Here is a 143470-nt window from a genome sequence, read left to right as displayed (position 1 = left end):
CGAAGGAATCGCTCGATCGGGTTCAGTTAACAGCCATCGATCGATCGCTCGGGTTCAGTAACGCGTAGCCTGTAGTGCAATCGCTCGGGTTCAGTTAGAGCCCAACGCCTCACACACGCGCGTACGTGTACGAGAGAAACGCGCATCACTCGGCCCCCGACCTCCCACCATAACCGGGAACTCCCCGAAATTTTCCTCCCCCTCGCTTCTACCACGGTTTTTTCCGTCATGGACGGCCCAAAGAATGTCATGTAGCTGCGTCTCCGGCCCGCCCAGGACGAAAAGCCCATTTTCTGTCATGATTTTTTGTCATAGAAGTAGGAGCCCACCACATCTATGGTGATACCGGATTTTGTCACAATTATCGTCATAGAAGTGTCATATGTATGACAGAAAAAAATTCGTTCGGCCCAAAATGTCACGGATGTGTCTTTTTTTTGTAGTGCAGGTAGTAAAACTCAAGCACCTGGAGATTGTTCAATCTGGGGGACTCAAGCCAGGCGTGGACAGTAGAGGGTCTGCATTGGAGGTAGCACGCCGGTATACAAAGGCGGAGAACTGCGCCCACATGGCTGGAGAGGATGGACTCTGGAAGGCAAGAACCATCACCAGGAACTGTTTTTCCCTGATGCCAAGTTCCGATGAATCGTATACGAGCAAGCTTCTCGCTGTCTGTAGGCAGAGACCCTACTGATGATCTCGACATGAACTGTTTCTAGGGCGTTAAAAAGACGAGCGACACGGATCTCACGGCAGTCAAGACTCAGAGGAGCGGTCGGCCAAACAGGACGCCAACAACGTGCGAGAATCCGAGTGCGGATGCCCTCCCTAGTGGAGAGATGGGAGATGACCTCACTGAGGATGGCGTCCGGGAGGTTGCTGATGCGGTCCTCGCCGCTTCCAGCCGCTACCACCATGCCACCAGAGGACGGCGTCGCCGGTGGCGCGAGCTTCGCCCTCTTGGTGCATGGCGCACCGGAGTGGATCTCCATCTACGTCTCCGTTGCTGGGATCGCGCTACCTGCGAGCGCCGCTACATGTGGCGTGGATCTGAAAAGACCAAGGAAAAGGGTGTGTCTAGGGTTTTGAGACGCCGTCCGTTCGCCTTAAGTAGCCGGAGCCTGGCCTCGGGCGACGAGCCAGAGCGGCGTCGCCGGAGGGGACGCCCGTCGGACCCTTGGGTTTCCGGAGCGGCGCCACATGGCGTTCACACCCGAATACGAGGAGACACCCGTCGAAACATAACTGGGGACGGGAGGGAAGGGGAGAAGAGTGGAGGCATCCGTTCAAAATGATTCCGTTGACTCTATCACCAGGAAAGGCACGGTATGGCGGCCCAGACAGGCATGCTTGCGTTTTACGTGGGGTCACGTTCGTGCGTTTATAGCGGAAACCCGCGGCAGCCGCCTCATCCTTGATTCAGTGTTTCGGGTCACAGGCATGGGCATGAAGCGCTCAAAGGCATGGTCGGTGGTATTACATAGAGTCACGCTAGCCTGTGACTCTATCAGACGAAGATGCACAGGCGTTTAGCCCACAGAGATGAACCTTTGTCTTACGCACAGCCACGGACGTTTACTCTGCGAGGCACGGATTGGCCTATAAGAGAGACGCTGTTTTTAAAAGCTTATTTCCTTGTATTTAAGAGCATGGACGTGCAGTCCATACAGACACAGTTCCGTACTGAATTGTGTCACGCTTCTTTCTTGATAAAGGCGTCGACGTTCGTGGCTGTCTGTGTTTCAGTGTCAAGGGTCACAAGCACGGGCATACAGCCCTCAAAGGCATGGCGTGCTATTATATAGAGTCACACACAAAGGTTTTCTGATTGTATTCCGAATGAGTCGGTGGGCTCGGTCAAAAAAGAGGCATGCACGTCAAGCCCTCGGAGGCATACTTTGTTCTTACTCGGAGTCACGTTTGTGTGTTTATTACGGAAACCTAATAGATTCGCGCGACTGTCCTTGTTAGAATTGTTTTCGTTGTATTATTTTAACCCAAATGCATGAAGACGACTTTCTGTGTGTTAGTGTTTTAGGTCACAGGCACGGTTGTCAAGCCCACAAATGCACGAAGGCGACTTTGTATGTTTAGTAGCGTCACTGTCCTTTACGCGTGTCAGTGTTTCAGGTCACAAGCACGGTTGTCAAGCCCACAAACGCATGTCATGTAATTATCCAGAGTCACCTTCGTGTCTCTTTGTGTTCCAAATGCATCCGTTGACTATATTACCAGCACAGGCACGGCCGGGATGTCGAGGGAGGCATGCTTGTGTTTTACGCGGAGCCATGTTCGTGCGTTGATTGCGGAAACACAACGTTTCGACGGGTGTCTCCACCTACTTGGGTGTGAACTCCACGTGGCGCCGCCATGGAAACCCAAGGGTCTGATGGACGTCTCAACCGGTGACACCGCTCTGGCTCGTCGCCCGAGGCCAGGCTCCGGCTATTTATGGCGGACGGACGGAGTTTCAAAACCCTAGCCACACACTCTTCCATCCTCTGCCCGCCACCGGTCCATTCATTCCTCTTGCTGCTCTCTATCCTGACCCTCTCCGCCATGGCTGGTCAGGAGGAGACTACTGCGGAACCCAGTGTCCAGACACTGCAGGAGATCCAGGCTGACGAGGGTTCCTCATCTGTAAGTTCACTCTGCTTCCGCTTCATTCGTTTTTTTTCTTTCCTTAGGCTACTTGGTTTAGTTGTGAAACGTGAATAAGCCAGATGGAGTCTCGAAACCCTAGACACATCCCCTTCGTCCTTTTGTCCGCCTCCAGGCCATCCACTCCTCTTGCTGCTCTCTATCCTGACACTCTCAGCCATGGCTGTGCAGAAGGAGACTCCTCCAGAGCGCCATGTCCAGTCGCATGAGAAGATCTCGGCTGGCGAGGGTTCCTCATCTGTGAGTTCGCTCTGCTTCGGCTTCATTCATTTTTCTTTCTTTCGGCTAATTGATTTAGTTGTGAAACATGGATCATTGTGGTGAGCTTCATCCTAATGTTGATGAGGGTGCGTCCTGCCATCAATCTGACATCTTCTTCTTTGACCAGCTGAAGAACCTGTTCAATACTGTGGAAGACTTCATGAAGATATCCACGAAGTTGGACGAAGAGAACAAAGCCATCATTGCACTTCTGATGGATGAGAAGGCGTAGCTCGAACTTCAGCGCGATAAGCTGAAGCTGGAATCATACGTTATGAAGAAATAGATCGAGGAACTTCGCGCCGAGCAACCAAAAAAGAAGTCTCGCCGGACTAAGTAGACAGCAGCGACCCTGATCCTCGTATCTGAAGCTGTTAAGTAGTGCACTAAAAGTTTCTTATTTTGTCTTCTGTTACCTCGTGTTGTTAGTAACTTTGATAACAAATGTGTTTTACTTTCCTGGGTCACGTTCATTCCAAGTTTATGGGTACAGATGAACATTAACGTAATGGCCAGTTCTAGGGACGTTGTTTTTAAAAGCACGGACGTGAAGTCTCTGCAGCCAAAGTTTTTGAACCAACTAGAGTCATGCCTTGTGCACACATGAAGGCGTGGATATTCCTGCCTTTCTTTGTTTTAGTGTTTCGGGTCACAGGAAGGCATAGTCGATGGTACTACATAGAGTCACGCTAGCATGTGACTCTATCAGACGGAGACGCACGGGCGTTTAGTGTTAAGGGTCACAGGCACGAGCATAAAACGCTCAAAGGCATGGTCGGTGGTATTACGGACACGAACTCTTGTTAATAAAAGTTCACAAGATATGAACTCTCTACGGACACAGTTGCGTACTGAGTTGGGTCACGCTTTTTTCTTGATGTTACGTATATTATTCGATAGAAGCGTGGAGGTTTGTCGTTGTATGTGTCACAGTGTTAAGGTTCACAGGCACGGGCGTACAATCCTCAAAGGCATGGTATTGTATTATATAGAGTCACGCTCGCCTGTCTTTGTGTTCCGAATGATTCCGTCCACTCGATCAGTTGAAGAAGCACGGTCGTTAAGCCCACAAAGGCAAAGCTTTGTCTTACACACAGCCACGTTCGTTCTTTAATTGCGGAGACCCGGCGGAATTGGTTCAGATGAGAACACTCACTGTTTACTCAGTGAGGCACGGAATGGCTTATTCGAGAGACGCGTGTCTGGTATACTGCTCGCACGGTCGTGAGTCCCAGAAAGTCACGGCGTGCCATTGTGTAGAATCACGTTAGTTTGTCTACGTGTTCCAAATGAATCCGTTGAACTGTCCGCGAGCACAAGCACCGCCATGAAGCCCAGACAGGCATGGTTATGCTTTACATGGGATCACATTCGTGCGTTTATAGCAGAAACCCGTGGCAGCCGCCTCATCCTTGATTCAGTGTTTCGGGTCACAGGCACGGGCATGAAGCGCTCAAAGGCATGGTCGGTGGTATTACATAGAGTCACGCTAGCTTGTGACTCTATCAGACGAAGATGCACGGGCGTTTAGCCCACGGAGATGAACCTTTGTCTTACGCACAGCCACGGACGTTTACTCTGCGAGGCACGGATTGGCCTATAAGAGAGACGCAGTTTTTAAAAGCTTATTTCCTTGTATTTAAGAGCACGGACGTGCAGTCCATACAGACACCGTTCCATACTGAATTGTGTCACGCTTCTTTCTTGATAAAGGCGTCGACGTTCGTGGCTGTCTGTGTTTCAGTGTCAAGGTTCACAAGCACGGGCATACAGCCCTCAAAGGCATGGCGTGCTATTATATAGAGTCACGCACAAGGGTTTTCTGATTGTATTCCGAATGAGTCAGTGGGCTCGGTCAAAAGGAGAGGCATGGACATCAAGCCCTCGGAGGCATAGTTTGTTCTTACTCGGAGTCACGTTTGTGCGTTTATTACGGAAACCTAATAGATTCGAGCGACTATCCTTGTTAGAATTGTTTTCGTTGCATTATTTTAACCCAAATGCATGAAGACAACTTTCTGTGTGTCAGTGTTTCAGGTCACAGGCATGGTTGTCAAGCCCACAAATGCACGAAGGCGACTTTATATGTTTAGTAGCGTCACTGTCCTTTACGCGTGTCAATGTTTCAGGTCACAGGCACGGTTGTCAAGCCCACAAACGCATGTCATGTAATTATCTAGAGTCACCTTCGTGTCTCTTTGTGTTCCAAATGCATCCGTTGACTATATTACCAGCACAGGCACGGTCGGGATGTCGAGGGAGGCATGCTTGTGTTTTACGCGGAGCCACGTTCGTCGGTTGATTGCGGAAACACAACGTTTCGACGGGCGTCTCCACCTACTCGGGTGTGAACTCCACGTGGCGCCGCCACGGAAACCCAAGGGTCCGACGGACGTCTCATCCGGTGACGCTGCTCTGGCTCGTCGCCCGAGGCCAGGCTCCGGCTATTTATGGCGGACGGAAGGAGTTTCAAAACCCTAGCCACACACTCTTCCATCCTCTGCCCGCCGCCAGGCCATTCATTCCTCTTGCTGCTCTCTATCCTGACCCTCTCCGCCATGGCTGGTCAGGAGGAGACTACTGCGGAACCCAGTGTCCAGACACTGCAGGAGATCCAGGCTGACGAGGGTTCCTCATCTGTAAGTTCACTCTGCTTCCGCTTCATTCGTTTTTTCTTTCCTTCGGCTACTTGGTTTAGTTGTGAAACGTGAATAAGCCAGACAGAGTCTCGAAACCCTAGACACATCCCCTTTGTCCTTTTGTCCGCCTCCAGGCCATCCACTCCTCTTGCTATTCTCTATCCTGACACTCTCAGCCATGGCTGTGCAGAAGGAGACTCCTCCAGAGCGCCATGTCCAGTCGCAGGAGAAGATCTCGGCTGGCGAGGGTTCCTCATCTATGAATTCGCTCTGCTTCGGCTTCATTCATTTTTTCTTTCTTTCGGCTACTTGATTTAGTTGTGAAACATGGATCATTGTGGTGAGCTTCATCCTAATGTTCATGAGGGTGCGTCCTGCCATCAATCTGACATCTTCTCCTTTGACCAGCTGAAGAACCTGTTCAATACTGCGGAAGACTTCATGAAGATATCCACGAAGTTGGACGAAGAGAACAAAGCCATCATTGCACTTCTGATGGATGAGAAGGCGCAGCTCGAACTTTAGCGCGATAAGCTGAAGCTGGAATCATACGTTATGAAGAAACAGATCGAGGAACTTCGTGCTGACCAACCAAAAAAGAAGTCTCGCCGGACTAAGTAGACAGCAGCGACCCTGATCCTCGTATCTGAAGCTGTTAAGTAGTGCACTAAAAGTTTCTTATTTTGTCTTCCGTTACCTCGTGCCGTCAGTAAATTTGATAACAAATGTGTTTTACTTTCCTGGGTCACATTCATTCCAAGTTTATGGGTACAGATGAACATTAACATAATGGCCAGTTCTAGGGACGTTGTTTTTAAAAGCACGGACGTGAAGTCTCTGCAGCCAAAGTTTTTGAACCAACTAGAGTCATGCCTTGTGCACACATGAAGGCGTGGACATTCCTGCCTTTCTTTGTTTCAATGTTTCGAGTCACAGGAAGGCATAGTCGGTGGTATTACATAGAGTCACGCTAGCCTGTGACTCTATCAGACGGAGACGCACGAGCGTTTAGTGTTAAGGGTCACAGGCACGAGCATAAAACGCTCAAAGGCATGGTCGGTGGTATTACGGACACGAACTCTTGTTAATAAAAGTTCAAAGGATATGGTTATGCTTTACATGGGATCACTTTCGTGCGTTTATAGCGGAAACCCGCGGCAGCCGCCTCATCCTTGATTCAGTGTTTCGAGTCACAGGCACGGGCATGAAGCGCTCAGAGGCATGGTCGGTGGTATTACATAGAGTCACGCTAGCTTGTGACTCTATCAGACGAAGATGCACGGGCGTTTAGCCCACGGAGATGAACCTTTGTCTTACGCACAGCCACGGACGTTTACTCTGCGAGGCACGGATTGGCCTATAAGAGAGACGCTGTTTTTAAAAGCCCGTTTCCTTGTATTTAAGAGCACGGATGTGCAGTCCATACAGACACCGTTCCGTACTGAATTGTGTCACGCTTCTTTCTTGATAAAGGCGTTGACATTCGTGGCTGTCTGTGTTTCAGTGTCAAGGTTCACAAGCACGGGCATACAGCCCTCAAAGGCATGGTGTGCTATTATATAGAGTCACACACAAGGGTTTTCTAATTGTATTCCGAATCGGTGAGCTCGGTCAAAAGGAGTGGCATGGACATCAAGCCCTCAGAGGCATAGTTTGTTCTTACTCGGAGTCACGTTTGTGCGTTTATTACGGAAACCTAATAGATTCGGGCGACTGTCCTTGTTAGAATTGTTTTCGTTGCATAACATGTGTGCCTTTATTGGGGAAACCCAACGGTTCGATGGGCGTCTCCTCAGATTCGGCTGTGGACGCCACATGCCGTTGCTCCGGAAACCCAGTGGTCCGACGGGCGTCTCCTCAATAAATAGTGTTGGTGCCCTAGCTAATAACAACATATATCAACATTGGTCCTAGTTGCAGCTTCACAGGACCACTTATGCCACACATGGAGCACAGCCTCGGTGCATGGTTTTTTCGTGTGTCTGTGTCTGGATAAATGTCTTAAGGAAAGGCAAATTGGTTCGGCCGAACATTTTGCATCAGCCGAACTGGCTAGACGCTTTACCTCACAGCCGCACGGCCCTGGTTCGAATCCCCGTGAGGCAGTTGGAAATGCCAATTTTTTCTATGGGTACCGACACGTGGGGTCCCCTTGTCATCCACACAAACACGCCACCACATGTACCACATTTGGCTAAGTGCACCTAGTACTCCACATCATTTTCAACTTCTTCGTCCCCTTCTCGACAAGCGCCGCCGCCGCCAGCTCCCGACGACGCATCTCTTCGCCGCCGGATCTGCGCGGCCGCCGCCAACTCCGGCAAGTAGGTGAGATCTCCCCTCATCCCCCTCGCGAATCTTCTTCCCTTCCCAAACCGCATGCGTCTCCCTCCGGGCGCGGATCTGATCCAGAAATTTTATTTGATACATGCGGTAGATGATTTGTTGATGGATATGATGGTTCTTTGATAGATTGATGGATGTCGTAGTGTAGGATCTGAGCCGTACGAGGGAAAAGAGAGGAAGCACCGTGTATTGTACTATGGTAGCGTACAATTCAACTTAGAGTTCAATATGTTCTGTGTAGAATGGAGGAAGCACCGTGTCGACTGTGCAAGTCACGGTGCCGGACCAGCCTTTGTACTGCCACGCTGTTCGGCATCTACTTCCAGCCTACTTTTGTTTTTGCAGCGGTAACAATTTATATGAACCTTCTGACAGTTCATTAATTTTGTTTTTTATTGCTATTTCCACTAATGCATTGTGTTTGTTATTTGTTTTTATCTTGCACAGATCGTCCCATGCAATGTGAGATTGGCATTCAATGAGCTCGTCGGAGACACCGTGACCTTCGACGCTCTTGGGGGGCCGTACACTATGCAGGTCGATAAGGGGCGAACGATAACCCAGATTGGAGGAGATGAATGGGATCGTTTCATCGCCCGCTTGCGTCTTAGTGGGGGTGAATTGATCAGCTTCTCCTTCAGAGGAGAAAGGCCCAGGATTTCTGTTATCTATCTGAATTTGATTTCCGACAGTGAGGATGAAGTTCATGAGGAGGACGATGGCGAGGATTCAGATGATGATGAGAACCCACTTGATGAAGCACTCTATGCCCAAAGACTGAGGCTGAGCGGTGATGAAACGTGCAACCTCTAGGACATGCTTCCGCTACGTGAAGACTACGTCGGGATGCCATTCGTGACCCGCCTCACAAGGACGAATGTTAAACAGCATCTCATGGTATGTTACTTACTGTGGTAATTACATGATATGCATGCTTAATAACTGTACTAGTTGATATGATATGCATGTTGTAGTACTGTGATGATATGCCATGTGTAGAATTCATTTAGTGCAGAATTTTTTATGGTATGCATGTGTTGTAGTAATGCGATATATCCTTATGTAGTGTAGTAATATGCGATGATATGGTTAGTGTACGTAGTAAACTAATGATATGCTTAATTACTGTAGTAATTTGATGATTAGCGTCTAGTGTAGTGATGTGATGATATATATGCTCAGTGTTGAATCCAATGATATATGTGTCTTCAAGTGTATGATTTGCTGATAATTGCACGTGACATGCTCATATATCATATCAACTGTTTTCAGAAATTACCTAAGAGGTTATCTGTTAGTTGTGGCATCGAGACGCATGAAGAAGGCATGGCTGCTGGACTACGCCTTACCAGAACGGGCTCCATCACCACCTGTGCCTACGCAGTGGACACGGACGGTCGCACTGTCTTCAACCGGGCGGGGTGGAAGAAGTTCCTTCATGGCAAGAATCTTCGGGTAGGTCAGGGCATCCTACTCACTGTTGCGAACACCCGTCGCCGTGACTTGAGGATGATGATCACCATCAACCTCATTTAGAACTGGCTGGGCCATGTTTCGATGTCAAATGAACTTGGTATGTTAGCTCTTGTTTCCAAGTACTTGTCGTGTATTACCGTACCTATCTATCTATATATATCTAGGTTCAGTAAATGGGCCATGTATCGCTGTGAAATGAACTTGTTATGTTTGGGGCTTGTTTTGCTGTTGCCCCAGCGGTTATTTGAGACTTCCTTCAACTTGAAACTGTCTTGACTTGTTGTTGGATGCTTGGTGTTGTTGCTTTATTTGAGACTTCCATCAACCCTATGGATGAGAAGGCGAAGGCGAAGCTCGACCTTCAGTACGACAAGCTCAAGCTGGACACATACGTTATGACAAGCTCAAGCTGGACACAGGCACGGGCATGAAGCGCTCAAAGGCATGGTCGGTAGTATTATTACATAGAATCACGCTAGCCCGTGACTCTATCAGACGGAGATGCACAGGCGTTTGGCCCACAGAGCTGAACCTTTGTCTTACGCAAAGGCATCATGTGGTATTATATAGAGTCATGTTCGCTTGTGTCTGTTTTCCGAATGATTCCGTCGACTCGTTTAGACGGAGAGGCACGGCTGAGAAGCCCATCGAGGCATACTTTAGTATTAGAGAGAGTCACGTTCATGCGTTTATTGCACAAACCGAACAGAATTGGGTTCTGATATGAACACTCGTTGTTTACTTTGTGAGGCAATGAGTGGCAGATTAGAGAGACGCTGTTTTTGAAGCGCTCAAAAGGCATGGTCGATGGTATTACATAGGCTCACGGAGATGGACAGGCATTTAGCCCACAGAGCTGAACCTTTGTCTTACTCACAGCCACAGGCGTTTTCTCTGTGAGGCACGGAATGGCCTATGCGAGGGGCGCTGTTTTTAAAATCTTATTTCCTTGTATTTAAAAGCACAGACGTGAACTCCCTACGGACACGGTTCCGTATTGGGTTGCGTCATCCTTCTTTCTTGATGTTACGTATATTATTCGATATAGAAGGCGTAGACGTTCGTGGCTATCTATATTTCCTTGTATTTAAAAGATAGCAACAGCACGCTTTTAAGCAAAGCACAAGCACAGCGGTTCCACGACAGGCACGTCTCGATTTGCAGAAACAACACTGTCATGGTTCTACAAGACACTATGTTCTAGACTATGCAGCGTGTTTCCACCCAAAACGTTCACCACAGAGTCATGAACATGCACAAAGGAAGTGCCATGCAGTGACAACAGACGCACAGTCTTACAGGTACAAGAGGCACGCCCGCCTCTGTATTGTAAAATACTTCAGCTAACAAGTTATTTGGAGAGGCACGGCCGTCACATCACACGTGACTGCGTGTTCCAGATGATTTTAGTCGCTCGCTCTATTCACAAAAGGAAATCCAAACATACAGTCGGTGCACAAAAACATGAAAACTTGATATTTTTTTGAGCTTGTGAGTTGCTTCACGGCTGAAGAGCACAAAAACAAGTTCCTGACAACCTTACAGACAATGGATAAAGTACAAGCTCGAAGTCCAAACTGGAAAGCACGCAACAACACCTATCTCTGACAGCCGGATAACCGTTTTCAACATCCACAGGTCAATGGATCCGGCAAATCCATGATTGGACACTGGTTTGTCCAGATGTGTACTTTTAAATCCAAGTTCATATGCCTACAATACCCTGACAATATAAGACGAGCACGTCTAGAAGCCTTGTTACCCCATTGAAGCACCTCTTCTTGATGTTCATAAAATCCTTCAGTGATGTTGTCTGGGGGGAGAGAAACTTAAGCCTCATAGTCTCTAACTCCTTTGCGTTCCGAACAAAGAACGTTGCAAATTCAATGTTTTTGTTGCAGTGTACATATTTTTCCAGCGTTACTGTCTTCAGGCGAATGTCATGCTGTTTGAGAAACACCCGGTGCTTGTGGCGCCACTTATTTGTTACACCTTCCTCGCGGCATACTCCTCCCTGAAAATGCATGAAGAGTGAGAATACTCGACGACTACAAAGGGAGATAGAGGCCTCGAATATAGTACGCTATGCATTGTATGTGCTTTCAATGTGTCTGGAAATCGTTACCTCGATAAACAGGTTCTCTAGGCTAGGAAAGCATCGCATCAAGGCAACAACCTTGTTCAGATTTAATGACATGTGGATAAGCAGGGTCTTCACAGATTGAACCGCCATTGATAGGCTGACTACAGACAAAGCCTGCGACAAGCACATATCATAAAATTAGCTGGATAAAAGGTCGCGTGACATGAAACTTCGGCACTGCAAGGAATGCAAGTAAAGAGTATAGTGCAAAAGGTGAGTACCTCGATAACTGTAGAGCCAAAAACAATCTTGGATTCAGGAAATCCTTCATAAAAATTACCCAAACACTCAAGCTTAGGTGCAGAAAAGACAGTTATCTGCAAGTGCCGGCTCTGAATATCGTGAATCAATCGTTTAAGTGAGGGCGCATCCTCAACAACGAGTTCACCATTCTCACAAAGGATACAGATGACTTCAACTTTGCCTGAGTTTATTATGATGCAGTGGTCCAAGTTATTGCAAACAAGCAGGAGCCACTCGAGGGCAGGGCAACCATGGCTGATTATGCTTTGCAGTGAGACGTCTGATATATCAACTTCCAAAAACGAAAGCCTCTTGAGGAGTGGAAGTTTAAATGATCGTGCATACTTATCAGGTATCTGGCAAAGAGCAAATGTGACGGTGTGCAGTGAGGAGGAAAACAGCAGCGTGGAAGTCGGCGGTGAGGGCGCGGACGAAGAGATTTCGTGTGGTAGTGTGATGGTTTTTCCCACAAAACCTGGGAACATGTAATAGAACTCGAGAACCTAGAGATTCTTCAGTCTTGGGGATCGAAGCCAGGCGTCAACTGTAGAGGGTCTGCAGTGGAGGTAACACGCCGGAATGCAGAGACGATGAACTGTGCCCCCATGACCGGAGAGGATGGCTTCCGGAAGGCACGAACCATCAACGTCAGGTTGAAAACTACACCGAGTTCCAAAATATCTAATGCGAATGACATCCTTACTGGGGAGCATGGACAGTACGTCGATATGAACTGTTTCTAGGGGCTTAAAAAGACGACCGACAGGGATCTCACTGCAGTCGAGATTCAGAGGAGCGGTGCGCCATAAAGGATGCCACCGACGTGCGAGGATTTGAGTGCGAACGCCTTCCTTAGTGGACAGACGGGATATGATCTCACCAAGGATGGTGTCCGGGAGGTCGCTGATGCGGTCCGGACCAGATTGCTTTTCTTGACCCTCGGATCTAGTAGGCGCACCCTCGCCGCTTCCAGCCGCTACCGCCAAACCACCAGAGGAAGGCGTCGCCGGTGGCGCGAGCCTCGCCCTCTTGGTGCTCGGGGCACCGGAGTAGACCTCCATCTCCGTCTCCATTGCTGGGATCGCGCCGCCTACGAGCGCCGCTATATGTGGCGTGGATCTAGACAGACGATGGATCTGGAGAAATGGACTAGCCTGTCAATCCACGAAACGACTTAAATACCCACGACGAGGAGCGAAGGGGTCCAGATTAATTACTTCTTCTATTTTTCTTTCTGACAGGAGGGCCCGGGTTAAGTACTACTTGTAGCAAGTCAATCGTAGATGGGTGCTTGAAACATTAAATAAAACCACGACTTTCAAGGTACGAAATGCACTGTTGCACACGCAGACCAGGCACGGGCGTGCCCCTCAGTGCTTTAATTATTTACGGCACACATTCACTAGAAGAATCTGTTCGACGCCGGAAGCACGGTGGACTCGGTAGGAAAGAGAGGCACGCACGTGACGCCCACGAAGGCATGGGCTAGCACTCTGTGCAGCCACGGTTATGTACGTTTGTGACTCTCTGTGTTTCAGTCATTAGGGTCACAGGCACAGGCGTCAAATCCACAAAGGCATCATGTGGTATTATATAGAGTCATGCTCGCTTGTGTTTGGGTTCCGAATGATTTAGACGACTAGTTCAGACGGAGAGGCACGGACGAGAAGCCCATGGTGGCATACTTCAGTATTAGACAGGGTCACAATCATGCGTTTATTGCGCATGGTCGATGGTATTACATAGAGTCATGCTCGCCTGTGAGACTCGACCAGACGGAGATGCACGACCGTCTAGCCCACGGAACTGAACCTTTGTCTTACGCACATCCACGGGCGTTTACTCTATGAGGCACGGAATTGCCTATATGAGAGACGCTAATTTTAAAAGCTCATTTCCTTGTATTTAAAAGCATAGACGTTAAGTCCATACAGACACGGTTCAGTACCGAGTTGCGTCACGCTTCTTTCTTGATAAAGACGTCGACGTTCGTGGCTATCTGTGTTTCAGTGTCAAGGGTCACAAGCACGGGCATACATCCCTCGAAGGCATGGCGTGCTATTATATAGAGTCACGCACAAAGGTTTTCTGATTGTGTTCCGAATGAGTCGGTGGACTCGGTCAAAAGGAGAGGCACGGACGTCCAGCCCACAGCGGCATGGTTCGTTCCTACCCGGAGTCACGTTTGTGTGTTTATTACGAAAACCTAGTAGAATCGGGCGACTGTCCTTGTTACAATTGTTTTCGTTGTAAGATTTTTAACTCAAATGCACGAAAGGCGACTTTGTATGTTTAGTAGCGTCACGATCCTTTACGCACGAAGACGACTTTTTGTGTGTCAGTGTTCCAGGTCACAGGCACGGTTGTCAAACTCACAAACGCATGACACGTAATTATCCAGAGTCACCTTGGTGTCTCTTTGTGTTCCAAATGCATCCGTTGACTATATTACCAGGACAGGCACCGTCGAGATGGCGATGGAGGCATGCTTGTGTTTTGTGCGGAGCCACGTTCGTGCGTTGATGGCGGAAACACAACGTTTCGATGGGCGTCTCCACGTATTCGGGTGTGAACGCCACATGGCGACACCACGGAAACCCAAGGGTCCGACGGACGTCTCCTTCAGTGACGCCGGCCTGGCTCATCGCCATAGGCCAGGCTCCGGCTATTTAAGGTGGACGGACGGCGTCTCGAAACCCTAGCCACACCCTCTTTCTTGGACTGTCCAAATCCACGCCACATAAAGCGGCGCTCGCAGGTGGCGCGATCCCAGCAATGAAAACGGAGATGGAGGTCAACTCCGGTGCTTTGAGCACCAAGAGGGCGAGGCTCGCGCCACCAACGACGCCTTCCTCTGGTGGTTTGGCGGTAGCGGCTGGAAGCGGCGAGGGTGCGCCTACTGGATCCGAGGATCAAGAAGAGCAGTCTGGTCCTGACCGCATTAGCGACCTCCTGGACGGTGTCCTCGGTGAGATCATATCCCGTCTGTCCACTAAGGAAGGCGTTCGCACTCAAATCCTCGCACGTCGGTGGCGCCCTGTTTGGCGCGCCGCTCCTCTGAATCTGGACTGCCATGAGATCCCTGTCCCACGTCTTTTTAACCCTCTAGATCAAGTACATTTCGAGTTGGTCACCGCGAACTCCGCCACACCGGAGGAACTCGTCCGCGTAACATACACTGGAACTTTTTTTAGAGGAGAACATGTCGGTGAAGATAATTCCTATGATGATTCGTACCTTCCAGAGGCCATCCTCTCCGGGCGTCAGAGTGCAGTTCGCCGCCTCTGCATTCCGGCGTCCTACCTCGACTGCAGGCACTCCACGGTCGACGACTGGCTTCGATCCCCAAGACTGAACAATCTCCAGGTGCTCGAGTTTTACTACCTGTTCCCACCATGCTTGAGACAACATGACATAGGGCCATTCTCATGCCCTTCGCTCATGCCATCACCACCAGCATTAAACCCTCAGATTTCCTCCTCTCTCCAAACCATCGCCTTTGCTCTTTGCAAGTTACCAGACAATTATGTACGGGTGCTTAAACTACCACTGCTCAGGAGACTCTCGCTAGTAGATGTTGATGTATCAGACGTCTCATTACAAAGCATCATCAGCTCTACTTCTCCTACACTTGAGTCTCTGCTGCTTGTTTGGACAGTCAGGCACCATTGCATCAGAATAAACTCACCTAACCTTATAAGCATCGGCATTTCTGGTTACTATGGGAAAATTGTTATAGAAGATGCCTCGTCACTTCAACGGTTGCTTTGTGATGGTGATTGCAAAAAGTTGCGGATAGTTATCACCTCTGCACCTAAACTGCAGGTCATGGGCAAATTATCTAATATTTTCTGTGAATCCGGCGTCACAAATGACCGTATAATTATTCAGGTACTGACTTTCAACAATACTTTCACCTCCATTCATTGGTACGAACAAGTTCCATGCAATTCAACCTTTACTCTACTAATATTATGTTTTATTCTACATGAAGTATTTGCCGACAGTCAGCACATCCACAGCGGTTCATTCTATCAAGACGTTGTCTATCAGCATGGATTATGACCTGCACGCAGTCTTTTCCTTGGTGGAACACTTCCGAAGCTTGGAAAACCTGTATATCGAGGTGATGCTTGTCACACAAATTGTAATACACATACCATGCATGGTGTAGAACTCCATTCAACAACAAAAAAGTCACATACATTTGTATGTAATGGACAAAGGTGTATATAGTCATGGACCAGTATTAGGACAAAACTAGAAAAAGCTTTTATTACAACAGAGGTTATAGAATTATTCCTTCACTTGCTCTCCCAGCAGAATCACTCTTTATGGAGCTTAACCATTTCAAATATTCATGTTTATTCAGGAAATAGCCTCTAATGAAGAAAGTCTTGCGAACGACTGTTCTTGCAAGCACCATCATGACGTTCGTTTGAAGTCACTAACGCTGGAAAGCTATGTTCAATGCGAGAAAAGCATTCGATTTGCGACATTCTTTATTCTCAACGCAGCACAGCTGCAGACTATGAGGATCAAGTTTCTTCTTCAGGAAGACTTCACGGAAGAATTCTACAAACAGCAACAAGACGTGCTTCAGTGGGACAAAAAGGCTTCTAAACATGCTTGCCTTAGGTTGTCGCCAAGTTGCAACCACGGGAACTTGGATCTAAGGCACGCATGTGTTGAGCACCTGGATTTAAAGGATCCATTCACTTGTAAGTGCTGAAAACAGTGCTGGAGTGAGATGTTGCCGCCACTTTCCGGTTTGGAATTTACGTAGGTGTGGTGAAACAATGCCCGTACCTTTTTTGCTCAATCTGTAACCTTGCCAACAGCGAACTCGGTATTTCGGTCGATGGCTAAACGGTCTTTTGCTCATGCCGTACATTTCATTAACTAAAAGGGCTTCAAGTCTCTGCAGCCACGGCTATGTACATTTGTGACTTTCTGTGTTTCAGTGATAAGGGTCACAGGAACGGGCGTCAAATCCGCAAAGGCATTGTGTGGTATTATATAGAGTCATGTTCGCTTGTGCTAGCGTTTGTGTTCCGAATGATTCAGTGAACCACGGTTTGTCAGCAAACACACAGACGATCATGACTTCGTAGAAAAGTGATTCGAGACGCACTGTTCTACCTGTCACACAGGCACGACCATGGCAAACGCACGGTTTGCCACGAACCACACAACGGCCGTGAAGTGATACGACGCGCACTGTTCTACATGCCACACAGGCACGCCCGTGATTCCACGTGCTTCAGTAGCACGTAAAGACGTAATTCTTTCACAGGAAACGCCGGGAACCTACTGCCAGGCACTATATCCATTTGTAAAATAGAAACGCAAACACAACCGTGACCCGTTGTGTTTGAAATCTTTGCATCACAGAAGCACCGCGTGAAGGCACATGAAGTACGGTTGGACACGCATCGCAAGCACGGTTATGCACATGAGGTACGGTTAGGCACAGTGTAGGGACATAATTGCAGATGTCACCGCTGTTGCGCATTTTTTAAAAGCACGGTCTTGCACTCTCTGTGTTTCGGTGTTTCAGTCATTAGCGTCATAGCCACGGGCGTCAAATCCACAAAGGCATCGTGTGTTATTAAATAGAGTCATGTTCACTTGTGTTTGTGTTCCGAATGATTCGGTCGACTCGTTCAGACGGAGAAGCACGGACGAGCAGCCCATGAAGGCATACTTTAGTAATAGGCAGGGTCACAATCATGCGTTTATTGCGCATGGTCGATGGTATTACAAAGATTCATGCTCGCCTATGAGACTTGATCAGAAGAAGATGCACGGGCGTCTAGCCCACGGAACTGGACCTTTGTCTTACGCACAGCCACGAGCGTTTACTCTATGAAGCACAGAATTGCCTATATGAGAGACGCTGATTTTAAAAGCTTATTTCCTTGTATTTAAAAGCACAGGCGTGAAGTCCATACAGACACGGTTCTGTACTGAGTTGCGTCACGCTTCTTTCTTGATAAAGTCTCTGCAGCCACGGTTGTGTGCGTTTATGACTTTCTGTATTTTAGTGATAAGGGTCGTAGACACGGGCATCAAATCCACAAAGGCATCATGTGGTATTATATAGAGTCATGTTCGCTTGTGTCTGTTTTCCGAATGATTCCGTCGACTCGTTTAGACGGAGAGGCACGGACGAGAAGCCCATGGAGGCATACTTGAGTATTAGGCAGAGTCACGTTCGTGCGTTTACTACAGAAACATAACAGAATTGGATTCAGATGTGAACCCTCACTGTTTACTTTGTGAGGCAATCAATGACCGATCCAAGAGACACTGTCCTTAAAAGCACGGGCAAGAACTCTCTGCAACCACGGTTCTGTACCAAAGAGCCACTGTCAAACGCATGGAAGTCATGCAACGAGGGCCACACTTTTAGTAGTAGAAAAGCACTTTATCAGCTGGCGTTGCTCCTTTGCTACGCGCACAGTAGGGTGGCTGTGGAAGGCACGTTATTCAAGCAGAGAACGAACATCACGATGCCAGGACAAGGTCAAAAGCATGGTTGTGAGTCTGCAGTGTCACGGCTAGAATCCTCGAGACGCATTTCGGTGTGGCCTGTTGAGTAGAAACTCGGTTGTGCGGTAACCAGAAGCACTACGTAACGCCCCGCAAAACAGGTTTGGTTCACCGTTGTGGTGGCTCTCTATGCTTTCAGCTCTTTTCATCTCTCCTGTGTCGCAGCAGAGACGCATGGTTGTATTGTTACACCATCCAACTTCATAAAGAAAGGGCTGCAAACATTTACAAACAAACCTATCGCCCTTATAATATTTTCCCAGCTGAGTAATAAAAATACCTAAACAAGCAAAATCTGTTATGCTTACATTTGCTTTGTTTCTACAACTGCACCAAATAAACTTACAAGCCATTTTTTTAACCACAGTACGAGGACCAGAAACAGTGCAGCGGCTCAAATGCAGCTCCATCAGTGCAAGGCTCAACTGCAGCTCCTCAGTGTGTATGGCAGGTACATCCGAGAAGCACCGCTCTACCTGCAACACAGGCACGGTTGTGCATCCATTGTGTGCATGACAGGTACATATATAAGACAGGCACCATCGTACATACAACACAGCACGGTTACACATGCAGCGCGCATCTCTCCACTGAAACATTAAATCTACTTTATGTCTCTTAACCTTAGTGCGACGGCATTTTATGGTCCTTTGGCCCGTACAAAGCCACAAAACCACACATTTCCTTCATGACTGCACGCAACACAAAAACAGACAAGCCTACACATGGTGCAAAGACTACAACGGTTGTCTAATAAAGTTTACATAAAACCCAAGCTCAAAAGAACGCAACAACAAATAACTCCATACACCTGGACAACTAACACAAGGCCTGATTTCAGCATCCACACCTGAACGGAACCGTCAAATCCAGGTATTCAACACTCCTCTTTCTTAAATGCGGACGCGCGTGGCTGCAACTTGATGATAATCTAAGACGTGCACGTTTAGAAGCCCTTCTATGCCACTCCAGAACCCTTTGTTGCTTTTCGTAAAATACTCCCGTGAACTCTGCGGGAGGGGAGGTAAACTTAATGGTCATGGTCTCCAGATCCTTTGCACTAAGAACAAAGAACATCGCAAATTCAGCGTAACTCCCAGAGCGAACATAATCTTCCAGCGATACTGTCTTCAGACAAACGTCGTGATCTTTGAGAAACTGCCGGTACTTACGACGCCATTTGTTTTTTTCACCATGAGAAATCAACGATCCCTAAAATATAAATGATAGGTTGAAAATACTTAGCGTCTATAAAAAGAGATACAGACCATCAAAAAACCAAATGCAACAATTAGTTCTACCACCTCCGTAACAAGAAGTTAGACATAGACTTGTCTATATATGGATGTATACAACAATAAATCATGTGTAGATACGGGTGCATCAATTTCAGTCAAAATTAAGACAAGCATTTCAAAAAGGAACGAGTACTACAGAATGCAAATTTCTGAAGATCATCACCTCGACAAACAAGTTCTCCAGTTTTGGAAAGCATTGCAGCAATTCAACGACGGTGTCCACCTTATAATACATGTAGATAAGCAAGGTCTTGACAGATTGACGCATTGTTGTTAGACTGACTGCCTTCAAACCCTTGATGAAAATTAACAGAAGATGGATCACAAAACTAATAGCATAAAGGTTGGATGAAATAAAACTTGTTTCCTCACAAATAAAGTTAAGCTGGAAGTATCATAAAAACTCAATACCTCAAGACACGTGAGACGACATGGATACGGTTCAGACGCAGAGACAGCGGTTACCTCCAAGTCCTGACTCTGCATGAAGAATAGAACATAGACCATCAAATTAATAGAACAAACATCGGAACAAGTACAGCTCTGTTCCAGTATTAAGGAAAGTCAGTACCTCAAGACACTTCGAGGGAGACACAAACACGAATTCACCCAACGTCTCCAGTTTAGGTGCAGAGACAACGGTTATCGAACAGTCGTCAACCAGACAATCAACAATCAACCGTCGAAGCAAAGGGGCATCCTCAACAATGAGTTCTCCGTGTGGACAACAAATGCCAATGCTTACAAGGTTAGACGAGTTTATTGTGACGCGACGACCTCCTCTATTGCAAACAAGCAGGAGAGACTCAAGTGCAGGGCAACTAGAGTGGATTATGCTTTGCAGCGACGCGTCTGATATATCAACAGCCACAAGCGAGAGTCTTTTCACCAGTGGTAGCTTAAGCGTCCCTACGTAATTGTCTGGTATTTGGCAAAGAGCAAAGCCGAGGGTGTGGAGAGAGGAGGAAAACCGAAACACGGACTCCGGTGCCGAGGGCGTAGTTGAAGTGCATAGATCCAATAGAGTTACCTCTTGCGTCAGAAATTCTGGGAAGAGGTAGTAGAACTCAAGAACCTGGATATTGTTCAACTTCCAGGATCGGAGCCAGGCATCAACGGTGGAGGGCCTGCACTGTAGGTAGCACGCCGGAATAGAGAGGCGGCTAACCGAGCCAGCATGGCCGGACAGAATGGATTCCGGAAGACTGACAACAGGATTTCGACAGAGCCGCGTTCCGGAATAGCATTTGCGAACGGGCTCCTTGGTGAAGGCGCACAGATGAGATATGGTCTCGATATGAACTTTTTCACCATCGTTAAAAAGACGAGAGTCAGAGATCTCGCGGCAGTCGAGATTCAGAGGAGCGATGGGCCACAAAGGACGCCAGCGACGTGCGAGGATTCGAGTACGGATGCCATCCTTGATGGGAAGACGAGAGATGATCTCACCTAGGACACCGTCGGCGAGATCGCTGATGCGGTCCGCACGACATCCCTCTTCTTCCTCATCGGATCAGGAGGGAGCACGGTCGCCGCTTCCATCCCCTCCGACGACCAACACACCACCAGAAAGCGGCGTCGCCGGTGGCGCCACTCTCGACCTCTTGATGCTACGAGCAGCGCTTTCCATCTCCACCTCCGTTGCTGGGGTGGCGCCGCCCACGACCAGTGCTCACTGAGGTGGATCTGGAGAAATGGATTACAGCCTGTCAATCCACGAGACGTCTTAAATACCCACGACGGGGAGCGGAGGGGTCCAGATTAATTACTTCTTCTATTTTTCTTTCTGACAGGGGGGCCCGGGTTAAGTACTACTCGTAGCAAGTCAATGGTAGGTGACTGCTTGAAACATTAAATAGAACCACGGCTTTCAAGGTACGAGATGCACTGTTGCACACGCAGACCAGGCACGGGCGTGCCCGTCCGTGTTTTAATTATTTACGGCACACATTCAATAGAAGAATCTGTTTGACGCCGGAAGCACGGTTCTACAGTCATCTTGCCTCTACGAGCAACAAAATTTTCCACGGACACGTTCACATTTAAGTCAATAGAAGATTCAAGGCCGTGCCTCTGCTTTGCAAATGATTCTGCTGAAACGCTCCTGTCACGGCTTGTCACGTACCAGACACACGGTACGGCTTGGCATTGTCACGTACCAGACACACGGTCCTGCCTTTGGCATTGTGACGCACTGTTCTACATGCCACACAGGCATGTAGAACAGTTCGTGTCTACCTTCGTGTCTCTTTGTGTTCCAGATGATTCCGTTGACTCTAACACCAGGAGAGGCACGGTATGGAGGCCCAGAGAGGCATGCTTGTGTTTTACGCAGGATCAAAATTATCACAGGCACGGGCATGAAGCGCGTAAAGGCATGGTCGGTGGTATTACATAGAGTCACGCTAACCTTTGTCTTACGCACAGACACGGGCGTTTACTCTGTGAGGCGCGGAATGGCCTATACGAGAGACCCTGTTTTTAAAAGCGTATTTCCTTGTACGGGCATAAGCACGTGCATACAGCATAGAGGCACGGGCGTTTACTCTGTGTTTTAGTGTCAAGGGTCACAAGCACGGGCATAAAGCCCTCAAAGGTCTTCTAATTACATAGAGTCACGCACAGAGGTTTTCTAATTGTATTCATAATGAGTCGGTGGAGAGGCATGGTTTATTCTTACCCGGAGTCACGATGGTGCGATTATTACGGAAACCTAATAGAATCGGACGACTGTCCGTGTTACAATTGTTTTCGTTGTAAGATTTTAACTCAAATGCACGAACCGTCAAGTGTGTCAGTGTTTCAAGTTAGAGGTCACCTTCGTGTCTCTTTGTGCTCCAAATGCATCCGTTGATCTATAACCAGTAGTGGCACGGTAAAGATGCTCAGGGAGGCATGCTTGTGTTTTACGTGGAGTCACGTTCATGCGTTAATTGCGGAAACCCAACGTGCATGTTACAATTAAGTCACTAGAAGATTCAAGGCCGTGCCTCTGCTTTGCAGATGATTCTACTAAAACGCGGACAAAACCAAGTGAATGAAGTGATGGCAGAACCACGGCTTTTCAAGAACGAGACACACGGTCCTGCCTTCGGCATTGTAAAGCACTGTTCTACATGCCACACACAGGCACGGCCGTGATTCCACGTGCTTTAGTAGCATGTAAAGACGTGATTCTCCCACAGCAAACGTCGTGAACCTACTGCTAAGCACTATATCCATTTGTAAAACAGAAACGCAAACACAACCGTGACCCGGTGTGTTTGAAATCTTTGCATCACAGAAGCACCGCGTGAAGGCACATGAGGCACGGTTGGACACGCATCGCAAGCACGATTATTTGAATTACTTACAGTCATGCATTCATAACAGAAGAACATGCGTTAGAACAGGCGAGGCACAGTTACCACGAAAGCCACGGTTATGCAGCCCCAGAAGCACGACCCAGATTTTGTGCTTAAAAACATTTTCGTTCCATAATGGCGGGCGTGACCATGCAACCGTGAGAGTCACGGTTGAATACTCACCGGTGGCATGACCGTGGCTGCCTGTGCCCTTAGTTATTTTTATCTCTCTGTCATGCAGCAGAGAAGCATGCTTGTATGCTTACAACATCCATGTTCAGAAACCGACGCGGCTGCGGAAAATAACAAGGAAACCTGTGCCTCTGATATTTTTGTCCGCCGAGTAAAAAATACATGAAGGAGCAAAAGGCGTTCTTATTTAAATTTGTTTTGTTTCTATAACTGCAGCAAATTAACTTACAAGCCGTTCTTATAACCACAGCACAAGAAAATAAACAATCGATAACCGCCCGCCCTCCCCACCAATTGCTTGCTATTTCATCGCTCCACGTGCGGCCTTGTTTTTGAATGTTCAGCGATCCATTCTTCCTTCTCGACCCTTGTGCAACCCCACCCTTCTGCGTAGCTATTCAACCTATTTACCTGTAAAATTAATATTCATACATAAAAACAAAGCGAAATATTGCGGTCATCACTGTTTTTTGCTTACGTCCTGTTTAAGCTGCATTATTACCTTTTAATTTTTCTATTCGTACTGTTCTCCGGTACCAAAAAGTCTCCACTCAGACCTTTCCTTTTTGAAAATGGACTGCGCAGATTCCGTGCCTTGTCCCGGGCTTCCCTGTATGCATTCTGTGTGCCTGGCTTGTGTGATGTTTGATTCTGGCGTAGATGCAAGACTTTGGTAAATGCTCCCTGCTGTTAGTGGGGTCATTGGAGTTGCTGGCGTCTAACGTCTTCCTCCTGGGCTTGGAGTGCATTGTCCTGAGCCATTTGATGTCCCCGATGGTGTTGTCGGTGTTGTCGGCCATTTCATTGACCTTGCCCTCTTCTCCTGCTACGATTTCCTCTTTTCCTCTTCAATCCTCATCCTCTCCTGGACTTCTGGGTTATCCGGGCAGTTTGTTTTCCTGTGACCCTTTACTCCACAACGGCCGCACTTGGATGCGGCTTTGTTGCCTTTTCCTTTCTTCTCAGAACCAGCTTTGATTCGATCTCCTTTTTTCGTACCCTTTGAGCCACTCATGGGAGGGTTCTTGAGAGTTTCGGCAAGAATGCCTGTGTCTGGTTCCTCGGCAAGTGCCGCCATGACTTTTATTTTCATATCTACCGTACACTCACGCAACACACGGTATGCCTTCTCTTTTCTGCAAGCATTTGAACAGATATCCGACAACTCAGCGTAAGCGAGGCCGAATCTCATAGTTTCATCGTCTTGTATGGTCATGCTATCACCTTGACTTGTAGATAGAACTTTCAGACTCTCTGATAGATTCCTGGTCCATCTGGGGATGACAAAGGATTTTGGAAGTTGATCGATCATGCCTGTTTGATCCATCACCTTAAGCACATGGCAGCACTGAATGCCATCCCTACTCATTTTCTTGCACCTGCAACTGTATATTTCTTTTTGCTCATCCACATCTACCCTGAACTCAGACTTGTCAAATTCCTCGCCCGGATATGGTTTCCACACTTTTTCTCCAGGCTCAATAATCTTTTTTTGAAAATACTGCCTCCCCTTTGCCAGGTCAGAGCACTTGAAGTAAGTCTGGTTCCGTAGCTCCAGCTGGAATTTCCTGAAAATTTCATTCGTGTATACTTGACTTGCTTGTCTTTCAATCGGAAAACCCGTCTCTAGTGATGGCGCCTTCTCTTCTGTTCGATGTCTTTTCTTGTCAAGCGTGGCGAGGCAATTTTGCTGAATCGTGTGATACGCATTAACAAACCTTTTTATAGTGTCCTTGTGGTCAACATAATTCTTCCACATTGAATTCGTGCTCTCACTGCGAGTGGTTGTTGACGAGAAAGGATAGAAACAGTCCTTGAAGTAGGCCGGCACCCAAAAATTTCGGAGTTCCCATAGCGTGTTCAGGTGTTTGTTGCCTTCCGCCTTGTGCAGAGAAATTGCTGCTTTCCAGGCACGCTCAAACTCGTCTTGATCTAGTGAGTTTTTGATGATTCAAAATATATCATCAGACATCCCTAGGTGCTGCGCAAACACTGCTGCGTTATTTTCCTTCAGGTTCTTCCTAATATGCCACTAGCAGAACCTGTGCCTCGTCCTCGGAAGAGCTTCCTTTATTGCAGTCTTCATCGCCTGGTCCTAGTCTGTGATTATGTATTTCGGCTCTTTACCTCCCATTGCCTCGACAAACGTGCTTAGGAGCCACTTGAATGACCCTATTTTCTCATCCTTCAAAAGGCCTACTCCAAACAGGACGGTCGACCCGTGGTTGTCGACACCTATAATTGGTGCAAATGGCAAGCCATATATATTCGTAGAGAATTTTGTGTCAAAAGACACGAAATCTCCATATAGATCATAATTCATCTTACACAAGGAATCTGTCCAGAACAGGCTGCGCACTACATTGTTCTCTGTCTCTTCCACATGGTGGAATCCCGGCCTCCGCCTGTGCATATCAGCAAACATTTTCATGGTGTCTGCGATATCAGTGCCGCGCTCTCCAGCCCTGTCCTGGCATGCAATGTTGCTTATGTCAATCGTGTCGAACATAATTTCTCGCCTCGGTTTCCCCATGGCAGTAAAAATCTGCATAACCTTCCTTGGTTCTAACCTCGCCTTCTGCAGCACTTGTATAAAGAATTTCTCCTGAGGTGTCATCTTCTTATAGCATCTCATGAACTCCAGCATCCAATCAGATGGGTGAAGCTGGTGGTTGTGCTCTAAATGGACGTTCTTCAGGTACCATTTCCTCCTATCTGTATCCCTCTTGGCTGTTATTTGGACTGGGCAGCTTGTCCGGATCAAGCAGTTGCTCCTTCTCTCCTTAACATGTCTCTCAGTTGTTTTATTCTGCCCTTCCTTGGTGCACTGAAACACCTGCTTGTCAAGCTGCTGGTCATATGTCGATCTTCTGCTCGTTGATCGCTTGGCAGCAAAGCCAACCTTTCTAGCATATCTGCAGAAAAACAAAAAGCACTCATCCAATGATCCGAATACCATACCACCCTCTGGTTCGAGCGCTTCGGTGACCTCCTGAATCGTTGGGTATATGCCTTCTTTAAACATGTTGTCCATTTCTTTCTCTACAATGGTCGGCGGTGCCATGATGATTATGTCTACCGTGTCTTCGTTCGTCTGATCGCATTCACTTCTGACGACATCAGTCTCATCGCCAGCCACAGGTCCACTTACAGCGGAGCTGCTGCTGCTCTGTTGTTTGTCACACGCAGCAGCGTCGTTTCTGCATGGCACGGCCAAATCCATAAATGAGTCTGCCTCTCCAATGTTGCATTGTGCAATGCTGCCCCCTGTTTCTCCGACACTCGTGCAACCAAGGGACTGTGCTGCTTCTACCATGCAATCCGTGTTGGCGCTGTACGCTACTTGCTGCTGTGAATGTTGCGTTTCCTTCGAAATGGATGGAGAACTATGATATTTCTTGCCCTCATCTGTTATCCCCTCCGCCAAATCCTGAACACATGGCAAGAAACAGAATTAGGTGTCCAGAGCAGCATATGCATTTTTTTAATTTCTAAACAAAAGATTTATATGACTCATCAGGGCTCATTTGGAATACCAAAACCAGACCCGTGCCTCTTCACCGAGTATAAGCCGTACACCAGAAGCACTGTTCACATCATGAATGTGACCATGCTACACACACATCTGCACAAAGAGGCACAGATGTGCTTCTGTTTACACCATACAACCGGAGAGGCACAACAACATCCTATATAAAAGAACAACTGCACATACAGCCGTACAAGACGGACAGCCGTCCTCCTGTTTTCCACTTTACCCTGTTCTCCCATAAAACTGTTTGTGTGTTGAATTGAAAAAGCATAGTTCCAACGTCACCTTTGTTTTCCCATGCCTCTCTTGTCCAGCAAATCTTGGCGACAACCTCCGTGCATTGGTGATTTCGCTGACGATTTTGAATGCCATCGGAGATCCTTTGGAAGGACCCCTCATGTTGAACGCCACAGGTGATCCTTTCAAAGGACCTTGCCTTATGTTTTCATCGATTCGTGGACTACGGCGATACTTGCTTCCTTCCTCGTACACCTACGTGTGGAAGATACTGCAATTTAAATATACCAGACGAAAACAAAGAAAAAATTGCTCACAAAAAATATACATTTGCTTTAAATGTTGTTGCACGTTCGTATATGTTGTCACCTGTAGTGCTTTCTGATGCTGCTGTATGGTAGAGCTTATTGCTCCTATGTTTGATTTTGTCGCTGGACTCTTCTTGCTTGTGCAAACCGTACCGAATCCTTGAACACCAATGCTTTTGTTGCCAATGATCCTTCTGCTTACATCAAAGGAAATTTTGTTACCCTGCACCTCTTCATTATGACCGCCTACAAACGCTGGGCCGTCACAACGCCCGCTCTGCGCCTTTGTGGGCATCTGTGTCTTCAAACCAAAAAATAATTAGGGGCACGTGCGACTAAAACTTCCACGCACGTTAAAACCAGCGTTTGAAGTTTTCGTCGTTACCTGCACAATCTGCTTAGTGGAGTCTCTGCTGCTTAGAATGCTCCTCTTGGCAGGTGTCTGTTGCACACCATGCTCCTAGTTGGGGCGTTTGCCAAGAACTTGTATCTCACTCTTGACTGCAATTATTCCAGCCCGCATGGCATGTGCGTGTTTGACAGCATCTGCATCCTTGATCTTCTTGTCGTTTTGTAGTATTTTTTTTTCTTCCACCTCTCGATACTCAACTGCAGAGTAGATGCACAGGATAAACAAATATTACAGCATTCCTCCAGGATATATAAATCATTTTTGTTGTTGTTAATGATCTACTATTTGGTGTTCTCAGTGGTGACACCTTGACAGCAAACGTCGCAGAAATAAAAGACCAAACACTAATGTTCAACTGCCTTACTATTACCTGCCTCCCATAATCCTTGCCGATGTCGTTCAAAGACCGACCGTCTCTGTTGTCCTGACCAGATGACGCACTCTTGAACATCTGCCCCGAAAAAGAGATGTAATAAATATAAAGGTTATAAACCTGCAGTATCAGTGTTGAAACTTTTCGAAGTCGATATCAACAGAGATATATTTTTAGTTCTATATAATTAACATATATAAATATATACATACATTAATTTTTAATTAAACTACAACCTCAACCAAAGTGAGATCCTCTGATGCTAATTTGCTTGTGCAACACTTAACACAAAGATAACCATGAAACCTAACAAAAGTAATAACCTCGTATTACAAGGATGAGAGGATACAAAACAAAAAACATACTCAAATCAAAGCTACAGTGTAAAACTAAATAGTTTTATTCTATGAATCCCGACCACAACAAATTCATCAACGAATTGAATCTCGTGTCTCAGGAATCGCCACGCAAAAGGTGCGTTGATAAATTTTTTACTAACCTTTGATTGCCGAATCTTATGCGCTGATTGTTCGGAAGTCACACCTTTCTAAATTGTGGGGGGATCTGCTTCCCTGCAGTTTGTCAGCGATCCCCTTCAATGATAACGTCACTTTAACCATGCCAACTGCATGCTTGCGCCGTGGTTTTGCTAACTTGAGTTATATCTCCAGCCATGCAAAACTTAAGCACTCGTCTTAGCTAACCAATTAGAGACAGGTCAAATTATTTGTATAGATCCGCAATCTATAGCAGAGATCCAAAGGATTTACGTCCGTTTTTGCAAAGCAGTTACTAACTCAGAGTTAGAACCCATCTTAGCTAACCAACCTGTTGATGATGGTCTCACATGCAGTGCTAACAACTGTCTTACATAGCTGACCTGGTAACGATGACGTCTCATGACCTCTTATGTAGAGTTCGATGAGATGGACTCCACCCCATAGCTGTCGGAGACTCAGAGTCTGTCTGTCGATGGCACGGAGATTGTCACCCAAGATTTCATGGTTCATGACCAACTAGAGACAGAGAGACTAAGGATCGAGTTAAAACATGCAGCGCACAAAAAGCTTGTTGAGGAGTCGAGACAAAGAAGCAGCTTGCTGCCTCGAAGTAGGTGTTTTTTATCATGCATCTCGCGTGTGTCGTTGAAATTTCTTTGGAAATCAATGCCTCTCATTCTAGCTGCATTTTTAATCACGGCTTAAATATTTATCTCTGTTTTGCTGACTCGGCGTTTATATGTAAGCTTCTGCCAGAAAAGCATGTGGTTCAACAATACATTTGCTAAAGGTCATTTCTTATCTTTGTCCACAGAGCTGCTGCAATGGGTGAATACGAAGAAGAGTTCAGCACAAAACTTAGCTTCCAGAAATTCATTTCTGTCTGTGAAAAGCTAACAGAACCACAAAAACAGCTTGTCAGAGATATTGGTTTTGGATACCTTCTAGATTTGTGCTATCGCGAGCTTCCAAGGTGTTTCGTTCGCTGGCTTGTCCGCTATTTTGATTGCCCTTCTAGGTGTTTCATACTGCCTAGTGGATACATATTCCTTATCAACTCGTACACCGTGCACCGGATCTTAGGAATTCCACTGGGCGGGCAGATTATCCCTAGAAAATGCTCAGAAGCTTTCAGATGTCAGGTTAAGTCTGGAACTCGGTGTGCTGGGCACGCTCCAAACATCAGAGAGTTAACTGATCTCATAACCCCAGAGCTGACAGGAGAAGTGTTTCAACGGGTTTTCGTGATGTTTGCAACAACGGTATTTCTATGCCCAACGACATATGATTGCATTAGCCCCGACTATTTAGCCGCTCTAGAAGGACCAGCAAGTAACATGTCATCATATGATTGGTCCAATGCTGTCACAGAGAAACTGGTGACATCACTCCAGACCTTCAAGGACAAAGGATTCGCAGGCGCCCTGTGTGGCTGCCTCCTGATTCTAGTGGTTTGTTCACTAACTTGTACACTTATTTATACCCACAAGCAGCTACAAGAACATGATTAATTTTTACCTCTTCCCCACTTGCAGATAACGTATTTTGAGTACCTGGATACGAAGATTATGGACCTGGAACCTGACACTCCTGCAAGACTTGTCATGTGGGACACAGAGGCCATTAAGAATTATGCTAACATAGACAGCCTTTCAACAGAGGACGAAATTTTTGGGAAACACACGGTGAGTCAACTTTTCATCATTTTCCTTTGGCGAACTTTTCGACTCAACATAATGACTTAGCTGCCATGTATTAATTTGACTTGACTGTAATTCTTTCCTTCCACATGGCAGCTGAAAGACATTAGGCGCACGTCTTTCCAACCACCGCCTGGCTTTCAGGCGCCATTTTTCCAAATGAGTCCCATACTAGAAGCCTACATAGAAGAATTTGTGCCTCAAGAAAAACTTTGTTCCGTAAGTGATTTCCAGCTTCTGCACCTGATTTTATGTTTGAAATGATGTTCCCTAAGTTTTTACGAAACAGATACATGTCCTATTGTGTTCATCCAGACAGTTTCCTATAGTATGTTAGCTGTGCTTTTGTGTTAAAACCAGAAGTGCTTCCTATAGGACATTAGCTCTGCTTTTGTGTTAAAACCAGAAGTGCTTCCTATAGTACGTTAGTTGTGCTTTTGTGTTAAATATAAAAGTGCTTCCTATAGTACCTTAGCTGTGCCTTTATGTTAAAACCAGAAGTGCTTCCTACAGGACGTTAGCCGTACTTTTGTGTTAAATATAGAAGTGCTTCCTATAGTACGTTAGTTGTGCTTTTGTGTTAAATATAAAAGTGCTTCCTATAGGACGTTATCTGTGACTTTGTGTTAAAACCAGAAGTGCTTCCTATAGGACGTTATCTGTGCTTTTGTGTTAAAACCAGAACTGCTTCCTATAATACGTTAGACGTGCTTTTGTGTTAAATATAGAAGTGCTTCCTATAGTACGTTAACTGTGCATTTGTGTTAGATATACAAGTGCCTCCTATAGTACGTTAGCTGTGCTTTGGTGTTAAAACTAGAAGTGCTTCCTATAATACGTTAGCCGTGCCTTTGAGTTAAAACTAACAGTGCTTTCTATAGTACGTTAGCTGTGCTTTTGTGTTAAAACTAGAAGTGCTTTTATATAATACGTTACCCGTGCCTTTGCATTAAAACTAACAGTGCTTCCTATAGTACGTTAGCTGTGCTTTTGTGTTAAAACTAGAAGTGCTTCCTATAATACATTAGCTGTGCCTTTGCGTTAAATATAGAAGTGCTCCCTATAGTACGTTACATGTGCTTTTGTGTTAAAACTACAGGTACTTCCTATAGAACGTTAATTGTGCCTTTGTGTTAAATATAGAAGTGCTCCCTATAGTACGTCATCTGTGCCTTTTGTGTTAAAACTACAAGTGCTTCCTATAGTACGTTAACTGTGCCTTTGTGTTAAATATAGAAGTGTTTCCTATAGTACGTTAGATGTGCCTTTGTGTTAAATTTAGCACTGCTTCCCTACGACGGTAGATCAACCATGCTTCGTAAGGTAGGTCGACTGTGCTCTTTCAAGGAATGTGTTCACCATGATTCATGGACTTTGTTAGCCGCGCTTCCCGCAACACACCATGTGTCCTTCTGCGCACATTATTCCATGCCCTTTCTGCAATTATTGACACAACGTACAGTAGTTCACAAGATATTTTTCATTTTCGGTATTAATAACTTCTTTTCATTCTCGGTGTTAATAAATCTTTCAATTCCAGGCCAAGATGAAAATTGCCAAAGTTATCAATGAAATGTACACAGAACTTTTCTCGCGGTTTCAACCAGTTCTTGAGCAGAAATTGGAGAAGCTCCTTTCACTTGGTAGGGATCTTAGTGCAAAAGAAACCAAGACCAGAGACCAGGGCGTTTATTGTAACTTGCAACAGGACAACTCAAATGAAAAAGAAACTTTTTCATCACTCCCTTCAACATATTCTACGCTTCCAAGTTCTAGCACGACAAGCAGTCAAAGTTCTTCCAGCAGTGGCTCAACCAGTGTCCTTCACGCCACATCATACTCCCTGGAAAATTTAAAGGGTTGCTGCGATACCCCTGACCCAGAATCCCAGAATCCGTACGACAAAGAGCAGTCTCAAATTCGTCTATCTTCACACCTAAAATCATCAACCCAGATTAAGTTGCTACTAGAAGTGAACAGGATCGACCACAACAAAGAGGACATTGATGAACAAGCCAAGATTCATCTGGACAAAGTGCATAACCATCTGCACAACTGCCTTGATGGCTTGCCGGTCCATGAGCCCTTCGTGTCAACATCCAAGATGCTGGAGAGCAGGGCAATTATAATGACAGGTGAAAATTCATCCGAGTGTTCTGTACCGATAGAAACCCAAAATTCTGCTAGAGGATCTGCAGACCACAACTCTCTGACAAGCCCACTAGAAAAACTCTTGGAGGAAACAACAAAACCTACTGCAACAGAAACATCAGCCTCGCACTCTGCGGTTGACAAACAATTGCTGACTGATCCAATCTCAACAGATACACTTGGAGCACCTGTTTATCACATTGGGAAAACGTCACCAACTACTGCACGGTCTAGTGGTTTTGATAGCGCTCACAACAACTCTTCAACCAACACAAAGAGCCTCACTGTATCCCAGCCTGCACAAAAATCAAACAATGTCACTGGACAACGTTCTTCTTCGCTGCAGGAAGATAAGGTCCATCTTGTTTCAACTTTGAGTGACGAGAAGAACATTGCTGAAACAGAACGCACAAGAGCTACTTCCTCCCTTGCTCGTACAGTAGAAGTCCCCAGTGATTCTGCCAGCGGTTCTGGCTCAGTACTGGACACGGGAAAAGCAATTCCATCCACTAGTGATGCTCCACTGGTTGCTGCACCATCTGTCAATGCAGAAGACAATAACATTGCAGAAGAACATGAACAGTGTATGAAGCAACCACCTATTGATCCCACAGACAGCGTCCCTATTACCACAAGCGCACAACCGCCAGAACCGGAACCACAAATGGCAGCTCACAAGAGGTCCTTAAAGCAGTCAGAAGATCCAGGTAACAAGAGTACAGCGCCTCCTATGAAAAGAGTTAGGATACTGGAGCCTCCACATAATTCAACAGAAACTGCAAACAACCAGTCTCTACAAGCTGACAACCACAGAGGCCTCCTTAATTGTGGATTCATTGATGATGATCAAATATGGTCTGACCCATCTATCTATGAACAACTTGACAGAGTCATTGAACAAAAAAAGAAACAACCCTTTCATAACCAAGTAGCATCACAACAATGCCAACCTGATACTGTCTCACACTTGGCCAAGAATTCAAGCTCGTCAGCTAGATCTTCCCTTTCTAACTATCCAGAGCCACCTATACCCAGCAGATCAGGATCAATGTCAGGCGGTAGCCACCTCACACAGGCCTTTGATACGTCATACTCTACAGGTTTAACTCAAACTGTCTTGTCCCAAAGTTTACCAGCAACTCCCTTGTCCCAACACTACAACCAACCAGCTCCTAGTATCAAAAACCACTTCTACCAACATCCTGGTGCTCAGAATAACGGCGGTTCAAACAAAAGCCAGCGCTCACCATATGCGATGAACAACCAAAGTCACAAGCAGTACCAGCAACAAACCACTGTCCGTGATGCCCACTACCCCCAACACAATGATGCTCAGAATAACAGCACTACACGGTGCCAACAACGCCAACCTCAAGAGCAGAACAATCAGCAACCACACAGAGGCGGGTCTAATGGGCAAAGTTACAGTGCCTTGCAACAACAGTTCAACAGCATGCAGTATTCCGGCCATCCTCTCCAGCATTTTCCAACAGATATTCCTTCAAGCTCAACCGGTGATCCAACTGTCAGAACATTAGAACTGCGCATGCAGCACCAACCACAACGCCTAATGTTCCAAAGAAACAACAATTATAATGAGGGTCGTCTGCAAATTAGTAATGGTCAATTGAACTCCGGTGGTCATGTCTTCCAGCCTCATCAACATCATTCTGAGCTAGAACAGACTCGATTCACTGACCAAGGGAATGACCATCAAGATCACTGCCAACTTTTGGAAATAAGAGATTCCACAAACGAGGAGAAAGAAGTGTATGAAACAATCATCGACAATACGCCAGGTATCAAGCAAAATGATAGGTAATGAATTCGTTGTTCCTGTTACAGTAAAGTTTTGGTCCCTTCGTTTACTAATGCAATATATTCTGCCTGAAGCTATCATATTCAAGTGTTTCGGCTCGATTCTTCTACTGTTGAAATTGAATACTAATCATTTCCTCTTATGTTAAAAAAGAAAATCTTACGATTTAAAATTCATTTGTTTTTTTTTGACAGCAAGAGGATATTCTCCGTCGATCGACGTTGGGCCGATCATCGAACTTTAGGTTTGTCAATGAAGGTATACGGATATATCAACTCATTCGTGGTCGATGCTTACTCAGCGTTGCTGATGAAAGAACAATTCTACGCAACGCCAGCATTTGTGCACAAGCATATAATGTACATGGACGCTTCTGTAAGTTCTTGCTTCTCATAAATAATAATAACAAACCACATTTACTACTACTACCACACTCAGTGACACAGCTTCAATTTTCTGCAGGATAAATTTAAAGTTCTAGGAGCAAGCACAGAACTACTCAAGGAACACATTGTGGAAAAAACTATTGGGTACAGGCTGCCCAACAAATGTAACATCGTGAGTTCACCCTACTCACTCTATCTGCCCAGTGTTCGTCTTTGATTCTACAAGTTTTTCTTGTTACAATGATATTATTCCCTGTTAATTGTTTTAGGTCTTAATACCTGTGAGAAAGGATCCACATTTTATCTACCTCATCATCGTGAATCTTGCAATGCGTCGCTTCGAAATTCTGTGTCCTTATATCAATTGCGACGGTATAAAGGAACACTCGGACATTGTCATCGAAAACTTCAAGAGAGCTTACCATTCTGCTTACAACAACTATCCTCACACCATGGCCTCCTTTCATGTCAAACCTGTGCAGAGTGTATGTAACTCAGACAGAGAGTAAGTTTCTTTTAACTGTAGCTCTACCTCATTTAAACCATGCATCTTTTTGTTCCACTACACATCCCATACCTACTGTTCACCTTCTAATCACAGACATTAATGCTCTCAATTTTCAGGGATGACAGTGCTATTTACACCATGCATTTGATGCCGCTCATTAATTTGAATAATAATTCATTTTTATCAATAATGTAAGTTCACTCTCATTGACAACACATCAACATACGTTCATCCAAGCCAGCTGAACATTAAGTTTTACAATAAATTTTATTAATTTGCACGGTTATGTGTTTGCAGATCCATGTGAAACCGATGAGAGAACAACTAACTTACAAAATGATAACATCCAACCACAACACAGGCCATGTATTTGAGGCACTGAGCATCGTCCTCGACAAGCACAATATCCGGCGCGAAAGAAGAAGAGTTGGAAGAAGATGACTACTGCTTAAATGTGCCTTAATTTAGCTGGAGCCATCCGAACATTGTTTCAGCCAGCCATATCGACTCATATGTAATCACAACAATGTTTCACCTATTTTTGTGTCCGTCCAAGATATCTGCTATGGATCCCGTTAAACACAGCTGTGCGTTCAAATGGTCAAGTCTTAAATTCCTGAACAGCAAACATTTACAAATAAGAATCATATTTTTTCCAAAAGTTCTAAACATGATATTCAACACATCACTTCCTTGCACTAGAACACCACTCACTTCAATAAGACATAATAAAAGAAACAATTGAAACACAGAGGAAAAACACTATCAATTCGTAAGCATCTGACGAAGGAGCTAAATGACTCACCTCCAGTAATCCGGGTCACAGAGGCACTGTCGTGCCTCTTATCCACGTAGAACGTGCCTCTCTTACCACGGACAACTAAGCTGACACACACAAGTGCGCCACCAGTTAACACAGGACCGTCCCCTCTCGACAGCTTAACACCGGTCCCTCTCCAAGCCAAATGAGTCATGGAAGCACGACCGTGGCTCAAGTTAACGAAAGAAGAACCATCCTCTGTGATAGACGACTAAACTGAAAAAATACCAAAACAGAAGAACGACCGTGACTTCAACTGTAAAAGGTCCGTGACCTCACAAGTTTCAACGACGAGTCTCTCTCAGCAAATAAGTGAAAGCAAACGTTTCGAAAGAAAGGCACGACCATGCCTTTGAGTAACATCGTAGACGTGCCTCTCCGAGCGAACGTGTAAGAGAAAGCATTTGCGAACAACAGACAGAACTCTGACTCAACATAACATAGCACATGCCTCCACTAACTAGACAGACGTGACTTCACTAGCAGACTAACTAGAAATATTACAGAACATACAACCATGACAGTGACTCATACTAACATAACGCAGTGCCTCTCCGAATTTAATACCCAAAGGAAGGATAACGCCTCTACCAAACATACGACAATGCATCCAATGCCTTCACGGCCATGCCTTTCAAAATCAAAGTACCACCACAATAATAGAAACACAGAAACGCAACCGTCGATAACACAATACTCCCACAGCAAGTATCACACTGGATTACCGTGCCTAAAACAGACAACATATACTGAAACAGACAACATATATTGAAACAGACAGCAAAGTGAGAAAATCTGAAGAATCTTAAACACACTAAAGCTCTGCATAAAAACATTTCAAACACACAACCACAACCATATATTCAATATAAAAACAACCGTGCCAAACACAGTACAAACACAAAGCAAAAGTAAAGCCCCTACCTGTCAGTGAAGAAGCTAGCAAACTAATAAGACCAGAGCGTGCCTTGCCTAAAACAAAAACAATGCCTCCCTGAACAGACGACTGTGCGCTGCCTAGAATCACGAAAGTGCACATCTGAGTGCTCCCCTTAATACATCTCATCTTATACCAACTCGTAGCAACAAATCATAGAGGAAAATATTCTTGAAGGCACCCAATCAAGAAAAACATAATGGAACGAAAATAAACTTAAATTTCCAAACTAGTCAACTCCATCCGGTTCAAAATAAAACAACCACAATTACAAATTCATCAGTCTATGTAATATTACCCCATACAATAACTATCAAATAACCAATTCATCACACAATCCATCTTGCCAGCACTTCCACCTGGACTACTCCTCAGAAACGTCCTCGCCATCTGAGATCAGGAAGACAGCGACGATGCAGGATGTCCCTCATCGACAGAAACCGGCGGTATAGCTCATAGCTCACATACCCTTCCTAAAGGAAAATCAAATGAAAACATGAATATACAAAAAAACAAGTACTGTTCTAGCAACAAAGGCAGAAACTAACGAAAATGAAATCTTCACTTACAGTAGCTCCATATTTCAGGTGATCAAAAGTAAGTGGCTTCCAATCCCAGTAGTGACGAAGAAGTTCTGGAAAAGATGACTCCAGCTTCGAATAAGATTCGTCAATGATGGCTCCTGCTAAGTCCTCCATGGAGTCCCTTTCTTCGCCGCCTTTGATCATAAACTTCTCTTGGATGTCGATGTGGTACCCTTCTGGAATTCTGATGAAATCTTGAAAAAGAGCATCTCTAATATTCCTGACGCCCACACTAGAGAAAGTTATACCTCTATTCTCAAGGAAATCCTTCAGGGCAGGGCACTCCGTCCTGGCCCTGCAGAAGTGATAGAGCAAAACATGATTCCGCATAGCCAGTTGCATGACAGCGACTTTTCTACGCCCGTAACAATCCTTTCGCGTGAACTCCATGCCGAGACCAACAAACTTGTGCTTCTCCTCGCGCAACCAGTCCTCGTACAAGCCAATGATCTCCTCCACCTTGCCAGGCTCGTTGGTGTACCACACGTCGAGCTTCGTGTTACCATCGGCAACTATAGGATGGTACTCGGTGGTGTTCAAAAAGTCGTCCATGGCAACGAGCAGCAAGGTGCCAATGGAGATTCCTAAGACCCTGCGACAAGGTTGGGGAGTGGCGAGGAGGGTGGGAACTGACTGATGTTCTGTGGCTACAATACGACGTGAAGACCTCACAAACACGGCCAGTATTTAACCTTGGCGAGGGACCTTTGAGTTACAATGCGCATTAACGTGTGAACTAGGAACAGCGAATAGACGGTTGTGCTTCCGAAGCTCATAAAACCATGCACTTCGTAAAGTCACGGCTGTGCACAAATATTTGATGCCGTGGAGAAATCGAGGAGCCTCTAACTTTATTTTACGGTAACTGACACACTGAATAGTCACATCGAACAGCCGGCACATCGGTCATCAATTCCTCCTTTGAACAAAGACCACCAACGGAAGAATCCAATGAAGCAAACAAACAGCCAGCCGTACACCTTAGATCCGAAGGCCAAAACTCATCCGTGCCTCATCTAGCTAGATTCACAACATCTGTCCCTCGATAGTCAAGGCTGGTTTCAGGTGAGGCCCGGGTATGCAGGCACAAGACGCACATACGTGTCTATCAGGCACGGGTATGCAGGCACACGACACACATACATGTCTATTCCACAGGCACGGGTATCACCACAGGCACGTAGAGATACAGGCAGCAACTCGCCGGAAACACGTGAATGCAGGCAACAAAGGCACGGAAACGTAGCCTCTACAGGCACGTGCTTCGGCTTGGCAAGGCACGAATACGGCCTTGCAATTAACATTCTCGAGCCACGGCTAGACACCCTCTGCGTACAGACATGGAATTGCAGCTTCTCCGACGCACAAGCACGGTTTTCGAATTGGCATTCTCGAGGCACAGATACAAATCCTCTGCATAAAAATCCTCTGGATGCAAAAAAGAGAGGTGGCAGAGGCATCGGTAAGAACACTCTGTTCGAGAGGCACGGTTGCAAACTCTCAAGAGGGACAGCCATGTGACACCGCAGACACATAGACACGTGACGTGTATCACATGAGGATACATCAAATACAAGCAGCGAATCAACGGTAGAAGTGAAAGAGCCACAGTTTTAAAGTGTCTAGAGGCACGGGCGTGTAGAAGCACAGGCACGACGAGTCACAGCCACCGCATCCCCTCACGGACAGGCATCTGGCACCACAGGCACGTAGAGTCACAGCCAGCGTGTCTCCTGAGACAAGCGAATGCAGGTACAGGACGCACGGAACTGCAGCGTATACAGGCACGGAATTGCGACTTTTGTCGCACAGGTACGGCTTTCGAATTGGCGTTCTCGAGGCACGGGTACAAACCACCTGGACGCACAAAAGAGTGGTGGCAGAGGCACGGTTGTGTAGTCTGAAGAGAAACTGCCGTGTGACACCACCACATAGAGACATCGCGTGTGTCACGTGAGGTACATGAATAGCGGAAAAGAAGCCACGGAAGTGAAGCCTCCACAGACACGGATGCGGGCTTCTAGAGGCACGGTCCCGAAGAACACAAAGACAGGAAACTGAAAATGTTGCCTCGTACGTTACCAGACGTGCCTCTCTTGTGCGAATGTGTAAAACACAACAATACAAACACAAACAAACAGCGGTGAATATAAGCCAAACAAAAAACACGCTTCTCCCAAACAATACATATGCGTCCCCTCACGGACGGGCGTCTGGCACCAAAGGCACGTAGAGTCACAGCCAGCATGACGCCTGAGACACGCAAATGCACGTACAGGAGAAACCGAATTAAAGCGTATACAGGCACGGAATTGCGGCTTCTCATAGTTATCGAAGCACGGGTACAAACAACCTGGACGCACAAAAGAGTGGTGGCAAAGGCACGGTTGTGTAGTGTCAAGAGGAACTGCCGTGTGAAACCAGCACGTTACAGACATGGCGTGTGTCACGGATGTACATGCATAGACGGAAAGAAGCCACGGAAGTGAAGCCTGAACATACATGGATGCCCGGATTCTCGAGGCACGGTCCTAAAGCACACAAAGACACGAAACTAAAATGTTGCCTCGTACGTTAGCAGACGTGCCTCTCTTGTGCGAACGTGTAAAAGACAACAATACAAACACAAACAAACGGCACTGAATAAAAGCCAAACACAAAACGCGCTTCTCCCAAACAATACATATGCGCCACTTCAACAGGTTCTCTAAATATACATGAACTCGCGCAAACGTCAACAATGAACTTGTAACATGAAAAAACATAAGAAATTATATTCACATAACATGAGACGGTACTCCATAGGATTGAACTAAAAGTACTCATTAATTATACAAAAAAAGAAATGAAAGTCTTCCAGGAGTCCATTCTGCTCAGACCACCGGGACCATTCTACTCAATTGGAGTTCTGCTCAAAAGCATCAACGGCGTCCGGGGTCGGGAAGACAACGAGGATGCATCATGTCCTTCATAGACAGAACTCGGCGGTAGAGCTCGTAGCTGACATACCCATCCTAAAATAAAAAGCGGATGAGAATGAAGATATACGTAAAGGGGAAAAAGTACTATTGTTGCAATAAAACAAAAATATAAAGACGAAATTTTCACTTACAATTGCCGCATATTTCAGGTGTTCAAGGGAAAGCGGCTTCCATTCCCAGTAGTCATGCAGACCTTGTGGAAAAGACGACTTCATACTCAAGTAAGATTTGTTTATGACGGCTCCTGCCAAATCTGCCATTGAATCCCTTAGATTGCCTCCTTTGATCATGAGCTCCTCTTGAAGGTCGATGTGACACTCTCTTGGGATTTTGAGGTAACTGTTTGCGAGAACATCCCTATCGTTCCTGACGTCGACACTAGCGAAAATTATACCTTTGTTCCGAAGGAAATCCTTCAGAGCAGCGCACTCCGTCCTGGCCTTGCACAAGTGATAAACAAGAACATGCTTGCGCATCGCCAGTTGCATAACGGCAACTTTTCTACTACGATCAAAATAATCCTCTCGTGTGTACTCCAGATCAAGACCAACAAACTTGTACCTGTCCTCACGCAGCCATTCCTCATAGAGAGTAAGAATCTCCTCCACCTTGTGGGGCTCATTGGTGTACAACACATCGAGCTTGGTATTACCATCAGCATCTATAAAGAGACGCTCAGTAGTGTTCCTGAAGTCGTCCATGGAACCGAGGCTGAGACGACAATGGAGTTTGACTGTGCTTCTCGTACGAGGCGAGGATGACGGGAGCTACCTGCACTTCTCTGGAGGGAATAAGACGCGATAACCTCCAGGAATAGACCACTACTTAACCTTTGGGGAGAGACGACTCAGTTACCATGCGCCCATTTAATTGCTAAGGAAACGGTGAATGGACGATTGTGCTTCTGCAGCTCGTGAAACCATGCACTTCAAAACTCACGACTGCCACGCTGTAATCGAGGAGCCTCTAGGTTAACTCTGGCACGGTATCTGGCACAATAAATACTAACAATAAATAGCCATCCCATCGGTCACCAGCACATCTTTTGACCGAGAGAACAATGCGAAGAGACAAACGAGATGACCCTGTCGTACAAATACTACACTGGGAGTGAACAAAAATAGAAGCACGGTTCGCCAGAACAAAAGCCACACGCGTGCATCCACTTTGGTTAAAGACAAACCTCACTAACATCAACGCACCATGTCTGCGTACCACCAGAAACATTGACAAAACAAAAGCACGTCCATGCTTCTGACATACATATAACCGTGGGCTATCATACATATTCCCGCCTGAAGCCAGCGTACATAAAAACAGTGACTCCCCTGGGTTAACGACTGCCTGAAAAAAATTGCAATACCAAAGTCACGAACCGTGACTCGATTTCAGATGCAAACGTGCCTCTCATTAGCAACCAACATGCCTCCCGTCAATTTGCATCCCCCAACATATCGACCATGCCTCTCCTGTTACAACGACCGTGCATCTAATAACATCATCACTGGTCCTCTCGTAAAGAAACACCCAACCATATCTGATTAAACATGTGATTAAAAAAACACAGAAGCACGAGCATGCTTTTCAGCATGTATAACCGTGCCTCACAGAAAGTATGTGAGGCAGGATAGGCACGTAAAAGACTCCGCTCGGAGGCAGCACAGCTGGACAACTATAATGGGAGGCAGCTGGACGAGTCAAACATCTTGTGTCCCCATAACACCTCGGAATGCACGCACACCATGTACAACCAGCATTCATTCCATTTCGCAGAATAAAAAATAAAACAAGAAGCACTCATTACTACTCTTGCTCTCTCCCGTCTCCTTTATATTTCAATAAGCTCCGACTCCCTCAGCCACAACACAACTCATTTGCCTTCTCCGTCGCCTGCTTCTAGGGTTCGTGCTTCTTCTCCGTCTCCTGCTTCTAGGGTTCGTGCTTCTAACCCGCACACAATCGATTAATTTCTAAGCCATACTTCTCTCGTAGATTGCTGGCCATGGGTGCTTGCCCTAAGCTTCCCATCACAACCCATCTGCCTTATCCGTCCGCCTACTTCTAGGGTTCGTGCTTCTTCCCCGCACACAGTCTCATTTCAAACAAGTTATTGTAGAGTTTTTATTGGGTCTCTTGATTAACTTCCAAGCCGTGCTTCTCTCGTAGATTTTGCTAGCCGTGTGCGCTTGCCCTAAGCTTCCCCTACCCAAATCTCCGTTCGTCAACCCTCGTTCTTCTTCTGTCCCAGGTAAAAAGCATATGCGTAAGCAGCATGCTCCGATCCGTATTTACGTTTTACGTTTAGGTTTTTCATTTGATAGTTATTGAAGCATCAGATCCGGTACAACGACTTCATTCTCTAAAGGAATATAAAAACCATTTGAAAATCTAAACAAGTGTTATAAACTCTGTCATACTGCTTTTCTCGAAGGAGTAGATGAGAAGATTTATGGTAAATTTGTAGTTGTTGCCTGCCTTCAATATGGCTAACATATTTGAAGCTAGTCGTTGTCTACCTTCCACGTTGAAGCTTGTTTTTAAATTGTTATGATATTCTTGTTTTCTTAACATAGTTTTTCTGAATTATTTAGGTATGATTTGCCCTACCTGCCGCCAACCAGGCGGCCCTTGCGAACCACACCCTGAAGTTCTCCAGGAGTTTGAGGTTATTCTTGATGAAAATTGCTGGAGCCGCATGGTTAGTAAGCATCACTAACAAATTAGTTGCTTACAACACAGTAAAAATCGTCACTGTCACTCATACCCCCTTGCACCTACACTAGGTTCCCCTGCTGCCACTTCTTCGCAACTGCCTTGTGTTTTCATTTTCCATTAGTTTGCTTGCCTATGCCCTGATTAATATAGTCCATTAGTTTTGCCTGCCTATGCCTTGATTACTATAATGCATCTTCAGTTCTAATTAAAATTAGTCAACATATGCCAAAAATCTGTGTCCATTAATTTATAATACAATTATGTTGTTATCTGTAATTCTTATCAAAAATTCATATCCAATTTAAGAAAACTTTTAACATTAATAGTACGCGAGTTCAAATTTATACTTACAGGTTGTTATTTGCACTATTTTTTCCAGTATGTACCTTGTAATGTCAGAGCTTTTCTCGCTGAATACATTGAAGAGAAGAAGAAAGAAGCAAGAAAATTGCGTAAACAGCAGGTAGAGCCAGCCCTTCTTACACATGAAGGAAGGTCTTACAATGCTTTGTTTAAGCATAGGGCGAACTACACAAAGTTCTGCGGTGGTGAGTGGAACATCTTTGCGGCTGATTATGAACTTCGTGCTGGAGACCGAATAGAATTTGAACTACCAGACGAGGGTCTCAATCTCGAAATACAAACATATCGAGATAACAAAAGGCTGCTTCCATTACCCCACGTTGGTAGGTATTTAATATTACAAACATTACAAACTTATCTTCTTTCGTTATATTTTTATATTACAAACTTATCTTCTTTCGCTGTAATTTTATATGCATGAATCGAACTGAATAATATTAACCCCGTGTTGGATATAACTTTATCTAACTTTAAAAGCTTTTTCTTTTTCTAGCTCTCGACGATCTTTCTTCTGACGATTTCGACCATGTTCACTGTTGTGTCTACTCTAAGGATATTGAGCTTACCTACGACCAGACACGATTCTTTCTACAACGCCTTTTCGGAGATACTTTCATCCGTTGCCGTCCATTTGTCCATGTCTTGACTCACACTAACACCAAAGACTACGTCATGGTTGGTTACAACTGTCCTTGTTAAAATACCAAACGTATTTTGCTCATATGTAATATAAACAATACTGACGTAATATTGCTTATATGTAAAATTATAAAGAACCTATTTATTCAAACCTAAAACAACAAAACTTCCGTTGTTCTCTTAATATGTTGTTTTACCTGTTTACACACAAACCTGAACATGCCAGGAACTATATTACTTCCAATATGGAATTTCTTAATGTTTGTGCACTCACCATATTCAGACATTCTTTTATTTATTGTCCAAGTGACAAATCAACGGTTTTAATTTCTATTTAATTTCGATTTTCTTCTAGAAAATTCCGAGGAGCGTTGTCTCAACACTGAAGAGATGGGTGGACATGCCAACCAATGGCAGGGTAACCCTTGAAGCTCCTGATGAACCTACACATGTCATCACTCCTTCATCGTACTACATCTCCAAAAACGAAGGCAGGATGGTAATAGAAAAGTCTTCTTTCAGAGACTTCATATCAGCTGCATCCTTCGTTGAAAAGAACGTTGTTCTAATCACTTTCAAAGAGCGCCATGACCGTTCTGTGTCCATCATCATTCAGCGCATTATGTAGATTCCGTCGGAACCAACACCTAAAATGGAAGCAAACAGTGTATCTCCTATAATGTTTGACGCTCGTTTCATGATGATGCCTCTAGGAGCAAAACACTGATTACTATAAGTTTGCTAGTTAGGATGGTAGAGTAATTTAATTATTATGGACCATGTGCTTGCTTGAACTATCGGAATAATCTTTTGCAACTTATGTAGCTCTTACGGACACTCAACTTGCTGTTTCAACCATCGGAATGATCCTTTGAAACAAATGATGTTTGAACTATCGAAATGATTCATTCGAATAGTTCTTATCCTTTGAAAAGTTCACAATTCAAAAAACCAAAAAACAAAAAGATTCATTTTCAAAAATCAAACGAAACAAGAATCAATTTGTGATTCAAAACCTCTACCAATGCCATGTTATCAAACTTATTCAAACCATCTAGTGAAACATATCTCATTTAAAAACCAAACAGGACTCCGTTTTCAAGTCCAAACTATATTTACTTCAACTTTTCCTAAACACACACTTGTGCACCGAATAACATAAAAACCGTGCCTCCCTAACCAAGGAAGATTATTAATTGAAAAAAACGTTTTCACAACAAAGGCACGACCATGCATCTGCTGAGTGTTCTACCGTTTACACGACTACTTTCATAGCCAAAGATGGATCACGCAGGCAGCACACAACGAATAAAAAAATTCAATGAAAAAGACAAGTGAAAATCTAAAAAACAGATAAAACAAACCCCTGTTTCCGAAATTCTACGCCTGGAACCGCCGCGTGACTAGCAACTGCTCTTTGGCGGTTTCCTTTTTTGCACGACAAATTAACCCTTTCACTTTTCCGACTCCATTTCATCCTCTTTCTCGAAAGTTTCTTGCCAGCCGCAGTTCACCACCGCACACCTCCAGCCATGGACGACGGGAAACTAACAACACTCACCGAACACATCACTACCCACGGTACAACCGTGCTTGAGGTGGTGTACACCAACGACCCAAGGACCGTGGAGCGGATCATCAAAAAGTACGAAGAATGGCTAAAGGAGGAGAAGAACAAGTTCGTCGGCCTTGACCTCGAGTACACACGTAAGAGCAGTTACATACGACAAGGGATCGCCGTCGTCCAACTTGCCATGCGCGAGCATGTCCTTGTATACCACTACTGCAGATCCGAGCGCTCCCTGGCGTTAGTTGACTTCCTGCAACGGAAAGCGGTAACTTTCACTAGCGTCGACACCAGGAACGACAAGACCATGCTTGCCCGTGCATGGATCAAAATTCCAGACGAGCACCACGTCGACATCCAGAGGCTATTCTGCATCAAGGGTGGTGGAGAAAGGGACTCCATGGCTGACCTTGCAGCGGCCATCATCGACCCCTCATACAAGAACATGAAGAAATCATTCCCAAAGGAGAAGCACCAGTTCTGGGAGTGGAAGCCACTTTCCCCGATACACGTTGAGTACGCGGCAAAGGACGGGTATGTTAGCTACGAGTTGTACAATCCTAATCATCAAGAACGGGCTACGTCACCTCCACCAACAACCAATGAAAGAAAGACTCCGCCCACGTAAGAGCAATGACGAGGGATCTTCCAGCGGCTGGAAGCGCCGGAAGGGAAATAGTGGTTGGTAAATTGCGAGAAAATGGATCTCTACATTAAACTAGTAGGAACTACTATTATCATAATTTAGATTGTATGAACCTATGTTGTAAATATGTTTGTTGTTGCTCAAAGATGTTGTGTCTATTGTATTACTATTTTACGTTTGAACTTTGAACACAGTGGTGTGCTCATGTACAAATGCATACTACGTTTTGCATGTCTAAATGCAATTAGCAAGTTATGTCCCAGTACTGAGCAAGCATATATTGTATCCATGATTATAGAACGAGAGATATCTCACACGATATTGTATTATAATTTTCATACTCAACCTTTACAAGATGCATCGTGCATTTACAAGAATATGTGATGATATCGTTGTAAACTTTCAGTACAATGCTTATTAAACATTGGCGTGAACAATTCATAAATATTGCAGAAGATCATTCGGTACACAGTCACAAGCGACGAGAACTTTGTTACTTTAACCACATTGAAAAAAAATCCTTGCCTCCATTGAGCATCCTTGCTATTGCACACAGGTTCCTCTCCGTACACCAGTTCTGCACGATGCCACAAGACTACACTACTGTGTGCAACTGACCTATGTACAAGCGTGACTCACTAAGTGTCTACTCAATCCATGCCTGTGGTGCCACGCACCTGTGAACCTAGAGACTACACACCTGTGCATCATTAACCGAGCCCCTCTAACCAGATATTCGGACCGATGCCTCTACTGCCGTACATCCGTGCCTCTAGAATCTTGACAGCAGGAAGAGGGTTCAAAACCGTGCCTCCACACAACCGTGCTTGTACTGACTGCACTTTCGTGCCTCTGTTTGCTGGATCAACGTGACTCACATGAAACCCACAGTAACTCTACGTGCTCCGCACGCGTGATCGCCAATGCAACTTTGGTGCTGCACAGACGTGTCTCTCAGTATACCCGTACCTCCACAACCGTGCTTGTACTGACTATAATTCCATGCCTCCGTTTTGCTCAATCCACGTGCCTCACATAAAACCAACAGTAACTCTACGTACTACACACACACGTGCCTCTCGCATGAAACCCATAGTATCTCGCCCGTACAACTTTGGCGCTGCACACACGTACCTCTCAGTATACCCGTGCCTCCTCACCACCGTGTCTGCACTGATTTCAATTCCGTGCCTTCATTTGCTTAATCCACGTGCCTCACATAAAAGAGATGCACAGCCGTGCCTCAGAGTAAACAACACACGTGCCTCTACTGTATTGATAACTATGACCCCAATTAAATAACATTCGTCCAAAAAAACATCTTTAAAAGAGATGTACAGCCATACCTCTTCTACAAACATACAACATCAATGAACACTTAGGTTCATATCGTTTCATGTATCTAGACAACATTAAACTGTAGCATAGATTTTTAAACAAAATCCATTTATGTTCAAAGGCTATAACTAACATCACTGCGGCAGAAGATTGAAGATAACAACAAGCCTCCCATCACGCTCTTTGAAAGTTATCAGCACCAAGCTGTTTACTTCAATAGACGATGCCTGGAGAAAATCACTGAAACCTTCCTGTTTGAACACCATTCTACTACCCAAGCCAATGAAGTAGGAGCAAGTAGTGCTCACATATATATCATCTGTTGGGGAACGTAGTAATTTCAAAAAAAAATCCTACGCACACGCCAGATCATGGTGATGCATAGCAACGAGAGGGGAGAGTGTTGTCCACGTACCCTCGTAGACCGATAGCGGAAGCGTTAATACAACGCGGTTGATGTAGTCGTACGTCTTCACGATCCGACCGATCAAGTACCGAACGCACGGCACCTCCGAGTTCAGCACACGATCAGCTCGATGACGTCCCTTGAACTCCGATCCAGCCGAGTGTTGAGGGAGAGTTTCGTCAGCACGATGGCGTGGTGACAATGATGATGTTCTACCGACGCAGGGCTTCGCCTAAGCACCGCTACGATATTATCGAGGTGTAATATGGTGGAGGGAGGCACCGCACACGGCTAAGAGATCAATGATCAATTGTTGTGTCTATGGGGTGCCCCCCTGCCCCCGTATATAAAGGAGCAAGGGGGAGGCCGCCGGCCAAGGAGGAGGGCGCGCCAAGGGGGGAGTCCTACTCCCACCGGGAGTAGGACTCCTCCTTTCCTTGTTGGAATAGGAGAAGGGAAGGGAGAAGGAGAAAGAAGGAAGGGGGCGCCCCCCTCCCTAGTCCAATTCGGACTAGTCCATGGGGAGGGGTGCGGCCACCCTTTGGGGCCTTTCTCTCCTTTCCCGTATGGCCCATTATGGCCCAATACGAATTCCCGTAACTCTCAGGTACTCCGAAAAATACCCGAATCACTCGGAACCTTTCCGAAGTCCGAATATAGTCGTCCAATATATCGATCTTTACGTCTCGGCCATTTCGAGACTCCTCGTCATGTCCCCGATCTCATCCGGGACTTCGAACTCCTTCGGTACATCAAAACACATAAACTCATAATATAACCGTCATCGTAACGTTAAGCGTGCGGACCCTACGGGTTCGAGAACTATGTAGACATGACCGAGACACCTCTCCGGTCAATAACCAATAGCGGAACCTGGATGCTCATATTGGCTCCCACATATTCTACGAAGATCTTTATCGGTCAGACCGCATAACAACATACGTTGTTCCCTTTGTCATCGGTATGTTACTTGCGCGAGATTCGATCGTCGGTATCTCAGTACCTAGTTCAATCTCGTTACCGGCAAGTCTCTTTACTCATTCCGTAATACATCATCCCGCAACTAACTCATTAGTTACAATGCTTGCAAGGCTTATAGTGATGTGTATTACTGAGTGGGCCCAGAGATACCTCTCCGACAATCGGAGTGACAAATCCTAATCTCGAAATACGTCAACCCAACAAGTACCTTTGGAGACACCTGTAGAGCACCTTTATAATCACCCAGTTACGTTGTGACGTTTGGTAGCACACAAAGTGTTCCTCCGGTAAACGGGAGTTGCATAATCTCATAGTCATAGGAACATGTATAAGTCATGAAGAAAGCAATAGCAACATACTAAACGATCGAGTGCTAAGCTAACGGAATGGGTCAAGTCAATCACATCATTCTCCTAATGATGTGATCTAGTTAATCAAATGACAACTCATGTCTATGGCCAGGAAACATAACCATCTTTGATCAACGAGCTAGTCAAGTAGAGGCATACTAGTGACACTCTGTTTGTCTATGTATTCACACATGTATCATGTTTCCGGTTAATACAATTCTAGCATGAATAATAAACATTTATCATGATATAAGAAAATAAATAATAACTTTATTATTGCCTCTAGGGCATATTTCCTTCATCATCATCACCAGATTCCAAAGTAACTTCAAGGGTTAAAACGCCAGTCCTAGGAAAAGTCACAAACTCCTTCAAACTCCTCACAACAATACCAGGAATAACCTGACAAAAAACATCAAGCTATCAGAAACAGAACAAAAATTCAAAACTATAAATAGAAGAGATAATAAAAATAAATAAATAAACAGAAACAAAGAAAAAACAGTGGAAAAAAAATCTGACCATATGATGACCATTAACATTCATGGAATCAATCCTGTGAACAAAAGGACAACAGGGTATGTAGACATCATTAAAGAGTTGACACCTCATGAAATACATCTGCTGATAATTAAGAAAAATACCATGGGTGTAATAACAACTCCCAACAAGTTCCATCTCGGAGTCGCTCAAACCATCAAGAGCTACAAAATATAATTACACAGGCTCAAGGGAACAAAAAATCATCATGTGCAATAAAACAAGCTAAAAACTTCCTTAAAAATAAACCTTACCAACAGACGGTAAAGGAGACAACGCATCTCCACGACCAACACGATAAAAATCAATACCAATCCATGTTCCATAATGTTCAAGCCTAATGGTCATTATATCACGAGGACGAACACCATAATCACTGACCAATCGTTCCCAGGAAGGACCATGGAATTTGCTCCTCAACCGACCATGACTAAATAGGACACCATACAAATAACCCTCATTGCACTGAAAAGCAAGATCAGTATCTTCGTCACCCCTCCTTATGGCTAAAGCCCTACACTCCTCGATGTAACGAGCAAGATGAACTCTAACACTGCACGGAACATACTGCACAACAAATCAAAACAAGGATCATAATCAAAACCTAAACAGCATGAGCAGCACCAAAAGAAATAAGCGTGTGTGCCAAAAATTGCACAATTATAAAATGATATTCTTACAACACGCCTCCAACAACGCCGATCCAGGACCACACTGAACCCATCTACAGAAGAATCAACAGAAGAACACGGGCCACCAGGCATACGGCAAAAAGGACAAGCCATAACTGCAAGGAACACAATGATTATCAAGAACTAATCCCACAAAACCCAGTTGAAACTTGACATCTGATAGTGTTGGTAGTCCCCACCCGTAACTACCCCATAAATCTCCATATCCCGGAAATATAATGGGAACAAAAAGAGAAATGAAAAAGGGAAATAGGGAACCCACGAAGGTAACCGGCTGGGAACGGCGATCACGCGAACGGGGAAGCACGGTCGACGCTAAAGAAGGACCACCGTAAGAGCAGGCAACAAGCGCGGCGGCCGGGACAGGGACCGCCGTAACCACGCGACAAGAGCGGCGGCTGCGACGGGCGGAGACGACGGCAAAGAAAGAACAGTGCTCCACGACGGTTCGCCCACACCAGAGAGAAATAGATCAAAAGGTTTTATAAAACATTAAAAGTATAAGGACTAAAGTGAAAAAAGGAAAAACCAGAAAGGAAAACCAGAAACCGGAAAACACGGGAAACGCCGTGCGCGCGCCAAGTGTCGCGCGCGGAGCGCCTCGGAAAAGTCTCCCGACCGCTCCGCGCGTGACACTTAGCGCGCGGGGAGCACTCCCCGACTAATCGTTGAGAGGAGCGCTCCTCAATTAGTGATTTCGACGAAAAAGGTTCCTTAAACACGGCTAGTATGGGCTAGAAATATTGGCCCAAAACCATGGGCCTGTTCAACTTTAAATATACAGCAAAGACAAGTGTGGACCGGGGGGATACCGTAAGTCAGAACCTAAAGCAGGTCAAGGAAGGAAAAACAGGTCCAAAGCCCACGCGCGGCACCCTCTTCCAAAACCACGAGCTAAACGGCGGCGAGGGCACGAGCCAACGGCGACGAGAAAGCTACACAACCCGGCGGTTATCCCACGCCCCACCCCCACCCCGCCCCGCCGTCCCGCATTCGCTCCCATCCCCGCGCCACCCGCCGCCTTCTCCCCGACCGAATCCGAGCGCCTCCTCGGCTTCTCGCCTCCTTTAATCCTCTCCCCACGCGAAACCGTGGGCGCTCTCGTCTCCCTCTGCTCCTCGCTCCTCCACCCCGTGGCACCCGGCCCTCCAAAACCCTAGCCGTCGCCGCCACTTTCTCGATCTAATGCTGTGACCTCCCGATACCGTCCCTGCCTCCTCGCGTCGCGATGGAAGGCCCCGTCCCTGCCCCCTCCTCCTCCGCCGCGCCCGCCGTCGCTAGGGTTCCGGCCGCCGCGCCCTCCGCTGCCGCGGCCCCGCAGCCTCTCGCCGCGCAGCAGGCGCCTGCCGCCGCGGTCGCGGGAGCCGCGGCGGGGTGCCGCAGGCAGGTGTTCTCCGTGGAGCTCCGGCCCGGGGAGACCACCATCGTGTCGTGGAAGAAGCTGCTGAAGGAGGCTGGGCACGCGGCGGCCGCACCTTCGCAGCCGCTGGCAGTGGTACCGGCGGAGCCTGCAGTTGCTGCACAACCGGGCCCGCCTGCTGCGGTAAGCAGTACTACTCTTGCTTTGGGTGTTGTCTGTCTGTCGATTGATTTGGGCGTGACAGTTTGCTGCTCAGGTTTGCATCTGCGATTAGATGCATAATTGCATCTATGTGCTCGTTTTCTCTGACCAAATAGTTGCAAGGGCGTTGCACTAGAAGCAAACTGTGCCATATTTCAGTAGTTCAGTGTCATTTCCTGCCGTCTTTGTAATTCATGTAGCTGGTTATGCCACAGCCTTGTCATTCTCACATACATTGCTCTTCGCCAAGCATTTTGTTTTCACATAGTGTATGCTGAACATTTGAGGAGTGCTCTGTGTGTTTAACATCGAGTTTATTATACTATTCAAATCAGGCACCCCCTGCAGAAAATGACGCAGAGGATCCAGCGCAGCCAAATCGGTTTAATGCCGTTATCGAGAAAATTGAGCGCCTTTACATGGTAACGAATGATGACATTATTTTACTCCATATTGCCCATGCACTGAGTTCTGACTCTATTCAAATTGCCAGGGTAAACATAGCAGCGATGAAGAAGATCTTGATGATGTACCGGACGACGATCAATATGACACTGATGATTCTTTTATTGATGATGCTGAATTGGTCGGTTTCTCAATTCTACTTAGCCCTATCTTTTGTTGATGATTCTTTTCTGATCTCATTGATGTGCCCTGCACTAATAAACTTCTACTTGCTGTGTATATTGTTGTGTAATCATGCAGAGATGATATAATATTGCTAATATAACCACTCTTTGCTTACTGACGATGTCGATCCCATTCTCATCTTCACCGTCATTGTGCACTCTGTTTTTACTATCTGTTGTACCTGCCTGAACTCTTGGTTTAGTGCTAGGATGAAAGCAAAATAATTTTTATTAGTTTGATTTGACAACGCCATGGCCCTTTCGGCATTGCAGTACTAGTTCATTCTTTGTATAGTGTATACATATAATGCAACTTGTATGTCTTGAAACGATTGCACTGAATATTCACAGCATATTAGATAATTCTTTGTCTAATTACTTACACCGACTCAGTTTACCTCATGGTAGGCAGGCTTATAGAATTTATCCTAGTAGGTTGACATGTTGAAACATTTTTTCTGCATTGCTAATTCATTATATGCATCGAGAAAGAATTGTCACTGATTGGTGATAGCTTTTCATGTTTCTTATGCTTGCAGGATGAATATTTTGAAGTTGATAATTTGACGACTAAGCACACTGGTTTTTTTGTTAACAAAGGGACATTGGAACAGATGTAAGGTTCCTCAATATTTTTTTGTTATTATTTAATAGAAAATTCACGCCGTCGCTTCTTCTGTTAGCTGGTAGAGTACATCCATGCCATCATAATGGATGTCTGTTTTTTTAGTATGATATCTTGCTGGATGGCATGGGGGCCACCTGTTTGATTGCAACAACATTTCACCATTTAGTCTAGTATACAATGTCTATTTAGCCCACTGTTTGATTTATCACAAAATACTTTGGCTGCAATCGCTAGTGCCTTTTCTTTAGCTATTAACTATACAATCTTGTGCTGTCTGAAATAAGGGCACAGCATGTTGCAACTGTGGCATCTAAGGATGAGCTTATAATAATTAAAGGTACTGATCAAACTTGATGCAAAGCATGATTGTGTCGGTTACAGCCCTAGCTGGAACAACACAAACAACGGATGAAAGAACGGGGTAATAATATGGGGGCAATTTTCATATGTAGCAGCATGGATGTTCTGAGCCAGTTTTATTGAATCAGCAGATCAGATTGGCAGCAACACAATTTTACTTATGCACATGCATTACATATATGTTAGCATGGATGTTACATCAACCATCTTTTGCAGTGAACCTGGTACATCAGCAAATGTCGCGCCAAAGAAAAGGAGAAGCAAAGACCAGTCAGCTGATCATATTGAAAATAATCAGGGTGCTACAGGTGATTATTTGAAGCCTGGGAAAGCAAGCGGTCTGAAAAAAGTAGCTACTGGCAATGGTGAATATTACCATGAAGGCAGCAGAGTGGTGAAGACTAAACCCAGCGCAACCGGAGTCCTAAAAAGGAGATCGACTGATTTTGCCGCAGGTGTTGATTCTACAAAACGTACAAAGATATCTAGTAAGGATGTGTCATATTCCTCTTCAAAAGAGCTAAAAGACCTAGAAAAGTATAAAGCTCCGGCATTCCAGCCTACTGATTTTGGTAATAAGTCAACAACCAGTGAGACACATGGCTACGCTTCAGCGTGCAGGGATAAAGATCCTTCAACACAACTTGATTTTCAACAAAAACAGACTTACAATGGGGAAAATGAAGATCCGACCAGCAAAATATATCGCAAAGATATAGCTGGAACGAACGACTTCTCTAGCATGGATGTGTCTGGTGCTGCCTATCCTACACAAGCAATGGTAATAATTATATCCCATTTACTGTTCTACAGAACACATTTGCATAATAAAATACTCCCTCCGTTCACATTATAAGATGTTGTAACTTTTTCCTGATTCGGATGTATATAGACGCATTTTAGTGTGTTGGTTCATTCATTTCAGTTTGTATGTAGTCCATATTGAAATATCCAAAGCATCTTATATTTGTGAATGGAGGGAGTAAGTAATAACCATCAAACTGGGTTTGGATGCATGCTAAGTCACAATTTGTTTTGATTTTTCAGCACCTGACCACTGGCAGGGAGAGTGCAGGTACCAAACCTAAAGGCACTAGGCTTGAGCGAGCCATTCGGGATCTCCAAAAGATTGCTGCTAATTGTGAGTATTATATCAGCCCCCTTGAATATCTCTGTAGACTGTAGTTGCGCCGGAAGTAACTGTAGATACTTGAAATTTTCCTTGCAGACAAATCGCCAGCTATTGATATTAGTGAGGCTGACCCAAATGTTCAGGCATCAGCTCAAAGACGCTTGCCTCCAGAAGTAAAGCAAAAGCTTGCCAAGGTTGCAAGGCTATCGGTATGTAGCAGCACCACCAGTTTTTCTTGTGATTCAAATGCATCTGAAATTCTGAATTATGAATGTTCGTATTCCATGTGATTTCTTATTTATGTACATTCTTGACTAGTAAAGTTCAGAAAAAAATGTTAACCTTATATCTTTTAGAAAATTAATGCTTATAATCAGAATATATGTACAGACACATGTGTCATACTGCCTTTCATTCTATGAACTTACATTTTACAGGGTGTCTTATACTAGTGGTAATTGTTTATATTTTTTGTGATACCATAATTAATTATGTCAGTAAGAATTAGTGTGGCAGTAGTTCATTTGTACTAATTGATCTTCCATTTTGCAAATAAAACTTACAACACTTGGTAAACTATGCAAACACCTTTTGATTTCTCACTTCAGTGAACTTTAAAGCTGTATTGCTTGAATTTGAATGGTATAGTATCGCTAGCTGTTTGTAATATTGTTGTTTGCAGACAAATCATGGAAAGGTACAAGAAAATGAGTTGATGGATCGGCTCATGGGCATAGTTGGACACCTTGTTGTGCGTAGGACACTGAAGGTGAGTTGTGGTCTTATATGGAAGTAAGTAGCCATGTCGTTGGCGCTTGGCTCCTGAATTTTTAGTAGATGTGTTGCTTTGTTCTGAAACATGTCTTTTGTATATGCCAAATTGGAAAAAGGAAACATGTTACTTGCTTTGTCATGATCTCCAGTAAGTAATGTAAACCATCATTTCTATAGAAATATAATAGCCAAAAAGATCACAGGGTAATTATGTTATGGAGGAGCTTTTTGGGGTGTAATATTTTATTGTTTTCAAATGATCTATAATGTAAATAGTTTTTTATGTGTTAGTCTTTACTCTTTAGTAGTCAAAGTTACAAGAATTTGACTTAACACAACTTAAAACATCATGTCTATTAGAACATAGGTAGTAGATGCCAATTGGTAGTATGTTTCAGTTTAGTACATTCTCATCAAATTAAAGAAAGTATAATTAAGAAGTGAAAAAAGCCTTTTCAATACTTCGTTGACGTTGTGAAAGTTTGTTAGAAATGAACAATAAATTGGCTACAGAATTTCCTTTCAGAATTCAAACACTACAACTACCACCACCATGAGTAACAAATCTACTGTCTGGATGCGCCGCAGTAAAAACAAAATGAGATGTTGCTAGCGAGAATATCTTATTTTTCATTAGTCTGTAGTTTCTAAATCATGCTTATGTTGGTATTCTATGTGGTGAACTGATCCTGTAAGTGACCGTGGCACAGTCATCCTTTGTGCATCGCTTATTTCCATCTCTAACTCATGTTACTTATGAACAGAGAAACATGAAGGAATTGGTAAAATCAGGACTCTCTGCTAAACAAGAGAAGGCTGATAGGTTGCAGCAAGTAAAAATGGAGATCAATGAAATGGTCAAAGCAAGTATGGCTGCCAAGGCCAAGGTAAAGATATATCTCATTATGTAATAAGTATGAAACTTCCATTATCTTCCTGATGTTAGCTTTCGTGTTTGTTACTTTTGATGTTAGATGCTCTTTTTACTTGTATGTGCTGCCAGGTCAATGAACAACAAGATGGCTCAGCTGATGATTTTCAGACCGTCACTGACGAAAGAAGAGATTTGAAAGGAAAGTCTGCAATGAATAGTGCACTGGAGGACAGAATATGTGATCTGTATGATCTGTATGTTGAGGTATAAATCTGTAATCTTATCAAATTTTGGTGTTTGGACAAACTGCACTGTTGATGATCATTTTTGTTTATTTACAAGGATGCAAGAGGGGGGTTAGTACCGAGGTTACCTGTTTAGAGCCTATATAGTCAACTCTCAGTAGAAGGTTCCCTCGGAACAATTATCATTTATTTCAAGCTATTCCGGATCTTTCTATATCTTAAAAAAATCCGCAAAGTAACAGTAGGATGAAAAAATAAAAGGAAGTGTAGTCATGCTCTATTAGGTTTGCCTCCCCCCCCCCCCCGATCCTATGGTGTCGCTGTCACGTGCCTCCCACTGAACATATATGCTCTTGGGCTCAGCTATGATTTACCACACATGAAAAGGCATAATGTCTCCTCTCTCCCATTTTTCCATAAGGCATAATGTCTCTACTCTCCCATTTTCTCATTTACGTCCTCGCTCTGCTTTTAACTCTGCAGTAATGAAATCTCTCCCCCTATCTCCCTCTCTTATCGTAACCCTTGCTCTGCTCCACCGTAAGGTTGAAGCAGACACAAATATTATTCTTACTAATTCAATATGGAAATAAACAAGAACTTTTGGACATACATAATACTGTCCAGTTCGGACATACATAATACTGTCCAGTTATCCATTAGGGAATAATTGAGATTTTTTTTGTGACAACTTCTTTTGGTTCTTATTTATTTTGTAGTACCATTTAATAGCGAAACACGTAAAAGTGGGTTCAGTGAGATTCTAGTCAGGATGTAAGTGGCGTTGGGTCCCACTAGTCCCACATATGCCACCCACCAAAAAAAGATCAAACGGCGCTTGTGGACGTCCAGAAAAAATAAATGGCACAAATGGACAGCCCAGAAAAGCCCGTAAGGCCAACGGCGGACCACAACACTCGACGCGCACCGCCACCGCCACCGCGTTCGCCATGCCCTAGGCGCCGTCACTGCTGCTTCCCCATTCCATCCCTTCCTTCCATGTCGCCGCCGTGACATTTGGGGGGGGGGGGGGGGGGGGTACTATCTCTGCAATCCTGCCGATACTGTCTTCAGCTCCGGCGGTGGCGACGTCGGCTTTGACGGCAGGCACAGCTGGGGACGGCGGATGAGGCCTTCGCGGCCTATGGGATATGGGATCGGTGGATGCCGTAGTAGTAGGCGGTGAGGATTGATGCAGATTCAGGTTGCAGCAACTTGAGAACTGAATGATATGGAGCAAGGTTCAGACTTCAGACACCTCATTGCATGCCATTCCCTTCTAGGTAGTAGATGAAAGGTTCAGACTTCAGACACCTCATCGCATGCCATTCCCTTCTAGGTAGTAGATGAAAGGTTCAGACTTCAGACACCTCATCGCATGCCATTCCCTTCTAGGTAGTAGATGAAAGGTTCAGACTTCAGACACCTCATTGATGCAGATTCGCCACTCTCCATTACATCTTTGATAGCCAGAATCATCTCCTTTGTAGCTATGATAATCTAAGTTGTAGATAAATGTTGAATCTAGAGATTTAGAGTTGCCAATTTCCTGTACTATCTTTGCTCTGTACTGAATGATCGGAGGGGTACTAGTTAGGCCTGTACTAGTGGCACGGTACTGTAGTACTCCTATATCAGTGTCAGTTTGCTTTGTAAATATGTGGTACTCCCTCCGTCCCATAATATAAGAATGTTTTGGACACTAGTGTAGTGTCAAAAACGTTCTTATATTATGGGACGGCGGGAGTACTATGTGGACACCACAATGGACACCACATACGCCACAAAAAAATTAATTGGACGATGACATAGTCCCACATAAGAAGTGGTGGTCAGAGCGGGCAAGTCCCACAATGTCCAGCGAGCTGTCCATTTACATCCTGAGATTCTAGCTTCATTCCTCGTAGTTTAGTTTAGTTGACAAATGTCTCCTTGCGTGCTTGTCAGGGTATGGATGAAGACAAGGGTCCTCAAAGCAGGAAACTATATGTTGAGGTATTATTAGCCCTGAGCTCCTGAACCTTTAATTTTTTTCTTCATTTTGTATGTACTATGTAGAGATTTTAGTCTCGGCCCTCAGTTTTTCACCATCACTCAAAACTTGTTCAGAAAATTTTGTCACCCCTCTCTTGTATAAATATTATTTCCTCTAAATAAAAAATGCTGTTGGGGCCTCCCCTCAGTTTCTTCAGTTGAGAAAATTGTCACTGCTCGTCAGCATTTGTGAGTTTTCTTGTAGTGCTTTCATTTGGGAAGAGCAAGGCCAAATTGCTGTTATATTTGGTGTAGCAAATAAATTTGTCAGCCAAAAGAAATAGTATAACTTAGGTAAATGTGTAGTGTCCATTCTGCTTGTTATTTCAGTTTGCATCATGAGGTATCATTGGTCTTATATTATTCCAAAATTGTCAAAGAATGCCTGTAAATGCTTTTACAATAGGCAGTTTTCAGCTGTATACTCTGTCAATATTTATGTGGATTGTGGTCTGTGATTTGCCAAGGGGTTTTCAATATAGGTTTTGAGTAACAGAGTGAGGCTCTGCTTTTCAAGGAGCTTTGTTATGGGTGCCCAATTTATCTCATGAGCATCTGCATTTATCTTTAGTATGCTTATATGATACTATTTTCTTGGGACCAGCTTGCAGAATTATGGCCACAAGGTTACATGGATAAATTTGGAATCAAAGATGCCATATCTAGATCAAAGGAGCGAAAGGGAACATTACACAACCAACAGAAGGTCATCATTGTACATGTCCTTTTTCCGTATTTACTCTAAATATTCATGGTTAGAGTTAAAAGCTACTCCCTCCATCCCATAATATAAGAGAGCGTTTTTGACACTACACTAGTGTAAAAAACGCTCTTATATTATGGGACGGAGGGAGTAAATCAGATGCAGCATAATGATGAGCACATATGGGTTGAAACTTGAAAACATCCCATGATAGTGTGAAACCTGTTGTCTTACGAATTGTCGTATTGCAATTATCAGTTGCTATTTTGCTGGAGAACTCGTTTGCGTAATGTAGCCTTGTATCTACTCTTCAAAGTAGAGTAAACTGCACAAGATGAAGCTTACTAGTTTTGCTGTTATTTTCAATTAAACCAGGTTCTGAATGAGGAGAGACTGAAGCGGAAAAGGCTGGCTGCGGCAGCGAAACTGCCAGATAGCTACCCTGTTGTAACACAAAGCACAGCGGCCATGCAAGTGGCACATCCATCCATGTCCAACCCCGTTACAACATACCCTGTGACTGACTATGGACAGAACCAGGTCCCGAAAAGTCTTGAAAGGGTTCGCGAAACGAGCTCAAGTGCAATAGCTGATGAGAGCAGCAAAAATGCTGGTGACATGAAGAAGAAGAAAAGGAAGTCGGATCCTGATGTTGTCGATACACAAGCCAACATTGTTACCATGCCCACCGTGCTTGGTCTCCCTTTCTATGACCAACAACCAAGCTGATTATTTCGCTGTGACATCAGATAACTTTATTTCTGCTCGTAAACTTTTGGGGGGTGGTGTGAGAAAATATCCCTGTAGAGAGAGCATGCCATTTTGTAATCTCTCCCGGTTAACAGAGTTCGGTTCGACCCCCTTTATATCGGTCGTAACTTGTAAAGCATGAGTTTTATCTGTTACCGTTGAGATGTAAATTCAGATTGGGAATGTGGTAGAATTGCCCTTGTGTATTTCGAAGCCAGTCCGAGACAACCCCCAGGGAACAGCGCACAGATTTGATTTCCAGCCCCATAAACATGGGCAAACTGGGGAGCAAAGAGGCACTGGTTTGCTCCAGGTTCCATGATATAGCAATCAAATGGGTTCGTCCACTTGCTTTCAAACAAGAACCGAATTCTCTTTTATGTTTGTTAATCGATCTAGTAGCTTATTACTCCTGCTAAACTAAATACGGATTTTTGGGTCAAAATCTTAGTGTATTGTAAAATCCCAACCTAATTTGAAATTCAATCCTTATATGGGCAGGAAAAGCTGTTAGATTTTGAAATATAGAACAAGGGGAAAATGCATTTTGTATTATTTTAGTCCACATCCATCTTGGACTATATATGTTCATATCCATGTAACCATTGGCTGGACTTACAACTGCTGAACTAAGTTGTGTTCAAGTTATCCGATAATTGGATGTTGAGATTAATCCTGGAAATGTGAAGAAGTTCATTAGTGAACAATACAATAGGCGAAATATACTTAAATGAAAATTCTATCATTATGGAAATACCAAATTGTGGAGGAGATGGCGTGGAGGGGCGAGGGATGACCCTCCCGGTCGCTCACTACTCGACCCATAGGTGGCGTCTAGGGGTGGATTAACAAGCTACCCGGCTCATTTAGCTTATAACAAGCAAAAGCCTTCTCGGCTCGCCTCATTTGAAGTTCGTTAAGCTTGTAAGCGTTGTTAACATGCATTACACAAACATCTAATAGGCGTCCAACTTCTTGAATAATTTTTCGCCACAAAAATCAAATGCTAGATTATGGAAGGAACCATTCCGTGGCATGTTCAGCACATTCTTCACCATGTCCATGCATCTAGGAGCTCGATGTTGCTGCAGGTGCTCGCTCGTTGCGCCTAGGCATAGAGGTTGGAGATGGGGAGAAAAGGGGATGAGAGATGGTCGGCGGTTGTCGACGAACCATGCACAGCCGAAGGCGACTACAGTGATGCCCTTAGGCGGTGGCGGTCGAAATCCTAGCCGTTCCGTCGTCGCTTCTTCCTTCCCCATATTGCTTTGGATGCCAAGTTGTGGCCTATGGAACTGGAGCGCGGCTGTGATTTTTACGAAGGGAGACAGTTACAACAGGTGGATGTGCGCTAATTGTTACATGGAATGAATTGCCAGACTGCCATAAAACGTTGTCACTTAAGATAAGAATATAGCATGTCACTATGTGTTGGCATCGCTTATGCCAGATACATCCATTTGAGGGATAAACTTGGGACAAACTTTCTCGGACGGAGGGAGTACATGTTAACAACCATTTGCAACGTCAAGCAGTTCACAAAGATGCTTTTTTTTGTTTTGGTTTTGCATGGGCACAGAGATAATTACTTGAGGAAGAACGGTCAGAAGTCCACAGTACTGTGAATGTATTCGTAGCTCTCGCTTGTATCTTTCTTGTAGCTTCACTTGTAAATCAGGTTGACTCAAAAAATTGCAAACAAGAAGGTGTGCTGCAACATCTCCATGCTTTTTCCAGTAATTTTGTTGGTTCAGGCCAATCTGTTAACAGTCAATCTGTCACGTCCAGCCAAGCAAATTTTTGTCCATATCAATTAACACCCGAACTTTTTAACCAAAGAGACAGCTTGAGATGGGATGCCTCCAACTCTAATTTGTTGGTACGAAACGATGGAAGGAAAAACTTTACTGCCTTCCCAAATTTGTTTACGAAAATACCACTGTAAAGCACTTGATACGGAGGGAGAGCGTAGAACCACCAACGAATGGATACATTACATGCACCTTGAAAAGATAACTTGTCCACGTCACGGATCCGGGTGCTCTGTAGAAAGTAGCCGTTGATAATTCCAGGCAGGAAATTAAAGCTTACCACAAGTTACAGGACTGCTAATCTGTACGTAGAAAGAAACACAGGCGCGCGAACAGATTTAGAAGAAAACACATCTGGCGCCCGGTGATGAATTCATAGTCAAGAATAGAAAGGCAATACTCCTGGGACTTTAAAAGGAGATGCTAGGCGCCAAGTTTGTCACCAGGCATTGCCGGATCATCTACCGTCAGCCCTCCTCTCCGACGCTTTCTGTTCAGGTTGCAAATTTTCTTCTCATTATCTTTCGTTGGGTAGTGGATAGTGGTGTAGTAGTGACAATTTCGGTTGGATTTGATGCAGGATCCTCGTTTCTGGGTCGAAACTTTTGTAGATGGCTGACAAACAGAACAACAAGGGGAAGGAGAAGATGCGCTGCTCGGACTCGCTGTCCGACGATTCAGATTCAGTACGGCCCTGCAAGAGGCCCCGGCGGCCGGCTCCAGAGACCACCCCGGAGCAGCCGGTATGATCCTGTCGAATTCTCGCTTGTAGGATCGATTCTGTTGGTAGAAAGGCCGTATGCGATTTATCTTCTGCGTTGCAATTCTGTGCTAGCGGATTCTAGGGCTATTTTTTCTGTGATGTTTCTTGAGATGGTTTCTTGTTCTGGGTAATTTCTGCCTTAAATTTTTTTTTTGTCTCGAAGAACTCCAGATCTTATGGATTTCTGATAGATTTTATCAGTCAACTCCGTGGACTGAAAAAAGGGCTTGCCCTGAATTTTCATCCAATCCCTGAACTAGTTGACATTATGGGGCAAAACAACTCACAAAACCAATAGACAAAAATCTCGTGTGCTCCAACTCTGGCATGGCAGTCTTTTTTAGATTGCAGCAGAGAGAACCTGATCTGATCTTTTTTTTTTCCGAATGGAACCTGATCTGATCTGTACAACTATCTAACACTCCTAAATTTGGCAGAGCGCACAAGGTTCCCTGAAAATCAGGGATCGTAAGGGATGGCAGCATGGTATCATCATCGACGGAAACAGAAACTGGAAGTGCAAGTACTGCCCCATGGTTGGGCGCAGCGGCGGCGTCACCAGCCTCAAGCATCATGTTGCTGGTGGCAGCACCAGGGTAAGGGCCTGCCCATCTGCTCCTAAACATGTCTCCAAGGAGGTGAAACGTTGGTTGGACAGTAGAAGGCGGAAACCAAAGTGGACTGCACGAAAAGGGACTGTTGTGCAGCCGGCAATGGCCACAACCACTGACCCCAAGAACCCTGTACCCAGCAATTCGACACAAGGTTCTGATGAAAACAGTGCATTCCCCTCCCCAGCATCATTCATGACACCTCTTGTGGACATGATGCTTGCTGCCGCGGAGGTGCTGAGGGCGGAGGAGGAGCAGGCCAAGGACTCTGAAAAGAAGCCATGAAGAAGCAGGAAGATTGGTGGAGGTGTAAAAAAAAAATGTTATCTTAACCTCTGCGAGTTCAAATCTTATTTTAAGTACTTGTTAATGTAACTTGAGGATGCTTCATACAGTATTTTCCTCTTGGGAGAATGCTGTCAGTCTTAAGAAAAGTTGCATTACCATTTAGAACGCCTCATGTTTCAACTCTATACGATGATATGATGCCGAGACGTTCTCGTTGAATGCTAAAAGTTGCACGTCTCCGCGTCATTTCTCTCATGATCTCTCCTCTGCCTGTCTCAATCTACTGGCGCATATCTGATAATGTGAATGTACACGCCGCTATAAGAATGGATTATAGATCTGTAAGTGCGTACTTCGGTGACATTGACATTGACTTAGCCGATTCATAAGCATGTTATGGGCCATGGACTATATATATGCTACACAAAGTTAATAACTTATCTAGCCCCAAATGTAGAAGACTGCCATGCCATAGTTGGAGGCAGAGTGAGTGGAAAGTTCAACATAAAGCTTTTGGCTATTTGGTCTGTATGATTTCAGGCAACTAGTATAGTTACCCTGTAACTAGTGAATCATGGTAAGACTAATTTTACGATATAGAGTTGGAAGGTAAATTTTAGCATAAATCTCGAAATCTCTATAGTTCTTTCAGAAAATGAAGGAGGTTTACCCAAAACAATTTAGTCCTACTGGAAGTGTTTTAGCTGTTAAAAGCAAACAAATTATGGAAACCATCAGCTAGTTATTATTACATATCTAATCATACCTATGTTGTCTCTTTATGCTAAACTATTTTCAAATTTTTTGGAAACCTGTAATGTGTTTTTCTAATTGGGTGCACAGGTTGCATAGAAACCATGGGTGCACAGGAGGATATGTTCTCAGTTGCCAACTTGTCATGGCCGAGGGAGTATCCTGTGCACAGTAGTTCTTGTGCAACTGGTGCACCCTACAGTATAGATCTATATAATAAAAGTTTCGGAAAATGATCATATAGACATAATGTTCATCTATAATGTTAAAATATTTCAGTTACAAATTCAACTCACAACGTGAGAAACAAAAAAAAAGCCCAATCATGCTACAGATGGTAGTTTAATCAAATTGGGCTATGAACTGTGCAATTAACACTACCACAACCAAATTTGTCATTTATGTTTCTCAAGCCTTGAGTTGAACTTCTAACTGAATTGTTTCTTAGAACTTTTAGTATTGACTTTTATGTTCTGATGCATCGGCTGTACAAGAGCTCTTGGTGCACAGAATACATTCTCTGCCATGACCAGCTCTTGGAGAGTATCCTATCCGCCTAGAATTTTTGTACAACCGGTGTATCAAAGGCCAAAAACACATATCAAAAGTTCACAAAAAAACTGAAAAAAATCGAGTACATACACGCTGGATACATTTAACATGGTATACAATTTCACTACAAAGTTCAATTCACAATTCAAGAAACAAAAATAAGAAATAAAGATGTGGTGGTGTTGATGGCCCTAATTTACAACTGATTTTGAATAAACAATTGTTCATAGGATGATCTGTCTTTTTGCTTCTAGTTGTAAATTAAATTCATATTAAAATTTTGTGACACAGTAGACGTATGTTCTATCTGTACACTGACTTCATACCCTCAACCTCGCATGGACTACTATCTAATGTACAAAAAGGCTGCAACTCCACCCAAAGGGAATCAGCATTAGGTTTCATGGTCTTGGCCCAGGATTAAACGAGTTGCTCTCTTGAGAAATAGGTGGCCTGCAAGAAGCTTCAGGTTTTTCAAGTTGCCAACCACCTAAAATTTGTCAGTGAAGAGGCACCCGCAGAGAGCTCAAAAGCGTTTCAGGTATGAAACCCGGGGATGGCCTCAAATTTTGAAGATGCAAGTTATTTGGAGGTCCAAAAGAATACAACGGGCAATTGTTTTATGTGTGTCCACACACTATGAATCAAAATACTACCAGTACTGACTTTTTTTGGTTCTACATGGTCTTTCCCACAATCAAATCGAATGTGTGGCCCCGTCCAAAACAATATTGCACCTCCGACCCTTAGGAGTTAGGCGGTACTACCATTGAGGCCTCAAGGTAGTAGTAGCGTATGTATGCGTGTGTGTTGGGGGGGGGGGGCATTTGTATTGGCTTTTTTGGAGTCACGCCATCTTAGATGGTGCTGAGATGAGATGTCATCATCTGGTTCACTAACTGACAGTTGGCGTCATGGTTTAGGATATTTTTAGATGAAAGGTGCTTGCCCGACTTTAAATAAGTGAAGTCCTTCGGTTCGATATCAAACAAACTGTTGGCCAGCCAGCCAAATGAAGTGTCAAACAAAAGTAAAGCAATACAAGGCTAAACAACCAAGGAAAATAAAACCAGGTAGGTGGGAGAGAGGAGGCCAACCACTAACACATCAATACTTTGTAGGGGTTCCCATGGTATGTCCTAGTCCGCGACCGGAGCCTGTCGAAGTATGCGTGCCAACGAACAAAACCATTCTAGGATTCATTGGAAACATTGCCACCTCAGGTGGTTAGCTATTGTTTGTGAAAGAAATTGGTTGTGTTCCCGAACCCAACTTATATTATTTTTATTGTGTTTCTTTTCTTTTAGTTTCTTTGATGTTCTTGTATTTGTTCTCATAAATAACAACACCATGAAGTGAGTTGATGTTTGGGAACACACAACGGATTGGTTTGGCAAAAGAAAAAAGATAACCACCTTAGCTAGCAATTTATTGACATGAAAAATACTCCCCTAACATAGTTCGAATATTATTTTCCTAGTATATTCATGTATAACGTAACAATCAAAGGTGTATGTAGAGACAAAGTCAATGTCCAAAACGACATGTATCTATGAATAGGCATGCAATTATTTAGTTCATTTGACTGAACTAGCTAGGATTAGATGGTACGCTAACAAAGGAGTATATATGTTATTCCCATCAATTTTTCACTATTATTTTAAACATTCCACCAGGTATTAAAAAGTTTTTTTTTGTGAGGAGGGTGCCCAGAGTAACTTCACACATCACAAGACACTAGTAGGATATAAATGAGGCATGGTCTATGTTAATCATCTCCCCAGAAGTCACATAATCTCCATATGAAATCATTTGAAAAATCGTAATGCCCTTTTGTTAACTAAATCAGAGTGGCTAATCTCTAAGAGAGTGACTTATTCGATATCAAGCAATGGGACACGTTAAGATAAATATTTAGAAGGGTGTTCATCTCACAAAGCTAACACAAGACTTACCTCATCCTGGAATCACGGTTGCATAAAATGGATGAAGGTGCTCTAGCCCCGATTGCTCCTGTAGATATGGCATGTAAATGTCATAATTTTGCCATGGTAATCTAACTACTGAGTTGTATCGTTTCTTTCATTTTTCAAAGCATGTTTTTACAGATGCTTTTGGGATCTACTAAGTAGCTAGGTACATGATCTATCATGATTGATCTTGTGTTTTAGGCCATGTAGTCACGCATCATGACCCATCTTCTTCGTTAGATTTACACAAAGATGAAAAGCGAGGATGTTGACATATATATATATATATATATGTGGTGGCATGTGATCGCGTCATCATTAAGGCCACGACGGGAATGATTTTCAATGCATGATCTTGAGAATGTTGTAGGAACGGTTAATTACGTACCTCATGTGTCATGCTTGACCTTCCAGTATTGAGTCAATCTAATTGGGCGTCATGATCCATTTTTGTCATTAGCTTTATGCTATGGAGATTTACTTAAGGCCCACCGTAGCTCTAGTGAGCAATGATTGTACAATAACTTAGACATGTGCATAGCAATGAGAGCCGAGGGTGTTGTCATCTACAGATCTGGTAGCCTGAAATCACCTCCTGTTAAAATCACGAGGAGACATCTTCTCAATGGATGATTTTGCTAACGATTATAGGATTTGCTAAGAAGGTACCTTATATGTCGTGCCTTCTCTCTCGGATTGGGGGAAATCCAGTCGAGCGTCGTGATCCATCTTTGCCGCGAGATCTACACCATGGGCATCCATCGAGGCCCGCCATAGATCTGAAGAGCAGCGATGGCGAGAAGTGGCGTGTGTTGAGGGTATTTTGATCTATCTAGATCTGGTGGCTTCTGTCGTAGCTTCTTGCGATCTAAAAGCTAAAACTAGGAGGAATGGATCAAGGCTTTCAGTTGGCAACAAATTGAGAATGAGCGGTAGGAGGAGGTCAGATGGTGAGGCGAGCTCCCAGCCATAGGTATGGTGCCTAATGGTGGGAAGGTATGGTGTCAACAAAGAAGTAGAGACCATACAGAGGACTAGAATTGCTATAGATAATGGAGAATTGTGTGAGAGGGGCGGCGGCGGAGGCGGAGGCGGAGGCGGAGGCGGAGGAGGGGAGTGGGAGGGATGGGTGGGGATTTAGGGTTAGGTAGGCTTAAATACTAGACATGTTGGATATTTTAGGAAAGTGTGTGCATTTTTTGCTAGATAGCCCCTTTAATAATCTAAATTTCCTAGAAATATTAGTTTCATAGGAAAGGATAGACTTACTAAAAAATACCAGAAGATTTTTCAAGAAGCTACACTAAAGTCTTGAATACTTGATATCCCTTATAGAGTCATGAAGAAGGATATGAGATGCAGATTGACGGTAAGAGATATCTCATGCAAAAAGCCATCTCAAATTAAAATCTTACAAGTATTACTCTCACCTTTATCTACACAAGTCACTTAGTCTTGTCTTAAGTCAATTTTTTTTTAAGTTTAACGGTTCTGAAAACCGTTAGTAGTCCCGATAGTGTGCTGCTCAGGGCTAGGAGTGCCAGAGGGGATCACACACGGGGAGTTTACCCAGGTTCGGGCCCTCATCGTGGAGGTAGTACACTACTCCTACTTTGGATTTGATTGATGGATGAAAATGCCTCGTATGAGGGGCTTACAATGTATGTGGTGATAATGCTATAGTTACTATGATGATGATGTTGGGTGGCTCGAACTACCCCTGGCCTCACCTTATAAAGGGGGATGAGGCCTAGGTTTACCCAGTTGGCTAACCAACCTTAGAGTCCAAATCAGACGGGGGGTGCTTCTTGATTTGCAAGCTATGATGAGAACCTTCCGGAAGGAGGACCTCTCGCAGGACAAGGGGCCATGGCCACGCCTTGGCCTGCTAGGCCCTGAGGTCGGGCCAGTGCCCGACTTCCTAGTTATCGGGACCAGCGGTGCATAAACTCGTCAGTACCCTCAGTAGGGTGGCGAACGTGGACGGAAGTACCAAAGATCACACGAGGAAGTTACCCAGGTTCGAGCCTCCGGGAGGAGTAACATCCTATGTCCTGCATTGTGTTTGTATTCATGGTGGAGTACCTCGTGCGAGGTTACAATGGAGATGGAGTATGGACTACCGAGAGTACGGTTCTACGGATGTAGATGGGAATGGCTACCCCTGCCCCCTCCTTATATAGATGACAGGGGCTACGATTTTATAAGAAATCGATCTGATCTAAGCCGCCGCCACCTTGGCTTGCTCGCCAAGATGATCCCTCGCCGACTATCCGGGCTCCGAGGTTCCCTCATGTGATCAGGTCTTTGCCTATCTTCATGGGCCCCGAGATGGGTCTTTGCCTATCTTCATGGGCGCCAGACTGGGCCGGCCCAGGCATGGGGAAGGCCATTGCCTTGTTTTATTCCTGTTTTTTACATTTTATTTGTACTTTCAAATATTTTAATCATATATATTAGAAACCTTAATTTACATACATTTTTTAAAAATGTTAATCATACATTTTAAAAATATTAAATGTGTATAGAAAAATATTTCCGATGTATATGAAAAAATGTATACTATAAAAAATGTACACTGTGTATGGAAAAAATGACATAAATAAGTTTTTAAAAACCCGTGGTTGGATGGTTAGAGGGACAGTGGTACTCCCAACCCATCAGGGTTCAAGTCCTGGTGCTAGCATTATTCCTGGATTTATTTCAGGATTTCCGGTGATGCGCTTTCACTGAAAGGAGACGTTCCCGTCGATGACGAGGCGCCGACGTTGATTTCGTAAATCCCAAAATGATATGCCGGCTCAGTCTCTCGACGGTGTCTATAGGGGCAGTGTGCATGTGTGTATTCATAAAGGGTGAGTGTATACGTCGTATGTATGAGCGCTTACACCTCAAAAAAATGTAGGAGCGCTTCCGTCTGTACTGTGTTCAATTTTTTTTTTCAAACATATTATTCATGTGTTTTCATTTATCAACATTTATGTATAATGTTTCTGATGTATACAAAAAATTACAATGTGTATTAAAAAATTAAACATCCAAAAGTATGTGTTAAAAAATTATAATGTGTATTAAAAAGTCAAACATCCATATATATATATATATATATATATATATATATATATATATATATATATATATAATGTATATTTTTTCATACGCATTGTACATTTCTGTTATACCAAAAATATACAATGTGTATGAAAACAATAAAATCAAAACGTTTATGTGAAAAAAAAATTATGTATTAATTTTTTTAAATGTATACCAAAAGTATAATATGTGTATATGAAAACAATAAAAATCAAAACGTTTATGTGAACAAAAATATTTATGTATTTGGAAAATGCTAAACACTATTAAAAATGCTGTTTCCATCTACAAAAATGTAAAATGCGTAACAAAAAATGTAGACATGTGTTGCGACAGACTAAAAGTCCAAATAAAAAAGGAAACCAGAAAATCGGAGATAAATAGTGCAAAAAGAAGCAAAAAAAGATAAAGATCAAAGAAACCATAGGAAAAAAAAGGAAAAGCCATCTATGAAAAAAGAGAAAGAAACGATGAAATCGGGTGAAAAAAGGAAAACTAAAGTTATAGCGAAGTAAACAAATAAAAACCAGTGAAAAACTAAAAGACCGAAGAAAAAGGAAAGAAAATGACAAAAAAAAGGAAAAACCCAAAGAAAACTTACAGCTAGCAAACCTAACACGAGCGACTAATGGGCAGCGAACCTAACGCGCTGTACTGGAAGCGAGAGCGGCCCCCATCTCATGTGAAGCAGATATAGCTCTTGTGTTGACGAAGACCTCTCCTGCTTAAACTCCAGGGGCAGCGGTATGTCTCGCTTATAATGAGATCTAGTGTGTTCTCACCTTAGGCGCCTCCCTAAACGGGCCGGCCATGCGCGCGAGAGGCCACTTCCTTGTTTTTTTACTCTTTTTTAATTTATTTCTTTTACTTTCGTTAACACTTGCAAATACTCTAGTTAAATATTTTTTAAAAGTAAGTACATCAAACATTTTTAAAATGTGAACCAAGCATTCGAAAAATGTTAAATGTGTGTAAAGAAAATGTTTCTCACATATATGAAAAGTTTATATTAAAAAATATACAATATGTATAAGAAATCTGATCTTGTATTTAAAAATGTTAAATTGTTAAAAAAGTATTTAAAAATATTAATGAAGCATTTGAAAAATGTTAAATGTCTACAGAAAAATGTTGAAGATGTATAAACAAATCTAAAATTTATTGGAAAAATGTTATTCAAGCATTTGAAAATGTTAAAATGTGTATAGAAAAATGCTGTCCATGTATTCCAAAAATGTTAATCAAGCATTAAAAAATGTCAAATGTGTGTAAATATAATGGTTCTCATGTAGTTTACGAAAAATTAATCCAGCATTTGGAAAAAGACTATTTAAATAATATTTGAAAAATCGTAATCAAGCATTTAGAAAATAATAAACGTGTATAGAAAAAGTTGACCATGTATTAAAATGAATATTTTGTATTTGAAAAATGTAAATCAAGCATTTGAAAATGATAAAATGTGTATAAAAATGTTGACCATGTATTAAAGAAAATTTAATCTTGGAAAATGCTTAAAATATGTATAAAAATGTTAATCTTGCAGTTGAAAATGTTTATCAAGCATTTGAAAAATATTTAAAATGTGTATAGAAAATGTTGAACATGTACTAAATAAATTTTCATCTTGTATTTGCAAAATGGTAATAAAGCATATTAATAATATTAAATATGTGTTTAGAAAATGTTGACAATTTATTAAATAGGAAAATGTTCTTGACTTATACGAGTAAGGTAGAATTAAAACGAAATGAAACAAAGTAATTTTTTTTAAAATAATGAGAACCGGTAAAGAAATAAAAGAAACCAAAGAAAAAAGGAAATGAAAAAGGAAACCGAAGAAACAAGTGCAAACAGAATGGAACAGTGAAAACCTATAAGAAAGAAAATAAAGGCAAAAAACCCATGGAAAATCAAGAAAGAAAGAAAAAATTGTAGAAAAAGGAAGAAAAATGAGAAAGAAAAGAAAAATGTATGAAAACTATGAAAGAAACAAAAGAGAAACCAAAGAAAAATGAATGAAAAACAAAGTATAACGATGAAAAAAAGGAAACCCGAGAAGAAATAAGAACAACAAACAAAAACAAAAGAAAAAAGAACAAAGAACAAAAAAAAATCTGAATGAACACATCAACGAAGTGCGGACGAACAAACGAAACGGTTAACAACCTATTGGGCCGGCCCATACACGCGTGTTGTGGAGGAAAGATTCAACGAGAGAGATGGTAGCCTCGTTATAAGCAAGACATAGCATTCACGCTCAAGTAGTGCACCTAACCATCATAACATGTTTTAGAAGTATTAAAAAAATACAAGATTTCCCAAGGATATAAGTACAATCCTCTATAACACCAAGCTCCCTAGTTTTAAAGAGTCCACATTCAATTGAGGTCTCCAATTAGAATTGAGTCACCTGATTTTGACCGGGCCAACAATTTTTCAAAGCTCTCTTATTCAATTCTTTTCTACTATACGACATACTTCCTAATTTTTAAGGCCTCATAATTAATTAAGGTATTCAATTTAGAATTGGGTCAATCGATTTTGACCGGGTCAACACTTTTTCAGGCTCTTCCATTCAATTCTTTTAATTCACTATGTTCCCTAATTTTAAAGCTCTTTCACTCAATTGAGATATTTAATTTTGGATTTCGTTTATGATTTGGATGGGGCCAAAATTTTCCAATATTCCAAATTATAAGGGGTATTACTTTTATATAAAGTCAAATATCTTTAACTTTGACCAAGTTTAGAGCAAAAATATCGACATCCACAATGTGAAACAAAAAAGTATGAAAATTCATTTCATGATGATTTTAAAAATACCAATTTGATACTACGGATTTTGATATATTTCTCTACAAATTTGATCAAACTTAAAAGGTTTGACTTTTCAAAAAAGCAACACACCTTATATTTTGAAATAGAGTGATTATTTTTTGAGGAAACCTAACAACATCAACGGCGCAGCAAAGCGCGCCAAACCCTCCTAGTACATATGTATTATTGTATAAAATTGTAGACCCAAATTCAAATACTTCAATAAAGATAAATCACGATGTGAATAATAACTAATGCATGGTTTCTTTACCATCAATGAATTTCTCATTTTTTGTTCCTCATACTGTGCTTCAAATCGCATTTGAAAATTATAGTATGATAGATTATTGTTACTATTACAACATAATTTGTTTCAGCGACCGACCTCTGTTGGGATGGTTAGGAGGACATTGGTATCCTCAGCCCACCAGGGTTCAAATCCTAAACTTGACACTAGTGCTCGCATTTTTCTGGATTTATTTCAGACTTTCCGGCGATGTGCGTTTAGTGGGAGGAGGCGTTCCCATCAACTATGAAGGCGTCTATGACGACTTTGTCAATCTCAAGATGATTTGCTGGCTTATTCCCTTGAGGGTGTTCATAGAGGTAAGGTGCACGTGCATGCGTTTAGAGGAGTGAGTGTATATGCATATTTATAAGCGTCCGCGTCTGCGTTGTGTTAAAAAAACCATATTTTGTTTCAAAAAAATTCATTTTCCAATATTCCTTAATATGCTTGTTTAAAACCGGGTGCACCAGCACCAAATGGCTGGGTGCACTGAATACTTTCCCCTACTTGTTGTCCCGAGTACAGAAACAAGGAGGAGTTCCTCCCATTTCCTGCCTTGGATACTAGTAGGCCTTGACAATGAGTAAATTCACCAATTAAGAACGATAACATGATATAAGCAACTTGGTAAAAATATTTAAGTTTGTTGAAGCGCAAATAAACAGATCATGACATCACATAGTGCCTAAATCAAGGATTACTTTTTTTGTGTGCGTGTGGGAAAAATCAAGTATCTGTTGAGAAGCCTCTTTTCTAAATAAAAGGTGCACAGCATAATAACCATGGAAGACAACTATAAGTGAGAGGGTTGCATGGTAGGTGAACACAGTGTGAACTATCTATTTCGTACCCCTCGCAGCCACAGCGCGCACCACCCACTTTAAGCCCACGTGAAGGAGGACATCCGATTAGCCCACGTGAAGGCATGTGGCTCATGTACGAATGGACTGGACTCGGCCATAGCCCGGACCCACCTAGACCCAAGTTGTAGTAGCTGAGAAATGAGCCTTTTCAGGTCAAGATCAGCAGCAGCAGCTGTTCTCTTTAGGAAACAACACGCAAGCAGCAGGTACTCCTGCTCGTATCGTCTCACTCTGCGGGTGGTCTCGGCCTGCCTGGAGACGTACAATCAAAATGAGCTGAACCTTCGTTGGGCAACAGCTGCTTGTGTGTCATAGGAAGTTTCAAGTATATATTCAATTAAAATGAGTTGAACCTTCGTTGGGCAACATAGTCATGGAGGACAAGAGTATCATCAAGTATGTATTCACTCAGAATGAGTTGAACCTTCGCCAACGAAGATAGCTAGAGCTTATCGCTGATTACGACCAAGTGTCCTATATCCTTGGGCAAGGCCAATGTAATTGTCGATGTCCAAAATTGCAAGAGTCACTTTAACTACTCCCTCCATACCAATTGAACTGCTTATATTTTGATATAGAGGTAGTACAACACTAGAGCTGCACCCTCAGAGTTGTGCGAACATGTCATGCACTTCAGTTTGGAAGTAGAGCCAGAAGGATTCTTAGCAACAGTGGACGTGTAGTGATCCCTGCTTGATAAATCATGGAAGCTCGGAAGCAACACGGTTATTCTGAAAGGAGCAAGCAGAATATGCCGAAGGAAGAGCCCTAGAGTTTTTGATCATGACCACACAATCATATGGTACAATGAGCATATTTGTGTACCTCAAGACCTGTTGATTAAGAAGTTAATTCTCCCAAAATCCCATGATTCCTCGTATTCATACTCTGGTAAAAGCAAGGTTTACCTTGATCTGAAAGAGAAAATCGGCGGCCTGCTATGAAATGGAAATCACATGATACGTCATCGTGGAGAATCTAGCATAACAATGGAGGACAGGCTCAAAGCATCAAGTTATTGGGCCTAATTCGAAAGTGCATTGAAAATATTGCATGTAAAAAAGCATCTCAATATAATTTTCAAGTGATATATGTAGTTGAACAAGCAGTAATAACATTTCTGAAGGGTAGGCTTAACCATGTTAAAGCCCTCCTAGTAGAATCGCTACTGATGGTATGTGATGTAGGCCAGAGAGGAAATGACTCAAGGTGGAACATCAACGCCCCGCTGGACAACTACAATGGTTACTAACACTCAACTGTAAGAGGGATAAGATTGAAATGGACTTCCTTACCTAATTACAACTACTTGGTGACAGTACGGTTCTATTTCGGTACGTAGTTGTTGATCTATTGATAAAGGTTGCTCACATTATTATGACAATCACAACTTATATTGATACCAAGATAGCTAAGATCTACATGACAAGGATCATCTGGTTTGCATAGTTGGAACAGCTGAAAAGTGTGTTTGAAAAAATGTGAAGAGTGGGAGCTGGTAGTGGCAAGGACCAGAATGTTGTATCCCCTGATCCCGATGCACTCACAAGAGTACAAATCACCAGTGAAAAAACTCTTCCTGTAAATGGTTATATGTGCTCTCCCAATAAATTTATTAGGGTTTTCATGTGTAATATTTTTGCGAATCACCAAAAAAGCCTATCCCAAATATGTAACTTGACATATGGGCCCTAACTATCGGTGGCTAATCCATCTCTCTCTATCTATCTATCTATCTATCTATCTATCTATCTGAGGGTGTCCCAGATCGGGGGTCACTCACCACGTCGTCTTTCGAACAGGTGAGCCGGGCTGTGTACCCCCATGTCGGTTCACTAGCAGGACATGCCAAGGCAGCCCATGGCGTGTAGAAGGATTACTCCCGAAGACTTGGTGCGTACTCCAAGACTTAGAGGATGTCTACAACACGCTTACCTTGTACGCAGCCGACTAATTGCAACCCTAGACCCCCGGTACCTATATAAACCAAAGGATAGGGCTCGTGGAAAGGAGACAATGATCTCATGGTAGATCAATATGTACTCTGTACTCCATTTGGCATTGTTGGAGTCCCTGTACATGATTTGTAGCACGTATCGAATGCTATCGCCAGTTGGCGATGTAAGCACCACTCCATCCCCTAGCCCCGCAAGCATTTTTGAACCATAAAAAACATGGTCCAATGTGAGTATGTGTTGTAGTCTCTAGGGAGTTCGGCCTCTGTCCATTCGGCTACGAAGTCTACCAGCACCTGAGATTTAATAGCTCGGTGTGGTCGATATGTTATTTCGAAAGGTAGGAGCTCTATGGCCCACTTGGCTATACGCCCCGTCGCATCCCGGTTATTAATTATGTCTCTTAAGGGGATGTCGGAAGCCACGGTCACCGAGCACTCTTGGAAGTAGTACCAAAGTATTTGCGACGCTAGAAAGACGGCATAAGCTATCTTTTGATAGTGAGGGTAGGGTGTCTTGCACAGGGTTAAGACCTCAGAGACGTAATAAATGAACTTTTGGACTCGGAACTTGTGGCCTTCCATATCTCGTTTGACCATGAGTACTGCGCTGACCACCTGGTTCATGGACGAGATGTACAATATCATCGGCTCACACATGCCTGGTGCTGCCAAGATGGGATTTGTAGCAATGAGGGATTTAATGTCTTCTAAGTCCGCCGCCACCTCTTTGGTCCATTTGAAAGTCTTTTTTTGTTTTAGCAACATATACAGAGGTAAAGCTTTTTCCCCGAGTCTTGAGATGAAGCGGCGTAATGCCGCCATGCAACCAGCTAGTTTTTGAACATGCTTGTGCTCGGTTGGTACCTCTAATCGGTTCAAGGCTCGTTTTTTGTCGGATTGGCCTCGATTCCTCGGCTATATACTATGAAGCCGAGAAGCTTGCCCGCTGGCACTCCAAAGAAACATTTCGCCGGGTTGAGTTCAATTTGGTATTATCGCAAGCTGGCAATTGTATCGCGGAGGTTGCCGACCAGTTCTCCGACGTGTTTGGTTTTGACAACCACATCGTCTATGTAGGCCTCGACGGTTTTTCCGATGTGTTTTGTCAGGCATGATTGAATCATGCGCTGGTATGTAGCACCGGCGCTCTTCAGCCCAAAGGGCATTGTGTTGAAGCCAAACGGCCTGTAGGGCATGATAAACGCTGTTGCAGCCTTGTCGGAGTCTTTCATCTTTATTTGATTGTATCATGAGTAGGCATCTAGAAAGCACAGTGAATCATGTCCGGCTGTGGCATCTAGAAAGCACAGCAAATCATGTCCGGCTAGGGCATCTAGAAAGCACAGTGAATCATGTCCGGCTGGGGCAAGCCTTATTGACATCTTTGGAATCGATGCACAGGCGCCAGGACCTGTCCTTCTTTGGTACCATGACCAGATTGGCGAGCTAGTTGGGGTTTTGATGTCTCCTATGAATCCGACCTCAAGGAGTTTGGTCAGTTCCTTGCCCATTGATTGACGCTTGGGTTCGGAGAAGCGCCGAAGTGGTTGCTTGACAGGTTTATAGCCCTTTAAGATATTCAAGCTGTGCTCGGCGACCCTGCGGGGTATTCCTGGCATACCAGAAGGATGCCAGGCCCATATATCCCAATTTTCCCTGAGGAAATTGTGTAGGGCCTCGTCAATCTCTAGCTCGAGATTTGCCTCGATTGGCAGCATTTTATTTCGGTCCGTGGGGTGTACTTGAAATTTGACTATGTCACCGGTCGTCTTGAACGAGGTCGACTTCGGCCGTTTGTCGAGGATGACATCGTCCCGATCGACTTTGGCTCGCAGTGACGTAAGTTCCTTGGCCGCGAGGGCTTAGGATAGAGATTCCAGGGCGAGTGACGCCGTTTTGTTCCCGGCCTTGAGTGCTCTATCAGGGTTGCTGGAGATGGTGATTATCCCGTTAGGGCCTGGAATTTTGAGCTTCATGTAGCCGTAATGTGGGACTTCTTGGAACCTTGAAAAGGCGTCCCGCCTGAGTAGGGCATGATATCCGCTCTTGAAAGGGGCAATATGGAACATTACCTCTTCGGATTGGTAGTTACTTGGTGTTCTGAAGACCACATCCAAGGTGATTTTTCTCCTGCAACGTGCCTCTCGTCCCGGTACTATACCTTTAAAGGTGGTTTGGCTCTGTTCGATGCGCGATTTATCGATTTGCAGCTTTTCCAGAGTATCTTTGTATATTAGGTTTAGGCTGTTACCTCCGTCCATGAGTACTTTCCGAAGGCGACAATTACCCATGATTGGGTCGAGTACCAACGCAGCGGGGCACCTATTCGGGGTAGACATCGGCTGATCTTTATGATCGAAGGTAATCGGCGCATGTATCCACGCGCCCTGAGCTGGCACTTGCCTAATAGAATAACTTCCCGCAGGGCCTGCTTTCGTTGGTTATTAGATGTGAAGGTCTCATAAATCATCAAGACCTCGTCATCACCCGAGGATTCTTCTGCATGCCGTAGCCTGCCAGTGAGGAGGGCTAGGCCTCCTTTAGCCACTTGCCTCACCACCCAGTAGTCGCGGAGGCTGTGAGCGGGGCAGGAATTTAGCAAGACGGGGTGTATCGGGCATGTATTATCCAAGAAGCTATCGAGGGTTGGCCCAGATCGACCGGTGATTTTCTTTTTTTCCTAGGTCGATCAACTGATGTATGACGTGCGCGGGGTCATGCCGAGGTGCAAGCCTATTGCGCTTCAATTTGTTGTCGCAGATCGAATCCGTCTTTTCCATGCCAGCCGGGCATCTTCGATATTGCAGAATTTTGACACTAGATCGGATAGCTTCGTAAGTGTTTGAACGCAGTGGTGGGTGAGGGCGTTGGAAACACCTGTATGCTTGCACCCGTGCTGAAAAGCTGCTATTATATCAGAGTCCTGGTAGTCTGGTATGTCATCTATGACACACAAAAACCTGTCCCAGAATTGCCTGATCGATTCGTCAGGTAGTTGCTGCACGTAGGCTAGGTCCCAGACATCGGGAGGGCCTGAATTATCATGACGATATTTGATGTGGTAGGAAGGTGGGAGAGTGATTTCGATCTTTACGGACCGTGGGCTTGACGCCCTGAAGTTTTTAGCTCGTGGGGGCGCGCAGCCGTCGGATCAGCCGAGCTGATTTGAAGATCTGAATCGTAGACTGTTTTTGGCCGCCTACCGTCAGAGTCACTTTCTAGGAAGTACCTTGGCCCTTAGCCCTCTACGAGGAGTTCGACTGGGGCAGAAAAGGGGTCGTGGATCGCCTCTTGCTCGTGAAAGTGTGATTCCACGATGGGGTTTTCGAGCATGAAGATCATGCCTTGGAGGTTGGAGTCGTTAACCAACGAACCCATCGATCCTTCGTTGATCCTGACAGTGGAGCTCTCAATGAAAGCACTAGTGTCGATGTGAAATTCGCCAGATCTCGGTAGGGGGTCCCAAGCTGTGGATCTCGGATCGGTGGTAACAAGAACAAGGGAGACGATGTTTACCCAGGTTCAAGCCCTCTCGACGGAGGTAAAACCCTACATCCTGCTCTTGTTTATATTGATGGAGATGTATCAAGTACATATTTGATCTACCCCGAGATCGTAAGTTGTGTTCTACCTCAAGGGCTAGGCGAATGCAATTGTGATTCGGTCCCCCTACGGGCTAAATCCTCTGGCTTATATACACACCAGGTAGGGCATCTAGGGTTACATGGTCAGTATCCAGGCGCTCGCATGGGGGCGACAGGAGATGTCTTGAAGTATACGTCAAGTCTTCGGCAGAGGCAGTCTTGATCACGCCTAGGGTCACAGCTTCTGGACTCTAGCTTGAAGAACGAGGGCCCATCAGCCCATCCGAGGACTACGGGCCGGCTAGGTTAGTACCCCCGTATCCAGGACACCATCACTTGTGTCAACTCCATGTTGGGACATATGTCATGCATCCAATGGACATTACACGCCTATGATACATCAACACATGTCACGACCCAACAGTGGCCCATATAGGTTAAAAAGGCTAGCCCGTTGACTTGGTCAAAATTTAGCGGGTTGGTCCATGGAAAGCCTATTAGCGACCTGTTAGCAAATAGCCCATTTACGGCCCGGTAACTCATGGCCCGTTATGGCCTTTCCGATTTTAGCCCAGTAGCATCATGTGGGCCGTCAAATATAATTCTAGCCTATTGTCACTTTCGGCCCATGTACTGAAAGTGCAACCAATCCCCGGGTGGTTTTGGTAATTCATAACAACATATAGCTGATTGAACTAATATCCATTCAAGTTTAATATTTCAGAAAGTTCAATGAATGGCATGGCATGGACTAGAGATGTGGACACCTCAAAATGCTAAGGACACATATTGGCAAAAGCTCAAGACTCTTCATTTCTATTTTAGTGATCCAAGATCACATTGAGTCCATAGGAAAACCAATACTATTAAAAGGGGATGAGGTGTTGCTTAATGGCTTTCTTACTTAAATGCTTACTGATACTGCTCCAAATCCCTCAACCACTTTCTCATTCCAAATATGTCAAAACCCTAAACTCCAACTCGGCCCCACTAATTCATTCTACCCGGAGCCACCAAGTTCATATGACATAGCCACTACTAGAAACCCTAACAGTTCGGTCACACCGATATGGATCTCGGTCTCACCGATATGGCCTTTCCAACGCTCTATGACTTGTTGCATTTATTTCGGTCTCACCGAGTTATGCAATCGGTCTCACCGAGTTGGCTTGACATTCTCTCTGTTGCCTTATTGCTTCACTTCGGTCAATGAGTTGATGTAATCGATGCCACCGAGTTGATGTTTTCCCTAAGCCCTAGCACATCGGTCCCACCGAGTTGTTTCCAGTCGGTCCCAGGAGATTCCTAACGTTCAAATTTTGAACTAAATCGGTCTCACTGAGTTCTTCTATTCGGTTTGACCGAGTTGGGTCAAATGTGCGTAACGGTTGGATTTTGTGTGGAGGCTATATATACCCCTCCACCCCCTTCTCCATATGTGAGAGATCCATCGGAACGTGCCTACACTTCCAGCATACATTTTCTGAGAGAGAACCACCTACTCATGTGTTGAGATCAAGATATACCAATCCTACCACAAGAATCTTGATTTCTAGCCTTCCCCAAGTTGCTTTCCACTCAAATCTTCTATCCACCATATCCAAATCTGTGAGAGAGAGTTGAGTGTTAGGGAGACTATCATTTGAAACACAAGAGCAAGGAGTTTATCGTCAACACACCATCTATTACCTTTTGGAGAGTGGTGTCTCCTAGATTGGTTAGGTGTCGCTTGGGAGCCTCCGTCAAGATTGTGGAGTTGAACCAAGAAGTTTGTAAGCGCAAGGAGATCGCCTACTTCGTGAAGATCTACCCGAGTGAGGCAAGTCCTTCGTGGCGATGGCCATGGTGGGATAGACAAGGTTTCTTCTTCGTGGACCCTTCGTGAGTGGAGTCCTTTGTGGACTCGCGTAACCGTTACCCTTCGTGGGTTGAAGTCTCCATCAACGTGGACGTACGATAGCACCACCTATCGGAACCATGCCAAAAATCTCCGTGTCTCCATTGCGTTTGCACAATCCAAACCCTTCCCTTTACCTTCATATGCAATGTTTTACTTTCCGCTGCTACACTCTTAGAATTGCATGTGTAGGTTGATTGCTTGACTTGTGCTAATTGCTAAAATCTTCCCACAACTAAAATTGGGAAAAGGTTAGATTTTTATTTGGTCAAGTAGTCTAATCACCCCCTCTAGACATACTTTCGATCTTACAAGTGGTATTAGAGCTTTAGTCTCCATTTGCCTTGATTTCCATAGCTTTGGTGATCATAGCCTTGGTTTCACAACCTAGGAGAGTATGGCGTCTAGCGAGGGAAATTACCACCGTAGAGGTCCTTACTTTGATGGTACTAATTTTGCTAGTTGGAAGCATAAGATGAAAATGCATATTCTTGGTCCTAAGCCCACCGTTCGGGCTATTATATGTATTGGCTTGCAAGGTGATTTCTTAGAGGATGGAAAAGAACCGGATTGTGAAGCGTGCATGGAAGAGATGAAGATGTTGCAATACAATGCTCAAGCTTGCACAACTGCAGGATGGCCCAAATGCAGCACTACGATCAGTGACCCTTCGACGAAACTGTGTGCGATGCCATAATCACAAACGGTGGTGTAAAATAACCGTCAAAAAGGTGCAAAACGTTTGCAATGACGGATGCATCAAACACGGTTCAGATTTTAGTTACGTGTGCGATGCAGGACATACAGTTCAGTTCAATTAACTGTGTGCGGTGAGGACGAACAAAAGAAACGGGCAGCCAGATGAAGGTGTGTGCGATATACAACATACGGTTCACTAGGATGAACTGTGTGTGATTAGGCAATACAATGGAAACGGTTCGACTGAACAAGATGTGTGTGATACGCGGCAAACAGGTACGTAATCAGAAATGTGTGCGAAGACCAATAATAACAGAGACGATTGCTGCTAATAAGCCGTGTGATTTGTTCTGTCTATAGAAGAATAACATGTATATATATAACTGAAATAAACGTCCAATTATATAGGTGACTATACAGATCATTCGCACACACCTTAATAAACAATTACATGCATTCTAAAGTAGGAGAAACGATCGTCTAGTCATCTACTTCTTGTGACGCTCCCGCCACTGCTCTGTGGCTCGATCCCTCGTCTGGGGCAGGAAGAAGACACTTCCTCATGTCAACGATCCGCTTGTACATCTCGTAGCTTGTGTACGCGTCCTTGGCCGCGTACTTGACATGTTGTTCATCCAGTCTCTCATGCCACACACTGTGCCAGGCGTTCTTGTCCTTCTTGCTCTCATTCTTCATCTTCATGTAGTAGGGGTCGATGATGGCCAAGGCGTGGTCAACCAGGGAGTTCAGTTTGTTTTTGTCGCTGCCCCAGACCTTGTAGTGATGCTGGATGTTGACAAGATTTGGGCATTTCAAGCCCGAAACCTTGGGCGCTTTTAGATCGTTGGTGATGTCCACCATAGCGAAACTATAGTCGGAGCTGTTAATAAACCTGGAGAAACGCTCGCAAGGCCTTGTGGCAAGGTGGTAGTGGTAGACGAGGACGTCATGTCGCACGCACAACTAGGCGACGACAACCTTCTGATCATGCCCGGCACGACCGATGGTGTACTCGAGGTCGAAGCTGACCACTTGGTACTTGTCCTCGGCAAGGAACTGCTCCATAGTTTGGATGGAGCTCTCCACTGAGGCCGGATTGTTTGTGTACACCACCGAGAGGGCCTTCCCCCCACGTGGGTGTCCACTACGTGATGCGTGGTGAACTGCCCGCCGTTGTCGTCGTCGGCCGCTGGGAGCGCCATTGGAGCCACGGGGATCACCATTGGAACCGCTGGATGTCCTCTCTGTATGTGTCGTCGTGGGTGTGCTTATTGTGTCGTGTGACGCGAGAGATGACGGTAAATGGCCGTAGGTATAAATGGGGGCCAGGCGGCCTGGATTCTCTACGCGTCCGCATGGCGTTTTTGCAGCGGGTAACTGCATAGTTGCGCCGCGCCCGGCGCAACCGCATGCACACGAATGTGTGTGATCGTGCGCCGGCCCCAAACACTGGCTGCACGCGTGGAGGGACGAGGGCAAAGCACCCGGAGGGACGCGAGAGCAGAGCGCGCACCGCGGCCGCCTGAACCGCAACCAACCACACACATAGAGCAGTTGAACACGTAGGAAATGGTCGCCTACAAGCCGGACGACGGTTGTGTCGCTGCGTAGAGAGCGGCCGTGTGCTACTACCTCCTTCTAGTCTATAGTCCCATTTATATTCCGTGCCATACTTTGCCCTCAAATTTAACAAACAAAATGTTAATGCATGTTATAAAAATTATATAATTGGAAACTATGTTCAAATACAAATCCAACTATATAATCTTTGGTGACATCAATTCGTATTTTATTAGTTAAATCATACTTATAAACCAGGACGGGGGTATAGTAGGTAATTAAATCGCAGATGTTTTTTTTATTAACCTTATGTGTACGTGGCCTTTCGTCCTCCTCTCGCACGTCTTGTCACCCCGCTGCCGCAGACGGCTTACAGCGCAAGCTTGCGCAGCGCGTGGGGGCGTTCTTTTGGCCAAACGGTGGCGCCAATGAATCGTCGGTGAGCCTGTTCCCGCGCAACATCGCAGGTTCCCGCGCAAGCTTCCCGCCCGACTCGGTGAAATCCCCCAAAATCCCAATGCTTACCGGCCTGCTATATAAACCCTCACGGTCGGAGAGTCCTGCGTCGCATTTTCTCCTCCCTCCCTATAGCTTATCTCGTCTACTTCTCCCACAATCGCCAATGGCACCGATCCGTCGTCGTCGCTCAGCCACTCTGCCGTCATCAGAGGACAACTCCAGCTGGGAGGCTACACCGCGGTGGCGGCGCAGTCCCCGGCCTAGGGTAGTGCGTGTGGCGTCCCTGTTGGGTGTGCGCGGAACACCCACCACACACTCAGCCGCCACTACCCGTTGGCAGTTGTTGCCGGCCGTCGTTGCCACCACACCACCGTCAAATGCCAGGGCCATCTCCCGCTCCGCCGCTGCAACCCAAAGGTGGGAGGTGGCCGTTGTGGCCGCCACCCCACCGCGGCCCTAAGGCGGGAGGTGGTGGTCGTGGCCGCCACCCCATCGTCGGCCGCTGTGGCCGCCAGCCCACCGTTGACCGCCGGGGTCATCACCCGCTCCGCCACCGCCGCTCGAAGGCGGGAGGCGGAGGTGGATGCTCGCACGTGCGTTAGCAACCTTGTGCGCTACACCGAGTTCCTGCGGGAGGAGGAGGAGCGCCTCGTCGAGCACGCAAAGAGCCTTATCGCCGCCGTGGCCGCAGCACACGCCGCCTCAGAGGCGAGGAATTAGGAGATCTACGAGGAGAACCACCACTTCGAGAGGGGTCGTCTGGAGAAGCAAAGGGCGTTCGAGGTGAGCCTCGCTGAAGCTGCAGCAGCGGCAGGCACCGTATTGCAGTTGTCCAGCTCGTCGGTAGGCTCCTCCTCCTCTGCCGCTTACTGAGCGCGCTCGGCAGAGGAGAGGCAGCCAGAAGTAGTACAAAGCCCCTCCGTAGTAGTAGTATTTAGGGGCTATTTTGTTCAGTTCATCTGACTATAGATGTGGTGGAACTGTACAACGTACTTAAAATTAGCTAGTATATATAGTTGAACTAGCTATTTCAGTACGTGGTTGTCAACAATTGGGGAAAAGTTTGGTCGGTTCAGCTGTCGATTTGAACTGTTTGTATAAATTAAGAACGACTGCTTAATCTATGAATGAAATCTATGCTTAATTACTGAATTTTAGTTGCAAAAATTAGATACTGCTAGTGATTTTGAGCTTCATATTTTGACAAATCGCAGTGTTACAAGGTTGACAAATGGCAAAGTTACTAGATCAACAAATGTCAATCTTTCCGGTTTGACAAATGGCAACATACCCAATATGACAGATGCAAATCTTACCAAATTGTTTGTAAGTGGTTGCACACGGGTCATCCAAAAGAACCGTTTGCGTTGAAGAGATGCACAAATCCTGCTCTCACTTTGCATACGGTGTTCTATCTAAAACGTTTGCGATCAAGAGCCGCAAAAATCCTGCTCGGCACATTTTCCCTTGGCTTCCTGGGAAGCTCCCGATTTGCATACGGGTGTTCTAACTAAAACGTTTGCGATGAGTGTTTTATATTTAAAAACCATTGACTTTTTTTTCAACAGAAAATTGTTTGATAAGTCTGTACATTAAGAGAGAAAAACGCAAGTCTGCTCAAATCATATCTTTCATTTAGTCATACTGCGAATTTATATTTATATGATCGAGATACAGTATTAAACCCAAGAATAAAAACTATTTACGGCGGCGGCGGAGGCGGCGTGCCGCGCCGTCGTTGTCGTTGTCGTCCTCCGGGACGCCGTTGTTGAAGTCTTCAATGCAGCACAAAATGTTCTTCACTTGTAAATCAAACATCATGTCGTCCCGGGATCAACGGGCGGGGCGCAGGAGGACGGTAGCTGTCGGCGCTGAGAGGTAGCGTTTGACGGCGGCGTCCCATGCCGCTGAGGGGGGCGCGCTCACGGAGAGGAAGGCGGGCGGCCATGGAAGTCAAAGGGCTCGCTTCCCAGTGAGCTTGCGCAGCGTACAGCTCGCACGCTTCCCGGTGAGCCTACGTATTCAAGGACAGCTTGCACGCCTCTCGGTCAGCCTGTACATTGGACTGCGCTCGCACGCCTCCCGTTCAGTCAAGGTCAAGCAGTTGTCCGCACGGCACCTCCTACAGCCATTAAAACCAAGACACGTGGCGTCATGTGAATGGTTAACAGAACGCACACGGTTTGAATTATACAAACGTTTGAGATATTAATGTGGCAGCTATTTTTTCAAAATGCCTTTGTTGGCTATCATTATTCGAGTGCGCCTTCTCTCAAAATGGACACGAAAAATACCACAGCATGTCGGGTGCCATTCCATGATAGCATGCCAAGTTTCATGAATTTCAGACGAGTTTTGGATTTACTAGAATTTAAAAATAAAGTATCTCAACATTTTGACGGCAATCAACGGTGCCCTGGTGTTTGAAATTCATTCCCATTTCTTGCATGGGACCTAAGCATGCACCCAAGGACACAGATTTGATTTTTCAACCAATTTATATGCACTGGAGCATGTGCATGTAGTTCAAATTTGAATTATGCACATAAATGCATTGAAAACTCAGTTAATGCATAAAAATGTCCAAACGAACCCCGAAAAATCACAAAAATTGACACACACTCCTGTTGTTCTATGTTGACACGAGAATTTTTTTGAAAGCAATAAGAGGCTGAGACGTTCCCTACCGAAACCATCATGCTTGTTGTGAGAAGCTCTGGTTTGTGAGAAGCATATACCCAAACCTACCCCAAATGGGACAAAAATTTTACCACGGCATGTTGATGCCGCTCCATGATAGCATGCCAAGTTTCATGAATTTCAGATGAGTTTTGGATTTACTAGAATTTAAAAATAAAGTATCTCAATGTTTTGCCGGCAATCAACGGTGCCCTGGTGTTCGAAATTCATTCCCATTTCTTGCATGGGACCTAAGCAAGCACCCAAGGACATAGATTTGATTTTACAACCAATTTATATGCACCGGAGCATGTGCATGTAGTTCAAATTTGAATTATGCACATAAATGCATTGAAAACTCACTTAATGCATAAAAATGTCCAAACGAACCTCGGAAAATCACAAAATTTGACAGAACACTCCAGTTGTTCTATGTTGACACGAGAATTTTTTTCAAAGCAATAAGAGGCAATGGATATCGTTTCGTCCCCAAAGGTGGGACGTTCCCTACCGAAACCATCATGCTTGTTGTGAGAAGCTCTGGTTTGTGAGAAGCATATACCCAAACCTGCCCAAATGGGACAAACATTTTACCATGGCATGTTGATGCCGCTCCATGATAGCATGCCAAGTTTCATGAATTTCAGACGAGTTTTGGATTCACTAGAATTTAAAAACCAGGTATCTCAATGTTTGCGGCCGAGTGACGGTGGTAGGGTGTTTGACATTCATTCCCATTTCTTGCATGGGACCTAAGCATGCAACCAAGGACACAGATTTGAATTTTCAACCAATTTATATGCATTAGAGCATGTGCATGTAGTTCAAATTTGAATTATGCACATAAATGCGTTGAAAACTCAATTAATGCATAAAAATGTCCAAACGAACCCTGAAAAATCCCAAAAATTGACACAACACTCGTGTTGTTCTATGTTGACACTAGGAAAAAAATTGAAATCGAGAAGAGGCAATGGATATTGTTTCGTCCAGAAAGGTGAAACGTTCGCTACCGAAACCATCAGACTTGTTGTGAGAAGCTCTGGTTTGTGAGAAGCATATCCCCAAACCTGCCCCAAATGGGACAAAAAATTTACCACGGCATGTTGATGCCACTCCATGATAGCATGCCAAGTTTCATGAATTTCAGACAAGTTTTGGATTTACTAGAATTTAAAAATAAAGTATCTCAACGTTTTGCCGGCAATCAACGGTGCCCTGGTGTTTGAAATTCATTCCCATTTCTTGCATGGACCTAAGCATGCACCCAAGGACACATTCGATTTTTCAACCAGTTTATATGCAGTGGAGCATGTGCATGTAGTTCAATTTTGAATTATGCACATAAATGCATTGAAAACTCAGTTAATGCATAAAAATGTCCAAACGAACCCTGAAAAATCACAAAAATTGACACAACACTCTTGTTGTTCTATGTTGACATGAGAAATTTTTTGAAAGCAATAAGAGGCAATGGATATCGTTTCGTCCCCAAAGGTGGGACGTTCCCAACCGAAACCATCATGCTTGTTGTGAGAAGCTCTGGTTTGTGAGAAGCATATACCCAAACCTGCCCCAAATGGGACAAAAAAATTACCACGACATGTTGATGCCGCTCCATGATAGCATGGCAAGTTTCATGAATTTCAGACGAGTTTTGGATTTACTAGAATTTAAAAACCAGGTATCTCAATGTTTGCGGCCGAGTAACGGTGGCAGGGTGCTTGACATTCATTCCCATTTCTTGCATGGGACCTCAGCATGCAACGAAGAACACAGATTTGAATTTTCAGCCAATTTATATGCATTAGATCATGTGCATGTAGTTCAAATTTGAATTATGCACATAAATGCATTGAAAACTCAATTAGTGCATAAAAATGTCCAAACGAACCCCCAAAAATCCCAAAAATTAACACAACACTCCTGTAGTTCTATGTTGACACTAGGAAAAAATTTGAAGTCGAGAAGTGGCAATGGATATCGTTTCGTCCAGAAAGGTGAAACGTTCCCTACCGAAACCATCAGGCCTGTTGTGAGAAGCTATGCTTTGTGAGAAGCATATCCCCAAACCTGTCCCAAATGGGACAAAAAATTTACCACGGCATGTTGATGCCGCTCCATGACAGCATGCCAAGTTTCATGAATTTCAGACGAGTTTTGGATTTACTAGAATTTAAAAACCAGGTGTCTCAATGTTTGCGACCGAGTGACGGTGGTAGGGTGTTTGACATTCATTGCCATTTCTTGCATGGGACCTAATCAGGCAACCAAGGACACAGATTTGAATTTTCAACTAATTTATATGCATTAGAGCATGTGCATGTAGTTCAAATTTGAAGTATGCACATGAATGCATAGAAAACTCAGTTAATGTATAAAAATGTCGAAGCGAACCCCGAAAAATCCCAAAAATTGACACAACACTCCTGTTGTTCTATGTTAACACTAAGAAAAAAATTTGAAATCGAGAAAAGGCAACATATATCGTTTCGTCCAGAAAGGTGAAACGTTCCCTACCGAAACCATCACACTTGTTGTGAGAAGCTCTGGTTTATGAGAAGCTTATACCCAAACCTGCCCCAAATGGGACAAAATTTTTGCCACGACATGTTGATGCCGCTCCATGATAGCATGCCAAGTTTCATGAATTTCGGACGAATTTTGGATTTACTAGAATTACAAAAGCAAGTACGTCGACGCTTGCCGGAGAGCCACGGTGCCGTGGTGTTCAAATTCATCCCCATTTCTTGCATGGAACATAAGCATAAACCCATGGACACATATATGATTTTACAACCCATGTTGGTGCACCGGAGCATGTGCATGTAGTTTAATTTTGAATTGTGCACCTGAAATAGCTAGAAAACCAATTTAATGTATAAAATGTGCAAACGAACCCTGAATAATTCCAATTCTTTTACGACACACATATAGTTGCATGTTCACTGCAGAGAAAAGGTCTAGCAATTCAAACACCGTCCATTGCCGCTGTGACCCCATTATGTAATTCAAATCAAGATGAAAAATCAAGTAGATCGCACACAGTTTATTATCACCAACCGTGTGAGATGCGGCACAAAATATCATGGAGCACCGTCGGTGTATAGTGCGCCTATGGCTTACGTGAGAAGGTGCATCGGCTACAGTCCACAGCCGGCGTCTCAAGCACACTAGCTCACTCCCCAAATATCATTTCACTACTCAATCGTCGCTGGTGAAAGATGGGCATGTGGACCCGCATCGTGAGGGCAACTTCGGTGGCCCACTCCGGCGAGAGCGCGGCCGCAACCGCCATGCGCGTGCTAACAAGGTGCATGATCGCGGCCGCAATCAGCGACCGGGCGGCCAATACAGCCCAAACGGCCGCTGTTGCTTCTCAGGTGGCGACAACAACATCTGCCTCGGGGATAGCAACTGGCGAGAGCAGCATAGCAGCTGTCCGTTCCGCAGCGGCGGCCTTAGCCCTGATGGAGGCCGCCCACGACCATGTCGAGGCCGCCCACGCCCAGCTCGTGGTGGTCACCGCACAAATCGAACGAAGCTTCTCCGACAATGGTCGGCAACCCACGGCCGAAGAGTTGGCAATCGCCGAGAGCGTTCGAGCAGCTGTATGTTCCTCCGCCGCATACCTTGCTACGACGGAGCCCGTCCAAGCCCAGATCGCGGCCGCCCACGCCCAGCTCGTGGCGGCCTTTTACAAAGAGATGGCGGACGCGGATAGCGAGATGCTTGCCAAGTATGGTGCAATGGATGCCATGGAGCCCCTTCCCCAGGAGACCGTCGGGTGCGAGCTGGACATGGAGGCGGCGGCGGAGATCGACGAGCACCAATCGTAGTAGTACTCTTTGTTTTGTTTAATTAAGAGCACCGGTCTTTAATTTGTTAGAGTAATGTTTAGGTCAGCTAGCTCTGTTTAATTGCTGAACTTGCTCGATTAAGAAGTGTGGGTGTGCTGTAGTCTTCTTTGTGTACCCAAATTATGCAATGACGTGGATGACCACTGTAACCAGGGAAATTCGAACCAAAATTTTTGACATTCAAACTCATCACACACGGGTTAAGCTATCTGAATCGTTTGTGATGTTCACATATCATAAACAGTTCTGAATAAGGGACTGTGTCTGATGACACTTTGCACGCCAGTTTTTTCGCTGAAGCGATTCCAAATTTTTGGCTTCCGCGGAAATATCTACCTCCCGCCCCCTCCCTCTTACCAAAAGCCACATTTCCCCTGTTTCCGCCTTCCTGTCCAAGTTGAAACCTTCACTCCTTGCTTGCAGTGCCGCCTCCTTGCCGGTGACCCTCCTTCACGCTGCTTGGCCTCGTCTATCCAGGCAGGTAATCCACACCTGACCCCCATCCTCCTCCTCCTTCCACATCCCACATGCCTCGACCGCCGGCGTGAGCGGGACACCTTCCACCCAAATCACCGACCCCTCGACCAAATAAGTGCCGCCCTAAGCCATGGTGCATGCAGTATAGCCAGGATCTCAAGGAGCATTTGGCAGCGAAGAAGTAAATTGTGACTGCACGCGCGGATGAGGTCGCGATGGTTGCCATTCGTGCCGACCCCTAGATCTTGGAGGAGCACCTTGCCATTTGCTAGCTACGCCGGTTAAGCATGCTCGGTTTACCCGCTGCGTGTGCTGCTCCTGCCTTTCCTTCAGAAATTCTAGTGAATTGTGCTATCTAATTTTACCATGCAATCTGTTGCTCTAGTGTATATGTTCTATATGTCGTGCAGTGTGGTGCTCACTTATTAACTGTTTTGTTAATTAGTTGTCGTCTTCAGTTAACTGTTTGGTTCAATTCTGCAAATGTGATGTTCAATTCTTCAGGCTGCAATTTTGTATTGTCTTCCATGTGACAAATAAATCGAATTTATCTTTACGAAATACATGAGAAACAAATACAATTGCTATATTTCCAAGTTGATAAACATGCTTGGTTTGGTTATACATTGTGCAATGTGGTGCTCAGTTAACGTTTGGTTCATTTGTGTTGTGGTGTTTAGTTAACTGTTTGGTTCAATTCTGCAATGCGATGTTCAATAGTTGTGGGTGCATTCTATTATTGTATACCAAAATTGAATTGGGCTGTAGTAAATACATGAGAAACAAATACAATTGCTATATTTCCAAGTTGTTAAGCATGCTTGGTTTGGTTAACTGTCTGATCTTCTATTAGGAGTATGTTATATTGTGCAATGTGGTGCTCAGTTAATGTTTGGTTCATTTGTTATGGTGTTTAGTTAACTGCTTGGTTCAATTCTGCAATGGGATGTCCAATTGTCGTGGGTAGAATTTTGTATTGCTGTGCATGTGAGGAATAAATTGAATTTGGCTGCACTTAATACATGAGAAATATATACAAGTGCTATATTTCCTAGTTCTTAATCATGCTTGGTTTGGATAAATGGGTTTTCCATGTCGCTTGAATTAATCTGATGAATCTGCAATGTGCTTATTTTTCATCAACATATTTTACTGATAGCATGCGAACCCTTACTTAACCTGATGACTAACTACCTTATATGTGTTGCAGGGAAAAAATGGGAAGCACTGAGGTTTACAATCGAGGTTAGCACGTGCAGGTCTATTGTCTAATAGCACATTATTGTGCAATTGCAGGAACCATTCTAATATTTAGGTTTTTAACAATTTGGTCTTGCACATGTAGGTCCTGCTGTAAGAGGTTTTGACCCACTGTTCGACCCTTTTTGCATATGGAGAAATGAGTTGTCCATGAATATCAATAAAATCAAGAAACTCAGAAAGATTGTTAGGATAAAGAAATTAGCGACAAAAAACAACATGATCTTTGTCTACACAATGAAGAAGACATCAGTTCACTACAATATGATACGAACTATTATACCTTGCCTTTTTTATTCCTTTGCCCCATTTCCAATATAGAGAAGATATTTATGCACATCCTTGTTTTCAGGCCATTCCAAAGCAGTTCACTGATGATTACCTCTCAAACCACCTCTATGGTCAAGAGGCGAGGAAGGTTTTCATACAACACCCACGGTTCAATATTGAATTGTTCCTGAAGAGGACGAAGGACGGACAGTCAATCATCCATAGACACTGGCCTAAAGTTGCAAAGACCTTCAACATGAATGAAGGCTCAATATTCGCCTTCCGCTTCAGCAGTTTTCCAGATGAGATGCATCTGCCTATATACCGTCTATGATGCTAATTTCGAAAGGTTCTACATGTTGCATGTGAAACTTGGTGCTGGTGCAGTTGTGTAATGGGGTAGCTGAGTGTTGTAGCTATATCATGTTGTACTCTGATGTATTTCAATTATGAAATTCTGCTTCCTTAATATGGAAATGAAATATATTATGTGCTTAATATGAATGCCAATTATATTAATAAATGGATTATTAATAATAGGGCAATTAGCCTGCTAATGGCGAATTAGCCTGCTAATTGGGTTTTGCTATTGCAAATGGTTATTGAAAAAATACCGTGGGCGATGACCTCAGGCAATGCACACAGTTTCTAGGAATAAACCGTGTTGGATCAATGAACAATCACACACAACTTTCTCTTGAAAACTGTTTACGTTAGGCCACCTTGCGCAAACGTTTACCACATAAAAATTGTGTGTGATGGACAGCCTTTGCCACACAGTTTCTTCTACGGACCGTGTGTGATGCATTCAATAACGCAAACGATAAAATTGTTAATATCGTGTGCAATGGCAACACTATCACAAACGATTTAACGGGAAAAATTGTGTGTGATGTACCTGTGAACGGAAACGTTTTCCTTGGAGCGACTGTGTGGGATGTACATACGAACGGAAACGTTTAGCGGGGACTGACTGTGTGAGATGTACTTGCGACCGGAAACAATTTCACCTGTATAATTGTATTTTTTAACTCTACTGTACGTATTTCCGTATTTGAGCGCTCGCCGGTCGCACACGACCTCATTTTGCCGAGCGTGTGTGCCAGGAGGGCATATCCCCGACGGTTTCTGGGTCATGTGGGAAGGACCTCCCTATCGTTGTCACTCACTAGGCGACGGTTCCAAATTCCATCGCGGAAAGGGGTTAAAAACCGTTTGTATAGCACCGACACGTACTAGTGTTGCGATATTCTCTTCAATGGATTGTGCCCCAAAGAATTCAACAAAATCAGTCGCCTTGAGAATGCAAAGGAAATTTGGGATACTTTGGTTGATATGCACGAAGGTAGCGAGTCCGTCAAGGAATACAAATTGGATGTGCTTCAAAGTCAACTTGACAAGTTCAAGATGAAGGATGGTGAAGGAGTCGCCGAGATGTACACTAGGCTTGCTCTCACCACAAATGAGATTGCCGGCTTAGGAAGCGAAGAGATGACCGACAAATTCATCATCAAGAAGATCCTAAGAGCCTTGAATGGAAAATATGATACTGTGTGCACCTTGATCCAAATGATGCCCAATTACAAAGATCTCAAGCCCACGGAAGTCATTGGTAGAATTGTTGCTCATGAGATCTCACTCAAGGATAAGGAAGAGCTCCACAACAAGTCAAGTGGTGCTTATAAAGTTTCAAGTGATGCTCCTACAACATCAAGTGAGAAGCAAGTCTCCAATGAAGAATTGAGCTTAATGGTGAAGAACTTCAACAAGTTCTACAAGAATAGAAGCAAAGGAGAGAAGCTCCAAGTCAAGATCCTAAAACGACAAAAGATCTTCTAGTCGTGATCATAATTGCTACAATTGTGGAAGACTCGGACACTACTCCAATGAGTGTACGGCTCCCTACAAGAAAAGAGAAGATTCACCAAAAAGGAGAAGTAGAAGAGATGAATCACCTCCAAGAGAGAGAAGGATTAGAGATGATCGTTATGAACGAAGATCCTCTCGTAGAAGCAAGGATTCGAAAAGGAAGGACAAGTCATCAAAGAGCTACACAAGATGAAGACATCAAACTCACGTTGGTGAATGGGTATCCAGTTCTGACTCCGACAACTACTCCGAGAGAAGCTATCACTCCGACTCCGAAGGTACTCAAGATGAAGGTGTTGCCGGTCTTGCACTTGTGTCATCCAACTCCTACGACATATTTGACTCACCAAATGAAGGAATTGGAAGATGCTTCATGGCTAAAGGCCCTAAGGTATCAAACCCCGAGTATTTTGATTTTAATAGTGATGAAGATGATTTGCTAGGTGATGATGATTTACTTGTTGACAACACTAGTGATAAAAACTATGATGAACTTGCTATTAATCATGTTAATCAAGATGAAACGAATGACAATGATAAGAAGGATATTGAGCATCTAACTAAAGAACTAAACACTCTTAAAGTGGCTCATGAAACAACTCTAGAGGATCATAGAGAGCTCCAAAGGACTCATGAGAAGCTACACTTCGAGAAGCTAAATTTATAAAGAGCATGAGTTCCTAAAAGCTATCAATGATGATCTTCGAAAGAAGAGTTCCTCTTATCTTGCCAAACGTCTCCTCTTGTGTACTTATATGCCACAAGTAAAATCTAGCAATAAGAACAAGAAAGATTCTTCCTCTAGTAGTAACAATAACCATTTTAAATCCAATATTGTTGCTTCTAGTAGTTCTGTTGATTTCACTAATGATTCTCTTAGCCAAGTTACACTTGAGCAAGAAAATAGCTTATTGAAGGGAATCATAGAGAAAGGTGTTTACAAGAGCCTTGCCAGAAGTAAGCAATTTGAGGAAATTGTACGCAAGCAAGGAAGGCACCGGAAGAATCAAGGTGTTGGTTTTGAACGAAAGTTCAATGCCAATGGAGTTGAGTGGGAAGAAGATCAATACCCCAAGACGAAGTTTGTTCCTCAACAAGAGAAGTATGATCCCACTTCTTTCAAGGGAACACAAGCTCAAGATGATCTTCCACCACAAGACCACAAGCTAAAAGGCAAGGACAAGCTTTAAGAAGAGAATGATTCATTTGAAGAAGCTCCTAAGGCCATGGTCAAGTGGGCTCCCAAGACTATGTCAAGTTCTACTTCAACAAGTACGACAACAACTCCAAGGATTCCCATCAAGTTGATGTGGATCCCAAAGAAGAAGAACTAGAGTGTTATTGAGGGTGACTCCGCCAACATACTTTATTCATATTCATTTTGGCAAGAACATGTTCAATCAACTTCCATATCTTGCACTAGTTCATGGAGTCACCAACCCTCTTGTTGGTAAGACAAGGGACAAGGTAACCTAATGCTTTCATGGACATCATCATATGTGTGTTTCACTCGATGTCTATGGATATCCTTGTATGTTCCGTGTGGGACTAACCCATGTAGGTATTGGAAGTGCAACACCCCAATGGGTTGCTCCAAAATATCTACATCAACATTGAGCATCCACATCTTCAACGTCTACATGAAGTCATCATCGACAAAACCCAAGGTTAGTTCATCCCTCCTAGGGGGGATATCACATCTAGGGGGAGCTTTGCTCTAAAAATTGAGCTAAAGCAACTCTAATGGTGTGAACACAATAATGCTTTATGTAAAAGTGGTAACCCCACTTGTGCTCAAACGATGAGTATGACATACGATCAAATGTTCTCATTTGACTTCTCAGTAAATATGCTCATATATAGATGACCTAGCCATCGCCAATTGCTTGATAGATGCTAGAGTGTATGTGCATGCTTTGTCACATGTTTCATTTGCTATCTTATTGTGTGAGCATGTTGGTTGCATAATTTTCTCCATTCGAGGACATCCATTTGTAGTTTTGATTGTTTGGTTTTTATTGGCCAAATGGATGGACAAGAATGCCTAAGTACTCCCTCTAGCTATCTATGCTTTTCCTCTTCTCAAATTTTATTCATGCTACATCACAAAATTTGAACAAGTCTTTTTCGGACCCTCCGGGTGAGGAGCACTCGGAGCCACCGATTAGTCAAGGGCTGACTTCCAAAACCTCTTAGTGAATTTCGGTCAGACCGACACATTCATATTCGGTCCCACCAAAACCACTAAGTTGATCTAGGTTTTCACCTCGGTGCCACCGATTAGAACAATTTGGTCTCACCGAGTTGCAGCAACTACAAGCAGTTTTGCATCTCGGTGCCACCGAACCGTTCCACACGGCGCTACCGGTATTTATACTCCGCGGCTTGAAGTTTGGAAATTTCTTCAAACACTCGAGCCCGCGCCACCCATTGCTGCCGCTCTTGGCCTCCGAATCATCGCGGTCTCCACCTATGTGCCTTCGTCGCAGGTCTTCGCTGCCGTCAATGGGAATCGCCTCCGCCGTTGCCGCCGTAGCGAGCCATCACCAAGTTAGGGTATGGTTTGACCCCTTTGTGCAATTTCCATTGTCCGATTCAATGCACAAAGTAAATGCCTGTATTCTTGCCATGACTGAAAACCTCCTATCCATACAAAAACTCCTGTAGATTAGATTTGATGCAAAATCTTAGGGTTAGGTTTCCGCCGAACTCATCTGGGACCGACCGAAATGAAGTTTTCGGTCCCACCGATTGGCTCAGGCACTCTTGTAGAACTTGTTGAAGTTCTTCACCATTATGCTCAATTCTTCATTGAAGGCTTGTTTCTCACTTGATGATGTAGGAGCATCACATGAGGCTTTGTAAGCACCACTTGACTTGTTGTGAAGCTCTTCCTTACCCTTGAGTGACATCTCATGAGCAACAATTCTTCCAATAACTTTTGTTGGCTTGAGATCTTTGTAGTTGGGCATCATTTGGATCAATGTGCACACGGTATCATATTTTTCATCCAAGGCTCTTAGGATCTTCTTGATGATGAATCTATCGATCATCTCTTCACTTCCTAAGCCGGCAATCTCATTTGTGATGAGAGCAAGCCTAGAGTACATTTCAGCGACACCTTCACCATCCTTCATTTTGAACTTGTCAAGTTGACTTTGAAGCACATCCAATTTGGATTCCTTGATGGAGTCGGTACCCTCGTGCATATCAATCAAAGTATCCCTAATTTCCTTTGCATTCTCAAGACGGCTGATTTTGTTGAATTCTTCGGGGCACAATCCATTGAAGAGGATATCACAAGCTTGAGCATTGTATTGCAGCATCTTCAACTCTTCCGCGGTAGCTTCACGGTTTGGTTCTCTCCCATCAAAGAATTCACCTTGCAAGCCAATACACACAATAGCCCAAACGGCGGGTTATATCCAAGAATATGTATTTTCATCTTATGCTTCCAACTAGCAAAATTAGTACCATCAAAGTAAGGACCTCTATAGTGGTAATTTCCCTCGCTATACGCCATACTCTCCTAGGTTGTGAAACCAAGGCTTTGATCACCAAAAGCTATGGAAATCAAGGCAAATGGAGACCAAAGCTCTGATACCACTTGTAGGATTGGAAGTATGCCTAGGGGGGGTGATTAGACTACTTGACCAAATAAAAATCTAGCCTTTTCCCAATTTTCAGTATTGGCAGATTTTAGCAACTTAGCACAAGTCAAGTAATCAACCTACACATGCAAGTCTAACAGTATAGCAGCGGAATGTAAAACATTTGCATATGAAGGTAAAGGGAGTAGTTTGGAGGGAGCAAACACAATGTAGAAACGGAGATTTTTGGCATGGTTCCGATAGGTGGTGCTATCGTACATCCACGTGGATGGAGACTTCAACCCACGAAGGGTAATGGCTGCGCGAGTCCACGGAGGGCTCCACCCATGAAGGGTCCACGAAGAAGCAACCTTGTCTATCCCACCATGGCCATCGCCCACAAAGGACTTGCCTCACTAGGGTAGATCTTCATGAAGTAGGCGATCTCCTTGCTCGTACAAACTCCTTGGTTCAACTCCACAATCTTGACGGAGGCTCCCAAGTGACACCTAACCAATCTAGGAGACACCACTCTCCAAATGGTAATAGATGGTGTGTTGATGATGAACTCCTTGTTCTTGTGCTTCAAATGATAGTCTCCCCAACACTCAACTCTCTCTCATGGATTTGTATTGGGTGGAAAGATGATTTGAGTGGAAAGCAACTTGGGGAAGGCTAGAGATCAAGATTCTTGTGGTTGGAATGGAATATCTTGGTCTCAACACATGAGTAGGTGGTTCTCTCTCAGAAAATGTATGCTGGAAGTGTAGGCACGTTCTGATGGCTCTCTCCATGAATGAAGAGTGGGTGGAGGGGTATATATAGCCTCCACACAAAATCTAACCGTTACACACAAATCACCAAACTCGGTGGGACCGAAACATGAAACTCGGTCGGACCGATTTATTTCAAAATATGAACGTTAGGAATTTCGGTGGGACCGACATGTCAACTCGGTGAGACCGATTTCATTAGGGTTAGGGCATAAAGTAATCTCGGTGAGACCGATCACATAAACTCGGTGAGACCGATTTCTGTAATAGGCAAACAGAGAGTTGGTCAGGCAAACTCGGTGGGACCGATTCGCTCATTTCGGTGAGACCAAAACGTTATGAAAAGGAAACAAAGAGTTTGCATTGCTCATCTTGATTAGACTGAAATGTTACGAAGGGAAACAGAAAGTTTGCAATCCTATCTCGGTGAGACCGAGATCCCTATCGGTGAGACCAAACTGATTAGGGTTTCTGGCAGTGGCTATGTCAAATGAACTCGGTGGCGCCGCATAGGTCAAATCGGTGGGGCCGAATTTGACTTTTGGTTTGGGACTTTTAATAGTATTGGCTTTTCCTATGGACTCAATGTGATCTTGGATCACTAAAATGAAAATGTAGAGTCTTGAGCTTGAGCCAATATGTGTCCTTAGCATTTTGAGGGGTCCACATTCCTAGTCCATGCCATGCCAATCATTGAACTTTTTGATATGATCATCTTGAAAGAGAATTAGTTCAATGAGCTATATGTTGTTAGGAATTACCAAAACCACCCAGGGATAGTTGCACTTTCAGTAATGGTGTGTCCGAACATCGTAACCGTACTTAATTAGATATGGCGCGATCTATGATGTCTCTTACCAATTTACCACTATCGTTTTGGGGTTATGCATTAGAGACAGCCGCATTCACGTTAAATAGGGCACCGTCTAAATCCGTTGAGACGACACCGTATGAACTGTGGTTTGGCAAGAAACCTAAGTTGTCGCTTATTAAAGTTTGGGGTTGCGACACTTATGTCAAAAGGCTTCAGCCTGATAAGCTCGAACTCAAATCGGAGAAGTGCGACTTCATAGGATACCCTAAGGAAACAATTGGGTACACCTTCTACCACAGATCCGAAGGCAAGATCTTTGTTGCCAAGAATGGAACCTTTCTAGAGAAGGAGTTTCTCTTGAAAGAAGTGAGTGGGAGGAAAGTAGAACTTGATGAGGTAAGTATACCTTCTCTCGAATTGGAAAGTAGCACATCAGAGAAATCCGTTACCGTGATGCCTACACCAACTAGAGAGGAAGCTAATGATGATGATCATGAAACTTTAGATCAAGTTACTACTGGACCTCATAGGTCAAACAAAGCACGTTCCGCACCAGAGTGGTACAGTAATCCTGTTCTGGAAGTTATGTTACTAGACCATGGTGAACCTACGAACTATGAAGAAGCTATGATGAGCCCAAATTTTGATAAATGTCTTGAGGCCATGAAATCTGAGATAGGATCCATGTATGAGAACAAAGTGTGGACTTTGGTGGACTTGCTCGATGATCGGCGCGCCATAGAGAATAAATAGATCTTCAAGAAGAAGACTGAGGCTGATGGTAATGTTACTGTCTACAAAGCTCGACTTGTCGCGAAAGGTTTTCGAGAAGATCAAGGAGTTGATTACGATGATACTTTCTCACCCGTAGCGATGCTTAAGTCTGTCCGAATCATGTTAGCAATTTCAGCATTTTATGATTATGAAATCTGGCAAATGGACGTCAAAACTGCATTCCTTAATGGATTTCTTAAATAAGAGTTGTATATGATGCAACCAGAAGCTTTTGTCGATCCTAAAGGTGCTAACAAAGTGTGCAAGCTCCAGCGATCCATCTATGGACTGGTGCAAGCATCTCGGAGTTGGAATATACACTTTGATGAGGTGATCAAAGCATATGGTTTTATACAGACTTTTGCAGAAGCCTGTATTTACAGAAAGTGAGTGGGAGCTCTGTAGCATTTCTAATATTATATGTCGATGACATATTATTGATTGGAAATGATGTAGAATTTCTGGATAGCACAAAATGATACTTGGATAAGAGTTTTTCAATGAAAGACCTCGGTGAAGCTGCTTATATATTGGGCATCAAGATCTATAGAGATAGATCAAGACGCCTAATAGGACTTTCACAAAGCACATACCTTGACAAAGTTTTGAAGAAGTTCAACATGGATCAGTCAAAGAAAGGGTTCTTGCCTGTATTACAAGGTGTGAAATTGAGTCAGACTCAAAGCCCGACCACTCCAAAAGATAGAGAGAAAATGAAAGTCATTCCCTATGCCTCAGCCATAGTTTCTATCATGTATGCTATGCTGTGTACCAGACCTGATGTGTGCCTTGCTCTAAGTCTGGTAGGGAGGTACCAAAGTAATCCAGGAGTGGACACTAGACAGCGATCAAGAACATCCTGAAGTACCTGAAAAGGACCAAGGATATGTTTCTCGTTTATGGAGGTGACAAAGAGCTCGTCGTAAATGGTTACGTCGATGCTAGCTTTGACACTGATCCGGATGACTCTAAGTCACAAACTGGATACGTATTTATATTGAATGGTGGAGCTGTCAGTTGGTGCAGTTCCTGCTACCTCTTGAGCACTGCGTTGGTTTTCCCTTGAAGAGGAAAGGGTGATGTAGGAAAGTAGCGTAAGTATTTCCCTCAGTTTTTGAGAACCAAGGTATCAATCCAGTAGGAGACTACGCGTGAGTCCCTCGTACCTACACAAAACAAATAAATCCTCGCAACCAACGCGATAAGGGGTTGTCAATCCCTTCACGGTCACTTACGAGAGTGAGATCTGATAGATATGATAGGATAATATTTTTGGTATTTTTATGATAAGATGCAAAGTAAAATAAAACCAAAGTAAAAAGCAAAGGAAATAAATAAGTGTTGGAAGATTAATATGATGAAGATAGACCCGAGGGCCATAGGTTTTACTAGTGGCTTCTCTCAAGAGCATAAGTATTTTACGGTGGGTGAACGAATTACTGTTGAGCAATTGACAGAATTGAGCATAGTTATGAGAATATCTAGGACTTGGACCCTACGTAAGAGAAGCTTCCAGGAGGCCACGAGGTAGGGGACGCGCCTACCCCCCAGGCCGCGCCCTCCACCCTCGTGGGCCCCCTGTTGCTCCATCGACGTACTCCTTCCTCCTATATATACCTACGTACCCCCAAACGATCAGAACAGGAGCCAAAAACCTAATTCCACCGCCGCAACCTTCTGTACCCACAAGATCCCATCTTGGGGCCTGTTCCGGAGCTCCGCCGGAGGGGGCATCCATCACGGAGGGCTTCTACATCAACACCACAGCCTTTCCGATGAAGTGTGAGTAGTTCACCTCAGACCTTCGGGTCCATAGTTAGTAGCTAGATGGCTTCTTCTCTCTTTTTGGATCTCAATACAATGTTCTCCCCCTCTCTCGTGGAGATCTATTCGATGTAATCTTCTTTTTGCGGTGTGTTTGTTGAGACGATGAATTGTGGGTTTATGATCAAGATTATCTATGAACAATATTTGAATCTTCTCTGAATTCTTTTATGTATGATTGGTTATCTTTGCAAGTCTCTTCGAATTATCAGTTTGGTTTGGCCTACTAGATTGATCTTTCTTGCAATGGGAGAAGTGCTTAGCTTTGGGTTCAATCTTGCAGTGTCCTTTCCCAGTGGCAGTAGGGGCAGCAAGGCACGTATTGTATTGTTGCCATCGAGGATAACAAGATGGGGTTTTTATCATATTGCATGAATTTATCCCTCTATATCATGTCATCTTGCTTAAGGCGTTACTCTGTTTTCATGAACTTAATACTCTAGATGCATGCTGGATAGCAGTCGATGAGTGGAGTAATAGTAGTAGATGCAGGCAGGAGTTGGTCTACTTGTCTCGGACGTGATGCCTATATACATGATCATTCTCCTGGATCTTGTTCGTTCCAAAAATCACGCTCCCGAAGGTTTCATTCCGTTTGGACTCCGTTTGATATTCTTTTTCTGTGAAACTCTGAAATAGGCAAGAGACAGCAATTCTGGGCTGGGCCACCGGTTAATTGGTTAGTCCCAAAAATAATATAAAAGTGAATAATAAAGCCCAATAATGTACAAAACAGAAGATAATATAGCATGGAGCAATCAAAAATTATAGATACATTGGAGACGTATCAAGCATCCCCAAGCTTAATTCCTACTCGTCCTCGAGTAGGTAAATGATAAAAACAGAATTTTTGATGCGGAGTGCAACTAGGCATAATTTCAATGTAATTCTTCTTAATTGTGGTATGAATATTCAGATCCGAAAGATTCAAGATAAACGTTCATATTGACATAAAAATAATAATACTTCAAGCATACTACCTAAGCAATTATGTCTTCTCAAAATAACATGGCCAAAGAAAGTTCATCCCTACAAAATCATATAGTTTAGTCATGCTCCATTTTCGTCACACAAGAATGCTCTCATCATGCACAACCCGATGACAAGCCAAGCAATTGTTTCATACTTTAATAATCTCAAACTTATAAATTTTCACGCAATATATGAGCGCGAGCCATGGACATAGCACTATGGGTGGAATAGAATATGATGGTGGGGGTTATGTGGAGAAGACAAAAAAGGAGAAGGTCTCACATCAACGAGGCTAATCAATGAGCTATGGAGATGCCCATCGATTGATGTTAATGCAAGGAGTAGGGATTGCCATGCAACGGATGCACTAGAGCTATAAATATATGAAAGCTCAACAAAAGAAACTAAGTGGGTGTGCATCCAACTTGCTTGCTCATGAAGACCTAGGGCACTTGAGGAGGCCCATTGTTGGAATATAAAAGCCAAGTTCTATAATGAAAAATTCCCACTAGTATATGAAAGTGACAAAACAAGAGACTCTCTATCATGAAGATTATGGTGCTACTTTGAAGCACAAGTGTGGCAAAGGATAGTAACATTGTCCCTTCTCTCTTTTTCTCTCATTTTTTGGGCCTTCTCTTTTTTATGGCCTTTCTCTCTTTTTTTTTATTTTCTTTATTCCTCACTTGGGACAATGCTCTAGAAAATGATGATCATCACACTTCTATTTATTTACAACTCAATGATTACAACTCGATACTAGAACAAAGTATGACTATATGAATGCCTCCGGCGGTGTACCGGGATATGCAATGAACCAAGAGTGACATGTATGAAAGAATTATGAATGGTGGCTTTGCCACAAATACTATGTCAACTACATGATCATGCTAAGCAATATGACAATGATGGACGTGTCATGATAAACGGAATGGTGGAAAGTTGCATGGCAATATATCTCGGAATGGCTATGGAAATGCCATAATAGGTAGGTATGGTGGCTGTTTTGAGGAAGATATAAGGAGGTTTATGTGTGAAAGAGCGTATCATATCACGGGGTTTGGATGCACCGGCGAAGTTTGCACCAACTCTCAGTGTGAGAAAGGGCAATGCGCGGTACCGAAGAGGCTAGCAATGGTGGAAAGGTGAGAGTGCGTATAATCCATGGACTCAACATTAGTCATAAAGAACTCACATACTTATTGCAAAAATATACAAGTCATCAAAAACCAAGCACTACGCGCATGCTCCTAGCGGGATAGATTGGTAGGAAAAGACCATCGCTCGTCCCCGACCGCCACTCATAAGGAGGACAATCAAAGAACACCTCATGTTTCAAATTTGTTACATAACGTTTACCATACGTGCATGCTACGGGACTTGCAAACTTCAACACAAGCATTTCTCAAATTCGCAACTACTCAACTAGCACGACTTTGATATTATTACCTCCATATCTCAAAACAATCATCAAGCATCAAACTTCCCTTAGTATTCAACACACTCATAAGAAAGTTTTTACTAAACTTGAATACCTAGCACATTAGGATTATTTAAGCAAATTACCATGCTATTTAAGACTCTCAAAATAATCTAAGTGAAGCATGAGAGATCAATAGTTTCTATAAAACAAATCCACCACCGTGCTCTAAAAGATATAAGTGAAGTACTAGAGCAAAACTATATAACTCAAAAGATATAAGTGAAGCACATAGAGTATTATAATAATTTCCAAATCATGTATGGCTCTCTCAAAAGGTGTGTACAGAAAGGATGATTGTGGTAAACTAAAAAATAAAGACTCAAATCATACAAGACGCTCCAAGCAAAACACATATCATGTGGTGAATAAAAATATAGCTCCAAGTAAAGTTACCGATGGAAGTAGACGAAAGAGGGGATGCCTTCCGGGGCATCCCCAAGCTTTGGCTTTTTGGTGTCCTTAGATTATCTTGGGGGTGCCATGGGCATCCCCAAGCTTAGGCTCTGGCCACTCCTTGTTCCATGATCCATCAAATCTTTCACCCAAAACTTGAAAACTTCACAACACAAAACTCAACAGAAAATCTCGTGAGCTCCGTTAGCGAAAGAAAACAAAAGACCACTTCAAGGTACTGTAATGAATTCATTCTTTATTTATATTGGTGTTAAACCTACTTTATTCCAACTTCTCTATGGTTTATAAACTATTTTACTAGCCATTGATTCATCAAAATAAGCAAACAACACACGAAAAACAGAATCTGTCAAAAACAGAACAGTCTGTAGTAATCTGTAACTAACGCAAACTTCTGGAATTCCAAAAAATCAGCCAAAATAGGACGACCTAGGCAATTTGTTTATTGATCAGCAGAAATTGGAATCAGTATTTTATCACGTTCTGGAGATTTTTAACAATTGTTTTCATGAACAGAAAGTTTCTGGAAATTTCTGCAAGATCAAATAACTATCTTCCAAGAAGATCCTATAGGTTTAACTTGGCACAAACACTAATTAAAACATAAAAACACATCTAACCAGAGGCTAGATCAAAGATTTATTCCTAAACAGAAGCAAAAGCAAAAAAACTAAAAACAAAATTGGGTTGCCTCCCAACAAGCGCTATCGTTTAACGCCCCTAGCTAGGCATAAAGGCAAGGATAGATCTTAGGTATTGCCATCTTTGGTTTTCAAATTTTTAGCGGAATCAAGCTCGAATCCGGGAGGTTCTTTACGTTTCCCTTCATATTCTGAAATTTTTAGATCTAAAGAATCCAACCGCTTATTGCAAAGAGTAATCAACATATTCATACGGTGAATATTTCCGCTAACGTTCTTAAGAGGTTCAAGAGGCTTTTGTAAAATCTTAGTTACTTCGCAAATTTTCTCAAAAACTTGTGTTTCCTCTTGGGTATGATGAGGACCCTTTTGTTGGCGTAGAGTTCCTACTATACCTTCTATAATTTCATGCGCAATACTGGGATCAATTTCAATAAAATTGCCTTTGGCAACGCAATCCAAAAGTTGTCTATGAGACATATTTAGTCCAACATAAAAGTTGCATAGAAAAATTCTAAAATTCACCTCTAGGGTACAATTACGTTAAGATTCCATCATTCTAAACCAAGCATCTTTTAAGTTTTCTCCTTGTCTTTGTTTGAAGTGAAGAACCTCAAACTCGGGGGACAAAGGAGCAGATAAGGGACTAGCCATAACGACAAGCAAACGAGAAAGAGGCAAAAGGAAAAAGAGAGGGCGAATAAAACGGCAAGGGTGAAGTGGGGGAGAGGAAAATGAGAGGCAAATGGCAAATAATGTAATGCGGGAGATAAGGGATTATGATGGGTACTTGGTATGTTGACTTTTGCGTAGACCTCCCCGGCAACGGCGCCAGAAATCCTTCTTGCTACCTCTTGAGCACTGCGTTGGTTTTCCCTTGAAGAGGAAAGGGTGATGCAGCAAAGTAGCTTCAGTATTTCCCTCAGTTTTTGAGAACCAAGGTATCAATCCAGTAGGAGGCTACGCGCGAGTCCCTCGTACCTACACAAAACAAATAAAATCCTCGCAACCAACGTGATAAGGGGTTGTCAATCCCTTCACGGTCACTTACGAGAGTGAGATCTGATAGATATGATAGGATAATATTTTTGGTATTTTTATGATAAGATGCAATGTAAAATAAAACCAAAGTAAAAAGCAAAGGAAATAAATAAGTGTTGGAAGATTAATATGATGAAGATAGACCCGGGGGCCATAGGTTTCACTAGTGGCTTCTCTCAAGAGCATAAGTATTTTACGGTGGGTGAACGAATTACTGTTGAGCAATTGACATAATTGAGCATAGTTATGAGAATATCTAGGTATGATCATGTATATAGGCATCACGTCCGAGACAAGTAGACCAACTCCTGCCTGCATCTACTACTATTACTCCACTCATCGACCGCTATCCAGCATGCATCTAGAGTATTAAGTTCATGAAAACAGAGTAACGCCTTAAGCAAGATGACATGATGTAGAGGGATAAATTCATGCAATATGATAAAAACCCCATCTTGTTATCCTCGATGGAAACAATACAATACGTGCCTTGCTGCCCCTACTGTCACTGGGAAAGGACACCGCAAGATTGAACCCAAAGCTAAGCACTTCTCCCATTGCAAGAAAGATCAATCTAGTAGGCCAAACCAAACTGATAATTCGAAGAGACTTGCAAAGATAACCAATCATACATAAAAGAATTCAGAGAAGATTCAAATATTGTTCATAGATAATCTTGATCATAAACCCACAATTCATCGGTCGCAACAAACACACCACAAAAAGAAGTTTACATCGAATAGATCTCCACGAGAGAGGGGGAGAACATTGTATTGAGATCCAAAAAGAGAGAAGAAGCCATCTAGCTACTAACTATGGACCCGAAGGTCTGAGGTAAACTACTCACACTTCATCGGAAAGGCTATAGTGTTGATGTAGAAGCCCTCCGTGATGGATGCCCCCTCCAGCGGAGCTCCGGATCAGGCCCCAAGATGGGATCTCGCGGGTACAGAAGGTTGCGGCGGTGGAATTAGGTTTTTGGCTCCTGTTCTGATCGTTTGGGGGTATGTAGGTATATATAGGAGGAAGGAGTACGTCGGTGGAGCAACAGGGGGCCCACGAGGGTGGAGGGCGCGCCTTGGGGGGGGGGGGGGTAGGCGCGCCCCCCTACCTCGTGGCCTCCTGGAAGCTTCTCTTACGTAGGGTCCAAGTCTCCTGGATCTTGTTCGTTCCAAAAATCACGCTCCCGAAGGTTTCATTCCGTTTGGACTCCGTTTGATATTCTTTTTCTGCGAAACTCTGAAATAGGCAGAAAACAACAATTCTGGGCTGGGCCTCCGGTTAATAGGTTAGTCCCAAAAATAATATAAAAGTGAATAATAAAGCCCAATAATGTCCAAAACAGAAGATAATATAGCATGGAGCAATCAAAAATTATAGATACGTTGGAGACGTATCAGTTCCAAGCAGAGCGTCGTGGCGGGATCAACATGTGAAGCGGAGTACATAGCTTCTTCGGAAGCAGCAAATGAAGGAGTCTGGATGAAGGAGTTCATATCCGATCTAGGTGTAATACCTAGTGCATCGGGTCCAATGAAAATCTTTTGTGACAATACTGGAGCAATTGCCTTAGCGAAGGAATCCAGATTTCACAAAAGAACCAAACACATCAAGAGACGCTTCAACTCAATCCTTGATCAAGTCAAGGGGGGACACATAGAGATATGCAAAATACATACGGATCTGAATGTAGCAGACCCGTTGACTAAACCTCTTCCACGAGCAAAACATGATCAACACCAAGCCTCCATGGGTGTTAGAATCATTACAATGTAATCTAGATTATTGACTCTAGTGCAAGTGGGAGACTGAAGGAAATATGCCCTAGAGGCAATAATAAAATTGTTACTTTATATTTCCTTATTTGTCGTGGAATTGTCACGGCAGATGTCCTTGAGCTAGGACTTAGTCGTGGAGCCATCGCAGCTAGGAAGCTTGAAGGGGTTATGCGGGACAAGGGACGCGAGGGTTTATACTGGTTCGGCCCCTTACGGTGAAGGTAAAAGCCTACGTCCAGTTTGAGGTGGTATTGATTAGGGTTACGATCGCCAGGAGCTAAACAGCTATGCCCGGCTCTCGATGATATTGTTGTCGCCCTTAAACCGCTGCCGGGTCGTCCCTTTATATAGGGAGGCTGACGCCCAGCAGCCCTTAGAGTCCCGGCCGGCTCATAAGAGTGTCCGGCTCGGACTCTAAACAATACTTGCCTTACACTACAAGTTCTATTATAGTAATGATTGTAACTACGGGCCTTAAGCCATATCCGGATCTCAGCCCATCTCTGGCCCATCATCTTGAAACTTAGCTCCGGGCTTCTGGCAACGACCGTACGAGTAACCCGGCCCCTCCTGGCGGGTGACTCTAAGGTCTATATCCTCAACATTAGGCCCCAGATTGATTTGAGCCGGCTCATGTCAATCTTCAACTCTTCTGACAGAAAAAATCTCCGGCTTACCATTCATGTGAAGGCCATAACCCGGAGTGACGTCATCCTCTGGACTCCGGATAATCCGCCATGACGTCATCCTCCATTAAGTCCGTTTTTTACTCCGCCAGATCCGCAACGGATCTTTGCTTTACTGTCATTCCGAAAATCGAGGCGTCGTGGGGGGGGGGAGATAATCACGCCGTGGTCTCCTTGAATCTCGCGCCCACTTATGACCTTGCCTTATAAATAGGCCGGCCCAACGGGTTCTTCTCACGCTCTCTTCTTCCTCCTCGCGCCGTCGCTCCTCTGCCAGAGCTCTGCCACTGCCGCCGCCGTCGCGCCCCTGGTCTTCATCAACCCGGCCGCTGCATCACCCTGACTCGGACCAGATAAACGGCGGTGACTTCCGCTCTTCTCCAACTCCGGTGAGTCTCCTTTGCCCTGTCAGATAGATCTACCGTAGGGTTCGTCTGTGTTCTTCGCGTTCATCGCCATTGCCACAAACCTCAGTAGTTCTCATAGTCACTGTACTTGGTTGATCTTTAACCTTGCATAGAACTAGTGCGGTAGTTGTTTAAGCCTCATTTCAAGTACCAGTAGATCTCCTTCCACTGTATAGATGCTTCGTTCGAGCTCAAGAATATCCGCTCGTCTGTTTCTAGGTCTAGAAAGTTTTCATTTCACCCGACCATTTTGATCCAAAAAAGTTACTGCCATATGTGAAACCTGTTTTACCACACTTAGTAAAAACTGCAACCATTGAATCTTGACGGCTTACGATTCCGGGTTAAAGAACCCATGCGTTGTAGAATCCTCCGGTTTAAAGAGAACCATGCTTTGTAGGATCCTCCGGCTTAACTGTGGTAAAGCCGTAAATAATCAATCTTATCCTGAATGCCCCTGCGGCTTAAATAACCCACTGTACCTGAGTATATATCATTAGTCCCCTTCATAAGCCGCCATCTTAGTTTGAACTGTAGATCTCCGGCTTATAATTAACCCGGACATTTTTCCCTTTTATCATAGACCACCAACTTTCACCATGCCTCCCAAGGCTCCCATCACTTGCAACTGGATGAGGTCCAACGTCACCAACGAGACCCCGGCCAGTTTTGTTAAGTCCGGATATTTGCCTAAGAAGGAAATCATGTCCTACCGTGCCCCTGCCCGTCGGAAGAGAGACCACAACCAAGGGACGGGGAGGTAGTGATCTTCACAGATCATATGAGCCGGGGCTTCGCACCGCCCGGCTCAAAGTTTTTCAGGGACGTGCTCAACTTCTTTGACCTACGGCCTCAGGATATAGGACCCAACTCCGTATCCAACATCTGCAACTTCCAAGTCTTTTGCGAAGTGTATCTTGGAGAAGAGCCGAGTCTGTTGCTCTTCAGAGAACTGTTTTACTTAAACCGCCAAAATGAGTGCGCCAACGGGCCAAGTCTAGAGTTAGGTGGCATCTCCATCCAGCGGCGTAGGGACTGTCTTTTCCCTTACGCAGAGCCGCCGAGCCACCCCAAGGACTGGAATATGACTTGGTTCTACTGCCAAGATACGTCCCCGGCTGACGAGAACCCGCTGCCCGGCTTTCGCCCAACACGTCTGGAACCGACTCATCCACTGTCGGACAAACTGACTGCAGCGGAACGCCAGCCTCTGCTTCCAACTATCAATAAGATCAAGGCCCTGCTAGGCAACGGTCTGAACGAAATCGACCTGGTCTGGGTCTGGATCTCATGGCGGGTGATCCCATTGAGCCGCTGCCCCGGCTTAATGTGTGAGTACACCGGGCGAAAGGATGACCCGCAGAGGCACAGTCGCAATGATCTTCCAGAAGACGTTGCAGAGGAAGAGACCAAGGCTCTTCTAAACGAGAGTCTGGCACACTGTGGAAGGACCGGGTTAGCCCCCTTCTGCAAGACCAATCCAGCCCCAGCGGTGAGCCGCTGACTTTAACCTTTCATCTTCTTCTGCATGTAACCTTGACCTGAACTGTTTTAAGAATTCATTACTGTATTCTTCAGGCTGATGATAAATTCTGGCGGGTCAAATATGACCATGAGGCGGCCAAGAAGGCCAGGAAGGCGAAGAAAGCCGCCAAGAAAGCCGCCCCTCGCAAAAAGGGAAGCCGACCCACCGCTTCGGAGCTAATGCAATTAAGCGACAGCTCCGAGTCAGAGGTAACCCTTAAACCTTTAAATTCTTGCTATATTTGTTGTTTGTTGCTGTCCGCCTTATCAACACTTGCTCATTGACAGGATGACACCGGCGCCAGTAACCCGGTGGTTGAAGAGGTAATGTCACTTTCCTCCGACTCGGAGCCCTTGCCACAGCTGAAAGTCCGAAGGGTAACCCGGAAAGTAAGCTTTTCACATCCTTTAGCTCATCAAGACCCTCAATTTCTTTTGAAGCGACAGGTTCACGAAAGCCGGCGTCACACCCGGACCAACAAGGACACCGATCTCTCCGCCGGGTTACCCGACGCAACAAGGAAGCGTCGCACTGAGGTTTTTTCTCACTTGTACCCTTTTCATCCGTTGGCGGGTGTTATCCGTCAGCCACTCAACTCTTCTGACTCCAATTATCAGGAGACCTCCCCCTCTTCGGGTGACTCCATGCAGTCAAATCTGCCGGCCTTCAAGACTGCGCCCGGGTAACAACAATCATCTTACATTATCTTTGTCTGTACTTACTCTTTGTGTGCCTAACACTTCTGTCTTTTCAGTGCCCAGGCAAAGCTCACCAAAAGAGCGAAGAAGACCAGGTCAGCCGGAGTGCCGGACATACCTGAACCGGAAGGTGACGGCTCAAGAGCCGCCAGCTGCCTCCGCCCCCGAAGCCACCACTCCAATGGACACGGCACCTGAGGCCTCAGCCCCGACTACCAAGGCAACGACCGAAACTGCGGTTAACCCGGAGGCCTCCGGCTCAGCTCCACCAGCAGACGACCCGGACGTGGTAATCACCCGGACGGAGTTCGTTGAGCCGGGGAGACCGACTGCGTTGGCCAAATGCTCCGCGAAGGGGGAGTTGCTGCAGCCCCACCGGGTGAACCTGGACCTCTCCGGCTACACCGACTTGAGCATTGGAGAGCTCGTCTCTGGCTACATCAGCCAAGTACACAAGAGCCGGGACGCCGAGGTCGCCATGGTCAACCAGATCCAACAAAAATCTGAGGTATCCTTCTGCTGTCTTCTTACTTACTGCATAGTTACCTTTGCCATGCTAGCCCCCAAGTCGACGACTTATGCTTGAATATGTTGTAGACTTAGGTTCCGGCTTAGTCAACTGAGCCGGCAGTATGTGGATAGATACGTTCAATATGCATTAGCCCCCAAGTGCCAAGTGTCTTTGCTTGGAAAACGCTTGGGACTTATATAATGACTGTTAATAACCCGGAAATATATGCAGGCTGTTGGCAAGAAACTAGAGGCGGACCTTGCGGATCTCAAGAGCCGGCTGAAGATGCAGGAGATGGAGACCCGGAAGGCAAATGCCAAGTTTGTATCCAGCATCGCCACCCAAGAAAAATTGAAGACCGAATTTGATGCTGAGAGAAAGGCCTGGGTCGAAGAGAAGGCCGCACTGGTGACCCGGGCGGAACAGGCGGAAAAGGCTCTCGCTGAGAAGACCGCCGAGCTCTCCGGCCTAAAGCGCCAGGTTTCCCAAATGGTGGCCGCTATCTTTGGTAAGTCGCCTCACCGGCTTTCATCAAGTTCATATATGTCATGATTCATCCTTGTCACCGGTTTATCTGATTCTGTTAAACAGGTCCCAGGAGTGCCAACCTCAACCAGAGCGTGGTCACCAAGTTAAAGGCCGTGTACACCCTGGTGGAACAGCTCTACACCGGGTCACAGCGTGCCTTAGCTGTGGTGGCCCTATCCAACGAGGTGCCAACTCATCTGGCCGAAGTCCTGCGCCGGCTCGCCGTTCTGCCTCAGCGGATCCAAGAGCTGCGACGGGCCTCCGCGAGAGCCGGAGCAATCGCCGCGCTGAGCCGGGCCAAGGCATTCCTGCCGGAGCTAGACCCGGCAGACATCGCCCTGGGTTACCCAAGCCTGAAAGAAGACGGCTCAGCCTTCGACCAGAAGGACTTCGCGGCATGTGTGAAGGCTGTACGCCCGGTGGCCACCCTCATCGGGAACGACACCGACTTGACCAAGTACCAGCCGGGTTATGATGCGGAGAATCAGAGGATTCCAACCCCTCGCTATGAAGCCCTCAATCTGATCCCTCCGGCTCGTCAGCACACCTTCGCCCCGGAGATTGACCCGACCGGGTTAATTGACGAAGAAGCCCAGTTCGAAGCTCTCAGCGGCATCGACTGGAAATCATCAACCTTCGAGGTCTTGGGATCAGCCGGAGGAGAAGACAGGAATGAGACGGGGACTTCAACTCAGCGGGCATCATAATTTAGCTGGCGGTTTATCAAACATTGTTCCATCTTTTAGACTTGGAGAATTATTGTAATAGAGTAGGTGCAACAGTTTATCTCTGCCGTGCCATCGTGCACGTTTTGAATGCGAAAGCCCTTTGAATTTTCTTCTTTGATGTTTCTCCGGGTCATAATCATCCCTTTGTTTTTCTCAACCTCAAAAGGTGCCTTTAAGTATCTGCATATAAAAGGCAAATCACAAGTCTCGAGGCGGCTTACCGCCCTGAGAATCAGGTGTTTGAGATAAATAACCCGGAATATGAATTAAAAAAGACTGGTCCTTAATTATACTCCAAAATAACACACTTAACAGCCTGTAAGCATCTTCCGGCTTAAATAACCCGGGTAGCACGGTTGGTACCTTAACTCCAATTTACTTGCCTTGATGACACCCATGATGTTCAACTAACACTGTAAACCAAAGTTAAGCCGGCAAGTGAGACCCGGCCATGCACACCTTATCATAATCAGAGTAAACTTGTGATAAAGCAGAAGAACTTAGGGGCTTCCAGTTCGAATACGACCAGAGACCCAGCCCAAAGGGGTTAAGCCAAGATTCGGATATGATCATATAGCCCCCAGTGGATGTGGCGATGCCAATCAAGAGGGTACCGACAGCTATGTTCTCTTTGGTTCGAATACGACCCATGTTTGAACAGGAAGCCCCCAAGTGATTCTTAAAATTGTTTAACAACGCTGATTCGAATACGATCCACGTCGGTTCTCAGAGGGGTTAAACTATGATTCAAATATGACCAAAGGTAACCTCCCAATGAGCTCGGCACTTTGCCAATCAAATGGGTATCGACAGCTATGTTCTCTTTGGTTCGAATACGACCCATGTTTGAACAGGAAGCCCCCAAGTGACTTTACTGCTCTACGGCTAGATCCGAATACAATCATAAGCCAGATCCTCCTTTAAATCATCATGTAATCTTGTAATAAAAACAACACGCGCATATTTGGAGGAGGAAAAAGGACAGAGGTCCTGCTTTATTGCTTATCATAATATATACATGGCTGAGACAAATATGTACACCACGAGAGCCGGTAGCTCAAGTGTAGTAAGGCCGAAGCTGAGCTATGTTCCACAGCCGACGGGTCTCTTCCTCTGACTTACGTGAATCTTTGTGCTCCCGAATGTCAATGAGGTAATATGACCTGTTGTGCAAGTTCTTGCTGACCACAAAGGGCCCTTCCCAAGGTGGGGATAACTTGTGTGCATCTGTTTGATCCTGGATGAGCCGGAGCACAAGGTCGCCTTCCTGGAAGACCCGGGATTTGACCCGGCGGCTATGATAACGGCGCAAGTCTTGTTGGTAAATCGCTGACCGGGCTGCTGCCACATCACGCTGTTCATCCAACAAGTCAAGAGCATCTTGGCGCGCCTGTTCATTATCTGTCTCAACATAAGCCGCCACGCGAGGTGAGTCGTGACGGATGTCACTGGGGAGGACTGCTTCCGCTCCATAAACCATGAAGAAAGGCGTGAAGCCTGTAGATCTGTTAGGAGTAGTATTGATGCTCCATAAGACGGAGGGCAACTCCTCCACCCAACAACCCGGCGTCCGTTGCAAAGGGACCAAAAGCCGGGGCTTGATGCCCTTCAGAATCTCCTGATTAGCTCTATCAGCTTGACCATTGGATTGAGGATGAGCCACTGAAGAAACATCAAGTCGGCTATGCTCTCGTTGACAAAACTCCTCCATGGCTCCTTTGGAAAGATTGGTGCCATTGTCAGTTATAATGCTGTGCGGAAAGCCAAAACGGAAAATCACCTTTTTCATAAATTGAACCGCCGTGGCTGCATCGCACTTGCTAACTGGCTCAGCTTCCACCCACTTTGTGAATTTGTCAACTGCCACCAAGAGGTGGGTCTTCTTATCCTTGGACCGTTTAAAAGGCCCAACCATGTCAAGCCCCCAGACCGCAAAGGGCCAAGTGATTGGGATCATCCTCAACTCCTGAGCCGGCACATGAGCCCGTCGTGAGAACCTTTGGCAACCATCACATTTACTGACCAAGTCCTCTGCATCAGCATGAGCCGTCAGCCAATAAAAACCATGACGGAAAGCCTTGGCCACAAGGGATTTTGAGCCGGCATGATGGCCACAATCCCCTTCATGGATCTCACGCAAGATCTCTTGGCCTTCCTCAGGGGAGATACAACGTTGAAATGCCCCTGAAACACTGTGATGATGTAACTCACCACCGATGACGATCATTGACTTAGCCCGCCGGGTTATTTGCCTGGCCAAAGTTTCATCCTCAGGCAACTCTCCCCGGGTTATATAAGCCCAATATGGCATTGTCCAATCTGGTATGACATGAAGAGCCGCCACCAGTCGTGCCTCCGGGTCAGGGATAGCCAAGTCTTCCTCTGTAGGCAACTTAACCGAAGGGTTATACAGGACATCCAGGAAAGTGTTATGGGGCACCGGCTTTCGCTGAGAGCCTAGCCGGCTCAGAGCATCAGCCGCCTCGTTCTTCCTGTGATCAATGTGCTCCACTTGGTATCCCTGAAAGTGCCCAGCAATGGCATCAACCTCGCGGTGATAAGCCGCCATGAGAGGATCCTTAGAATCCCACGTGCCTGATACTTGTTGAGCCACCAGGTCTGAGTCACCAAAGCACCTTACCCGGCTTAAGCTCATCTCCTTAGCCACCCGAAGACCGTGGAGCAAAGCCTCGTATTCAGCCGCATTGTTAGTGCAAGGAAACATCAACTGTAGCACATAATGGAACTTGTCACCTTTAGGGGAAGCCAATACAACGCCAGCCCCCGAGCCCTCCAGCTGCCTGGACCCATCAAAGTGAATAGTCCAATAAGTGTTATCCGGCTTTTGCTCGGGCACTTGTGACTCTGTCCAATCATTGATGAAATCCACCAAAGCCTGAGATTTAACAGCAGTGCGTGGCACATATTTGAGGCCATGAGGTCCAAGTTCTATAGCCCACTTAGCAATTCTCCCTGTGGCCTCTCTGTTTTGAATAATATCACCAAGAGGGGCAGAACTGACCACAGTGATGGGATGACCCTGAAAATAATGCTTAAGTTTCCGGCTCACCATGAACACACCATACACAAGCTTCTGCCAATGCGGGTACCGCTGTTTGGACTCAATGAGCACTTCGCTGACATAATAAACTGGCCGCTGAACCGGATGCTCCTTACCCGCTTCCTTGCGCTCCACCACAATAGCCATGCTGACTGCTCGTGCGTTTGCCGCCACATACAGTCGCAAGGGCTCCTTATCAACCGAAGCAGCAAGGACCGGGGGCTCTGCCAGCTGCTTCTTCAACTCCTCAAAAGCGGTATTAGCCGCATCATTCCAGACAAAGTTATCAGTTTTCTTCATCAACTGATATAAGGGCATAGCCTTCTCACCCAAACGGCTTATAAACCGGCTTAAAGCAGCGATGCGACCCGCCAAGCGCTGTACGTCATTTATTCATGATAAAGGTTTATTATTCATGCTAGATTTGTATTGATCGGAAATCTAAATACATGTGTGAATATATAAACAAACACCGTGTCCCTAGTGAGCATCTACTAGACTAGATCGTTGATCAAAGATGGTTAAGGTTTCCTGACCATGGACATGAGTTGTCATTTGATAACGGGATCACATCATTAGGAGAATGATGTGATGGACAAGACCCATCCGTTAGGTTAGCATTATGATCATTCAGATTTATCGCTATTGCTTCCTTCATGTCAAATACATATTCCTTTGACTATGAGATTATGCAACTCCCGGATACCGGAGGAATGCCTTGTGTGCTATCAAACGTCACAACATAACTGGGTGATTATAAAGATGCTCTACAGGTATCTCCGAAGGTGTTTGTTGTGTTGGCATAGATCGAGATTAGGATTTGTCACTCCGAGTATCGGAGAGGTATCTCTGGGCCCTCTTTGTAATACACATCATAAGAAGCCTTGCAAGCAAAGTGACTAATGAGTTAGTTGCAGGATGATGTATTATGGAATGAGTAAAGAGACTTGCCGGTAACGATATTGAACTAGGTATGAAGATACCGATGATAGAATCTCGGGCAAGTAACATACCGATAGACAAAGGGAATAACGTATGTTGTCATAACGGTTCGACTAATAAAGATCTTCATAGAATATGTAGGAGCCAATATGGGCATCCAGGTTCCGCTATTGGTTATTGACTGGAGAGGTGTCTTGGTCATGACTACATAGTTCTCGAACCCGTAGGGTCCGCACACTTAACGTTCGTTGACGATATTGTATTATATCAGTTATGTGATTTGGTGACCGAATGTTGTTCGGAGTCCCAGATGAGATGACGAACATGACGAGGAGTCTCGAAATGGTTGAGAGGTAAAGATTCATATATAGGACGATAGTATTCGTACATATCGGATCACCGAAAGGGGTTCCGGGCACCCCCGACAAAAGATATGGGCCTAATGGGCCAAGAGGGGAAACGCACCAGCCACCAGGGGCTGGTGCGCCCCTCATATGGGCCGAACCAGAGGAGAAGGAAAGAGGGGAAGGAAGAAGGAAAGGGGGGAATTCGGCCTCCCCCTTCCTTCCCTCCTCCCTCCTCTTTCCTCCCCCCTCCGGTAAATAAGGAAGGGGGCGGCCGCCCTAGGAGGAACCCAAGTAGGATTCGGTCCTACTTGGGGCGCCTCTAGGCCTCTCTCCTCTCCCTCCCACCTATATATATGTGGGGGGTGCCCCTAGCACACACCATACAATTGCCTAGCCGTGTGCGGCGCCCCGCTCCATCGTTTACACCCTCAGTCATATTTTCGTAGTACTTAGGCGAAGCCCTGCGAGGATCACTTCACCATCACCGTCACCACGCCATCGTGCTGACGGAACTCATCTACTACCTCGACGTCTTGCTGGATCAAGAAGGCGATGGACGTCACCAAGCTGAACGTGTGCAGAACGCGGAGGTGTCGTGCGTTCAGTACTTGATTGGTTGAAGCACGAAGAAGTTCGACTACATCAACCGCGTTGAGAAACGCTTCCTCTTATGGTCTACGAGGGTACGTAGACACACTCTCCCCCTCGTTGATATGCATCTCCATGGATAGATCATTGCGTGTGCATAGAATTTTTTTGTTTTCCATGCAACGTTTCCCCACATGTCGCCATCGACAAGTTCGCAAAGTGGCCCGAGGTAGAGCCAGTGAGGAAGGTGATTGCACAGTTGGCTGTCGTGTTCTTTAAAGGATTAGTTTGCCAGTTTGGAGTTCCAAACAGAGTCATCACTGACAACCGCACATAGTTTACAAGCCGCACCTTCCTGCAATACGCCCAGAGCCTTGGAAGCAAGGTTTGCTTTGCCTCCATTGCTCATCCAAGGAGTAACTGGCAAGCAGAAAGGACAAATGTTGAAGTGCTGCTTGGGCTCAAGACTAGAACTTTCGACAAGCTGCACAAGTGCGGGAGGCGATGGATTACTGAGTTGCCGGTGGTTCCTTGGTCACCCAGAATGACACCAAATCGAGCTACCGGCCAAACACCTTTCTCCCTAGTCTGTGGTGCAGAAGCGGTGCTCCCCACGAAACTCATATACGGGTTACCTCGAGTACTTGCCTACGATGAAGTAGCACAACAACAACTCTGGCATGACGATGTCGTGCTCCTCGAGGAAGATCGTCTTTGGGCGGCTGTGCATGCTGCATGCGACAGCAAGTCTTGCGCCGCTATCATAGCCGCAAGGTTCATGCCCGGATCCTTGAGGAAGCGACCTTGTCCTTTGGCTCGTTCAGTCCGTTGTTGGTGTCAAAACCGGCGGATCTCGGGTAGGGGGTCCCGAACTGTGCATCTAGGATCGATGGTAATAGGAGACGGGGGGCACGATGTTTACCCAGGTTCGGGCCCTCTCTATGGAGGTAATACCCTACTTCCTGCTTGATTGATCTTGATGAATATGAGTGTTACAAGAGTTGATCTACCACGAGATCGTAATGGCTAAACCCTAGAAGTCTAGCCTATGTGAATATGGTAATGAATGTATCTCCCCTATCCGGACTAACCCCTCCGGTTTATATAAACACCGGGAGGATCTAGGGTTTACATGGAGTCGGTTACATAAGAAGGAATCTTCATAGTTGGTCGCCAAGCTTGCCCTCCACGCCAAGTAGAGTCCAATCCGGACACGGTGCAGTCTTCGGCCTTTATGTCTTCACAGCCCATCAGTCCGAACCATGGATAACAGGCCGGACGCCCGAGGACCCCTTAGTCCAGGACTCCCTCAGTATCCCCTGAACCCGGCTTCAATGACGAGGAGTCCGGCGCGCAGCTTGTCTTCGGCATTGCAAGGCGGGTTCCGCTTTTTCCGAACTCCAGAATAGTCTTCGGGTGTAACAAGTATGTCCGGACCTGTGCATATAATTGCAGAAAATACAATACTCCACGAGTCCAATTTGCTGATAACTGTTTATGACATCGTATCACGCGTGCCCGGTTACTATTTCCAACCGTTGGCTAGCACGTCGCCCCACGTCTCGGGACGCGGTTTTACTGGCACGTCTTGTCAAGGCAGAGATCGTGTTCCCTTATTCACGGGATTTTTATTAATGCAGGCATGGGTAACCCAACCGTCCCCCGGGTACAACTCTTTGGGGACAGGTAAATTTCGAGACCCAGGTGGAGACGCTCAGTATTTGGGGTCTTTATATAGGGACCCAGACTCGTCTTCTTCCTTTGCGCTCGTTCCTTCCTCAACCCCAGCCACCCCAAGTTCCAACCCTCAGGTTCCAATCGCCACCAGCCCTAATCATGTTCGGATCCAGCCGTCAAGGCCGGTGGGTGGTGTCTTCTGTCACAGAGGAGGATATTGCGAAGCTCCGCGCAGCGAGGTATCTGACCCCGGAAATCCTCCATTGGCTTCCTGCACAGGGGCAGGTTATTCCTACCCCCAAATCCGGCGAGAGGGTAGTATTTGTGTCCCACTTCCTCCATGGGTTAGGGTTCGCGCTTAACCCCTTCGTTCCGGGGCTCATGTTCTAGTATGGGCTAGATTTTCACGATCTGGCCCCAGACTCTATTCTCCTCATCTCGACATTTATCGTCACGTGTGAGGCCTTCCTCCGGACTCCTCCGCACTTTGGTTTGTGGCTCAAGACCTTTGACGTGAGGCCGCAGGTGTCAGAGGAGGAGCAGGCAGAGTGCGAAAGTGTCATAATAGGCAAGCTTGCCAGCGCGGTTTGGTTTGAAGGATCCTTCACCGAGTTTTCCAGCATGTGGCAGCAGGGGTGGTTTTATATCAACGAGCCGCGGGGCTCCAAGTGGGCGGCTATGCCTATGTTCCGACCCGGTCCTCCAATTCAGCTTGCTTCATGGATCAATAAGGGATTGGATTGGGGATCCGTCAATGAAGTGCAGACTCTGCAAAGTCGCACCCGGAGCCTTTCCGAGAAGGGCCTCGATCTTGTGAACATCGTTCAAGTAATGTTGGTCCGCCGGACCCTGTCGTGTCAGCGGTGGCCTCTCCGTATGTGGGAGTTTAGTCCAGAAGGGCGGCGGGCTCTTCAGCACTTCTTCGGCACTACGCATGAAGGAATGTGCAAATTATATTTGGGGAGCGAGAGCGATGGCCGGACACCACCGAAGACGTTGGCCTTGACTGCAATCATCCGGACACTTCGGTAAGTATTCAATCTTCGAACACCTTCTATTCAAGCATCTCTTGACAAGATAATGAACAATTCGTCCCTATACAGGACTGGATAAAGAAAGCGGTGTTAATCTGGTGTCCGGCGCCCCTTCCCGAAGACTCTGTGACCACCCTGCTGACGAGGATGGTGATTCCGACACCGTACCAGGTGTCTGCAGAGGGGGCGAGACCGGGAGCCTAGAGGTGATGCCTGCCCTGAGGATGAATTAGACGTTGTGTTCAGGGAAACCAAAACCCTTTTGCCCGAGGGCAAAGGTGCAGAGGAAGCTCTCCATGGCAAGAAGAGGGTTGCTTCTGAAGATCAGGAGGGGAAACCTTCCAAGAAAGGGAAAACGCCATCGTCGGGCGGCTTGGGCCAGGCAAGCGATGTTGATGTAGAGCTTTATGATGAGGACAAATCTCTGGCTAGACCGTAAGTGCAGCCGGGTACTTTAATCATACCTCATTCCTTTCTTATTACCGAAGTAATCCTCTGACATATGTACGTCCTCGCAGGTTAACGCCTGGTGTTTCTCGATCATCTTCCTCCTTGGGAGACCTTCTTACAGAGATGATGGAGAGTGACACGCCTTCTCCAGCCTCCTCGCCCAACAGGGCAGATGATTTTGAGGTATCGTCCCGGGGGGCTCCTCCCGATCGACAAGTAGTGCAGGAAACGAAGAAGGCGTTACCCGAAGGTGGTGCCTCTATCACCCAGGGTTTGGGAATCAAGTATGATGGCCCCGAACTATCCGGTTTACAGCCGAAGATGATTCTGGAGGCAGGTGGGCGGGTTCCCTCAAAGGAATGCCGTACTCCGGCGGCGGTTTCCGGATACCCAGGAGCGCCGGAAACGCTGACGGACATGCTGCGACAAGCGTCCGTTTCGGAGGAGCACCGTGCTTTAATGGATACGGTGGTCGAAAAGGTTTTATCCGCGAAGAGCGGGTTGAACGAGGCCTTCACGAGCCTTGTGAGGAGTTTTGAGGTTTGTGATGTAATTTTGCCAATGGAATTTTATTGACAGAATGCACCTGTTGTATATGCAGTAGCCCCTGAGACTCGGATTGCCTTCCAAAGGAGGCGATCGGAGGATCGAAAAGATATGCTCAGGTACTAACCTTGTTTTGACATGAAAGACAGGCTGCCTCCCTTCCTGCGGCTACCTGAAATACGGAAGTGGCCGAACTGCAGCGAAAGCTGGATATTGCGGAGGATGACCTTGCATTGATCAACAGGCGTCTTGACGACTTGCAAGGTATATATTTCGAGCATTCCTTACACCAATGTGTGTGTATTTTAAGCCTAACTCTGAAAAGAGTTTTACATGACATGTGCTTTAATGCAGATGGTGCTGCCACCGTGGAGGCCCTTTGGGCGGAGCTAGCCCGGGCCAAGAAGCAGGCCCGATTTAGTAATGCGGCCGCCGAAAAGGCATCGACTGAGTTGAAAGCCGAACAAGCTGCGCGGCGCCAAGACCAGGAGAAGATGTCCACCATGGTGCACGAATTAGAGAATGCGGCTAGCCGCTGTAAACTTCTTGAGAAAGAAAATGAAGCCAAAACGGCTGAACTTGACAAGGCCTTACGAGAGGCGAGAGAAGCGCGGTCTGAATCCAGAGCAGCCCGTGAGGAGATCCGGCAAGCTGTGGATATTTTGGCTGGCAATCCCTTTTTGCTGCAGACTAAGTTCGGCGATTCGAACTATGCTCAGCTTAACCACGTCTGGAGTTCTCCGGACAAATTTTTAGACTTGCCAAAGAGTTCTTCCGATGCGGTGCGGTTTTACCACGCACAAGAGGGGTATGCAACGGAGAAGCTTTTCTGGTCACAATTTGGCGCGTCGAAGCGCCCTCTGTTGCTGAATGAACAGATGTCCCAGTGGGCCGAGCTGCATAGGATATTCGGCGCTGCCATGAAGAACGTCATAGTCTGGTTGTGGCCGACTGACCCTGTTCCGGGTAGTTATTTTGGCCTAGTGCAACGGCTTGTTGACGCGGTGCCACATATCGACGCTGTGAAGCGGTCGGCGTGTATTGAGGGTAAACGGATGGCCTTTGCCCGAGTCAAAATGTTCTGGGGAAAGATGATGGCCATCGATGTTGCGGCGAGGAGTCCACCCAAGGGCAAGGACCGTTGTGAGCCGGAGCACTATTTTGAAGACATCCTAGAAGCCGCCCGCTTGATAGAGGGTCAGTGCTCGAAAGACATAATATTCGAGTGATGTGTATAAGGGTTGTAATAGACAACTTTATAGTTAATCTATTTTTATATTTTGCTCAAGGGCTTTGAATTCCTCCCGTGCGGCCGTTTTAGTATAATTTGAAAGTTTTCCAGTCGTCGGCTTCAGCCCCCTCGTAGGAAGTACGAGGGTGTTCGGAAAAGCATTTAATCACTCTTTATCCAACGTCTTGGTCCATAAAGGAGGTGATAATGCGGCGAACCAGGCAATCGGACTATAGGGCGTTAACACTTTCACTTAGCCATAGGAGTTTTATCGTGAGGCTACTACATAGCCCCTGGTATGTATACGGCGTATTGTAATATGGTGCCTTACATATTTTGATCTAAAAAAAAGATTCTTCGTGTGACACGGAGAATCGCTAAAGATTCTAATAAGTCGTCAAGTGGTTGACCAGCTCTTGCCACATCATGACAGTCAGTTTTCGGCTTTCTCTACTGAGGTGCTCATCCGGTCTAGGCCAGGGCACAATCGCAGTAGTTTTCCCTTTACTACCCTAGTCGATAGAGCGGAACGTAGGGTAGCAAGCACAGGAGCTGGGCAACCCAACTATTGACCAAAGACAATGATTCGGAGCTGATGCATATAAGGCCAAACTTGCGACGCCGAAGTACGCTATAGAGCTGTTCGGACTTTTACTGGTGACTCATCTGTTCCCATACCGGGCCCACGGCAAGTTATGCCGAGGTGCATTTTGTAAGGCAGCCGTTACGGCCGGACTCATTGTAGAAAGAGCATGGAAGATTAGTTCGGATGAAGCTTACTGGGAGCGGAGCAATATGCCAATGATAAATATATATAAAGAGTAAAACACCACAACCCGGCTATTTGACATGCTCAGGGTCGGGAACGGAGGAAGAAGGCATAATACAGGCTCAAAATAAAGAGTGCGGTCTACAATAACTTATTTTGGACCTCCTACCGCACGTCTGCGCCGCCCGTCGTCGGGGAGGGGGAATCCTTAACGGAAGTAGCCCCTTAGGTGAGTGTACGGATCCGAACTCCGATAGAGTCTGATGTAGATGTTGTCCTGATGGTCACCTATTTTTAAGAGATAATAAAGAAAAATAAGAAAAACGGATAAAAAATGTTACGGGAATGCTTGCAGGGTTGTCCATATTGTGCTTCCGCCGATGCCCATGGTATCTTGAGTGCGTAGTGATGTACGCGTGGTGCAAATCTTGCCAGTATAGTAGGTGGGTGGCGGAAGCCGAACTGCTATTTCCGTTCCGGGAGTGGTCGAACTTCAGAGGGAAACTCTTTCTGGCCCCTGGTGTTCGACCGGCGAGCCGCTCCGTCATTTTTATTGCCTGGTGGCCTCCTCCCCTTGTGCCCGGCGTTAAGCTTGCCTGCCTGCTTGACCCAACAGTTTCTGTTGGTATGATTAGCTGGCTTATCAAGGTGACCGTGAATCTGACAAGCTCGGTCCAATATCCTATCAAGGGTGGATGGTCCATCCTGGTTTGCCTTTAATGGCTTCTTCCATTGACTGGGCTTCGGATTGTGAAATCCGGTGTTGACCGTTATGTCGCATGATCTTTCATCGTTGTTGCGACTGTTTTGTTCGGTTCGTCGTGGCTTGCCATTGCCGTCTCGGATTTCGGAAGTGCCCGGGTCGCTGGCGTTGTTGCTTTCACGAGCGAGCCAGTTATCTTCTCGCGCACAAAAGCGAGTCATTAGAGCGGTAAGGGCTGTCATGGATTTAGGTCCTTCCTGGCTGAGGTGACGTGCGAGCCATTTGTCCCGGACGCTGTGTTTGAAGGCCGCAAGGGCTTCCGCGTCCGGACATTCGACAATTTGGTTCTTTTTGACTAAGAACCTGGTCCAGAGCTCCCTGACTGACTCGCCGGGCTGCTGGACAATATGACTCAAGTCATCGGCATCTGGTGGCCGAACATATGTTCCTTGGAAGTTGTCTCGAAAGGCGTCTTCCAAATCTTCCCAATTGCGGATAGAATTTTCTGGCAAACTGTTTAGCCAGTACCAAGCTGGCCCTTTGAGCTTGAGGGGTAGGTATTTAATGGCATGAAGGTCATCTCCGTGAGCCATGTGAATATGGAGGAGGTAATCCTCAAGCCATACCGCGGGATCTGTTGTTCCATCGTATGATTCAATGTTAATGGGTTTAAACCTGTCTGGGAATTCATGCTTCATTACCTCGTCAGTGAAGCAGAGAGGGTGTGCCGCTCCTCTATGTTGGGCCACACTGTGAAGCACCTCCGGCGGACTCCGCTTACGGTTTTCGGACCGGGCATTGTCGGGTTTGTTGTGTCCGTATAGGTCTTGTTGGAAGTCGTGAGTGTTCCCCTGAGCTGTTTTGTTCTTGCGTTGATGGCCGGATGGGGTGGTGTGGTGCTCTGCTTGGGTTGTCGTTTTATCCGGGCCGAACTTTGGTCGGCCTACCGTAATATCCGATGGTGGTGCGGGCTCCAACGCCTTGCCATCATATTGAGGGAGCCACCTACACTTGGGATGGCTTTTGTCTGGGCCGCTAAGGCCGTATTCTTCGGCGGCCAGGACCTCGGTCCATCTATCATTGAGCAAATCTTGGCTCGCTTGAAGTTGCAGCTGCTTCTTCCTTAGGCTCCTTGCAGTGGCTATGAGCCGGTGTTTAAAGCGCTCCTGCTCGCGAGGTTCCTCAGGCATGATAAAATCCTCGATGCCGAGGCTCTCCTCTTCCTCGGAGAATGGGAGATAATTACTGTCCTCCGAGTCTCCGTATGTGGCCAGTTCCTCAAGGCGTCTTGCCCGCCTTCCTGGTCCTCCTGTTCGGATCCTGCCTCAAAAGGGTCTTCGATGTCCGGAGTGTTATCATCTCCGACGCTAATATTGTTTTTTCTTGAGTGACGTGACTGAGAGCGATGCCGGGGGCGCCGGTGTTCGGACTATGTACCAGGAGTTTTATCCTCAACTGGATCCTTCTTGTCATCGTCGAGATCGTCGTTGGGTGTGTCTACCATACACACGTCATACCAGGATGTGGCCGTCCCACGTCTAGCGGATAGTAAGCTCTGGCCTTGACCTTCATCGTCGTCCATATCGTCGATGTCGTCGGAGCGGGGGTCAAGCATGTTGGTTGGGTCTTCGACAGTGGCTATGAAGTGGGTGGCGGGTGGGAAGCAAAATTCTCCATCATCCGTCGTAAGTTCGAACGGAACATAGTTCGGCGACGAGTGATCTGCCAGGGATAGGTTTTTTAGTGAGTTTAGCAGGTCGCCCATGGGTGAGTGTTGGAAGACATATGCGGCACTGAACTTAAAGATCGACAACCGATCGAGTTCGGTAATCGCGGGCTCGCAGAGTTCGGAACTCGACACCGGAGATGAGTCTGGGGTTCCGTTGATGCAGATATCGTATGAAGTGGAATCTGCGTGCGGCTCCAACGCCGCAGAATCGGTGGCCCCCCGTGATGGGGTTGAGCTTTCCATCTTCGGACGACTTGATCTGCTCCGGATCTAAGGCCAGAGTTGCTGCAGGAGCTGTCTCCTGGATGCGGCCCGATGACAGGTTTAAGCCATGTTCATCGGGGCGACGGGGAGCGGTTGCCGCGGTCTCGAATCTGTCGAAGATCAAGTCTCCACGGATGTCCGTGACGTAGTTCAAGCTTCCGAATCTGACCTGATGGCCAGGGGCGTAGCTGTCGATCTGCTCTAGATGGCCAAACGAGTTGGCCCGCAGTACGAAGCCGCCGAATGCGAAGGTCTGTCCAGGGAGGAAGGTTTCTCCCTAGACAATGTCATTACTGACGATCGAAGGGGCCATCGAGCCCTTTGCCGACGGCACAGTGGAACTCTCAATGAAAGCACCAATGTCGGTGTCAAAACCGGCGGATCTCGGGTAGGGGGTCCCGAACTGTGCGTCTAGGATCGATGGTAACAGGAGACGGGGGACACGATGTTTACCCAGGTTCGGGCCCTCTCTATGGAGGTAATACCCTACTTCCTGCTTGATTGATCTTGATGAATATGAGTGTTACAAGAGTTGATCTACCACGAGATCGTAATGGCTAAACCCTAGAAGTCTAGCCTATGTGAATATGGTAATGAATGTATCTCCCCTATCCGGACTAACCCCTCCGGTTTATATAGACACCAGGGGGATCTAGGGTTTACATGGAGTCGGTTACATAAGAAGGAATCCTCATAGTTGGTCGCCAAGCTTGCCCTCCACACCAAGTAGAGTCCAATCCGGACACGGTGGAGTCTTCGGCCTTTATGTCTTCACAGCCCATCAGTCCGGCCCATGGATAACACGTCGGACGCCCCAGGACCCCTTAGTCCAGGACTCCGTCATCTGCCAAGGGAACGAACAAGTTGACGCTGAAGTGGGAGGGCCCTTACCAGATAGTACAAGTCACTAGACCTGGCGCGGTCCGTCTGGAGACGAAGATGGCATTCATGTGCAAAACTCATGAAATATTGAGCATCTTCGCAAGTTCTACCCGTAAGGCGCCATTCTCGGGCCTTGTCCCGGCAACCTCTTTTGTACAAGCATAGTCCCAGAGACTTGTAACCCTTTGTACAACTCCAGACGCATACCCTATGCGTATCTGAATAATGTTAAGTGCTCCACGAGCCATCATGCATGTTTCCTTATGTACTGATGCATGCGTAGTATGATAGCGCTTTGCTTGAATGGAATGACTAACATACCGCCAAGGTATCCACATTACTATGCTTCTCCTTTCTGTTTTCTTCAAGTGCAGAAGGATTCCTCGCGTACAAGTTTTCCGGGGAGGAATGAAGGTGGAGTGTTGGATTGGCGGTTCATTCCATTTCATAAGATAAGAAGTACAACAAAGAAAGATAAGTTAGAAATTTCCCTTGCACATCTCTGTACTCGTACGAAAAACCTATACGCTAAGGAATCTTGTCACATCTCGTTTTCACGCTCTGGTTCTACCTCGGGCTCACTCGATGGAATCCGTGCAAGCTGCGTTCAAGGCCGAGAAGTTACCTTGCCGGTGGTCGCTCCTCGGCAGGTTTGCGAACAACATAGGGTACTACAATCAAAAAACATATGAAGATGGAGACAAGCAAGGAAGATGATTTCTTTTTATTTATCTGAGCACATCGGGTGTCATACAATTTTTGAAGAAAAAACGAGAAGTGCTCGATAATGCCTTTCTTGTCCCTCTCCTCCTAGGGTTTACATCGAGAACAAGGAGGGCAAAAGGAGCGCCTGGGCGATGCCCTGGTAACCTCGCCAGGACCACAGGGACGCAACCTGATGGGAACTCCGGAAGGGAAGACGAAGCTGGATTCCACGGGCTGGTGATGGGCCTGTCGGGGTCTAGCTAGAGGTGGCGGTGGAGTCCAGGCCGGGCACCCCCGGTAAATTGCTCTACCGGGGTCCAGCTGCAGATGATGGTGCTGCCGGTGTTCAGCTGGAGTCCGAGTTGTCGTCTTAGGACTTGACGACCGGGGACTCGCCATCGTCGTCTTCACCGTTCGTGTCCTCCTCATCGTTGTCGCTCGAGGAGAAGCTTTCTTCATCGCTCGAGCTCTCCGTGCAGCACCCTCGACGCTCGCCTGCAGGCCCGAAGATCTTCACGGAAAGCGCGTCGGCCTCCACCAGCTTGAAGTGGAGGGTGTGTCCCTCCGCCAAGTAGTGGGCGCGAGCGAAGGACTTCCACCCCCGGGTGAGGTACATGACGCCGTTGGCGGGGAACTCCACGTCCACCTAAACATTGCCATTGACGCAGCCGTTCACACGCAACCACAGCCCGAGCGGCTGGTCCGTCTCCGTCACCCTAGCGAAAGGGTGAGGGAGCCGCAGCCTGCTCCTGGGCGGGTCACTCAACTCAACGACGAGCTCAAGCGCCCCCCCCCGTGTGGCCTTCCGCCGGGAGAGGGGCCGCAGGAGGTGGAACTGCCGACGCTCCGGTTCGGCCTCCTCGGCCACGACCACCATGGCGGCCGCGATCTCACCCTGCGCCTCCGCCCCGCGTGCTGGAGCCAGCCGCCGCAGAAGCGGAGGCATGAATTTGAGGGGAAGCTCTCGCCGCCGCAGAGGAAGCGAAGGCTGGGAGGAGAATGAAGGAGAGAGAGATGGATGAGCATCGCCTCCCACATCCCTCCCCCCTTTTATAGGAGAGGGCATGGGGGCTGGCTCTCTACTACCCTAGGGCAACCGCCCCGCTTCCCCAATCCTGGGCCCTGCGCCCTGGCGAGCACTTTACTCCACCCGCCGCTCAGCCTCACAAATCCGGCATTATGGCTTCTCTAATCAAGACGTTGCCACCACGACCGCCCTTCTGCGCCAATCCCACACCTCGCACCTAATCCGCGTCATGGGGGGAAGGAAAGGATGCAGTAAAGGAGGGAGTGATGGCAGGCGATAGTTACCTCAAGCCACGCGTGGTCATGGGCTTCCCCACGTCGAGCCTCCTGGCCTCAACCCACGTACGCGTGCGCCCCCGGTTTCTGGCACGAATAGCGGACACTTTTAAAAAAGACCATACCAGACGAATGCCGGTGCTGGCTCGAAGCTCAGATTAATGAAGAAGCAAAGAAAATCTCAAGACAAGAGCATCATTGTGACAAGGTTGCCTCCGTCTGTGCATTATTTGGGTCTCACCCGATGGTGCCCGACAGCATATGCGGCTGAGACCCGGGGGCTCGTGTTGGTGTATTAGACAATGGATGTAATACCCTGACTTATGCACAGACGACTAGCAGCTTTCCTAGCAAGAGTAAATTTTCAAACAAAGATCTCCCAAGCTAAAGAGAGCAGCTCTTCGTGAGATCAAGGAGCACATCAAGAAGATCAAGACAAACCACTAAGATGAAGCTAGCTCTTGCCGGCAAGGTGAGCCCGGCAAGATGAAGGCCCGGCAGGCGCTGAGCCCGACAGGCCAATGCCGAAACACCAGCGCTCCACCTCATCGAGCAGGTAGTCACCCATCGGTGAGGTGTCGAGCTTGCAGGCGGTTAGGTGAAGCTTGTCGGACACGTGGCGGTCAACTGGAGGGAGGATTTCCTTTATCAACATTCGTCCTAATGGCGTGTCAAGCTAATAAGAGGTCGATGAGCATGCAGTGCGGCAACCTTGCCGGGGCTCCTCCTCCTCATGACACCTAGCGATGCATTCAATACATTTTGTCCTAACTAGCACAGCTAGGTATGATAGTTCTGTATCTATCTAATCACCCTGTAATGACCCTTTTTCCACTGTGGTAACCCCTTGGGCTATAAAAGGAGGGCTGGGGCAACCTTTACAGGGGTTCGCACCCTTCACAACCTCACGCATACGTATTCATGCAGCTGCCCTCCCCCTGCGACTTGCCGGGGGAGAGTGCTCTGTGTACCTTTGCGCACACCCATCAATAAACCAAGGCAGGAGTAGGGTTTTATGCTTCTCAGCGGCCCGAACCTGGGTAAAATCATCGTGTCCCTCGTTGTCTTGCTCTTTGCGTCGTGTGCACCCCCCTTACCAAACCAGCAAAGGGGTTGCCCACAGAACAAGGGAGTACCTCGCTCTGATACCAATTGAAAGTGCGTTAAGTCGACTACAGGGGGGTGAATAGGCGATTTTTATGAATTCTTCACTGAGGAATTTTAGGGTGAGGAAATTTCTAAGCGAAGAACTACTTGGCAGCGGAATATACTCAGATGCAAGCATTACAGAACATAAGCACAGTCATCATGATGAAATGAAATGAGCACAGAGTATAGGAAGTGTAAACACGGGATAAGCAGGATGAAGACAAACAGACTGAAGAAATTGAGAAAGTCTTCAGTCGAAGTCTTCAAACAGATATGAACAAGCACACAACACAGTAATGAGGAAATGGAAGGGTTGAGGAAATAGAACCAGCAGCCTTGGTGAAGACAGTGATTTGGTAGACCAGTTCCAACTGCTGTGACAATTGTACGTCTGGTTGGAGCGGCTAGGTATTTAAACCTGAGGACACACAGTCCCGGACACACAGTCCTCACCGTATTCTCCTTGAGCTAAGGTCACACAAACCTCGCCCAATCACTCATGGTAAGTCTTCAAGTGACTTCCAAACCTTCACAAACTCGGTCACTCGGCGATCCACAATTTCCTCTTGGATGCTCTAGACCATGACGCTAACCATCTGAAAGATGCACAGTCTTCAAAGGTAACAAGCGTCGGATCCACACAGGAACAATTTCTTCAGTGATGCTCAATCACTTTGGGTTTGTAGGTGTTTGGGTATGGGTTTTCCTCACTTGATGATTTTCGCTCAAAGTCCTCAAAGGATGGGATGCTCTCAATTGACAAGTGTCAGTTTCTCTTGGAGCAGCCAACCAACTAGTGGTTGTAAGGGGCGGCTATTTATAGCCTAGGGAGCAGCCCGACATGATAATACATAAATGCCCTTCAATGATATGACCGTTAGGTGGGTAAGATATTTTGGGACAGCTGGCGCATAGCACAACAACGGTTGGAAATTGGTCTATCAAATTCCTCAGGGCTATCATGTTCCTCACTTGTAGGCAGTCCGCACTGGCGAATTCTTAACTCCTCAGTCGGGACAAATTCCTCAGAGACCAGAAGATCTTCATCTCTGTCACTGAAGAAATTGACTGAACTGCATGAGATTTCCAATGGCTTCACTCGAAAATATTGGTAGGTGTAGGATTTTGAGATGAGCATCACTTGGAAACTTTTCCTTAGTTTTTCCTCGACCCCCTTTAACAGTACGATGTTTCCTATGACTCAAGAAAGAGAAAATGAAACTATGAAAACAAAAGTCTTCACGCTTCATATTCCTCGCATGAAATCCAAGTCTTCATGGTCACACCAATTTCTTCACTTTCAAAGTCTTCAGAAATCCAAAGTCTTCAGTTGAAGACATTCATTTTTAGGGGTAGACTTTCTCTGTAAATATCAAACTCCTCATAGACTTATAGACCAATGTACACTCACAAACGCGTTACTCCCTTAACCTATAAGTCTTCAATGCACCAAAATCACTAAGGGGCACTAGATGCACTTACAATCTCCCCCTTTTTGGCGATTGATGACAATATAGGTTAAGTTTTCAACGGGGATAAACATATGAAGTGTAAATACTGATATAGAGGAATTTGATTGCAAGATATAGTAGAACTCCCCCGGAAGATGTGCATAGTGAGGAATTTGCTTTTGAAGCAATGCACATTTTGAAGAGTAGAATCATGGAGATCTCCCCCTATATCTTGTAATCCATACACGCATTTAACATTTGATATGAAGAATTTGAAATGCATGATGAAATATGGTGACTGATGTAATTCAGCATGCGTGCATTAACATATATGAGGAAATAGCATGCAGAAGAACATAGCGAAAGTATCAGACCACCATCAGGTTTAAGTTTACAACTCAATGCCATAAAGTCTTCAGAAGAACGAGAGTTGTAGCTTAGCAAAAAAATGCCCATATATAGAGACCCGCTTGAAGACTAACTCAAATTTCTCCCCCTTTGTCATTGAATGACCAAAAGGGACGAAAAATGAGGAATAACGCCCCTGAAGAATATCACGAAGTCGATGAAGGAGCGCCAGCGATGTTGGGGTCGGTTGTTGAAGTAGGGCCTGTCGCAGTGTCGTCCAAATCTCCATGCTCATCAGTCTCGTGGGATGAAGAATATGAGCTGGCTACCAAGGAAGGAACTTTGACTTTCTTGAATTTCTTCAATGGTGGCTGAGACCAGTCAAAGTCCTGCTTGAAGCCCATCTGCTTGAGATCTTCTTCACCATAAAGATGAGACAGAACAACCCAGGTGCGATTGAATACTTCATGGATGTAGTACTGGTTCTTCTTCACTGCATTGTGTGTAGCAGTCATGTTGTGAAGAATTGAACCAAACTGACGCTTGACCCATTTGTGGTTGGGATCGACCTTCTGATGAAGACTAAGGAGAAGCTCACGATTAGTCATCACCCTTGGAGCTGTGGCTTGAGGATTTTGCTTTGTGGCATTGGTGGCAGAGTCATCATTGGTGGAGTAAGATGCAGCTTTGCGGAACAGACCATCCAATGGACGAATTCCTTCATCAAGAACAGCAGTGGCCTTGCCCTTTTTATCAGCAGAGGAAAATGTCCGCTTGAGGACTTCAATGGGGGGCAAGTAGCTGCCATGGTTGAGTGTGTCAGCCTTGTAATTGATTGAAGACCTTGATATGAGGAATCTCATAATCCAGGGAGCATAAGGCTTCAATTCAAAAGGGGACAATGCAACATTCGCTAGAGTCCTCACGAAGAAATCATGGTAGTTAACAGGAACTCCATGGATGATATTGAAAAGAAGATTCTTCACGATGCCAACGACCTCTTCTACATTAGAGTCGTGGCCTTTGATTGGACTCAATGTCTTGGTAAGAATGCGATAGACAGTCGTGGCACATATAGCAATTCCTTCACGAGGAATTTGGTCCTTGGGGCTTGACCGGGCTTTAGCGGCTTCATCAATACTTGCATGTAGTGATCTGTGAGTTCAGGTTCATGATATATACAACGAGCACCTTCAAGGGGAGGATTAACAGGCAGGGCATGAAGCAATTCAGAGGCCGGTGCTTTGAAGTGAGTGTTTTCTGTCATCCAGTCCAACACCCAAGAGTTCACATCTTCAGCATTTCCTGTGATGTGCAGCGTTGCATAGAACTGAAGAATTAGCTCTTCATTCCAACCACAGATATCGGTGCAGAAGTTGAGCAATCCAGCGGCATGAAGAACACTGAGGACTGGTGTGAAGCACGGCAGCGATTCCATGTCCACATGAGGAATATTCTCATGGTCAAAGACTTTGTCCTTATCAAAAAGCAGTGAAGAATAGAAGTTTGCTTGGCTGGCGGTCCAGAAACACTTCCTTCAAAGACGAGCAGAGTCATATGGTTTGTAGTCTGTGAAGAACACATGCTCGTGAAAGAAGTCATCAGCCTTGAAGTTTTGCTTCTTAGAGAAGGGATTCTTCGGCTTGGGCTGAGGAGTATCAGTCAATTGCATTACGGCCTCAGGGATCACATTCTCAGGAATCACAGGCTGAGGAATTTCAGTTTCTGCTTCAGTTGCAGCCTCGGTCTTCATTTATTCAGTAGCATTTTCATCAGCACTAGTGGCTGGAATTTCTTCATGGATGGAAGGAGTGGTGTGAGGTTCGTCAAAGCCCATTTGAACTTCAGTGCGCACTGGGGACTGAGGAATTTGTTGCAGTGGCGTGAACAGAGGAGAGTTGGGGTGATGACCTTCCCAATAGTCATCATTCATCACAGGAGTGGTGCTCCCAATGTCCACGTCTTCATCTTCATCAACCAATTCTTCAACGCCTGCCTCTTTAGCTGAGAACTGAGGCATAGGCGATAAGACAACTAGGATTGAAGGGATTTTATCCACTTCAATTTCTTCGTCCAACTGCTCTGAAGAAATAGCAGAAGGAACATCTTCATCAGATCCGCTTGGGATCACATAATCTTCACCAAAGGGAATGAGTTCCTTTGATGGCATGCTTGAGACAGAAACAACATCAATGGGATTCTCAAAAGAGCTTGTCAATATCTTCATCTTCTTCGGTGCTGAAGACTGTGATGAAACAGATGCTTTCCTCTTCTTTACTGCTGCTCGCTCTGCAGCCTTAGTTTTCTTCGCTTCTGATGCAGAAGGAAGAACTGGACTTGGTGTTGGTGCAGGAGGAGCAGAGGAAATTGGTTCAGTTACCTCAGACACAACTGTGGCAGTTTGCCTCGTTGGTTCAGATTCTTCAGACTCAGCGGTTGATGCCTCAGCTGGCCTGACTTGTTCTTCAGGCGCAACACTAGTGGTCGCCCTGGCAATTTCATCAGTGGCTGGAAAATCTTCAGCAGCCCTAGTACTCTCATTTTCATCAGCAGCCTGATTGTCATCAGCGGTGTTGACATGTTCTTTAGTCGGCTGAGCAGATGCTTCAGCCTGAGGAATTTCAATGTGCGTTGGAGCAACATTTGAAGAAAATCCTTTCGCCAATTTGACAAATCTGACTTTGGCTCCAAGCCAGTCTGCACGGTAGGTGTCAAATTCATCATTGAGGTTTTTGATCTCAGTTTGAGCAGCAATAAGTTCATCAGTGGTCATTTTCACAATGTTCTTTTTCAAAAGTAGCTTCTTCTTGTACTGAGCTTTCTTCAGCTGCCTGGCCTTCTCGAACTTCCATTTTTCTTCGCCAATGAAGGCGGTCAGCATGTGACTTTGGCCAGGAGTTAGCTTGAAGTCGGGCATAGGAGTGTTGGGGTCCTTGTGCCAGAGATCAATGTACTCAAGGATCAACTTTGGATCCAGTAGGAGAGGAATTTTACTTCCTTTGGCTCTAGCGGCCCTTTGCTGTCTATCTCTGATGATTTCGGCAAGTTCCTCATCATCAGCTTCGTCTTCATCGGACGGTACATGAAAGGCAACCTGCTTCTTGTGAGGACTTGGTCTAGAGCCTCGTCCAGCAGTGGCCTTGGTCTTCAGTAGAGTGGGGCCGGTTGAGGATTGTAGAAGTGCTGAAGAACTTGCAAAGGCTCCTGAGGCAATAGACTTGCCTGTGGTACTTTGACACGAGGCGAGATGCACAGGTGCTGAGGACTTTGGAGGAGGAGCTGAGGACTTTGGAGGAGCTGGAGCAGCTTGAGGACTTGGAGCTGCTTGGGGAATTGCCCGTGAGGGCATTGAAGAGCTTGGCCATGAGGGCATTGCTGAAGCACTGGGCTTGTGTGCGGGCTTCTTGGGCATAGCCTTCTTAGGCTTGCTAGCAGAGGCCTCAGCAGTGGCAGCAGCAGAATCTTCATTGAATTTCTTCACTGCCTCTTTTGCCATTTTGGCCAGCTTAGCTTGACGCTTGGCCCACTCCTTGGGGAAATCCTCACCATGCCTGATGCTAGTGGGATCAGCTTCTTGGCTAGGTGCCAATGGAGGTCTTGGGCATGGAGGGTGTACAGCGAATTTCTTCATGTACTTGGGAGTGACATAGCGATATTCCCTCCATTCTCTGGCCCATCTCCTCTCAATCCTCTGAATGCGTACTTTACGATCATTCTTTGTCTCATGAGGAGGAGTGTAGTACCCTGCATAGATATCTTTAGGTATCTCAAAAGCATTGTTGACTTCCAATTTCTTCCCTCCCTTCCGAGGTTTCTTGCCGTCAGCCATTTTCTTCAGCTGAGGATTATGAACGATTGAATTCTCTGAAGAGGTATGCAACTTTTCTTCGAGGAACACTGCAAATGAGTTAAGTTGATGAGAACCTAGTGATTCAGCAGCGGACATGTGTACCTGTGAACAGAGTATAGGTGCGAAGAATTTGGAGAGGTCATATGCGTTCTCAAAAGTTTTTGCAAAAAGAACAAGTTTGAGGAATTTGACCAGATGTGTCTTGAGGAATTTCACTAAGCGTTCTTTGACTTAGGTTCCAGAGTTGTATAGATCGAAAATCCACACAATTGAGGAATCTTGAAGAAAAAAGTTGCTTAGGGAAACAGATCAAGAACTGATGTTTGTGTGAGGTGTTTAGAGTGTGAAGATTGAAGAATAAACATCTTTTGAAGATTTGTAGAAATCAAAGGAATCAACAAGGGCAGTAAAAATGACTTTTAATTACCCTTGATGAAGAACACGATGAACTATGAATAGTAGATTTGAAGCTCGTCGGTTCAGATCTTCCACGCCCTAACTTGGCAGAGGAAGACGGCTACGGCGGCGGTGGAGAGAAGAAATCCGTGGCCGGCACAAGTACGACGGCGACGAGGTCGAGGTAGCGAAGCTCTTCCTCACCGGCGATGATGGAAGCAGTGGTGCGCTAGGTTTTGAGAGCCCAAGCGAGGGAGTGAGGTCGAGAGGAGTAAAAACAGACTGCGTAGGGTGAGGGGTATTTATAGCCGAGGTGAAAACCGCTCGCCCGAGGAAAATGGACGAACGTGCCCCTGACCCTTCTCATCCTTGTGACATGTGTCACCCACGTACAGAGAGGTGGCGATCGTGTGAGATCATGGGTGAATAAGATAATCATATCGTGGAATGTGGAAGGTTTGAGCGGCAACAGCCGAAAATTCGGATATGACAATTTTAATGTTTCGTTCACAATTTCTTCAGCTGACAAGGACACAGTGAAGATTTTGAACGGGTTTCAAATAGAACGCACATGCAGAATTTGTGAACAGATTGGGTTGAGTTTAGTATAGAGGGGGAAGGGTCCGATCACATTCACTTAGCAGAAAAAGGCAACTTTAGGAATTAGCAGTAAGTGAATGTTGTAGAGGACTTAAACTCAAATATATATAGCCAATGAAGAAAAACGACGGAAACAGTGAAGACATTGCAAAGTTAAAGAAATTGAACAACTGAGGAATTTCAAAACTGAAGAAAAACTCAAATTGAAGATTTTCAACTTTTGTTGGTGGCATAACCCACCGTATAAGAATGCTGATTTCAGATGCCGCGTACAATTGTCGTAGGGCTTTGAGAATCAAATTCTTCGTTAATTTCTTCGCACTTAGAGGGTTAGTCTTCATTGATTGAAGAAAAACGTTACTTCGTGTGCTGCACATCTAAGTCATCAATTTTGCATAAGTGTTAGGATGTGTGTTCTTTTCAAAGGACATTCGAAGATTCCAAGATATTTAGCTCACACCGCAACTTGCTAAATCTCTTCTCATCCAAGGGCTTCGTGAAATATCGGTTAGTTGTTCTTCAGTCTTCACGTGCTCGATAGAGATGTCGCCCTTCAACACATGGTCACGAAGAAAATGATGACGAATATGAATGTCCTTTGTCTTCGAGTGCTGAACTGGGTTATGAGCAATCTTGATGGCACTCTCATTGTCGCAGTAGAGTGGAACATTCTTCATGTTGATGCCGTAGTCCTTGAGGGTTTGCTTCATCGATAGCAATGGAGCACTGCACGAACCAACATCAATGTACTCAGCTTCAGCAGTAGACAGTGATACGCCGTTCTGTTTCTTCGAGGACCAACAGACCAAAGATCGTCCGAGGAAATGACATGTGCCTGATGTTGACTTGTGGTCCACACGATCGCCAGCATAGTCAGAGTCTGAATATCCAATGAGGTCAAAAGCCGAGCCCTTGGGATACCATAATCCAAGTGTTGGAGTGTGAGCTAGATATCGAAGAATATGCTTCATAGCCTTATGGTGTGATTCCTTTGGTGTCGCTTGAAAGCGGGCACACACGCAAATTGTTGGGGAATGTAGTATTTCAAAAAAAATCCTACGCACACGCAAGATCCATCTAGATGATGCATAACAACGAGAGGGGAGAGTGTTGTCCACGTACCCTCATAGACCGAAAGCGGAAGCGTTTAATCAACGCGGTTGATGTAGTCGTATGTCTTCACGATCCGACCGATCCAAGTACCGAACGTACGGCACCTCCGTGTTCAGCACACGTTCAGTTCGATGACGCCCCACGAACTCTTGATCCAGTTGAGGTCGAGGGAGAGTTCCGTCAGCACGACGGCGTGGCGACGGTGATGATGAAGTTACCGACGCAGGACTTCGCCTAAGTACTACGACGATATGACCGAGGTGTGTAACTATGGAGGGGGGCACCGCACACGGCTAAGATAAATCTTGGAGTGCCTTTGGGGTGCCCCCTGCCCACGTATATAAAGGAGGGAGGAAGAGGAGGCCGGCCCTAGAGGGGCGCACAAGGTGTGGGGAATCCTACTAGGACTCCCTAGTCCAAGTAGGATTCCCCTCCTCTTTCCTATTCGGGGTAGGAGAGAAGGAAAGAGAGGGAGAGGGAGAAGGAAAGGGGGGCTGCGCACCCACCCCCTGTCCAATTCGGTTTGGGCAGGGGGAGGCGCGCGCCACCTCTTGGCCCTGCTCCCCTCTCTCCACTAAAGCCCAATAAGGCCCATTGTCGGTGTCAAAACCGGCGGATCTCGGGTAGGGGGTCCCGAACTGTGCGTCTAAGGCGAATGGTAACAGGAGGCGGGGGACACAATATTTACCCAGGTTCGGGCCCTCTCGATGGGGGTAATACCCTACTTCCTGCTTGATTGATCTTGATGATATGAGTATTACAAGAGTTGATCTACCACGAGATCGTAGAGGCTAAACCCTAGAAGCTAGCCTATGGTTATGATTCAAATTGATCTTCTACGGACTAGCCTGGCCTCGATTGATATAATGCACCAAAGGCCTAGGATAACAAGAGTCCTAGCCAAATACGCTGGTGGGGAGGAGTCCTTGTCTTGATCACCAAGTCTTGTGGAATCTTCCTTGTATGCGGCAGCTGTCCGAACTGACCCATGAGTATACGGCCATGGGGGTCCTCAGCCCAATCTAATAGATCGGGAGATGACGTGGTGAGTACCCCCTAGTCCAGGACACCATCAGTAGCCCCCTGAACCGGTCTTCAAGTGAGGGACGCTCCTCGATTCTTCCGAACTGTTCTTCATCTTCGGTCGTCGGTCTTGAAAACTGGTTCAACAAATTTTTCCATCATCTGTCTTGAGGATTGCCGAGCTAAATCTGACGAGTTTATACATCGGGTATCCGAGGAGCCCTTTAAGTCTTCGGCCTTTATCAATGCCTTGTTATTTTTATGCCACGCCTCGGGTTTGAAGTTGTTCCCGTGCGGCGGTGTCCTCTTGCATCCGAGCCCCAACGACGGGCTGCATTCGAGGTATCCTTTGCAGCCAAGCACCAACGCCGGACTGTGTCCAAGCTCCAACACCGGACTGTATCCGAGCTCCAACGCCGGACTATATCCGAGGTGTCATAGATCACCTTGGCTCAAAAAAGTTGAAGGAGTTTAGCCAAGCTTAATGCCAAAAATGCCCTCTATGGAGGCAGCCACTGGCGCCCGAGCTTTACGCCGGACTGCTTCCGAGGTGGTGCACCACCCGACAGCGGGCTGATTTTTTTTGAATATTTTTGATTGGTGCAATTTATTCTCTGCCGAGATATATAGCCGGTATATGTATATCCAGTAGCCCTCAAGGTGTGTGTCGGTCTAAAACCCGAGATGCACCTGAAGGAAAACATAAAACTGCTGATCCTAGTAGCCCCTGAGACTCAGGTCGATTTGCGAAATCGGCCTGAGGATCAACTCCTAGCTCGGCAGCATACATAGGATTAGAAACGCAGTGTAATATATTAGAAATAATAATGATCAGCGGACGGGCCCCTGAGAGAGGGTCGTGAGAAGTCGCCGTGATATATTAGCTTGATGCCAGATAGGTCCAGATGGTACTTATTGTTGTCCGAAGACACGCTTTCCCATAGTTCGATCAAGCCGAACACTGAGCCCTTTGAATTTTCTACATTGAATAGGCAATGCAGTAGCCCCCGAGACACTGGTCGGGTGGCAACACTAGATCAGGGGATCGATGTGCCCCTTTAATATTTGTAAATAATGAGCGCAAAGCCCAGTACCCCCGAGCCTTAATGTGGGCACGGGTGGCCGAATTAAGGATCGATATCCAGAGTAAAATCACAGATTATGTGTAATGATTCTATGTATCCAAGTACTTTACATCATTATTTTGACTCCATTGCGACCGTTTATTAGTTGAAAGTGGCTCATCGTCGGCTTCTACCCCTTTGTAGATACTACGCAGGGTGTTTCCGCAATAACAAGAGAACCCTTAGCCAACGTCTTGGTGCCCGAAGGCGGTTGTGTTAGCGGAAACAAGGCAATTAGATATGCGGGCTTTATAACTTTCGCTTAGTCGTAGGAGCTTTAAACTGGGGAAGCTAGCTATGAGCCCCCGGTTAGTGTTCGGCGACATCCGAGGTCAAGCCGTAAACACTTCGGCCAATGTTATGAACGGCCCATCATTTAACATAGTCATCGGATCGCTGAGCAGTTTACACTTATTGTGACAGTCAGTTTTTGGCTTTCTCCACTGAGGTGCTTAACCATGCGAGCTGGAAGCACAATCGCAGTGGTTCTCCCTTTGCACACCGAGCCGAACAAAGCGGAACGTAGGAGGCAAGCACAGGAGCCGGGCAACCCAACTATTGACCAAAGACACAATTCGAAACCAATGCATATATAGTAGTGTCCGAGAATGTTTTTGCCGAATCTCTAAAGTTGTACGGCATTGCACTGCGAGACTTATGCTAGAAACACACATACAATTTAAAAGTGCCATAGGCTTGGAAAACCGAAAAAAACTTCAGTAAAAACTGGACGTCCGAACTACAACAAGTGTTCGGTGCCAAATCCAAAATTGGTCTTAGAAAAAAAAGGTGCTTCTGTCGTGCTTTAACAGACACATCCTATCTCAAGACTTCAAGCGGGTCAGCCTATGGCTTCAACCTCCTATCCAGAAGGCGGAGTACTTCTCGTTAGGCCAGTTTAGTAAACTGATCTCTAGCGGTTTTGTGAGAGAAATTAGGCTCCCCGGCTAGTGACCACACACTCGTGTCGAAAAAGGGAGTGGTAAATAATAAGAAAAAAACTTTGCAACGACTAAGAAGAAGAACACTTATTATAAAATGGCTCATATAAATTTAAGAGCCCCCAAGTGACTTGGGTAAAAGAATTTTATGTATAATGATTGTATGTACCGAAGTACTAATATCATATCTTTGTTCACCCGAACTTTAAACGCGTCTTAACCGACCGTCGGCTTCTCCCTCTTCGGTCAAGGACCGAAAAGTGTTATGTACTCCACCTGTCGAAAATATCGATGGTGTTTCCGATAACCAGGCAATCAGGCCATAAGGCTGTAATAGACAAAGCGCGCTCAGGGAACTTATGCTATATTACTGACGAAGTGTACGAAGCATCTTCTTAGAAAATAGTACCCCCACCGATACCTTTCTTCGGTTGCTCATTGTTACTATGAGACTTGTGCAATAGATTTTTTGTACTCATGAGTTCCGTTGCGTGCCGACTATAATTGAAAACAATAAGAGCGCTAGCTTTCGGCTTCACCCAGTCTGAGGTCCGAGCTCGGATGACCCGATCGTGACAATCGCAGAGGTGCTCTGTTTACTCCCTAGCCGAACAATCGGGAACGTAGGGGTAAACACAGGAGCGAGGCAACCCAACTTGCAAATCGCTTAAGTCAATATGGTGCATATTGTGGCGTAATACACGAACAAGGAACGAAGCCGTACAAGTATAATCATATGCAAGAGGAAAGGCTTCATGAAGGAAGCCCCCAAGTGAACTGGGTATTTGAATTTGTGTGTCACAAACAAGGTTATGAAAAGGAATTTTTTCACAAACAACTTTTTGCCAAAAAGTATAATGCTTGGTCGAACCGAACACAAGTTAAAAATTTAAAACTTTGAGCATGAAAGCGACTTAGCTGGTTAATGTGTTCGGCATTGATGACGCGGTCCGAGCTCGATGCGGGACAAGGTTCCATCCCCCAAGCCGGTCTCAAGGTGGCGGAGCGAAGAGCTCGGCACTCCGAAGTGGTGTCATAGCATGACCAATGCAGGCCGGCAGAGTGACGCCAAAGTCCCCGGCGTGGGTTAATGAGGTGTTGATGAAGCCCCCCGTCCAGCCGAGGTGACGTGGTATGTCAGTACGCCGAGTTGACGATACTACCCGACCCAGATCATTTTCCTGTGCACAAAAAATAGTGCAAACCGGAGATAATAGTAATAATAATAATTAAAAAAATCATTGCATAATATATAATTTATGCAAAGTGAGTAATAAAAGAAAATATGGCCTGCGCGCCGAACACTCGATGAGGTAGAGCTTTCTCAGCGATGCCGAAGTC

At 45.4% G+C, this 143470-nt stretch overlaps 2 protein-coding genes, 1 long non-coding RNA gene and 1 pseudogene across 4 annotated transcripts; 2 read left to right on the top strand and 2 right to left on the bottom strand.

Annotated features, from left to right (window-relative positions):
- Positions 1 to 23876: 23876 nt before the first annotated feature.
- On the bottom strand, positions 23877 to 28098 carry LOC123076429 (uncharacterized; annotated as a pseudogene).
- Positions 28099 to 50243: 22145 nt separating this feature from the next.
- LOC123080131 (uncharacterized) lies at positions 50244 to 68190 on the bottom strand. The gene is made up of 5 exons (XR_006438237.1): positions 67751 to 68190; positions 67470 to 67676; positions 67067 to 67124; positions 50632 to 50738; positions 50244 to 50518 (listed from the first exon to the last, which is right to left on the bottom strand). It is a non-coding gene; the product is annotated as an uncharacterized lncRNA (long non-coding RNA).
- On the top strand, positions 51499 to 60518 carry LOC123080129 (ubinuclein-1). 2 transcript variants are annotated; one of them, XM_044503018.1, is made up of 14 exons: positions 51499 to 52186; positions 52540 to 52626; positions 52698 to 52790; positions 53373 to 53449; positions 54038 to 54309; positions 54436 to 54602; positions 54869 to 54962; positions 55050 to 55162; positions 55636 to 55722; positions 56492 to 56614; positions 56731 to 56865; positions 58794 to 58841; positions 59485 to 59586; positions 59959 to 60518. In XM_044503018.1, exons 1-14 carry the CDS (start codon positions 51872 to 51874, stop codon positions 60310 to 60312), a joined length of 2067 nt encoding a protein of 688 aa, XP_044358953.1. In that variant the 5' UTR covers positions 51499 to 51871; the 3' UTR covers positions 60313 to 60518. The 2 variants fall into 2 exon arrangements, with proteins under 2 accessions (XP_044358953.1, XP_044358952.1); XM_044503017.1 differs by having other exon boundaries at positions 51500 to 52186; positions 54038 to 54602.
- Positions 62510 to 64138, top strand: LOC123080130 (uncharacterized). The gene is made up of 2 exons (XM_044503019.1): positions 62510 to 62887; positions 63345 to 64138. The coding sequence occupies exons 1-2, from the start codon at positions 62756 to 62758 to the stop codon at positions 63801 to 63803; spliced, it is 591 nt and encodes a 196-aa protein (XP_044358954.1). The 5' UTR covers positions 62510 to 62755; the 3' UTR covers positions 63804 to 64138.
- Positions 68191 to 143470: the final 75280 nt, after the last annotated feature.

This window comes from Triticum aestivum, chromosome 3D (assembly GCF_018294505.1).
Source record: "Triticum aestivum cultivar Chinese Spring chromosome 3D, IWGSC CS RefSeq v2.1, whole genome shotgun sequence".
Taxonomy (NCBI): Eukaryota; Viridiplantae; Streptophyta; class Magnoliopsida; order Poales; family Poaceae; genus Triticum; species Triticum aestivum.
The sequence above is the reverse complement of the archived record's forward strand: the minus strand, read 5'-3'. Positions and strand labels throughout refer to the sequence as shown.

What these genes read in the sequence shown, in the direction of transcription:
- LOC123080129 (XM_044503017.1), top strand. Translation starts at nt 51,872, where the DNA reads ATGGAAGGCCCCGTCCCTGCCCCCTCCTCCTCCGCCGCGCCCGCCGTC. An exon ending in AACCGGGCCCGCCTGCTGCG is followed by an intron (nt 52,187 to 52,539) that starts GTAAGCAGTACT and finishes TATTCAAATCAG; the next exon opens with GCACCCCCTGCAGAAAATGA. An exon ending in TGTATGATCTGTATGTTGAG is followed by an intron (nt 56,866 to 58,793) that starts GTATAAATCTGT and finishes CGTGCTTGTCAG; the next exon opens with GGTATGGATGAAGACAAGGG.
- LOC123080130 (XM_044503019.1), top strand. Translation starts at nt 62,756, where the DNA reads ATGGCTGACAAACAGAACAACAAGGGGAAGGAGAAGATGCGCTGCTCG. An exon ending in AGACCACCCCGGAGCAGCCG is followed by an intron (nt 62,888 to 63,344) that starts GTATGATCCTGT and finishes TAAATTTGGCAG; the next exon opens with AGCGCACAAGGTTCCCTGAA.